This window comes from Protopterus annectens, chromosome 4.part1 (assembly GCF_019279795.1).
Source record: "Protopterus annectens isolate FY-2018-M chromosome 4.part1, PAN1.0, whole genome shotgun sequence".
Lineage (NCBI taxonomy): Eukaryota > Metazoa > Chordata > Ceratodontiformes > Protopteridae > Protopterus > Protopterus annectens.
This window is the reverse complement of record NC_056734.1, coordinates 916344343-916488521: the sequence shown is the minus strand read 5'-3', so window position 1 is coordinate 916488521 and position 144179 is coordinate 916344343.

Here is a 144179-nt window from a genome sequence, read left to right as displayed (position 1 = left end):
TGCTCTAATGGAAACGGTGCACATCTGCAAATCAAATGGGACAAGAATAACTTGCTCCAGGAATCTCATCCTAGCCTGTAACATTAACAGAACATGCTGGAATGACACATATTCCTCCCAGTGATTGCTGCCCCTCTGGAAAAAGCTTGAACTCCATGTGAAGCAGACCTCCTCAATGACCCTATTCAATTCCAGCATTGACAACTGTATGGGTGAATGTAAATTCATCCTGGGTGTGGCACCTATGTCCCTAATGAACAGGTGCAGTCAGTGATGATCACAGAAAAGCTCTGCTAACAACAACCATCTAACTCTGGTCAATAAGGGTACTTGGGTTATTACACAGCTAGGTTTGTCTAGAGCCATTAGCCTAGTAACCCCCCTATGAACCTAGAAACCAATTAAAGGGAAAAATTATGGTTTTGTGTTCATTTAATGTGTCTCGTTGGCCCTGGCACCAATCATTTTTGTGTGTTAATCCTTTCTGCAGTATATCAATAGCATTTGTGGATACAATGATTGCCCACAATTTGCAGTCATGTACAAAGGTGGCCAGACAAAGACTGCCTAAGTTTGTCTTTACTTCTGAGAATTAAATAATGAACAGGAAAGAGCCTAGTGCTGAGTCCCTGTGATACAGCCCTGGTCACTGGCTTTTTCCATAGGTGAGTTCACACACTTTGGCAGTACGTACCCTGTCGGTCATTCATTTGGCTACCCACTTGGTTAAATAGGTGTTTATGCCTATTTGAGACAGTTTCTTTCTAATATTTGGGTGTGGATTTGTATCAAATACCTTGGCCAGGTCAAGTTAGACAGGATGCACAGTCTTTCCATCATCCATGCCCTTGGTGACCTTCTTGAAGAAGTCAAACAGATTTAACAGATATGATTGTAGCCTTAACAAATCAAAAATGGGTTGGGTACACAGTCAGGAGATTACCTGTATCCTTTTTGATAAGGTCCACGATGATTCTTTTGATTGTCTTATAGATTAAGTGAGTCAGTCTTATGGGTCTATAATCCCCTGAGTCAGGTGATAGTCCCCCCTTGTTCAGATGGATGGCTGTTGCTGTACACCTTTCTGCCAGAACATAGCCTCTCTGGAGGCTGTGGTTAAGTAGGAATCCACCTGTGTCTGGTAGGTTAGTAAATTATTGAAAATTCAATCTGAGATGTTGTCAGGGCCTATTGATGGCATATTCTTAGCCACAGAGAGCTCACAGATGAGCTGCTCTCTTGACAAAATAAGGTGAGTAATGTTTGCATGTATACTTTAGGTGATGGCCAGTGTGGACAGGTGGGTGAAGTTTGATCCAAATCTGTCAGATAGCAGTTTGTCTATTTACTACAGTTGAGTGTGGTTGGTGCCATCCATAAACAGCTCTGCATGTATTTGGGTATTCTCCTTAATGTTTTTTACCTATTTAAAAAAATGCTTTGCGGCAATACCTCCAAATACAGCCTTGGGTATGCATCACATGCCACACAGTGGAACTGTTCACACAGTCATACAACTCTACCTGTGTCATGTAATCACATCAATTGCACATCATATGCCTATATGTTTTTTATTGGAAAGCTGTGTGTGAGGGCCCTGATACCATATATAGACCCATTACAGATGAGGTGGATATGGTTCATGCAGAACAGTTACTGATACAAATGCTGACAGTCACACAATGCTTCTGGTGACTACCTCAATAATCCATGTGAACAGCAACACAATTGTGCATACAATGAATTCACCAAGGCTGCAATTGAAGATTAACTAGTTATATGTTTTTATATATTACAGCATCACAACATGTAGATGAAACAAGACATTTATGCCCATGTAATCAGTAGGACATCATACTGATGTTTTGTCACATAGCACTTAATGATGGTAGGTATTCACATTCACACCTATGCCAAACTGCAAGTGTCACTGTGATCGATGAATGATAATTGCGTAGTCTTTTCACATACTCCACTACAAAAACCCATGTCTTTGTAAGGCAACAATATACATAGCATCATCCCATGTCAACAGCTCTCAAAAGGCATGTTACTGCAGCTGTTATGAAATGAACATGTAATCAAATAGCAACAAGGCCATCAATACATTAACTCAAATCACAGATTGAAATGCATTGCTATAGGGCTACTGTACATCCACATCTCAACATAGCACATGTGGATGACATCAGCAATGACATGTGCAATGTTCATAGGGTCATAAGACATTATTAGGCTAATGGTCAACATTAAATAAAATCCTAGCCACTGTTATAGCATTTAAAAAATTGCTATATCTATATGATAGAATATAGTAATAGTATGTCCATATGTGGGCATGTTTTTGATTATATTACATACTATCTCTGTCCATATGTGCCCTGTGCACCATCCCATGACAGAATTAGAAATCACACATCCAGTGGTATGGAGATAGCTTGCAAAGGGTCATGGAAGGACTCTGCTTCACGATGTGTGTGTGCATATTTCAGATGATGACATTCTCCAGTCTTCTGCAGAAATGATGTTAAGGGGACAGAGGGAAAAAGAGGATGTTGTATTTATGGGGCTATGTTGAAGGTGCTCCTGAATGGGAGTCAAATGAAAAGAGATTCAAAAGATCATGCAAGGACTGTAGTATACCACCAACCACACATGCAGCGGTTGACTATGGTCAGATTTGAACATTAAACCTGTGAAAATCTGTACAGTTGAGAGGTATGACACACACATACATTCCCCCTACCTCCTTAGAAAGTGGATAGAACAACAAGGTTTGCATTGGTATGCATTTTCTGAGGATATGATGTCTAAAACTCAAATGTCTGACATTATTTTTTGAATTCAGTCCTCAATGTTTGGCAGAAAAAACACAATTTTATGAGAAACAAACTGAAAATATAAGGCAAAAATCTGGATAATTGCAAGGTATGGCCTCCCACTCTTACACATACTCCTACCCCCTCTTACAAGCACACACACACACACACACACACACACACACACACACACACACACACACACACACACACACCTCAACCGCTTAGTGCAAGAGGTCTGGACAAAGCATAAATAAATAGGGACAGATTATAAATATTGCTCTCATGAACTTAGAAAATTGCTAGAATAACAGGATTTTTGTTAGTATGCATTATCTAAAGGATATGATGTCTAAAACAAAAATGGCTGCTATTATTTAACAACTTTAATCCTTTTTAGGAGGAATATGGTTTTGTGTTAATTTAGTGTGTCTCACTGGCCCTGGCACCAATCATTTTTGTGTGTTAATCCTTTCTGCAGTATATCAATAGCATTTGTGGATACAATGATTGTCCACAATTTGCAGTCATCCACAAAGCTGGCCAGACAAAGGCTGCCTAAGTTTGTCTTTGCTTCTGAGAATTAAATAATGAACAGGAAAGAGCCTAGTGCTGAGTCCCTGTGGTACGGCCCTGGTCACTGGCCTTTTCCATAGGTGAATTCACACACTTTGACAGTGTTAGGGGATGTTTTAGTGGGTGTGAGTTGCACAGTACCTAGGCAGGGCTGGAGTCTGGTCATCATTAGCTTTCACCTCCTTGCAATGCTAAAAAAAATGAAGTAAATTTTGCTCCAGACTAATTGTAATGATCTATTATGAATTCTATGTGCTATTAGTTGTGCCAACATTATGTTGTAATTTTTTTTATACAGATTGCCACTTCAAAGTGTCTATTACCTCCTAATATCTGATTACTATTCATACTATATAGGGACCCCGGAAGTTTTACATCCCTCTTTAGGAGGCTATATCACCCATGTTGAGAACCACTGGTTGGACAAGTGTATTGCTACATGAGTAGTTTACCCAGTTAATAAGGGGTAGTTGAAGTCGCCTAATAATAAGAGTGTTAGGTTGGACCTTAATATTCTCCAGGGTGCTTAGGAACGTGGAGTGTGGGTCTTGAGACATGGTTGGGGATCTATAGCAGGCTATGGACTGAATCGCTGCCTTACTCAATGTTAGCTGCACCTGAAGTATCTCTGATGCATTATGTTGAGCTACCAGTCTGAAGGTGTGCACATCCTTTATGAATATGGAAACAGCACTACCTTTGGAGCTTTGGTCCAAGTCCTGGAGCCGAAAGGTGTGGAATTAGTTATAGCCTGGTTTTGCAGGGGTGCTTTCTGCGGTCTTGAGCCAGGTCTCTGTTACACCACAAATGTTGATATTCTCCATTTTAAGGAGTGCTTCAAGCGAGTGTATTTTGAGAATTAGACTTCTAGGGTTGAGCAGCATGATCCTCAGATTGTATTTGTTTGTAGCTGTTACAGTGGTAATTTGGTCTTTGGAACACAACCTAATAAAGCCACTATAAGGGTTGCAAGAGCCTTTGCCAGTATCCGGAAGCCCAGGGGTGACAGATGCAGGCCATCTCTGGCAAAGCATCGATGTCTGTTAATCATGTCATCCCAGGCAGACAGATCCCCTTAGAATGACACCAAAAACTTAGCCAATTGTTGAAATCAATAATTTTCTGCTCATACTGTGGTATCATTCTGGGTGATGGTAGGATGCTGCTCAGGGCTAGGGTCATACCCGCCTGGGATGTATAATCCGAGAACTCCTCCTTGTCTCTTTTCATGTAGTCCAGGGAGGTACATCTCAGGTCATTCACACACACACATGTACAATGACAGAATCATATTTGTACCTGTTGTTGAGGGACCTGAGTGCATGTGTTATGTGGTGGATCCTGGCATCTGACAGGCAGTTGATTGTAACTTTCTCCTTATTCAACCTAGTGAGTGGGACATCAGTGTGCCTCACTATCAAGTCACCTATGTCTAGTGTGTCGGGCATGCTGCTTTGCCTTAGGGACTTTGGTTTAGAGGCACACTGTTTAGGAGAGTTATGTGTTTCATGATTAGTGCTGTGTTATGGTGGTTGAGTGCATTTCTGCCTTGGAGGTCTCTGCTGTTTGGGTAGATTTTTATTGAGAGCCTCCACGAAGCTGGGTGTGTTGTTTGTATTTTTATGTGAAGGTACTGCTGGGGTGTTTTCTTGAGGGCTATGTGTTCCATGTGGTGTGGTTCAAGTGTTGACCTCCTCTTGACCAGCTATTCCAGTCTTGGCTGGAGAGTGCATGGCTTCCAATTTGGATATATAAGTGGATCTCTCGCAAGTCCGAGTGTTGGAAGGTAAGAGGAGAGGTTGTCGGTGTACATGAAACAGTTGTTACTTCGCCTCAGGAAGCCCAAGTTCACCAGGTTAATAGGAGAAAGCACAGGGAACTGACCTTTAGACATGCCTGGAGGGGTGGGCATTGATAATAAATACTGGATCTGTTTCCTTCTAGAATGTTTAGTGCTGGTAGCACTGTTGTGTGCTACAATAATTTTTACAAGAATTCTGGTAAAGTGCTAGACTAATAAACTAATATAAGTGCAGGAGAGGAGAGAACTAGCAGATCTAAGGGAAAAATTGAAGAGCAGACTCTGGCACAGCTCAGAAGCTTACAAGCAGTCCTGGATACAGCAAGTATGTATCTGGACTAGACTAGTTACAGGAAAGGCAGGAAACAAGCACAAATGCAGATTTTTAATCTGGAAAGTTGAAAGAGATTGAAAAACGTTCCAAACGGCCAATAAACTACAATTTCTGGGCCAGGAACCATAGGCAACCTAGTGCTTACTACTCCCATGGATAAGCTAGAAGACTTCCCTCCAACACAGAAAGACTTGGAGTGCTCAGGAGCTTACAAACAGTCCTGGATACAACAAATCTATATCTGGACTAGACTAGCCACAGAAAAGGCAGGGGAAACAAGTGCAAATGTGGGTTTTTAAATCAGGAAGTTGAGAGAGATGGAAAAACTGCCCAAGCAGCCAATAGCTACAATTTATGGGCCAGAAACCACTCCTTATGTGATAGGTTACCTAGTGCTTACCACTCCCACTGATAAGCTAGCAGGCTACCCTCCAACACAGACAGGCTTAGGGGGCTCAGGAGTTTACAAACAGTCCAGGATACAGTAAATCTGTATCTGGACTAGACTAGTTACATGAAAGGGGGAAACAAGGGCAAATGCGGGCTTTTAAATCAGAAAGTTGTGAGAGAATGAAAAACTGCCCATAGATTTCATCTATCATCACCTGAACATGGGACTAACAGAATCCTACAGATGATTTGACAAAATTTCACAGTACATGAGCTATGATAAACTATTGCATTAGGTAACATGTTAGTATCATGCATCAGCACAGTCGATTCAGTCTGCAGGCACCATCCATCAGCCTAATTCAGCCACACACATACAGCCATACAGATTATTTGGATGGATGGGATGAATACAAGGCAAGATGAGCATGCACCTAGCAGTGTTTGTTTTAATGGAACATTAATGGTGATGATTTTTGTTGTTGTCATTAATATTACTGTTACATGTAGAGTAACATGAAAGGGAGCAAGTTTAGCTAAATATGTGACAGCAGTGGCGATGGATATCATTTCATATGCTCTTTTGTGTGCAATAAACAATATACTTCCATAAGAAATCATAAGTTTTTAAATTTTTAGTATGTCTGTGATGACATTTTTAATACACTTATAAATGATGAGAGAGACTCTAAGAAATGAGAGATGCATCTGGAATCAAACTCTTGAAGCTGCTGTAACAAAATAACATCAGTCAAATACTCCACATAGGAAATTGCATTTTGTTACATCTAGCAGTCCAAATAGCTGTCAGAGTAAATATTTCAAAGTAATACCTTTACTCTGCTTTAACTCTGTGCTTCTTTAGCGCAGCAAGTTTTAGCAATATTGTGCAGAGATAACTAGACTAGTTTAACCAATGGCAAATACTAACCGATTCTTGCAATAAGACATGAAGAGCTCTTCACCATCATTTAGCATTGGTGTCCAATACCAATCAATGCAAATGCAGAGAACAAAAAGTGAAGACTTTATTAGGAGGCATTTATGCCATGTGTGTGATGTGTGATTCTATTTTTTGACCAGATTAAAGGCATGAAAATGGAGTAGATAGAAAAGTGGTAAAATGGGAGGCAAGCAGTGGGAAGAACAAAGGGGAAGCAATATATGAATTTGCAGGAGAGAATTAGGAAAGAACCATAGCTATCCACTTCTTCAACAGTGTAATATAAACATGTATATAAAATTGGATGAATCTGGATATCACCAGAAAACAGATGGGTGACAATGCAATCATGATGTATAGCCAATTGGACCAAATCAAATGTTTAGAGAAGACACATGTGCAAAGTGGAGAGCTATGTAGGGGACAACATTTTTTTGTGGGTCAGGTGCCCATTTGTTTTTTTGATTGAAAAAGGAAAGAAATGTTGGGGAAGGGACATAGGAATGTCAGGGTCAGGTAGGTAGGGTAGGTGAGGAAGCAGGTGCAGACAAACACGACACACAAAGACACAGGGATGGTGAAGACACAAAAAGGTTGGGAGACATCATGATGGGGGATAGGGAGGAGATATCGGAGTTGCATGCCCATCAAGCAGGGGGACAGTGAGAATCCAGTACACACCCTCAGAACTGTCATCATTGCCCCCTTCCTTGGTTTCCAATTGGAGTTCTTGACATTTGGGCTTTTTCTGCATTCCCACAAGCAGCTTCTTCAGACAGCTGAGGCATGCACCAATGCTACTTTCTAAGACCTCACCCATCATATCTGTCAGCTCCTCGTGGGTGGTGTAATCCCCAATTCCACCAATACTCCCGGAGGGTACCAATGCACCAGGTGCCATTGCAATGCTACCTGATGTTGAGGGCTCATGTAGTGCAGGGGCTGCAGAGACAGTACTGCCACATTGCATCTCATATGTGCTGTGTGTTGCTGTGGCAGCCAGTGGATGGTAGTCAGGCTAAGCTGCCGTGGCTGGCTTACCTCTCTATGCTGGAAATCAATTTGTTTGTTGGCAGAAAAGTATGACATCAGAATGGTGGGGTCACACATATAAAATATAAAAAAGAAAAATAAGGGGTGGGCTAAGAGAAAAAAAAGATAATTAGAACCATTATATGTCACATACAATAATTTAGTACAATAACAATATATTTTACTTTTATGTTAGCTATAGTTTTTTAAAATCAAAAATAGGATTGAGAATTATACCAAATAGTCTTTGCAATATGCATATATTGCATATATGATTTTAAAGATAATACAGATTAAGTTAACAATATGGCATTCATGCTAATTTTGATAAAATTAATATATATATTTTTTATTATTATAATGTAATTGTTACTTGTATGATTTGAACCCACAAAATATGAATACACTGTTACACTTACCTACTACCATTACCTTGAACTACAGAACAAAGCATGCATGCTTGCTTTTACAGTTAAGATCTGCATCTTTATGTTGATAATGATGTATGGAAGAACAATGTTTTCAATAAATTCAGGTTCATTTGTCCTGCATATATACCATTTGCCTCAGTGAGTCTTTGCAAGCATTCAGCATGCACCTCCCTGTTCGCTGAAATCTCCTGAACAGCTGAAAATTTAACGAAGGAGAGAAAAAGAGAGAAGCATTTTATACATCCCAGTCACGGCTATCTCCAGCTTTCTGTATCAGTTAAAGTTGCTTTATCTATTTACTTAGACAACCATGGGATGTTAACAGTCCTAAATTCAACCATGCACTCGTTGAATTTTGCCTGCTTGCACTGTTCCAGGTCATTGCAATGAAGTCTGCATTGCTCCCCAGTGTATGGAATGCCAGTCACACTGGAGACATCCTTGGCCAGACTTTTCAAATCCTCAGTCTTATAGTGAGACCCGGTATAGTCCTCCCGCAGCAGCCTATGGCAGTATCGCTTTTACAAGGAATGCAATGAGTATTCTTGAATCCTCCACACCGCATCTTTGAGCCCTAAATTGGACACCTTCCTTCCTATCTACTGCCATATCTGCACAGGTCATTCAACAATAGTTGAAGTGTTTTCCACAATTTGTGATATGACATTTTACGGCCATTGCACAAACCTGCACAACTATGCCAATCATGTTTGCACAATGTTAAGCAGAGAGCAACACTGACAAACAGACAGGAAGGCAGTTTATGATACAACAAGAATAATGCGACAGTTGTCATTAATTAATTACAAACCCTTGAAATATTATAATTGTGGAGTGAAAGGTGTGGTATATTTGGGGTTTTGTGAGGTTTGTAAAGGATTTTATGTAGGCAAAACCGGACAAATTTTAAGAAGAAGAGTATATGAACATTTCAATGACATTTCTAACCATAAGGAAAGTAATGCTTTTTATAAACATTCCTTGACTTGTAAAAATATGAGTATAAAATTTATTATACTTGAACAAATCACACTGGATGTTAGAGGTGGCAGCTGGGAAACCAGACTGGAATATCAAGAATTATTCTGGCAATTGAAACTTGATGCCAGCAGGTTTCCTGGTATGAACGAAAACATTAATATAAATTGTGTCTTAAAAACGAGACAAGCTAGATTGTAATAGCTAGAAAATGTTTATTTAGTTATATTAATGTTGGTTCTGTTGCAATTTAAGTTTAGATAAGTATGCTTGAACTAAGGAATGCATTAGGTGAGATCTTACTGAATCAGTTTTAATTGGGACACACATATACATAAAAAAGTCTTTTTATTTTTTATATGCACTTAGTGGTTTAAGTTGCAATGAAAAGTCAGTTTTATGACAGCATTTATATGTAGCAATATATTTTTTACTAATGAAAAAGTTTATATTTATGTATTTTTATTGAAGTTGGTTGAATTAATTAGGTCATGTGACCTTGTGAAGAGTATAAATTACTAGGAATGGAGTAGTTATCTATTTTACCTTGATAAAGCTTGGTAGTAGATGAGAGAAAGCGCTTGGTTGCATTTTCTATTGCATTCAGCATCGTGAAGTGGATTTAATAAAAGCCTTAATATTAAGCTGTGTTTGTGTTGGTTTTGGCCACGCAAAAAGAATTTTACTACAATACTGCCTGGTTGTAGCTTTCCGGGTCCTGTTTTGCTGGCCTTTGTTACTTATTAGTTGTCATTAATTTATTACGTGTGCTGCTAGACCTGACAATGGTTTGTCTATTGACTTGACTTTTAAGACCTGATTTTATGAGGATCAGTTTTATGACTTGACACATTGTTTGTGAGGCCTTACACACTGATAAAGATAATGTGTACAATGTGGGATTCAGACCTATGTAAACTGGAGAATACATGTATTTCCACATAGTTGTTTTTTCTTCATTGCCACAGAAGAACTGGTTGTTATGCATGGTCATTAATAATATATACACATTAAAGGGTGAGTGGTACTACACTTAAATTAACCATGTATGTGTGTGACCTGATAAGGTCCTGGTGTATGCATTCTCAGGTGTGGTGCAGAAGTAATATGTGACAATATCCTGGAAATGCATATACCTGTATTACTTTCAGAGCAGATTTCTGAGTTCTGGGTCAGACCACATAATGCATTCTACTTTACAGCTATACTTGTGTTACATGACTTGTGTAGATGACTGTCAATAAAGTATGAAGTCCATCCCAGGGCAGAAAAAAAAATTATGATTACAGAACCATAATTGTACTGATACCCACAGTTGCACATATGATATATATGGTATCATGTGTATGCTCAATTCACCTGCTACACATAGTTATCTTTATGTATAATTATTTTTATATTCTTAATTTTTATCTAAATTAGAGTGAAACAGCATTAATTAAAAAAATGGAGTGTGCTGGATTAGAACCATGGCTCACCTGGATTGTGGTCATGAACTTGCAACTGGTGTTACAGGAAAAACTGGACAGCAGGTGTATTTTTTCAATCAGTACTGTCCTGAGTGTTGATGGCCACACAACAATGCTTAGGTGTTTGCGCAAAGAAAGGAAAAAACAAGTAACAATGCATCTTTTTGAAAGTAACACTGTTTCTTTTTTGTCTTCAGCAGTAAGCCATGTTTGTTCACAGGTGAGCAATGTGCTAATCAGACAGGCAAAGTGAAAAAAAAAAGTTATTTAAATCCTTGCAAACCCCCTTTCAGTGACTCTGAAAATAAAGTGATAATCCAAGCATTCAAGTGCTATGGTGCCTTTTTGCTTGAGACAGGACATGGGGATATGGCTGCAAGAATGCAGACTTGGAACCAGTTAGTGAACAATGTCAATGCAGTAGGGTATTGTGGTAGTAATTATGATCAGGAGCGTTATCAGGCCTCTAATATGATTTCATCAGCCCAGAGGAGAGCAGCTACAGTTGCCTGAGAACAGCTGGCTATGGGGGAGGGGGGCTGCTACTGAGCCCCCACTGACACCAGATGAACAGTTTCTGTCTACTGTCAGAAAACTAGACAGCTCAGCGGAAACTACACATCAACATGTGATTGATGTCGGCGCTGATGTGTCTGGAAGGCAGTGTTGTGCTAGTTACTTATAAAAGTAATAAGTTACTATTACTAGTTACTTTTAAGTGAAAGTAATATGTTACTATTGCTTATCACTTTTCCAAAAAAGTAATAAATTACTATTACTAGTTACTAACTAAAGTAACTAATACCTCCAAACACAACTATAGAACCACGTACTGAACAAAATGACTAGAACTGGTGCAGGCTTGGATGACCTCCAACACAGCTCGAACAAAATAATTATTTTATTGTATAAAAATATAAACATCCACTGGTTAAGCGCTTTCAACTGTCAACATACAGTCTTCCTCAGAACCAGAAATCAGGAATTGTTCCTAGTTTATATAGTAAAAATGGCGCCAAAATATTTAAAGCAACAACCGTCCATATAAATTTAAATTTAAGTGGATAGCTAGTACTGTTGAGTTACTTTTACATAAGTATAGTTTATCAATTCTCATATTCAGATTTATTCACATAGTACTTGTGTGTGAGGAATACATGCTTAAAGCACATGAATATGAGTGTATTAAAGTTGTATAAACAGTATTACGGTAATGATGAATAGCATTTTACAGTTTACAGTTTACAGTTTCAGCCGCAGTGGTGCAGTGGTAGTGTTGTCGCCTCACAGCAAAAGGTTCTCCCATTCGATTCTTGGCTGGAGCACCTTCTGTGTGGAGTCTGCATGTCCTCCCCATGGTCGAGTGGTATTTGAAAGACATGCGTGAATGGGCGTACCTTTGTTGAAGGTTGGGAGTCGGGCTGGCACCTCGGCACCGTAAAAATCTACTGCCAATCATTAGTGGACCGGAGTTCCGCTGTGGCGACCCCTAACCATGAAAAGCCGAAAAAAGAAGAAGAAGAATTTTACAGTTTACAAAGTCCCACAGGTTAGTCTTTGTAGTCAGAGAGTCACAATGTAATACTTAAACCAAAGTACGCACAGCCAGCAACACAAGACCCTTAATTTACAACCCATCAAATTTTCAACAATGTACATTAGGCTAATCTGCTAAAACAAATGCTGAGAATGCAAAAATGCTTACAGAAAATGTCATATAAGTCTAACAAGACTGTTAACACAACAATGTCAACCAAAATATCACTTTATATAACTATTCACAATGACTACACATTTCTGTTGGCTCAAAGGAGCAACTTTTCAAAGTATTCATCAATGAGTCTATTTCTTCTTGCAGTCAGCCCTTGTCCACCAAAACTGAACCGGCATTCAACAGATGCAGTAGAAGGCAGAGCTGTATTAGTGTTCAGAAATATCTTCTTGACTATAGGGTAATTGTTGAGAGAATATATTTCTCTGGAAGGGTCAGCTAGTTCCATATCCATTTGAGAAAAAATGCTGACATTGGTTGGCGTTTAATCTTTGAAGCTGAAGAAGCTGTCTTCAGCAGTTAATGCAGAAGCTTCAGATGACCCATGTGCAGGTTCATCCAGTTTCTGCATGGTATCAAGGAGCAGAGCCTTGCCTCTGAGTTTCTGCTCTTCAGTGTCCATCCATCATAAACGGAACTGTTGATGCGCTATGCTAGCCAAAATGAGCTCTTCACGCTCCAGAAAATGATTGAACCAAGCCTCAATGCCTTTAAGAAGAGCACTCTCCAGTTTTCGACAATATTATTATCAAACACAAGTGGATCAGGTCTGTGAAATCCCTCTGCCATGCCAAATAAGTGTCAAACACAACCCAAGTACTTGTAATTAATATTCAGCTGTACAACAGACTCTGAAATAACTGTACTTTTTGAAAAGACTGTACTGTAATACTGCACACACTGCCAACACTTTGCACACTTTAGATACTTTGAATAGCTTTAGTTGATGTGAAAAAAGTAGTATAATGTGAAAAATAGTTTTCTCTTTTTTGAACATTTTATATGATTCTGATATTGTTTCAAATGTTTTTTAATTATTTCAAGTACTTTTTTCACTATGTCACAATTTTGACCATTTTCTTTATTCAGTAATTTGTTTGGAATGCTTTGTTTTATATTTATTGAAGGAAAAATCATTTAAATTATTTCAAAAACCTGAAATATTTTCTGACCTGTTTACGAGTAGTTTGCAGTCGTTTGAGCCACTCTTGTATATTCCTTCATTTCTGACTGTGCACTTCATGGTTTTAAGAATTCATTCCGAGAACATCACTCATCTTGAGTATTGAAATAAGATGATGAGGCTTGGGTGTTCATTTAAGATATTTATTACACACAAACACATCAGGATGGATGACTGGAACAGAAAACCTAAGCAAACTAGCTTAATGAATGACTGATATACAAATACATGCTTTCACTCCAGCTGCTTACAAAAAATGGCACTCTGCTTGCACATGCTCAGTACTTTCTGTGCATGTGCCCATGAACAACACACACTACGATCTACACTCCCTGTGTTTGAGTGGGTTACCTCAGGGTGTTTCTGTTTCCTCCCAAATTCCCAAGACATGCTGCAGGTGGATTAGACATTCTAAATTGGCTTTAGGTGTGTGTGTGTGTGTGTGTGTGTGTGTGTGTGTGTGTGTGTGTGTGTGTGTGTGTGTGTGTGTGTGTGTGTGTGCATGCATGTGCCTTCTGAAGAAGGTTAAACAGTGGGCTGATAACTCAACAATACAAAACTCCAGTGCCATTTGTTCTTCAGACTGATGATCCAGCATGGTGATCCCTAATGGGGACAGCCGAATGGAGAAGAAGAAAACTAGTCTTTATAGTTAGAGAATCACAGATAATAATTAAACCAAACCAGCCAACAGCACAAGACCTATAAAAACCTATCACATTTTGTCTATTTTCAGCAACTAAAAATCGAAACCTGAAAGGAATTTTAAATAGAACATAACAAAATATTGTCAGGACAAAAGCTGGTTGATCATAGATCCACTTAAATCATCCTGCTTGGTGCAGTGGGTTGGGTCATCATGTGCTCAACTCATCAGTGATGAGTTTGATTCCGACTGATGGTGGTATGAAGAACCAATGCCATTTATTATACTGCAAGGTAAGGATATGATCTCTGGCAGGCTAGAATTGTCCAGTGTTAGTGGATGTTTTAGTGGGTGCGAGTTGCACAGTACCAAGGCAGGGCTAGAGTCTGGTCATCATTAGCTTTCACCTCCTTGCAGTGCTAAAACAAATTAAGTAAATTTTGCTCCAGACTAATTGTAATGCTCTGTTATGAATGCTATGTGCTATTAGTTGTGCCAACATTATGTTGTAATTTTTTTATCCAAATTGCCACTTCAAAGTGTCTATTACCTCCTAATATCTGATTACTGTTCATACTAGATAGGGACCCCAGAAGTTTTACATCCCTCTTTAGGAGGGTATATCACCCACGTTGAGAACCACTGGTTTAAGAAAAGTAACTCAAAAGGAATTCACATTTATGTTACTAGTAACTAAAAAAAGTAATATATTATTATTACTAGTTACTGTTTTGAAAAAAAAAATAGTTATATTACTAGTTACTGGAAATTGTAATATATTACAGTAATATATTACTTATTGTAATAGATTACTCCCATCACTGCTGGGAGAACAACTGTGTCCCAGGAGCAACTTTCAGGTAATCTAACATATGGTAAGTTTTAGATTTGCTTGTGTAATAAATATATCATTTGAGTAATACTTCCTGGAGAATTTTTGTTGTACCTATTGATAAGTTAATAGACTTTTATAACACAGTTGTTCCTTGCACATGGGCTGTGGATGGATGGGTCAGCCAAGTTTCAGTTACAACTAAGTTTTGCAGGACATATAGGCAATTGTATATTCACTGTCCCCCTGTGTTATTTTCTTTGTGATAGTTAATTGCTGTCCTTCTCTTGGTTAATACCTCCAGGGCTATCTTCTCTACAAAGTGTGGAGTTACCTAGACTTGGTAAGAAAATATTTTTTGCTTATTGATGATCATTCATATATACATTTATTGGGTCTCCTTTGAGTTACTGAATTTACACTTTACCAAAATTTAAACCAACAAGATGAGTACTTCAAAACTGAACATCGCTGAACCTTCACTTTGCTGAAGTTTATATCAACAAAATGCCTGCTGCATATCTGTCACAGCACTCAGAGCTTCAGAATGGAGAGCATGGTACAGTGAGGACTGGGAAATGCACCCAGTTCCTCACTGTAGTGCAATCTCGGAGTTGGTATACATAATTTGCATGAGGTGTGAGCAGTGCATGGGGTTTGCCACCTTGCAAAAATGTAAAAAAAAAAATGCATATTTTTTTGTTTTTTTGCAGCAGCTGGTGTTTTGTTGATGTAAACATCGGCAAAGTGAAGGTTCAGTGATATCCAGTTTTGAAGTACTCATCTCATTGATCGAAATTATGGTAAAGTGTAAATTTGATAATTCAAAGTAGACCCCATTTATCTGTATGTGTGAGGTGGGTGTAATGAGTGTCTGTATTGTTGCACCATCTGCAAGTGTAGAGCCAGTAAAACGTTATAATTTAAATTATTTTAATATTTAGTGTAGTAGTAATTTTGTTCCTGTGTTTGTTGCTTATAATCACAGATGGTCCTGTCAGTGGAAGTGTAGGACTCCTACAGTTTGATTTTGGAGTTTTAGTAGGCTTCAATGGTGATGGTGGCCAAACAGAGACACAGTCAGGGAGTGCACAGGTTGAATCTGACACTGAGATTGAGATTTGGCCATCTCCTAGATTGCTGTCAGGCTCAGTCAGTATGCCTATGCAAACCTATTCCACTGTGCCCATATTAAACAGGTGGAGGGTGGCACACTTGATCAGGGTAGTGTGGTAACTGTGGCTTCAATGCCAGTTGACTCTGGCCATAGCCAAATGTGGGTGAGGTGCCACACAGAAGAATCGTCAGGGGTGCTCAGAGGAGGTCTGCTGTCCACCCTCCACCTGATCCTAGTGTATCATTATGTGCCACTCGGTGTATGTTTATGCCATCATGGAGGCACATGCACATTCCACTAGGGCCTGCATGGACATGCTTAGGTTTGTAGATGTGGCACAGCCTGACTAATGTGACTGCCTCTGCAATGTGGCTGATTCAGTGGATCAGATGAATGACACAACTGAACAAGAAGTATCTGGGATGGAATGTCTGTGGGAGGGGAACAGAATGCAAGTGGATGTAGATCAGCAGCAGCATCATCTGCTGTTAGCTAACATGGCCATACCTGATACTGCTCCCAAAGTGGTGGTACTTCTACTGCTCCATCAGTGGTTGAGGTGTCCACACCTAAGTGTGGTATGCCATGGGGTCATGGTCCTGAGTGTAGTCATGTGGAGAGCTTGTCCAGCAGACATCAGTCACATACAGGTTGCACCAGCATATCTGAAAATACACAAAATAGGCATGGACATGCCTGTGCAGCTCCTGACAGAGCCAGTTCTCATAGAAGGGGGTGATAACAATGAACTGTTACCTCCACCGTGTACTTCTCACACCTGCCTGACATGTCAGAACATAGATCTAGCACGGAGCTCGGCTGTGTTCTTACAGACACTCACACACACATTTTCCCTTGCGTGCCCATACAGATACATGCACATAACAGGTACACAAGGCATTCTTGAGGCTTGCAGGTTGTCTGCCTCATTGCCCATTTGATAATTAGCTAAATTTCTGCCTGCCTGTCTTTCTTACTCACACACACTCTCACTACCTTTTGTGTCAGCCTTGGCCTCCTGCCCCACCCCCCCAAAAACACCCTGTACAAATGATGATAACGGTGCCATCTACTTGTTTCTATCTTTTGGATTCAAGGATACCTATGTATTTTTTCTGACTCACAGGGTGCACAGCTGACTGACTGCTTAGTATATATGTGTTGGTGATGCTATTTTGACTATTGTACTGCTGTCTTACATGTTTTAGTATTGTGTGTACCTTTGATGAGGATAAAGAGCAGACATCTACTGACATAAATCACTTCTGTCAGATATTGATGTCACTGCTGTAAAACTCACACACTTTCCGCTTAGGTACATTTGCAAGTAACCGTATGCATGGATCTGCCTTTCATTTGTGTTCTTAGCCATTTATTTTCCTGTTCCAGGTTAAACACTTACCCTGATAGTTCTGCAGATACAACTGTTTTAATTTATGCCTGACACTGTCTGATGCTTGCAGTACTCAGTCATTATATGTGGAAGTAAATGTTATGAGCATTGCCTGGCATCAGTTTTACTGTATGTATGTGCATAAGATGAAAGTTGCATCCCTTGGGTGGTTAGCATGTGTGCTATATATTGCCTCTTGACCAGGGCAGGGGCATATTGCACATGCCTACATCTACCTACACTCACTGTGGCTGTTGGCTACCCCCTCTGAGTCCTTACCTACATGCGGCTGCGGTGACCTTGACAGTAGTGGTGGAATGTGTGCCCCTTCCTCTTGATGCTTCTGTTGAAGCTATTTTCTTAGGATAAAAACTGTGTAGAATAGCACAGACAGTAAAAATTTCAACACATGTACTAGGATCATGCTGCAGCCCCCCCCCCCCACTGTATCTAGGCAGCAGAACCATGACTTCAGCGACCCAAACACATGATCTGTGATATTTATTGTGTAAGTGGCTGCCTCAATATTGCATTCTTCTATGGGTGTGTGTGTGCATTTCTGATGGGTGTCATTAGCCATGATTCGAGTGAATACTCTGCATCCTCCAGTAAATGACCTTGTGGGATATTCCACTTTGGAAAACCTCTGCTAAAGTTGAGAGTTGTTCCAGATATGGAAGTCAAGGTAACTTCCAAGGCTGCCACCACACACATTCAGGATGATTCCCTTAACATTACACATGACCTGACAGTTCATGGAGTGGAAGCCATTTCTGTTTACGTAGACTGTTCCCTGTTCCCCAGGTGGCTGTTTAATCACCTCTGCATGCAATCTATGGCACCCAAGACTTCAAGAAAGTGTGCTACAGGGTAGAAATTCTGCATAGTTGTAGTTATGTCCTTGGGAGTATGGGGAAAATGTGTGTAATCACTGGCATGCTGTAGCGTAACATTCAAGAAGTGATGTAGGATCCTGGAAGCTGATGCCTATGACACTACCAGCATGTCCCTTGTTGGTCTCTGAAAGGTTCCTGCAGCTAAAGTTCTAAGTTTGACACATACCTTAGTCTCTACAGGTATTGGTTCCCGTTGGTTTGTCCTTGTTCTCAGTTGAGGACACAAGAGGTTGCAGAGTTCCTGTAGTGTGTATCTATCCACCCTGTAGTGCTCTAGTGTTTCCACCTCATGCAGACCATGAAAAGTTAAATGGAGTCTAAACACCCTTCTCTTCCTTTGCTGAGGTCTATCTGCAGCAGTTGCAGCAACATAGACTTGAACCTGTTGCACATACACATGCAGAAGAGCAGGAGCCCCTAAAATTCATCATGTGTAGAGTACTTTCTGTGGCTGTACTCCAACAGGTTTGGAATTTGAGGCAAAAACTTTAACTAAGTGTACATGATTGCTTTATAGCTTGCTGTATAGCAATTTGTTTATTATCATATATTTCACCTGACTCTGCTGTAATTAGCATGCTATGCATACCTCTGAACTGTGACTCCGACAAAACAAACAGAAACCAGTAAATTCAAAAAAGTGAACCGATGACTGAAGAAACCAAACTGTTTAGGTATCAAAATACCTTAATGCAATTACTGTCCATAGACAATTGCGTCGCCAGATGAAAAAACACCAAAATGTAGAAATCACGAACACATTTATTGAAGCGCTTTTCGTTTGCCTCCTAGGCAAACTTCCTCAGAAGATCTGAGCTCTGAACTGTACAGATTTTTGCTGAATATCCACATTTTTGCCTTATATTTTTAGTCCATTTTTTATATAATTGTGGTTTTCTGGCAAATTAGTGGCAAATCATTAAAGACTGAAGTTAAAAAATGACAGAGATTTGAGTTTCAGACTTCATACCCTTCAGAAGCTTCATGCTAATGCAAATTCCCCCTTTTATGTATGGCTTTGACCAGATTTCTTGCTTTAAGAGTTGGAGAGGTATGATGCTATGATGTTTGTTGAGTTTGTGCGGCTCTACATCATGATGTGTCACAATTCTCCATTGGAATTAATTCTTATTTTTTAATTATTTATTGATGAGAGAATGGTTACTCTTCTACACTTTTGCTTTTTGTAGCTTTCCAAAGGGAATTCACAGTCTGATATTGTGGCTGTTGACTTGAGTGTAGTACTTAACACTGGAATAGGAGGAAATGAGAGTCACTGACATTCAAAACTTTATGTGGCTTTTTTCCATTAGACCATTGAAGACCTTTGCATTATAACAATAAGCAACATATTTTCAGAGTTGCTCAATGCATATATTTTTTAAAGAAAAGCCTTCCATGTATTTTTTCGTCTTGATGGCACATATCTTGGCCATTAGAATTTATGAATTTATACTCTCTGCACATCTTCCTATATATTCTAAGTTTTTCCCTTACTACCTTAGACAGAACAACAGTTTGGAGAACATTTCATTCATTATGCAGCTATTAGACAACAAAGTGGATTATATTTATGCTTTCACCAATACAGCTTATCCTAACCCCTTAAAGTTTTTGTCACTGGAAAGTGCTAGAGCTTATTTTCCCACTTTGAGACAAAATAATGACTTTAAAACACTTTAGGGGAAAATAAAAAGAAAATAGCAACTTCTTCAACCCATTTTCAACAACATTTCAACCATCATTACATAAATATGAAGTCTTCTGTACTGGATTCCATAGAATTCTTTGTTTACAGATGATAAATTGCAAAATCCTAACTAAACTGGTAATTATATTAACATCTGAGACCTGGAGGAATGACACTAATTGTATAAAAATGGAGGCTATATATGTACCATACAATGAGTATCCTCTTAATCCATGTTATGGCTATCAGGGAGTTAGTATATAAATGTAGGCAATGGACAGATCGGGGGCTTGCCTCTTACCATAACAATAACTTTAAAGGGGAAGACAGATTTTGAATGTTCAGTCTTCTAGCATCTTTATTTTGGAATTCTAGGAATCTGTTGCATTTTTAAGAATTACAAAAATGAGCCAGTTAAACTATTACATCTGGTAGAAAAAACTCTCAGGTTTTATATCCAAGGAATTCTATTTCAAATGGGTAGGCTGTACACTTAATCAGACAATTCTCCCAGATCACATATGAAAAGGGACAATTTGTTAATGTCACTCCAATGGCATAGAGGTATAAAGCCCTGGATATAACCCAGGTAACCGAGGTTCAATTAGTATCTCAAGTGACTTATGGAGAGGAAGACAGGGATAGGTGTGCCCATCCTGGGGGTGGGGGGGGGGGTACATGGGCATCTCTTTATTTTATTTATTTTATTTTACATTTGTTGACTGGGATAGTCTGACTGGATATATGTCCATTTTCAGTGGAGGCCCGGGGAAAAATGCTCCACATTCCAAAAAAGAGACAGTATGTACATCAGTGAGTGATAAACTCAGGAAGACGTGTTTAGAAAAATATAGACAAAGAATACAGGCAGATATCAATATACACAATGTGCAGACTTACATCTGATTGGCCAAGACGTATCAGAAAATGTGAACACAGAATATAATCAGATGTCATAATTCACAATGCTTAGACATTCAAATACTATGAGGCATAGACACTTGTCTAAACAGCAGGTTGGAGAGCAAGACATGTTTTAGTGAAGTTGTTAGTCAGGTTTAGAACAAGAGCACAGCCAATAAGATGTGAGGTATTTTTTGAGTTCTCTTTTAAATAGGGGTGGTGAGGTTTCCTTTGTAATGGTAGTAGGGAGTAGATTCCAGATTTTATCAGTTGAGTTGGCAAATATAGCATCGCCTGCAGAGTTGTTGGATTTTTAGGTCAGTATCATTAGTTTATCAGCTGACCATAAAGGCCTGGGGGCACTATGAGGGGTGAGAATATTTTTGAAGGCAGGGGTGTTATCAGGTTGATGGAGTATTTTATGCGCTACTATAAGCTGGTTGAACTGTAGAAGGGTAGGATACTCTAGCCATCCCAGTGCTTTGAGGTTCTGGCAATGGTGGGTCCTAAAAACCATGCCAGTAGCAAATCTGGCTATATGATTGTAACAACCTGATATTTGTTGAGATTGGTTTTGGATAGGTTGGTGAGTACAGGGGAGGCATACATAAGGGTAGAGAGGAGGTGTGATCTTGCAATAGCTACCCTAGCTAGGGTGTATGAGGAAAGGTTTGGCTCTGTACAGGGAGCCAAGTTTTTCGTTGACGTACTTAATAGTGTGATTGACATGTTTATCAAATTTAAGGCTGTTGTCTATTATTATGCCTAAAAGCTTTGTATGGTCATCAGGGGAGATAATGGTATTATTGCTAGATTTGATGTTGAAGGAAGGAGGAGAAATACTACGATTAGGGGAGAAAAGTAGTAGCTTGGTTTTGTTAGGATTTAGAAGCAGGCAGCAATTAGCTAGCCATGTTTTTACCATGCTGAAAGTGGTCTGGGTGAGGGTTAGAAGTTGTGTAGGAGAGGAGGCGGAGCATATTAGCTTTGAGTCATCTGCATATTGGATTCAGGTGGCTCCTGGGATGGTGGTGTGCAGATCATTGATAAAGATAGAGAAAAGAAGGAGACCTAGTATGGACCCTTGTGGGACACCTAGGGTTACAGGAAGTTGGGATGACAGCTTGCTCTGCCATAAGACAGCCTGCTGTCTACCATTTAGGTAGGAGTGAAACCATTGAATTGTGTGTTGGTATAAACCGATGGTTTGTAGGGTATTGAGCAGTGGCTGATGGTTGATCATATCGAAAGCTTTTGAGAGATCTAGGGAGAATGCTGGATAGTTTGTCATTGTTACGATGAAGATTGACAACATTAGAGAAAGATAGAAGAACCGTGGTTGTACTGTGGAATGGCCTAAAGCCATGCTGAGAGTCGGCGAGCTATCCATTTTGAATAAGAAAGTGCATGATTTGTTTGTGTATGCATCTTTCCATGATTTTAGCTAGTGGTGAAAGAATGGCTATAGGTCTAAAGTTAGATAATTCTGTGGAACTTCTTCCTTTATGGAGAGGTATAACATGTGATATTTTCCATATTGCTGGGATGGGTCCTTCTGAGATGGATCTGTTGATCAGAACAGAAATGGGAAGTGCTATGGCATCAGCTACTTTTTGAAGATATTCAGCTGGCAGGTGGTCGGCAACTAGTGTAGTAGGTTTTAGCTTTTTGAGTAAGGTCCGGATCAGGTTGGTAGGTATGGTTTGAAAGGTAAAAGTGGGTTGGGTTCTGGGTGGATCAGGGCTAGATGTGCCAGAGCTGGTGTTTGTGTCCGATGGAATGAGATGGGTAGCTAAAGGTTGGATAGTTTCAGTAAAGAAGGAGTGGAAGGTGTTTGCAATTTCTACAGGAGATTTATCAAGGGCAGTTGATGGGGTAGGAGTGGCAGCACAGCCTGGGTGGAGAAGATTGTTAATACCACCCCAGAACATTTGAGGTTTTAGCTGATATTTTTGTTGTAGGAGGGAGGGTGTAGTGATTTCTTTTTTGTTTAGAATGACAGATTTTTTGGTCTGGTTCCTTAGCTGCTGGTATCTTATTTGGGGGTCTATATCATAACATTGAAGTTCTCTAACATTGAATATTATTATATCGAACCCTAAACACCGAAGTGTGAAAACATCGAACAGTCAAAATAGTGAATTTTTTCCAGAGAAATAATTTGCTATTCCAAGAAACATACACACAGCACAAACACACATAAAAAACAGCCATCCACACACATACACTTAAAATCCTACACCTAAACTAAACTTTACATACAGTACTAGCTATCCACTTACCTTAACCCAACCCTAACCCTAAGGTCCGTCACTATTGCAAACTCACCTCACCCGCGCCCTAACCCTAACTCACCTAACCCGACTCCTAACCCTAACCTACACACAATCGCACACTTACGTGAACCCGTGCCCTAGCACTAACATCCAAACAATCACACACTTACCTAACCTGCCCCCTAACCCTAAAATATACACAATCGCACACTTACCTGAAGCCGACCCGTAATGCTCCAACATATCAAACGCTGAAAACAGCGAAGGCACAGCAACAGCCCACCGAATTATTTCCCTGGGAAAGAATTCAATGTCCTGCACCTTCGCTGTTTTCAGCGTTCGACATTACGGGTTCAATATTATAACATTCGATGTTAGAGAACTTCGATGTTATAATATAGACCCCTTACTTGGCCCATAGGGGCTTTGGTAGCATGCCACCTGGCCCAGGCATTGTTTCTTAGTTACATTTTTGTTTCTGTTTCTTTAGATAGCCACGGTGCAACTGTGGCTTTTACTCGGATGGTACAGTTAGGAGGATGGTGGTTAAGGATAGCCAGAAATCTGGTATTGAAGTACTCAACTGCTTCTTATAATGGGAGTCATTTGAAGACATTCTAGTTACATGCTTTGAGTTCATTTTGGAAGTTGTCAAGGTTAAAATTCCTGACGTTTCTTATAGTTTTGTAGGTGGGCTGGTTAGGAATGTTGGCTTTGAGCCTAATAATGTAGGTAAGGCAGTGATGACTTAGATCATCAGGTAATGTACCTGACTTGTACTTTTGGGGGTGGCTGTTAATAATTATCCAATCAAGGATACTATCTTTGACTCTATTTTTGCTAAATCTGGTGGGGGTGGCAATGATCTGAGTAAACCCATGGAGGTTTAAATGGGTGGAGGGAGTTTCAGAGAAACAGGTGTTCCAATCAATGTTAAAGTCCCCCAAGACAATTGTTTCCTGGCGATAGTTAGAAGCTAGTCAATGTAAGATATTTTCTAGAGTATTATCATTCTTGTCAGGTGGAATATAAATGCAGACAATGTATCTGCATTTATTTTTGTTTATTATTAGTTTGGTGATGAGAATTTCTGCATTGCCAAACTGGGGTTGCTGTTGGGTGTCAATTGTTATTGTTAGGGTAGATTTGTATAGTACAGCTACCCTGCCACCTTTCCTGGAGATCTGGTCCAGTCTAAGGATGTTGTACTGTGCGAGGGTTATTTCATTATCTATGGTTATTGGTTTTAGCCAGGCTTCTGTGAGGCAGCGGATATCAAGGGAGTGAACAGCTGCGAGTCCATGTAGGCTATGGATCTTGTTGTTTAGGCTTCTGATGTTGAGATGGCAGACCAGAAATGAGTTTGAAAGTCTATCAATCTGGGTAGTACATGTTGTTAGGTGGTGTGCTTGGGTCTACTGTTGTGGATGGGCCAGGATTGGGGTGGATGTCTCCATCCTTCATAAGATTATTTTTTAAGTTGCTTATGAGTCTTAAAAATTTGTTTATGATTTTTTCATAGCTTTTGGTTTTTAAGCTAATGTAGTGTCATTTAGTCGGGTGATGGTAACTGAGGGGCGAGGAATTAGGAGAGGGGGTGGTTATGTGGTGGATAAACTTATTAAATCCTGGGTTGAGAGTTTGGGTATTGGATTTCAAGATGCTGTACATATTCATAGGAGCTTAAGTGATAAGGAATGAATAGCAGGGGTACAAAGGGTAGCAGCATTAGTGTTTTAGCTGTAGTCATAGTAAATTACTAGGGTAGGGTCTGTATTAAGTGTATGTGGTGGATAAAAGATTAGAGAGAATAGAATAGCTATGGGTGGGTTAATATGGAGAGTGGAGTGGATAGAGGGTGTATTATTGTGCTAGGAGTTTGCTGGGTTCTAGGAGCATGTGTAGTTGGTTAGCTAATTAAGGGGGCATATCAGTGGTACTATAAATGTAGTACTACTGGGGGTGGGTGGGATATGAGGGCAGGGTGGGGCATGGAGTGAGCAAAGCAAGCAGATTGGGGCTAAACCAGTAAGGTATGAGTTACAAGCACGCCTTTTTGTTTATTTTTATATGCCCAATACTCTGTTCCTAACCCTACTGTTAAATGAGTTACAAGCATGCTTTCCTTGATGACAATCAATGGTGGAGGCCAGGGACATTGATAGAAGAGGCATGCACAGTGGATGTAATTGGGCCTAGCTAATCTGTTGCAGAGGTGGTGCAATATGCCACTTACCCACTTGGTACACCCACCCAAAGACCATACCACATTGTTACATAGGTAGGGTTGATGAAAGAGTCAACCCCTGAACAGAAGCTAAGATGTCCCAAACTCTGTTGCCTTAGTTCTTCGGCCAGCTCCAGCAAGTACTGGAATAAGTCCAGAGGGGCATGGAGTGTCTGGAAGACCTGACACAGACATGGCATAAGGGCCAGGCTGGTAAAATGATGTAGGGAGGGAGGAAAAAATGAAAAAAAAAGGTATGGTTTGTCCAGTGAATTTACCTGGTCCTTAATGAAAGAAAGACAAAAACAGCTCCTGTGTATATATAACCTGCAGGACACATCACACACCATGTATTATATAAGGCCTGCTCTCTGTTTGCATAGAACCTGCGTGTATACATCTGTCTAGCTAGTGTGTGTGTGTGTGAGTGTGTGTGTGTGTGTGTGTGTATGCATGTATGCGTGTGTGCATGTGCGTGTGCGTGTGTGTGTGTGTGTGTGTGTGTGTGTGTGTGTGTGTGTGTGTGTGTGTGTGTGTTAACCAGTGAGACAACCCAGAGGGAAGTCCCCTCAGAGGAACTTTTGGTATAGGTCAGACATTTGCCAAAGGTGTGAATCATGTGTACTACCTGTGTGGTGCACCAGTACGTTATAAATAATGCCCATGAAATACACACCAGATGGTGATTAGGGAGTACAGTCTTTTCTTGTTTATGTACTGCATGCTGTCTGTACCAGAAGGGTACTTGATAGCAACATAAGTGGAATCTGTGTCTCCCAAGACATCAGGGAAAAGAGCGTTTTCATAAAAGGCTCTTACGCTGTTGATTCTCTCCTCTATTATGCTGGGAACCAGACGTGCTCCGTCACAGCTAGTAGCATCACATCAAAGAACTGGTTTACGTTTCTCAAAAATAAGATGTGTTATATCCCTGAATCTCCTCCGTAGCATAGGAAGGCCTCTGTATCTAAGATAATTAAGTGTTCATTTGTGTTTGCATCCTCATGAAGAGGAATATCATGAATTACCCATTCATTTCTGGCGTTGACACAGTTTGATTAGATCCCTTACAGCTCCAAACACATGCTGCTGCTATTCTATGTATTCCAGCAGTTGTACCTCACTAAACATGGCTTTCAAAATGGGTATGTGCCATTTGATGCATTTGTGAATCACTCCACCATTTTAGATTCCTTCATTTGTATAGTCCACTAGGCTCATTTGCATAAGGTTTCTCATCTCCATATCATTTTTCAGTCATTAGCAAGTATTGCATAACACAATATTTTCCGTTGTGCGCATGCCAAAAGAAGTAGGAAAAGTTATGTGTGTGTGTGTGTGTGTGTGTGTGTGTGTGTGTGTGTGTGTGTGTGTGTGTGTGTGTGTGTGCCTCGTAGGTCACAGCATAGGCATCAGTTAGGGGGATTGTTTGTGTAGCTCTGAGTTCGAATGTTGTGTATGGGTAAACTGGTGAGTGTGTCTGTGAGTGCCTTCAAATGAGGGGACTGTGTGTGTGTGTGCGTGTGTGTGCGTGTGTGTGTGTGTGTGTGTGTGTGTGTGTGTGTGTGTGTGTGTGTGTGTGTGTGATTTACAGTGAATGTTCATGTGCGTGTGTGTGTTTAGGAATATCTGCATGCATATGGGAGGGTCAATGTTATGCATTTCCTGTATTCAAACTGCTGAAAAATAAGAAGTAGCAGGAAAATAAATGACAATGTAAGTATTTGCTGAATTCATAGTTATCACTGGTGGAGGGCAAGATATAGAAATGGCAGAGGCTAGATAAATGGCTAATATTTGTGCCACATATGCATCCTTTGAGGTTGCTCAAATACATGACCAGGAGACACAGTATGTGGAGAAAATATACATTATCTCTGTCTCTGTTGAGTGGTGACACAGTCTCCACACACGACAGAGACACAACTGAGGACACAGAGTGAGTACACAACATTCCCAGAGACAGAGAAGCATCCTGTAGGTAATGCCTTCATAACTGCTTCCACTGTGTCACAACATATAGGATCAAATGTGTACAGTGCTTCTGATGTGGGCATATCTATCATAGCCCATTGACACAGGGGCCAACAGTGGCATTACAGCTCCCATATAAGATATAGGCAGAACAGCAATGAGCAAACAGATGTCCAGGAATATCATCCAGGCACAGGCTGCTACCACATAGTCTGCATTGTGGACAAGAAAACAGACATTAGGTTATTATAGATACATTGAAAGTTCTGATGACACAAAACCACTGAAATTAGCACCACTCTGTGTAGGGCAGTCAGTGACATCATGGGTAGCACCAGTGCAGGGTTAGGGAACATAGCCATCACAGATGTGTGACAGTGTCTTTTCAGGCTACATATTGGCCCACACCTACCAGCCAAAACAGCATCTAGGAAGCAACAATGCAGATAAGACATGCCCTGTGTTCACACACATGCACACACATGCACACGCACATACATAAACACATATATACAAATACAAACACACACGTACACACATGCATGCAAGCACACACACACACACACACACACACACACACACACAAACACATATATACATATACAAACACACACACACACACACACACACACACACACACACACACATATACAAACACACATGCACATGCATGCAATCATATTGGGGATAACTGTCTCTTCACTGCACATCAGTGACAATTCAGGGAATGGCAAATCTTACTGTCCACACACTTTTGTGGATGGGGGCAAGCTGGGCTTCTATTGCAACATGTCTTCTCTGTTCTGCTAGTTAACCAGATGTAGTCTTCCACAAACACAGCACAATGTTCAGAAACTTGTATTTGTGAGTTGGAGGTCTACAATACATTTAATGAGTTTCTGGTGGTCACTGAAAGGTAACAGTAGCTCAGTTAGTAAGTGCTTCAAATGCTTTGGTCTCTACAGGTAGAGGAACACCACACATTCCCCTAGCTTCAACTAGGCGCCATATGGTGCAATGATCTACATGGAAGCTGTTAATTGTCTGCTATTTGGTCATGTTATGGTATGTTATCTCCTCTCAAAACCTTTATTACAATCACTGTAACATGCAACTAGATAAAGTAACTTCTGCAAAATCAAGTTAAGCTCTCCTGCGCACAGACTGTTATCATTCCTAACATTTTGCCAATATGCAGCTCTAAAATTTCCAGTTTGCTATGCATCTTTGTAGAGTCATACAGCAGGATGTGCAAACTGTTGCACATATGACTATGAATAATGACAATCTTTAGTCTCTCTATATTTGCATACCATTACTGACTGATGTGGTCATCTGACTACATTTACATCAGCGTATGCAGTCATTTGCATACACCACAAAATGTGCAGTACAGGCAGATGCACTACTGTTTGGCATATCTCTGAAACATGTACTTCCCTCATGAGGCTATTAACTGTGCACCTTGTGACTCTAAATTGTGTACACCCTTCACTCTGTCTCTAAGTGTACATCTTGAGACTGAATTATGTAAACCTTGCATGTTGCTATTAATTGTGCACCTTGTGACTCTGAATTGTGCACACTGTGCACACTGTCTCTGACTGTGCACCTTGTGACTGAATTGTGTACACTGTACACTCTGTCTCTGTGTACCTTATGACTCTGAATTGTGTACACTGTACACACTGGCAGTCATACACCCAATTACATTTTTTTTCAAGGTGCTAAGTTTGTAAATGCAAATCTATGATAGCAGTTCAGTCCCTAGGCATTCACCTTAGATGGCTCTAAAACTACTGTCTTACGTAAATGGGAAAACTTTCCAAATGTATTGGGTTTACTGCATTAGCTGGAATGCAGTTTTGTTCCGAAGGAATAACTTCATAAAATATTCATGGTTACAGAAGTTGTCACTTACACTGTTGTATGCACCACTGAACGAGACCAACTTTATTTATAAAATTGTTTGTACTTACTTTAGCATAAGGCAATTTTTTAGTACTTCTCTGTTTAAAACTTGTATTAAGAAGGGAAAATGCGTGCATGCCTCACTATAAAGTTATATAATTTAAAAGTGATAATACCTCTGTTCTGCTATTCTAAAAGTATTTCCATGTTCAAGAAAAAATCAACACATTCACAATAATTCATACAAGAGCAATACCTTTCAAACTATTATGTCCAGTGACTTGCAACAAATACAAGTATGCAGAATAGTGCAGTCAATTGTGGATGCAGAAACAGTATTCATTTACAAATTAGTCTGCAGCTTGGGGATTATAGTGTTGAAAGTGTTCTTGTTTAAAATTTACAGGTTTTATCCTGTCTTTGCAGTAGAAATATGTGAAAGTGCTGCTTTGCTGTCTAGAAGGATTTCACTTAGACTATTAGCTAACAGACAGGTTTGTCAAGTTTGTGTTTCAATAGAATTGGATATACTTCACTGTAATTTAATGCCATGCACAAAGGTGGAGTATAACCAAGGTATGAAACGCTGTGATGTACAATCTATACAAATTTGTTAATAAAGGTAGTTATAGAATTGCAGAAGACTGCATCTTTAGAAAAAAAAAAGTTTAAATTCTAATATAGAATGTATGCGCTGGGAAACAACTTAACTAAATTAATATCTTGGGATAAATAGGTTTGTTGCATGACATTGTGAACTGCATATCACCTAAAATATAACTCTCCTACTGCAAACTGTATGCTGTATTTGCATTCAAATATTGATTAAATAAAGCACATTGCTAATTTTACACTTTAGCTCACAAAAGACTATCAATTCCAAGTTCCAGCTCAGTACCAAGCACATAGCAACAGCCTCCTCTATGAATAAAATTTGACTTTTAATAAGAAATTTTACAGTTTTAAAATGAGTGCCTCAGCTAATTTGCCTTCAGAAGATTCTCAACTGTGTTTGGTATAAAGCATTTTGCTTTAGTTGTGTTGAAGATGTATATACAAAGAAGTATATAAACAATAAAACACAAATCATCGATTCCATCTAAGTCAGAGCCAACAGATTAGCCTGTAACTTTGCAATAAAAGGAGACTATCGTAAGTATTTTGAGAGAATCCTTAACCTCATGTAAACTGTCTATCTCAGGTATGTCATAGGATCATAGGAGGTTACTAGGCTAATGGCCCCGAGGCCCTTACAAGCCTAGCCAAGAAATCAACCACAAATAAAATGTCAATTTACTTGATCATATTAATTGTGATTCAAAGAAAGCTCAGTGAGGAAGACCTGATTGTTGGCTAGTTTGCATGTTTCAGAATGCTCTTTAATTATAGCCAGTGAGGTAAATGTGGGCCAACTAAAAGAACAAAGATAACATACAGTATACAAGTGCGGAGGTAAGTGTTACTAGTAAAGAGAGTAGAACTTATAGAATACTAAGAGCTGCTAGTAGAAGAGCTAGTAACAGGAGACGTGGGTAACAGATATGTTGTAGGGAATGGGTATGGTCGAGGGCAAGCAGTGGGTATGATATGATATGCTTAGGAGATTAAACAGCCAAGGTTTTCAGGGATGAATGAAATCATGTAACCATGGGAGTTAGGTGACAGCTTGTGATCTGGTATGCAAACTTATATTGATTAGTAAGGTATCTTTTGAACTGAGGTCTGAACTGTTTATAATAGTCTCTGATTTCAGTAAGATCAGTTGGCAATCTTTACCACAGTTTAAGGGCAAGAACAAAGCAGCTGGCCTGTAGAATGATGTTTAGTAGACAGAGGTATGACGGTAGGGGCCATTAGTGGATTGGCTTCTATGGTTGTAGAGTGGGTTGGATATAATTAGTATCATAGTTAAGGGAGATGGTGTCTTTTGACATATGAGTTTGAACAAAATGGACCTTGATAGGATTTTTCACTTAAATTATTGGAGAACACAGTGAAAAATGTAAAGCACCCACAAGTAACATAACAGTGTGAGTGGTAGAAACAACAGTTTGCCTGTTTAGTCTGTCAGTACCATTAGCACAATATACGTGTTCATTTTCATTTCCTTCATTGTCCCCCTGCAGCCATTCCATGCCACCTTAAATGAATCTGTTTCTCATCTCCTTCCAGCCTTCTAAAAAATCAATACTTCAATACTTTTCTTTGATCAAAGTTAAAACAATTTGTTTCTATTTGCGGTTGGTTAGCCTTCATGTCATCCACCCTTTTCCCTGAAATCTGTTCCCTCATAGTTTCCTTTTATGAGCTCATGTACCCCCATTATATACTGCCACCTCCATCTTCTTGTAAAGAGAGAGTGATGCTCTCATTTCGTATTAAGTAACCTCTTCCTTCCCTTTGTATTTTAACTCTCATTGTCTTCTCTTAGCTATCTCTAGGATTATTTCTTCATCAATATATAGTAAATGCATATACAACTCACTAAAGTCTTTATTTTATTTATTTATATATGTTTATTGTGCTTTTTTACAGATTTTAGATAAAAATCCCTTTTGTGTGGAGATCCTGGGAGAAAATATTTAACATATTACAAGTATTTTCATAGACATTCAGTAATTGTATGAACAGACATTAAATAACATACATTAGCAATTGCATTTGCTAATGTGTTACATTAATATGAAATAAAGGCAACAATTACAGTATAAAAGCTACTTACACATTTTATGCCACGGTGGTATGGCGGTAACGTTGTTACCTCACAGCAAGAGGTTCTCCCGTTTGATTCTCGGCGTGGCTTGAAAGTGCCTTCTGTGTGGAGTCTGCATGTCCTCCCCGCAGTTGGGTAGTGTTCGAAAGACATGCATGAGTATTGATTTTTTACTATAATGGGGGGGGCACTTTATTTTCAGATATGGATCAATTTATCAGAACTGAAACTGGATATACAATAGCCTCAGCTGTTATTTTATGATATTTGCCAGGTAGATTGTCAGGGCAGTTGTAGTAGGCTTTAATAGTCTGTGATATTTTTTGAGCCTATAACACTCCAATTATGGGTCATCATAAGTATTACCATCCTGGGCACTTACACAATATAAAGACTAACTGGAGATAGTACAGGAAGTTTACAGGTCTCTCCAACAATGCCCTCAGCTGCTTTTTCAGCAGCTGATGCCTATGCAGAGGATCATATTAAGATGCTACAGATGTAGTCAAAGGGAACATGTACAGTCCTTGGACTCCACATGGTCACATATCTGCCAAGTGTAATAAGCTCTGTGGATGCCATACATGGCTGTTCATGCTCCTCACACTGATGATACCCCTGTTAAGTCAATCATCATGAATATTATTCTGTAGGTGTGCAAGTAGTACATGGCATTCTAGAGATGTGTGAAAAATATCCAGAGGTAGCCATGATGCCTGATATACTAGTATCAGAACATTGAGAGCAGCACCGGCCTTCAGCATAAATATCTAAACAAGATTCACTATGCATTATTACACATTACAGCTCAGATTTACAGATTCATAGATATTCCAAGGTCATTGAGTTTTATGACCATTTATACCTTGCCAGTATCTGCACCTCCCTTCTACAGAATGGCTATATCAGTCAATCATGGACTAAGCTTGTGAATACCCATTCATTTCTTCAGGTTAATTTAAAGGAAGCGACTCAGTCAGACTGCTTAAGATGTGGGGGGGGGGTATTCCAGAGATCTGGAAAGCACTGGCTTATAAACATATCCCTCCATAGTGCTTTATTTATCTGCTGAAGATTTAAGTCCTTAGTTCTAGACCTGGTGGAGCTCCAGGTTTCTGAAAGCATGATAGGTTTGACAAACTTACCCTCAAAAGCTTCTATAACATTGAAGTAAACTATACAGTTTTCTGATTTTCTTGATAGATTGGTGATATTAGTCCTGGTTAGAAATATTTGTTTTTTTTTTCCTGATTGTTTGATGTTTATTGAGATGCATCCTTAATTGTACTCAATAATTGGTCTGACCAATGAGAAGTATAAGGGATTGATTACATGTTAAGACCTTGAAGAAATTCCATTGGCAATTAGCTGTGCTAAGTAAAAGGACTTTTGGACAACCATTGTCACATGGAGGGAATTATCAAACCAGGACCCTGAGTCCCTGAATGTACTTTAATTTTGTTATGATGTGTTGCCCATAGAATATGATGAGTGGAAGGGCTATATATCAAAAGTGATGATACAACACATTTTAGCATTTAGTTGGAGCCCATTTTTAGTACATCAAAAGTTTATTAAGGTAGGTTCATTCTGGAGGGTTTGAGTGTCAGAGTATGACTTAACAACAACCTCCAGCGTGCAGTCATCTGCAAACTTTACTAGCTAGAGATTTCACCAAAATACAGCCACAAGTGAATTTTGATATTTTATCACAGAGCAGGTTGAGGATGGCATGTATGCAGTCCTTAAATTCAGTGGGCTTTGCTGTAAGTGGCTTTGAGAGTTTAAAGAAGGAGGTCACAGGTTTGCAATCAAGCTTCACTAGGGTGCAGACTTATTTGTAAGAATCAGGTTAAGAATGCTATGTTTCGTCCTCTAGTAGTTTTGTTTACCAACTACTCAAAGGAGTTCTTATTTCTTAATTCTACAAATTTTGGGGTATACCCTGCTTTGGAGGAAGACTTCTCCCATTTTCTTGAAAGGTAGTTAAAGTCACCAAAATTACAGATTTTTTTGCTAATCAGGATAACATAAATTGGTGAGGAATTTTATGTGGCCATCAAGGGTACAATGAAGGTTGTCTGTCACAAGCAAGTTTAGCCAGAATGTGGTAGTCTTGAAACTAGAGGTGCAGGCCATAGCAAACTATAGTGTCAAGGGACTATTCCAATGCTGACACACACTGGATCCCCTCTGATGATAATAAATTCCACAAATCTTACTTCTACATTTAGGTACCCTGTGGAATGCAACATACATAAACTTTGCTGTGTACTATGGTCATCATGCATACACATGTGCAGTAAAATGATATGCATATTTGGATAGTAATGACATCCACCAATACCCATGCAGCAGAATATAAGACCCACATACCTCATTCATATATTGGGGTACAAAATAACTCATGTAAAACACCAAGCGTTCTTCATTAAAATTGAAAAATGATTGCTCGGTTCTTAATGCAATTTAATTATAGCCATTAGAACTGTTCCCACCTGCATTAGAAATAGCCACTATCTTTACTAATTTAAAGTGTCTGAAATTGAAAAGGAGAGTGCAGTAGACTGTATTTACTGCAACCCCGCAAGGGATAAATGACATTATTTATAAGCCATATTTTGAAGGAGAAAAAGCATTCTTCATCAATTCAGTGATGACCACTGGAGGTGAAAGGCTGAGATATGGGTTGAAATGGGTCAGAAACTGACAGCTCTCAACAGAGTCCCCAGGGGAGGGAACAGTGCATATCTGCAAGACCTTCAAAGTACTGAGAAGAAGCACTGAATAACAGCAGTCAATGAGCATATATAAAAAAGGTTTTATAAGCAAAATTGGATATAGCATCGTTGTTAAGCATATGCATGTCTTTCTCATTTATCTGAGTACATACATATAATGGGGAAGAAATGCTTACTGATGTGTTACATGCACTAAGTTGCTGTATTTTAAGTATTTGTACTCTGAATAGTCCAAGCACTCACCTCTTACCCATGTACCTTTAATAACATTTTGTAATGATAAATTATGTTCACTCATCCATCACAATAGTGCATCGCTTGCTGCCTTCTCCAACACAAGAAAATCATATCGACTGTCCTCAGGGACAGTCGCAGCATAAACAGTACATCCACAGTGGTTACAGTACTTCATTTGCTACAGCCATATGGGGATACCAATGTGTGAAGTGTGCCATATGTCTCAATAATGCATTAATTGCTACTTCCAGGTGCAAGTAGAAGAGTGTTCTGGTGGATGACTTTGTTTTGCACAAGGTGCTCCCTTTATAGTCATGTGCTATCATTTGCTATCTATATTAGCTTTTTCTACCATGTTCTATGTAACAGCAACACAGAAAGAACACACTGTAAGCCATTAACACATTAATTGCTATGCACATCCAGTACTTAAAATAGGCCTAAGCTGCCATTTTGAGCTAAACATAGATATAATATACTACAGGCCCAGTGTTTTGATGGTTGTAGATATTGAATATTATTGTGTGACAAAATGCAATAATTCATCTGAAGTAAAAATTGAACATTTTGTGTATGTATGAGCCATAAAACAATGAAGACAATGAAACTCACTTATTTATATTTGTTTCAGAACTGCATATACAAGCTGATGAAAACATGGACAGGGTGAAGAGAATGTGTGAGTGACTGTGTGTTTACTATGCATATGGTTTGCCATGCAGATTTATTCAAAAAAATTGTATTATATGTATGTATGCATGAGACAATATATGCCAATACTTGTGGATACATTGTAGTTGTTATAAATGAAAACACAACACAATCATAACCTAGAGATTTTTCTGATTTCACCAGGTTTCTCTGTTGTCAGTCACATAGTGTGCATGTCTGCGATTTATTGCACTGTTAAGCTGACAGTTTCTTGTTCCATCATTGTGTACAAGTTACATTGCAGGTACATATGAAGGATGCGCACAATATACATATGCATGTTTCAGCCTTCATATGACCTCATCAGCATAAGCATAAATGGACTGTTTGGTTATACTTTTGAAAGACAGGGTATTTATACCTAACTGATGGCATTTGTCAGGTGCATGCAAAAATATCCCAACTAACATCCAAACCAAAAAAGGAAAAAGGTCACACAGGCAAACATATTAGTAAAGACTACAATGAAAAACCTATCCAAGATGCAGTTTTCACTATGTGATACCTTAAACATCCTGTAATAGACACCCATAGTATATATACAAATGACCCCTTAAGAACATCAAGTATATCAGCCATATGGTTTTTAAATGTCCATGACTTTTTACTTTTTAGTTTAAGTCTTTGTCTGCAAAATATTCCAACTAACATCCAAACTAAAAAGTAAAAATGTCCCACAGACAAACCAATTAGTAAAAACTACAAGAAGAAACTAGCCAAGCTAGAGTTTTCACTGTGTGATACCTTAAACCTCTTGTAATAGAAGCCCAGAGGATATAGGCAAATTACCACTTAAGGACATTAAGTGTTTCAGCTATATGGTTTCTGAATGTCCATGACTTTTTACTTTTTGCTTTTTAAGTTTTTGTGAATACATTCACGCCAATAAAGCTGAACCCCACTAGCTATGGATATGCATATTTCAGTCTTCTTATGACCTTGTCAGCACAACATAAGTGGACTATTTGGCTATACTTTAGAAACACAAGGGATTGACACCCAGCTGATGTCCATAACTATTAAGGTATCTGCAAAATATTCCAACTAACACCCAGCTCGTGTCACATAGAATATATGTAAATGAGTCCTTATGCATGTCCACAACTAGTGGAGTTTGGCTTTATTGCCCTGAATGTATCACAGAAACTTAAAAAGAAAAATTAAAAAGTCATATGTCATTTGTATATATCCCATGGGCCTCTATTACATGAGGTTTATGGTAGCACATAGTGAAAAGTCTTAAATGAGGTTTATGGTATCACACAGTGAAAAGTCTAGCCTGGCTAGGCTTTTCTTGTAGTTTTTACTAATTGGTTGTCTTTGTGACTTTTTTACTTTTTGGTTTGGATGTTAATTGGGATATTTTGCAGATACCTAAATGGATATGGACATCAGCTGGGTGTAAAAACCCTGTGTTTCTAAAGTACAACCAAACAGTCCACTTATGCTATGGTAACAAGGTCATAAGAAGGCCTAAACATGCATGTCTACAAGTAGTGGATGGCGCAGTGGTGCAATGGTTAGTGTTATGGCCTCACAGCAAGAGGTTATTTGGTTCAGTTCTTGATTGGGGTGCCTTCTGTGTGGAGTCTGTATGTTCTCCTTACATTCGTGTGGGTTTCCTCCATGTACTCTCCTTTCCTCCCATGTTACAAAGACATACATCTGGAAAGTTTCTCTCAGGACCTCCACTAAAAATTGGCTTGTTCCAAGTCTCACTTTCCTGGTAAACAAATGTTAAATAAAATAAATAGTGGGTTTTGGCTTTATTGGTCTGAATGTATCACTAAAGACTTAAAAAGTAAAAGTAGTAAAAGTCATTGACATTCAGAAGCTATATGGCTGAAACACTTGATGTCCTTAATAGGTCATTTGCATATATCCCATGCACCATTATTTCAGGTCGTTTTAGGTATCATATAGTGAAAACTCTAGCTTGACTAGGTTTTTCCTCTAGTTTTTATTATTTAGGAGGTAAAGGAATTAGCATGCAATGCACTTGTTTATAATAACTAACAAAGCACATGGTGTGCTTATTATCAGACTACTGCCCTCTACAGAATGCATATTTGTTATACACACATTTAGTCATGATGATGATTATTTAGAAATGTTTATGATCACCACATTTTAAATAGCAGACATGACCCTTTTTATCTGTAGGATTCTTATAGAACAGTAGCTGTACATGTTAGCCCATATCCTCATCACAGTGATCTAGAAGTCCAGGTAGAGTATAGAACCTGACTTGTCATTAAATGATAGTCTTCCATTCATGCAGTGCCATAACCCCAATAACAGCATATGGGTAGTATTTGTAAGGATACAGAGTGTTTGCATTCTGTCTGCATTGCCTGTACTACCAGTGTTGATATCAGGGCTTCCACAAAGGGCTCCTACTGCTTCTGTTAGAGAATCGTAAGATGATGAGAACACATCCAGAAAGTTTGCTGAGCATGTCATACTGAGCTGTTTCTTTCTTTCTCTAATTAAAAAAAAAAAAAAAAAAAAACTTATGAACTTTAATTGAAATTGTGTTGAAAAATAATTATATGTTATTTGAACATGAGTACTATAACCGAGTTACAGGTGTAGAAATGGGATCCGCATGTGGTGGGCTCTTTGCGAACATAGTAATGACAACATGGGAAAACAAATTTGTATTTAATTCAGAAATTATGAAATATTGTATGTTGTATACACATTTTTCGCATGACATTTTTATTGTATGGAATGATGACCTTAAAAAATTCAGTAAGTTTTCGACTACATTAATAAAACAACAAACGACCTAAATTTACTTTTGAGACCAGTACATTTAGAATTGCATACCTAGACATACTTCTATCAAAAGACAACGAGAGAGATGAATTGCCTGCCAAGATTTATCAAAAGCCCACGTTTTCAAACACTTACTTGCATTTTTCAGGCTCACCCCCCCCACCACCACCAAAAACATGCTGTAGTCAATGGTCAGTTTGTGAGGGCAGAATGGATGGTGTCAGGGTTTGATCATTTTTTAGATTAATGCGAGATAATAAAGGGTATGTTTCTGGCTAGATGATACCCCTTAGTATGGTAAATCAACTAATGTATGAGGCGATAAATAAAAGCGAAAGTTTTTTTAATCCAATTTTAGGTCATAGTGAAACACCAAGACCTGAAATGTATGTATCAGCAAGTTATTTTATGGCTAACAATATTACTCCTTCTAGTGAACATCCCTGCACCCGTACATCGTCCAATGCAAAATACAACCTTTACTAGATCCTTCATCACAACTTATAATGCTGACAGTGCAACTATTAGGAGCATTATTCAGAAGTGCAAACAAAGCTCACTCTTGATGCAGGAACCAACTGTAAAAAAATGAAATGTCCAAAACAAGCAGCACAGGTTCCAGGCACAGCTGAACGCAACAATATTTAATGAAAATACAAAGAAACAGGGGTAAGCGCTTTCACAGATCAAAACTCCGCTTCATCAGACAATAATAGAACATTACAACTGTTAAATAATATATAAACACAACAGGGTGTTAAAGTGGCAAGGCACAACAAATAAAAACAAAAATACCACTCTGGAGCTGATGTTCTACAACCCACTATGACAGTTTAATAATAATAGGACAATCCAAATGGCATAAAAAACAATCCAATACGTGTAGGTCAAGCGCTTTCGTAATCAAAACTTCATCAGAACAGTTAAACATCAATTGCAAACAAGCTTTTATACAAAGTTCACTCAATTAATCAATAATTAATACTTATTTAAAAATAAGGTGACAGTGCTTAAATAACAATGTAAAATATTTAAGTATAGGTTCAACCCCCCCCCCTTTTTTTTGGTTTGAAAAAACAAATAAATACAAAAACACTGAAATATAAAAAGAGATGAAAATGCAGAATCAGAAGTTAAAAAATTAAACTTTCAAAGTTTTAATGCCCTGAACTTTAGTTTAGGTTTAATGCTGATATGTTCATTAATACCAGGGAGTTCAGTAGCATTTATTTTAAGATTACAACTGTTGCTCAATATTTAAATGTGATACAGCCAATGACATTCACACTTAGAAATGATGCAATAATTAAGGTTAATTAGTTCATACATAGATAATAAAAGTTAATAAAACTACCTAAACCATTTAATATTTTAGCCATTCCTGATAAATGACTAATATATATATATATATATATATATATATATATATATATATATATATATATATATACGACAACACTGTAAAATAATACCACGTATTATGATATAAAATATATGATTAAGACATAAAAACACAAGGAGACTTAATTAACATGAAAATAAAAATGCTGCTTCAAAGGTCTAGCTCTTAAGAATGGTTTCAGTGAGACTCTATTGTTCAAGCCAGGATACTTATCTGATTGTAATTTTAAAATCCATTTCTGCTCCGCAGATTCTGTTCTGTTTCTAAGATATCCTCTTCCAACATTAGCATATAAAAGTTCTACGGCTAAAAACTTAAACTTATGATCACATCCTTCCTTCATAACATGCATAGCTAGGGCATTAGACTCTTTCGAGTTCCTAATGTCTCGTAGATGTTCTAATATTCTATCTTTCAGAAGTCTGTTCATTTTGCCAATATAATACACATAGCATGTTGTACAAAAACTAAAGTAAACCAAATTCTTTGTGTGACAATCAGCATAAAAGTCAATGGTGATATTAAAACCAAGATGTGGATGAGAAAAATTACCTCCTGAATACATATAAGTACATGCTTTACACCTCCTACAAGCAAATGTACCAACTCTCTCCGACCGCACATGAGTAGTTGGATTCAGGGGTCTATAGTATAGTTGCTTCTTTAGAGATCTATTATTCCTAAACATAAAATCTGGTTTATTATTAATAACTCCAAGTAACTCTGGCATTGTTAATAAGATGTCCCAGTTTGTACTAATAATAATATCACATACCATGTTGATATTGCTAGCAAAAGTCAGTGGCATTCTCAATTTGGTTCTGTCAGTACTGTTCACAAATCCAAACATCTATATCATTAGAAATCTGCATAGACTCTGTATTTGAATTTGTACCAAAAAATGGTCTACATCTGCCCATCCTCTCCTTCCAAGCTTCTGAAATCTGAATATCTATAATATCACTCTTGTAGCCCCTGCTTAAAAATTTATCTTTTAGAGAAGCTAGAGCAATATTCAAATCAGCATCATTATTATGAAGGCGTATCATACGAAAAACCTGTCCTTTAAGTACGTTCCGTTTAGTATGATTAGGGTGCATGCTATTGTTGTGCAGGATACTATTCTTTCTCATACTCTTCCTGTACACACTGGTAGTAACTGAATCTAGCATGTCTCTATCTGTACGTCTAAAATATCAATCTTAGTAGATGAGTATTTATATGTAAACTTTAAAAAATCATTCATCCCGTTAATATACTGAAATAATTCTAATAACAATTGTTCAGTCCCTTTCCAAAGCAAAAAAATATCATCAACAAAACGTATATACCAGCCAACTGAGGTACCATATCTATCGCTAGAAAGAATATATTGTGTCTCCCATCCAACCAAAGTAAGGTTGGCATAGCTATTGGCACAAGCAGTGCCCATAGCCACGCCAACCTTTTGCAAGTAGTGTACATCATTAAAAATAAACACATTGTTCTCTAAATTAATTTCCAATAAACTACATAAAAGTCTGATTTTATTATTAGATACATTATGTGCATGTAGTAGAGACCTAACATTCTCTATCCCCCAATCATTGGGTATCACAGTAAAAAGTGAAAGTATATCCAATGTAACAAAAAAAACAAGAACCTGTAATATTTGCAAGCTGGCTAGTTAGCTGAGAGAGAAAATCTTTCATATATTTCAAAACTGTATTACATTCATTCAAAACAGTGTGAAGTTTCTTTTCCACAAAAATGGACAAGGGTTCTGTCAGTCAACCCCTACTAGATACTATGGGTCTCATTGGTGGTCTATAGAGATCTTTGTGTATCTTTGGGAGGCCATATAATATTGGGATGGTAGGATTATCTATTTTAAAATACTCAAATAATGGTTTTGTTACTAAACCTGTGATCAAGAGATCAAAGACTAAAAACTCTACTTTCTCAATGATTCCAGTGAGTGTATATAATGCTATAGAAACATAAGTATCTGTGTTGGCTAATAATTCCATCATTTGTGAAATATAAATACATTTATCAAGCACAACTATGGCTCCACCTTTATCAGCTGGTCTTATTTCAATACCGTTTAAACATTTCAAGTATGATAGAGCTTGCCTTTCATCATGAGTTAAGTTAAAAAAAACAGTCATTGTGCTTATCCATAAATTTCTGTCCGAATTGTCTATCACAAACATCTATAAACAACTCAATAGTAGAATTAGGAGGGGGCACAAATAAATTTGTTTTTTTAAAAACATAGTTATTATAGGCATCATTCTTAAACAATGTTTTTAAGGTCAAGGTCCTGCCAAACATATGTAAATCTTGTAAAACGTCAGTTAAAACTGCTGTCTGTGCAGGTACGAAAGTCAACCCTCTGTTTAACACTGAAATCTGAGTTTCAGTTAACATGATAGATGATATATTATATACTAAACCTGTTTGGTTATTTTTACACTCCTCATTGTGTCTTCTTCGCTCTGAATACGTTGAATCCTGGGGTTCTGAAAATGATTCCTGGACCTCCCTCATATCCACAACAGTTCTTTCAGTAAAAAAGAAGAAGTAGAAACCCCTGCTACATCCATTATTGTTGTTTCTTGTGCCAGTAAGACGGATTTAGATTAAGTACTCTGTGTACCCATAGGCAATTTGGGTTTAACAGAGACGGTGTTGTTATGAAAATGTAGCCATTGAATAATAAAAACAATACAACTAACTTTCAAACTTCCTGGTAGTTAGTTTCCTGTACTTCAAAAAAACATTTGATATTAATGGCATCATTCAAGCCAGGCTTTTTATCAGCCCCCAACTTGATTTGCCAAGATGTTTCCCTCTGTTGTACAAAGTTTTGGCTTGAATGTTGCCATTAATATCAAATGTTTTTTGAAGTACAGGAAACTAACTACCAGGAAGTTTTAAAGTTATTTGTATCATTTTTCAATGGCTACATTTTCATATATGTTATGAATGTCCTACTGAATTATGTGTGTTGTTTTAACTTGAGTAGGTTTCAATTAACCAATTTATTTATTTAATCATTTTATTGGTTTATTGCTTTTTGAATAAGGTATATTTAAACAACAGTGGTGATTTGATTTTATTGTTTGTTCTGAAGAAGTCTTGTTGAGACAAAAGCATGGAATAAAGCTTTTATATGCTAAGCCATATTCTTTCCAGTCTTTACTGACCATCAATATCGTCTTTTGCTTTTTTCGCATTTTTTTTGGACCTAGGTTTCACATTTTACTAGTTTTGGTTTGTGCAGCATGTTTTCTGATGGCTGAGATGGAAAGTGATCCATTATTAGATGTAAATATTCATCCAACTCCTTCGGTGGGCAAAAATGGTTTGTTTCACCTTTTACTAATCTCTTTGAATGAAATACAGAGGACATTAAAAACTTTGGTTTCCAAAGAGAATGGTGTTATTGAATAAGTTTACAGTTCTGATGATGAACAGGTAACAGTCATTGATTTACTTTCTCAAGTTGGTTCTGGTGAAAATGGATTGTCTACCGGGGCCAATATCAAGTTATTTCAATATAATGATATTTGGTCTGTTTTGGACAACAGGTATGATCCAGTTTTAAAAGCTGATTATAAAATAATTAAAGCAAGGACTGATGAATTTAATAATAAATGTGACAGTCTATGCAAATTATTAAAAAATGACTGGTAGACAACAGGCGTTACTATGGCAGGGCAAACTCTTCAGCCAGCTACCTCTCAAATTTGGTGTCCCTCAAGGGTCCATACTAAGTCCACTACTCTTTTCTATTTTTATCAACAACCTTCACACTGCTATCCCTAAACCTACCTGCATTCAATATGCAGATGATTCCACTCTGATCTGCTCAGCCACCTCCCCATCCGAACTGCAAACCTTAACCCAAAATACATTTAATACTATCGAGAACTGGCTCACCAACCAATGCCTACTTCTGAACCCCAATAAAACTAAACTTCTACTCTTCTCCCCCACTAGTAGATCCACCACACTTTCATTATCTGTCACATCTAACAATGGTACCACTATTTCCCCATATAATCCCTAGCAGTTTGGTGTGATTATCATAGACAATATTCTCAAATATGACCTACAGGTCAACAAAACCATACAGACCATCAATAAGAAGCTTGGATCACTGTATAGAAACAAGACGTTTTTAACCCCACTGGCTAGGACTGCAATCGCCCGATCACACCTACTCTCTACTCTCTTATATGCCTCGCCTGTACTCTCAAACCTCAACAAATCTGAACTAGGTAAGCTGTCCCATAGCTACAATCATATTGCCAGATTCGCCACTGGCTCCACCTATAGAACCCACCACTGCAAGAACCTTAAACAACTAGAGTGTCTAGAACTGCCCAGCTTAATTCAGTTCAATCAACTCATAATAGCGCACAAAATATTGTACCACCCTGAGGATGCCCCCTCACGTAAAAATATTATTAAGCCATATAGCAACCGGAGATCCCTACAGTCAGCCAATAAACTACTGATCCAAATCCAGAAAGCTAATAACTCTGCTGGTGAATCCCTGTTTGCCCAACTTTGTTGGCAAAACCTGGAATTTGTTGCCAAACTATATAACCCTACAGTCCTCCAAAAGTCTCTTAAAAAAAAAAACTTCAAACAGTATCTCAAAGTGAATTGGTTATGCCCATGTACCAACCCTGATTAAGTTATAAACTGAAAGCATATTCTATAATTATCATAACTTGTACATACTTCACCAAGCTCTGCTTCCAATCTGATGTCTCTTACTTTTAATTGTGTCTGTCCATAAGAGTTGTGAGTCCCTACTGGGGAACACTACTAAGCCATTGTATATAATCACTTTGTTTTTATAATTGTTTGCAAACTTCTGTGTAATCTATGTAAGTCTGTCTATGTGGAGTTTTTCTCCCCAGGCCTCTGCTAAAAATGGATGTGCATTCAGTCAGATTATCCAAGTAAACAAATGTAAAATAAAATAAATAAATAAATAAATAAATAAAAAATTGAAAAGCAAAAAAACTTGAAAGAGACAGACTAGCCTATGTCAATCACACAGCATATCCTGACCCCCCCCCCCCAGTTTCTTAAGGATGGGGACGTAGATTTGGGACCCACCAAAACACTACTGTTGATGTCCCTCCACTTACACCTATGCAGGGTACATAATTAATGAACAATCAACACAGTGATGCAACTAATAATGAGAGTTCCCCTTTGGATCCTCCTTTACCCCGCTGTTCAGAGAGAATACAGGTGAGGCCACACAACAACTACTGGAATCAGCATTTCCAGACAAAGCCACCTCAGAGGGTCAGACATGGTGGCAGAACCAGAAATTCAAAAACAACAATCGGAGGTAACTTCTGACAATCCCCCGCTCCTTTGTTCAAATGGTTCGCCATGCATATTAATCACCAACAATAAAGGGGATTTCACAATATTCAATTACCCTACTCATTATATAGGTTTGGAATGTGTGTATTTGTTTGAACGAGGACTAACTTGTGTTCCCACTGAACATGCTAATATGGCAAAACTTTTAATGGACTTCAAACAATACATAAGAAAGCTGAACTTGAATATTTTGTTTGACACCTTCACCACTGTTCCTAACACCCTTAGGACATGTAGCACTTACAACCCTCCAGTTCATCCTACTTTCCAGTGTTTTGAAAAAAACTGTGAACTCGACTTTTTAACATTTATGAAAAGAAACATATAGAACTCAAATACTAATGACAATTTACTACCTGGGGAGAAAAAGCTGTCACAGGAATTAAGTGACCAAAACTTGAGGCTTATGAAACCAGACAAAGGTGGGGGTCTGGTGATAATGGAGGCACATGACTACAAAGAAATGCTTGATAGGCACAGAGGAACTACCTACAGTAACGTGTCACTTAATGAACTAAATTCAGCAAACAAAAGGGTGGGAGACACACTTAATGTTGTATTCATAGACAAACACATTGATCTGAATTAATACAATTACCTGAATTCTACTGCAGCTACCATCCCTTCAATCACTGGCATCCCAAACGTCCACAAAGACATTGGAAAGCCACCAATGAGACCAGCTGTGGATGCCAGAAGTTCAATAAAACACATGTGTCAAATTCCTTTACAAAAATTATAATATTTGGTTAATGAAGAAAAACACATTTGTAAAGACTCTTGGAACTTTTTGGGGAAAATAAATTAACTTGAGTTTAATGAAAATTACTTATTCATTACTGTTGACATCAAGGAATTGTATACTGTCATCCCCCAAGAGCTAGGTATCAAATGTTTTTTAGAATATTTAACATTGAAGGGTATAAGTCAGGATAATGTAAACACCTATGAAACCTTAATTGAAATTGTGTTGAAAAATAATTATATATTATTTGAACAGAGTACTATAACCAAGTTAGTGGTGTAGGAATGGGCTATGCATGTGGCGGGCTCTTCACCAACATAGTAATGACAACATGGGAAAACAAATTTGTATTTAATTCCGAATTTATGAAATATTGTATGTTGACATTTTTTGCATGACATTCTTATTGTACAGAATGATGACCTTGACAAATTCAATAAGTTTTTTGACTACATTAATACAACAAACTTTTTAAAGTTTACCTTTAGTATTGCATACCTAGATATACTTCTATCAAAAGACAATGAGAAAACTGAATTCTCTGCCCAGATGTATTGAAAACCCACTTTTCAAACACTTATTTGCATTTTTCAAGCTCACATCTCCTCCACCAAAATGTGCTGTAGTCAAGGGTCAGTTCATAAGGGCTGTATGGATGGTGTCAGGGTTTAATAATTTTTAGATGACTGTGAGACAATAAAGAGAATGTTTCTGGCTAGAGGTTACCCCCTTAGTGTGGAAAATCAACTAATGTATGAAGTGATAAATAAAAGAGAAAGGGGCTTTTTTAATCCAATTTTAGGTCATAGTGAAACACCAAGACCTGGAATTTATGTATCGGCAAGTGATTTTATGGCAAACAATATTACCCCTTCTAGTGAACTTAACATGCCTGCACCCATACATCATCTAGTACAAAATATTAGTTTACTAGATCCTTCATCACAACTTACAATGCTGACAGTGTGACTATTAGGAACATTATACAGAAGAACTGGGCTATTCTAAGGGAAGACAGACACATTATTAAGAAGGTGGGGCACATAGTATACATAAGGGGTTGTACTTTTAAAAACATTGTGGAATATTTTAACAGAACATCCACACATAAGACTAGCATAAGTCCTCACATGTATAATGGTGGAAGCTGTTCCATCTGCTCCTACATTTTGATGGGTGAACAGTTTGTTATAAAGAACTTTGCATTTTATATAAAAGGAGCATTTAACTATCTGACAGGAGAGGTAGTATACATGCACTCTGTCAACATTGCCCTGCTTTCTACATAGGCAAAACTGAGAATAAGTTCAAAGAAAGAATTGTTGAGCATCTATATGACATTAAGAAAAGGAAAACAAACAATGCCTTAGCCAAACATTTAATGGAATGACCAGACCACATTTTTAAATTTGCAGTTACGGAAAACGTAATCCCTAGTGAACGTGGTGGCCCATGGCAACTTAACTTGGATGAATGTGAGGTATATTGGCATCTCACACTTAATGCAAGTTCTTGGCCAGGGATTAATGACCAGATTTCTATTAGCTGTCTTTTAAATCTAAGCATTTTAGAAAGATGATATTGCTACCTTCTTATCAGGCAGATTTTCTCAGTATAATATTTACTATTTAATTATTGCTCTTACATAAAGCTATTTATGATATTATTTTGAAATTAATTTTTACAGGTTGATGCATTCAGATATTCAGCCTTTGATTTTTGTTTACTTCAATTTTGAACTTATTGAATATGATGTACTGTTAAGGAATAAACCAGAGTCCAACCAAGAATGCAGAAAAAAGCTGTCCAAATACCAGTAAAACGACCAATAGTCCATCAATAATCCACTTTATTGAAAAACGAACACAGGAGCAACTACCATTATTGAATATGATGCCTTAATGCACGATTTGGCTGTCACATGATTTAAAGCTGATCACATGGTTTTAAAAGTTTTTTGCTGTCACATGATTTTAAGCTGATCAAATGATTTAAAAAAAAAGTTGCCACATGACCTTTTAGAATTGTATTTAAAAAGTGTGTGTGTGTGTGTGTGTGTGTGTGAAGAAGTTTTATTATAAAATAAAATAAAAGTGCTAATATTAAGTTTCAAGTTGTTGAGCTGGATTTGTCAGAATCTCTGTGGCATTGTGTGTGTTTTCTTTTTTTAATCAGTTTGTCTGCTGTTTTGGTTTGGTTCTTTCTTTCTCTCTCAATCTATAATCAGAAAATGTTATTACACATTGAAAAAAGTCATGTTAAACAATTTTATTGAGGCAGGCTGAAATGTGCATTTTGAATTAAGCAACCAAAATTTTGGTCACTGAGCAATTGTTTCAGACGTCAATGCCTACAACTATATTCTGTGCATTTGTCTAGAGGTAGCATTCTATCAGTATTAAAATAGTGCTGTGATGAAATATTTATTGTTTGGCTTCATCTAACATTCAGCCAGCACTCACAAAACACTAGAAATCACAGAAAACATTTTGGTACTGAACCAGCTTCATCTGAACTAAAGTAAACATTTCTCCTTGCAGGGTTGTTATTCAATGAGATAATCTTAGAATATTAATGAATTCAAGATACAGTTTGAGAAAAGTCTATAGTCCTCATTGTTAGCTTCTCTTTTCTCCCTGAAGCAGGGTGTCAGATGCCTCTTAGTGGGGCTTAGATCCCGTGAAACTTGTCCATGGTAAAGAGATAAGAAGGGAATACATAGCAGAATAGCTGGAAACCGGGGACCTAGTCAGGCACTGCCAAACCGTTCTTGTATTGAACAAGAGTTAAATGCTATCAACATGCAATAAATAGTAAACATATTACCATACAGAATAAAAGCTTAATGTTTTATGTCAGTCATAGGAGTCATGAATGTAACAGAGATCTACTAAGATCAATGTTATGCCATTCAAATGCCATGTAATCAGTTGTAACCAAAACATCTAAGTGTCTCTTTGTTGAGAGGATACAAAAATATGTGCAAACAAAGTTAATTTTAATAGGTATCCATGTATAATTCTTCTTCTTTCGGCTACTCCCATCAGGGGTCACCACAGCAGATCAACTGTTTCTATTTCTTCCTGTCCTCTGCATCTTGCTCTGTCACACCAAACACCTGAATATCCTCTCTCACCACATCTATGAACGTTATCTTAGGCCTTCCTCTTTTCCTGTTACCTGGCAGCTTCATCCTTAGCATCTTTTTCCCAATGTACTCTGCATCCCTCCTCAGCACATGTCCAAACCAACATAATTGTGCCTCTCTGGCTTTGTCTCCAAACCTTCCAGCCTGGGCTGACCCTCTAATACACTTATTCCTAATCCTGTCCTTCCTCGTCACACCCAGTGCAAATCTTAACATCTTCAACTCTGCCACGTCAAGCTCTGACTCCTGCCTTTTTGTCAGTGCCACTGTCTCCAACCCATATAACATAGCTGGTCTCATTACACTCTTGTAGACCTTCCCTTTCACTCTTACTGGTACTCGTCTGTCACAAATCACTCCTGACACTCTTCTCCACCCACTTCATCCTGCCTGTACTCTCTTCCTCACCTCTCTTCCACACTCACCATTACTCTAAAGTGTTGATCCCAAGTATTTAAACTAATTCACCTTCGCCATTTCTACTCCCTGCATCCTCACGATTCCTCTATCCTCTCTCTCATTCACACACATATATCCTGTCTTAGTCCTGCTGACCTTCATTCCGCTTCTCTCTAGAGCATATCTCCACCTCTCCAGGGTCTCCTCCACCTGATCCCTACTCTCACTACAGATCACAATGTCATTTGCAAACATTATAGTTCATGGGGACTCCAGTCTGATCTTGTCTGTCAACCTGTCCTTCACCATTACAAATAAGAAAGGGCTCAGAGCTCAACCTTGATGTAATCCCACCTCCACCTTAAACGCATTCGTCACTCCCACCACAGACCCCACCGCTGTCACACTACCCTCGTACATATCCTGTACCACTCTTACATGCTTCTCTGACACTCCCAACTTCCTCATACAATACCACAACTCCTCTCTAGGCACCCTGTCATATGTTTTCTCTAAATCCACAAAGACACAATGCAACTCCTTCTGACATTCTCTGTAGTTCTCCATCAACACTCTCAAAGCAAACATTGCATCTGTAGTGCTCTTTCCTGGAATGAAACCATACTGCTGATCACTAATCATCATCTTCTTTCTTAACCTAGCTTCCACTACTCTTTCCCATAACTTCATGCTGTGACTGATCAATTTAATCCTTCTGTAGTTACTTCATCTCTGCACATCACCCTTATTCTTAAAAATCGGTACCAAAACACTTTTTCTCCAGTCCTCAGGCATCCTCTCACTTTCCAAGATTTCATTAAACAATCTAGTTACAAACTCCACTGCCATTTCACCTAAACACCTCCATGCTTCCACAGGTATGTCATCTGGACCAACAGCCTTTCCTTTCTAAATCCTCTTCATAGCTATCCTTACTTCCTCCTTGCTAATCCACTGCACTTCATGATTCACTATCCGCACATCATCCAACCTTCTCTCCCTCTCATTCTCTTCATTCATCAGCCCCTCAAAGTACTTTTTCCATCTGCTAAACACACTCTCCTCATTTGTGAGTACGTTTCCCTCATTATCCTTTATCACCCTTACCTGCTGCACATCTTTACTAGCTCAGTCCCTCTGTCTAGCCAATCGGTACAGGTCCTTTTCTCCTTCCTCAGTGTCCAACCTTTTATACAACTCGCCATACGCCTTATCCTTAGCCTTCGCCACCTCTCTCTTTGCCATGTACCTCATCTCCTAATACTCTTGTCTACTTTCTTCATCTCTCTGACAATCCCACTTCTTCTTCGCCAACCTCTTTCTCTGTATGCTCTCCTGTACTTCTTCATTCCACCACCAGGTTTTCTTGTCCTCCTTCCTCTTTCCAGATGTCACACCAAGCACCTTTACTATATTATTATAATAATAATAATCCAAGTTTTTTCCTTGCATATTTTACTTCACAGTATGATAAATCAAACTATCTAAACTAAATAACTGTATATGAAATCTGTACATTATTTTCCCTTCTACGTTTAATTAAATAACCCAGTTCTGTTTTAATCATATTATAAAAATAACTAATACCACCATGACTATTATCTTTATGTATTAAATTATTAATGAAGCATAAGTTTCAAACTGTCCAAATTGCTGAAAGTTTTGGTCAGAATTTAAAACTAACAGCATGATTCTCAGTTTTTAATGATATTGTTATTATTTCTTTATCAAATATGATCTGATATATATTAACAGTCTCAGAACTTGAGTACATGTTCTTTCAATTCTAAAACACACATCAAACGGTGACACTAATCATTCTTAACATGTGTTGGAATTGGAATATTATATAAAATACATACTTTGCAAGAATGAATTTGTCTGTCCATAGAAACTGGCAAAATTATTGAATTGTCATCAGAATTCCTTTGAAACTAGACAGTCAACAAAGAAGTGATTGCACCTTGTTTTCAGTGTCTGTTAATATCTCTGGAATGCAAGATTATTTAAGCAATAACCCATGCCTGAGTGTGGGTAATGCTGGATTTACCCACGGTTGGTGTGTTTTTTTTCATGAGGGTGAAGCCCAAGTGGCCAAACAAAGACAACCGTGGGTAAATTCAGCATTACCCACACCCAAAAGTGGGTTATTGCTATTATACAATGACATTGTTTAAGAAAAAAAACACTTACTTTTTTTAAATAATGGCATTGTATAAAGCCTCCGTGTTGCCCTTCCACAGCTGTCCGGTATTCTGTGGCAGTTCTGATGTACTGCACATGCGTATGCTAACACAGTACATCAGAGCTGTGTGTGGAAGCAATGGAGAAAGAAAGATCTCTGTTGCTTTTTAAAAATGTCTCATTATGGTAAAAGAGTTTAACAAAGGGAGATAGCTTTAAAAAAAGCAGCGGTTTAACATAGCGAGACAGCTTTAAAAAAGCAACGGACAAAGGAAGATCTCTGTTCCTTTTTTTAAAGCTATCTCACTATGTTAAACCTGTTTAACATAGTGAGATTACAGCAACGGAGCTCTTGCCTTCTCCGTTGCTGTCTAAAGATAAAAAAAAAGACTTATACTAATGGAAAAAGTCCAGGTGACCGGACCTTTTTCCATTAGTATAAGTCTGATTCACAATGGGTAAATCCAGCTGACCAATCAGCATGCACGTTTTGGAATATTGATGGGGGGGTCATTGTATAATACCATTTTCCTCATCTTAGCTATTCTGTCAGCTGTATAAAAAGCACTATGAATACATTTCCGTATACATCCAAATTGCTTAAAGTTTTGGTCAGAATTTAAAATTAACAGCTTAATTCCCAATTTTTAATGATATTGTTAATATTTCTTTATCAAATATGATCTGATATATATTAAACAGTCTCAGAACTTGAGTACATTTTCTTTCAATTCTAATGGTGACACTAATCATTCTTAATGGGTCTATATCATAACATTGAAATTCTCTAACATCGAATGTTATTATATCAAACCCTAAACACCGAAGTGTGAAAACATTGAACAGTCAGAATAGCAAATTTTTTTCCCAGGGAAAAAATTCTCTATTCTTAGAAACATGCACACATCACAAACACACACAAAAAACAACCATCCACACACATACACTTAAAATCCTACACCTAAACTAAACTTTACATACAGTACTAGCTATCCACTTACCTTAACCCAACCCTAACCCTAAAGTCCATCACTATCGCACACTCACTTCACCCGCGCCCTAACCCTAACTCACCTAACCCACCTCTAACCCTAACCTACACACAATCGCAAACTTACCTGACCAGTGCCTTAACCCTAACTCACCTAACCTGCCCCCTAACTCTAACCTACACACAATCGCACACTTACCTGAACCTGTGCCCTAACACTAACATCCACACAACCGCACACTTAACTGACCCGCTCCCTAACACTAACTCACCTAACCCGCCCCCTAACCCTAACCTACACATAATCACACACTTACCTGAACCCGACCTGTAATGCTCCAACATATTGAACGCTGAAAACAGCAAAGCCACAGCAAAAGCCAACCAAATTCTTTCCCTGGGAAAGAATTTGATGTCCTGCACCTTTGCTGTTTTCAGCGTTCGACATTATGGGTTCGATATTATAACATTCGATGTTAGAGAACTTCGATGTTATAATATAGACCCATTCTTAATATGTGTTGAAATTGGAATAGTATATAAAATACATACTTTGTAGGAGTGAATTTATCTGTCCATAGAGATTGGCAAAATTATTGAATTGTCATCAGAATTCCTTTGAAACTAGTCAGTCAATAAAGAAGTGACTGTACCTTGCTTTCAATTTCTGTTAATATCTCTGGAATGCAAGATTATTTCCATTTTTCCTCATCTTAGCTATTCTGTCAGCTGTATAAAAAGCACTATGAATACATTTCCGTATACTTATCGGTGGTGGTGCCGCGGTAGCATTGTTGCCTCATAGCAAGATGTTGTCCAGTTCGATTCTAAGCTAGAGCGTCTTCTGTGTGGAGGCATACGTGAATGGGGCATGCCTTCGTTGAAGGTTGTGCATCAGGGCTGGTAACCTGGTATGTAAAAATCCACTACCAATCATTAGTGGACCGGAGATCCGCTGTGGCGAACCCTAACCGGGAAAAGCCGAAAGACACAAACATACTTATTGTTAATTTTATAATGCTTTAAATAATGTGGTGGCTGGTGACTTCAAATTAAAGAAGGGATGCAATTGACAGTTGAATGGGTGTGGCCAATGGGAAGGGGTGTGGCCAACTAGAAAGGGGTGGAGCTATGCTCAAAACCACAACAACTGGAACTTTAATTAAATACACTGCCCTGGGTGCAAAACAGTCATTACGTGAGTCCAATCAAGACAAACTGAAGTGTAGAAGAAAAAAAATATTTCAATGCATTGGCTACATGACAACTTACTTAATATCAAGATGGTTGTGGCGCATGAAAAAATAAATTACTTTTTAAATACATTACTGGAATGCCAGTCAAAAATCAAGTATAATAAAACAAGCAGCACTCAACTCAAACCACTGCTCCTTGCACTGCAGTTCTAATTATAATTTATATTCAGCTTTATAAAATTACAAAGTAACATGCTGAAAGTAGCAATTTCTGTGATACCCCCACTTGTAAAAATGCTTCTTATCCAAAAAAGACCTGCTGCCTGACACAACTATCTACTTGTTTCATGGGGAAGACATGATCAAAGTAAAAAATGAACAGCAAACAAGAAACAAGCTCAAGATACATTGTTTAAAGGATTCCTGCACAAGTTATGGACCACGCATGATAGATTGGCATTCTGTTTAGTTTACGGGTAAGCCTGCAAGATGACTGCAAGTCTCCAACAAAAGATGACTGCAAGTCTTCAATAAATGTAATGAGCTTCTGAAAATACTGTAATCCTATCCTTTTATTACAAATACTGTCATATGCATTTCAATTTCCAAGGCTTATACATTATCTAGTTATGTAAATATTCTCTGCATGGCAACAACGAAAAGGCTTTCAATGCTGCCAGTTCTTTAACAGTATGCTTATTAAAGCTTGCTTGCATCTTACAATCTCCAACAAGCTTACCTGATGCTCTTTAAATCATTGCTACTTAAACAGAGCAACAGGGCACTGTGACACCATGCATTTCCTGAATAATAAGAAGCATAAATGAATAGTATAAAAATATGACAGAAAACCAGAACATTCTGCAAAATCAAGGACAAATGAAAAGCCACAGTCGTACTTGTGTCAACCTTGGATGGGGGAACACTCTGCAGACTTACACTGCATAACTGCTCCTTGCCTTGCTTGGACACGTCCAGAGCCACTACAATGGGGAGTGGGGTGCAACAAGTATGTCATAATTTGAAATGTCTCTGGCTGACAGTGATGGCTCTGACACTCATACCTCTCAAATTCAGAGCAAGAAATCTGGACAAAGCCATACATAGAACTAGAAGTGGGACACAGGCCCAAAAATAAGGACAATTTTTAAATATTGCTCTTATTAACTTAGATAATAGAACAGTAGTAGGTCTTGCATTAGTACGAATTTTCTGAAGGGTATGAAATCTGAAACTCAAATGTCTGCCATTATTTTCTAACTTCAGTCTTTAATGACTTGCCACTAATTTGCCAGAAAAACACAATTTTATGAAAAACAGATCAAAAATGTGATGCAAAACTATAAACTTACCACACAATACAGCTGGGAACCTGTCAAAAAAGGGACACCTTTTTAATATTAACACTGTTAACTTGAGCAGCTACCAAAATAAGAGCATCTACATGCATTTCTGAAATAAAAGTAAACTATAACTCTGATCATTACAGTTATATATAATTGTAAACCCTCCACATTTTCTTCCAAAATTGCTATTTTGAGGAGGGATTATTAGGAGAGAGCAACATTTTGAGCCAAAATTGGGGACAATTGAGAGGTTTGGATATTCCCAATTCTACAAAGTGATTTGCACATACCTCTTAACCTCTTAATGCAGGAAATCTGGACAAGGCTAGGGGAACATACCAACACTACTAAAAATTTCTCTTATATAAACTTAAGACAGTTGATAGAATAACAGGTCTTGCATTAGCATGCATTTTTCTGAAGGTTATAACATCTGAAACTCAATGTCTGTCATTTATTGACTTAATTCCTAAATGATTTCCTAGAAAAATACAAATTTTATCAGGAACAAAACAAAAATAAGAAGCAAATATCTATTCATTCTGCAAAAATATGGACAACTGGGAGGTATAGTTCAACCGGGGCTGTCTGAGTTTGCTACACTTCCCCCCTCACAAAATCATGGTCGAATGGAGCCTCCCCCCTGCAGCCATTCCAACGTCCCATTCCTTGGTTATTTTGCCCCATTTACCATAAACACTGTAATGTGCATACTGCTTTACTTCTGCATTTATTTAGATTTCATTTGAAAGTTTTATTTTGCATTTTACAGCACAAACCCTAATAGATATCTGATGAACAAAACAATGCAGTCTCACAATGAAAATAGACTTAGCATTAAAACTTCTCTGCCCTTGAAACTCACATACATTGAAACAGAATTGAAACCCACATTCAAAGAAAATACATTTTGCCAGTGGCAGATAAAGATTAACTCTGGGCTGTTTTCAAAATCATAGGCCCCTTGAACATGAAACATACACATGCTCTTTGATACACCTTCCTGACTGTATTACATTATATTCCTTGTACAATACAGTACAGTTGTTAGAGGGCATTTTAAATTTATTGTTTTGAACATTTTTCCATTAAACAGTGAAACAAAATGCATGTACCAATGACAAAACTGCCCAAGTCAGAACATTTCCATCATAAAATGTCTACTTAACCTTCTATAGTCCACCAGTATCAGTAAATATGCACAATCTCTAAAGTAGTAAAATCCACATTAAAGAAATCTGTAACTAATAAAGAGATTGCTGCTAGCAAACAACTTTATATGTCATTGTTTCATCTACAAATAAAGTGCCTGTTGCCCTTGAAGAATAAATTGCCTATGTTGCATGCATTAAAAACATGATAAGCTAGTAATACCGCAATAGGGAATGGATAGCAAACTGATAACAAGTTCGTAGTTACTAGGTATCTTTGCCAAAAAGGACTGCAGCATCCACCCCCTTTACAACACAGTGCAGTAATGCATTTACCTACTGTGGGAGCAGAACCCACAGCCTTCTGCATCAAAAGCAAATATACTACCTGTTGTGCTATTAACAATGCAAGCAAGCTTAGCATAAGCAGCACTAAACTTTTGTTCCCCTGCAGCTCTCAGCTCCTTGTAAAATCTACTCGACACTCAGCTTTATCTCTGAACTTTGCAGCACAAGATATCTGGAAAAAGCCAAAATTTATTGGGGGGGGGACAAAAGGCCAAACACCAAGGACACATTTTAAACATTGCTTGTATAATGTTGGAAAGTTGATAGAATAAAATGCTGTGTTACCACCATACATTTCACTGCCACATCTTGAACCCAGGGGGACCCTGTGCAAAACATTCAGAGAAGCATACCACTATGCCAAATCAGCTGAAACAGAGGAAGACAAATGGCTACTATTTAGTGAATTCAGTTCTCACCATAGCTGTCAACCTCTTAGCAAAAAACACCTGAAAAAAAGCCAATAATGTGGGATACAACTGCCAAACATATTCAGTGAATTCAGTTCTCATCATAGCTCTCAATCTTAGCACAAAATACCTGGACGAGGCCAATAATGGAAGAATACAGTCCCCAAAATATGGGCAAATTTCAAATATCCATGTTATAAACTTAGACAATTGCTAGAATAAAAGGTTTTGTTTTACCATGTACCTTCTGAAGAATATGAAGTCTGAAATTCAAATGCCTGTTATTTTTAAACATTTGTTAACCAGTAAACTAGTTGACTTGGAACAAAACAAAGCCAAATTTCAGTAAAGCAGGGAGAAACACTCCAAACACATCTTTGTAAGGGATGGGAGGACATGCAGACTCCACACAGAAGGCACCCCAGCCAAGAATCAAACCAGAGAACCTGTAGCTGTCAGGCAACAATGCTACCAGTGCACCACTGCACTACAAACCGTTGCAAGGAACTATGAAGATACAGAAACCACAGATTTTATGAGGAACAGAACAAATATGAGGCAAAAATCTGCATTTATTTTACAAATAGTGGTGGGTAGGGAATTCAGGTCCTTGCCACCTGCACCCAAGGTACAGGGTTCAGGCCTGAGTATTTCTGCCCACCACTATGTGTTAATGAGGGCATTACACACACACACACACACACACACACACACACACACACACACACACACACACACACACACACACACACACACTACCTGTAAATGGGTCTGGAAGCGGTAAACCAGGTCCAACTCCATTGTCTCGAACAGCAAACCCGTGCTCGACTTAACGCTTCCCTGCAAGGGCTTTGCACTCAACTTACTTCAGATCCTGTGCTCAAATCCCTGCTTACCTTTCTCCTGATTGGTCCTGCCTGCAGCTCAAGCAGTCTGGAGCTCCTCTCTTCTGTGTGGTCATCTACAGCATGGCATCTTGGGCATCTGCGGGGCAGAAAATGCCTTCTCTGCATCTGGACTGCTGACTCGCAAGGATTCCTGGGCATCTGCGAGGCATCTGCGAGGCAGTCTGAGTGTGTCCGCGCATGCGCAGCAGCTCCGGTACTCGTTAAAAAAGAAACATTTTTTTTTAAGTTTATGTTTCACGGTATGTATTTAATTTATTTCTAGGTGGGAGGGCTGCAGTTCTGCAGACCGATAGCATGAGCCGCCCCTGATTAAATAAATATTTACTGTTCATATGTTCATAGATAATTACTAGGCTATCTGCCCGAGGGCATCTATGAACCTAGCCAGAATGTGTTGACTTTCGCCGCACCCTTAGATTAGTTCCTTGTGCCTCGGTCCAGCAGAGCCATTAGTTCCCTGTGCCTCTGTCCAGCAGAGCCACTGCAGTTATCCCCGGGGTAAATTTTCTATTTCCCATCCACTCGTCAAGGTTTCTCTTGAAGAGTGTTAGTGAGGGACTCTGCCTAATGTAGACTGGAATCCTGTTCCAAAGCAAGGAGAGTCTCTGGGACAGGAATCTATCACTCCAGCATGTCCTATTTATCGTTGTGGTGAGGTTTAGATCCCAAAAGTGAGTGGATCTTTGGGATTTGTTTTTTTTTTAGGTGGAGCATGTCCATCAATTTTGGGTTGTACATGGCCTTGTATGTCAGGCAGGGATCACCTCTGAGTAAGTGGTATGCAACTGAGTACAGCTGGAGTTTCTTCAGTCGGGATGCATAGGGCATATGTTTCAGGCCAGTAATCCTCTTGGTGAGGTACTTCTGTGGTCTTACCAGCTGTTGCAGGTGTCTTGTAAGGTACATCCTAAATGGGGCATTGTACTCTATGATGGGTCTGAAGAGTGATGAGTAAAGGAGCACAGTAACTTCTTTTGTTCTAGATGCAAACCCTTTTTTGATTAGATGGGCCACATAGAAGGATTTTCTAACCACCTTGGCAATATGATTATCAAAGGAAAGATTACTATCTACTTGGGTCCCCAGATCCCTTATTACATTTTCTGTATTTAGGGGACTACTATGTATGTGGTAGTTCACGGGTACTTTGTTTTTTCCAAAGGGGATGACTATGCACTTTTTGGCATTTAGCTTGAGGCCATGATTTTGACACCAGGTATCCGTCTCAGTGAGATCCTTTTGGAGGATATCTGTACGATCTAGAGAGTCAATTATGGCCTCCAGTTTGCAGTCGTCTGCGAACTTGGTAAGCCATAGTCCTCCTGTGCTTGTCTGTACCTCTGAGAAGTATATACCGAACAGGAGGGGTCCCAGGACTGAGCCCTGGGGGATGCCACTTGTAACTGGTTTAGAGTCGGACCTAGAGCCTGAAACTCTCACCGTGTGGGTTCTATCCATGAGCCAATTGGCAACCCATCTTGTGATGTAGGGACTTATGTTCAGGCTGGTGAGCTTGTCTATAATACCAGAATGGGGAATGGTGTCAAATGCCTTTGTGAGGTCTAGGAAGGATGTGTGGACCTCCTTTCCCTTGTCTAAAACCTTGTTAACTGTCTCAAAAAAGTCCACCAGGTTTAGGAGGCATGATCTGCCCTTAACAAAGCTAAACTGGGTGGGGTCCAATGTTTTAAGGTTCTCAATGTCTCTGTTAATGAATTCCATGATGATGCACTCCATAGCCTTGCAGACCAGGCTAGTCAGGCTTATAAGGCAATAGTTCCCAGGGTATGTTGTGGCTCCACCTTTGTGGAGTGGGATAACTGCTGCTGTGTGCCACTCTATGGGTACATAGCCTATAGAGAGGCTGAGTTTGAACAGTGTGTTTAGGTGAGGGGTTAGTTCATTTTGGAGCTCATATAAGACACAGCCTGGAACACCATCTGGTCCTATTGAAGCTGTATTTTTGGCTTTGGATAGGGCTGTTTTAACCTGTGTGTCAGTAATTGCCAGGGCACTACAGTCTTCTGGTATGGTTATGGGCCCTTTAGAGGGTGAGACGGGGGAGAAGTTTGCACTAAACCTGTCTGCCAGAATGTTGGCAATATCAGTCGATTCAGTGTATTTTGTACCATTCTGCACTAACTCAGAGCAAATCTGAGAGTTTCCACTTAGGTTCTTGACATAGCTAAAGAATGCTTTGTGGTTATCTTTGGAGTCCTTGGCAATTTTTCTTTCAAAGCTAGCCTTGGATGATTTTATGAGAAATCATAGTTTCTTGCTGATACTGATCAGGGATGTCTGTCCTTTTTGGGATTTTACTCTTTTCTGCACTAGTTTCCTCCTTCTATTGTATAGCTTGTTTATGGCAGGGGTCCACCAAACTAGTTTCCTTTTCTTGGAGGAGTGAGTTTTGGTTTTGCTTGGGATATCATGATCCATGCATTCTTGCAGGAGCTCATAGAGTGCCTTATTAAGGGATTCAGCAGCTTGGACAGCATTGTTCTTTAGCATGGGGGCTGTGAACCTTTCCAACTCAGTCTTAAGTAATATGAAGTTTGCTTTTGAAAAGTTTTTCACGGTGGTTTCCTTGATTGGGGGTGGTGGTGGAATGTGGATATCCAGAGTGATTAGTCTATGATCTGATTTAACCAGTGAGGGTTTGACCACTGGTGTAGAACACCGGTCACCCATGTTGGTGATGACCAGGTCCAATATGTTGTCACCACTGGTGGGGGTGTTGACCAGTTGATCCAAGGCGTTCGAGTTTATAAATTCTAGGAAGCATTCGTCAATGGAGTTAGTACTTGAGTAGTTCTCCCAGTTAATGTTTGGGTAATTGAAATCATTGTGTTGTACATCACCATGACCGTTATACATATATATACTGATGTGGTCTATATTGTTCATTTTATCCACCCATTCAGAGTGTTTATCTCAGATATAGTAGATATTCTTTATCAATAAGAGTTAATGTTTTTTTACTGAGTCTTGATTTGTAATACTAGGATATGTTCTTGATAATCTACTTGGCCTCATGTTGACAATATATATGTTTCTTGAGATTCTCAACAGTCTGGATCATTTCAAGAAAATGCTCGAATATGTTTTACCAGATAACAAATGAGGAGCACCTTATATTCTAACAATTTGTTAAAACCTAATGTTTTGTCATTGGATATATTATATTTATAGCATAATCAGCAGATGTTCTAGGTTGGGACGCCGTGTTTATGTTTATGTTATAGTAAGTTAAACAGATTGCATTTTTGCAGCCTGGACAACTAGCTTAGACAACAGTCCTCGTGACGGTTTTTAGTGACTGTTCTCATTGTTGTTAAATGATTCAGCAAGATGTTTTATTAATTGACTAACTGTTTGAGTCAACAAGCCCGGGCCAAAATGTTTTATATATATATAAATAAGAAAATGTATCATCTTTGTTGAGCTGATTGAAGCTAGCAAAATGCTTATTATGAATTCTTTATATTTATTATCTTATATTTATTTAAATATTCTATATTTGTGGTTACGGTTTTATTCATCATTTGGTGACTCTTTGAGTCAACAAGCCGTAAAAATTTTTCAGTATATATAAATAAGAACTAAATGTATCTGTAACTTGATATCTGAAGAAAGCATAAGCGCTGGCTATGCGAAATTATTTATTATTTATTATCTTTATTGCATTATATATTTTATATTTTGCTACAAACGGAGGTTTGACTCCTTCTGGTTCCCTCTTCTGGGATTATTTGTGTAATTGAAATCATCCAATATTAGGGCATTTGGTAGGACCTTTATATTTTTCAGTGTCTCCCAAAATGCGGAAATTGGGGTCCTGGGTCATGGTGGGTGATCTGTAGCAAGCTACAATTTGAATAGCAGTTTTGCCCATTGTTAGTTGCACAAGGATGATCTCTGAGGCATTGTGTTGTGCCACTAACCTGGAGGTGTGGTTATCCTTGATGAATATGGATACACCCCCACCTTTTGTGTTACAGTCCGGGTTCTGTGGCCGTAAAGTATGGTATAAGTTATAGCATGGTAGTGCTGGGGTACTCTCTGGAGCCATAAACCAGATTTCTGTTACTGCACAGATATCGATGTTCTCCATACTGAGGAGTGCCTCGAGTGCATGCATTTTGAGGTTTAGACTTCTGGCGTTGAGTAGCATTACCCTCAGTTTTTGGTTACTTGTGCTATTTATGGTGGTGGGGTTGTCTTTTGAGCCTTGCCTAAGAAAGGCACTATGGGGGCAGCAAAAGCCTTGGCCAGTATTCAAAAGGCTAAAGGTGACAGGTGCAAGCCATCTCTTGCAAAGCAACGTGGCTTATCGAGCATGTCATCCCAGGTGGACAGATACTGGATCCCCTTTGAATGACACCAGAAACTTAGCCACCTGTTAAAATTGATAATTTTTTCTTTATACTGTGGCATCATTCTTGGTGAGAGCAGGATGCTACTCAGGGTCAGGGTCATACTGGCCTGAGCTACATCATCAGGGAGAATATACTGAATGAATTGAAGAGTAGAATTAATCTCCTTACATGAGACCATGTCTCTTTTCATGTTGTCCAGGGAGGTATGTCTCAGGTCATTCACACCAATATGGATAATTACAGAGTCATATTTGTATTTCTACTTGTTATTGTATTAGTCAGTGGATCTCTGGATAAAGCAAATAACAATGAGATTAAAGGCAACCCTGCTCTGTATCTTTTTTAAACACCTATACTGAATCATCACTTCTAACAGAGGTAAATCTTTTTTTTTTATTTGTATTGCCTTTATAACACGGATTTCTTATTTTAATATATGTCTTATTATTAGTATATAATGATATTAATATATTAATAAAATCCTCAGGAAAGCCAAGTTTGTCCATAACATTATGATATTACCTAATAGTCCACTATGGCTAATATTCTTTTTATAATGCCATATGTTTATCAGTTCATTATGCAACCTGTATAGTCTTCATTAAAAGGTGATGGTAAATGAACTTTATATCTATCTGTACATGTTATAGATGAATATTATTTGTTTAAGTATGGTGGATATTATTGACTATTTCCACAGCATTGGAATTTGGATATGATTTAATTGTTTTTCTAACATTTTGAATATTTTTATATACAATAGATTCACTTTATTAGGCAATATTTAACACATTTGTTGTATTAAACCATCAATACTAGGTACTTTATGTTTTTTAATTGCTTTATTTGCTTCATCACTTCCCCATTTCCAGTAAACTCCAATAATATCCTCTTGCATTATTTGTAAAGCTTCTTCTTAATATTGCTAAGTTTTGATCATCTCAAAACTTAATTAGTTATGCACATGAATACACAAGTTGATTCGAGCACCTTCTCTCTTTTTGTCCATTTTGCTACCTTCCTGCCCCCTTACTTCAGCTGCCCTATAGGTGTCTATATTTCTACTTTCTTAAAATCATGTTTGTGTTAAAAAAAAAAAAAAATTCCACCAATAAATTCCATGCACTTTGTCTAACTCATTAATACTGCGTACATTTTAAAGACAGTTGGCTGACATTCAGCTGAAACCTGCACTGAAAGAGAGACATAAATAGCCCTGTACTGAACTATACCATCCATGTTAAAAATGCAATACTTACCCAATTCACTCTCTTTCTCACTATGCTATGCTATTATGTATGAAAAAGTATTTCCATTATCAGTATGATTATTGCCATTTTCCCTTTCATATTCTTGGCTACGTTTTTGTGCCTTTACAAAAGAAAGTGCTGTAGCACCTTCTGTGTAATTGGACTGCTTTGTGAGTACTGACCTCCTGTTACTCATTTTGAAAGGTGTCATACACAATACCCCCTACTTCTCACTTAGAGAAGTATTGTTATCTAGTAACTGAGTGAAAGCCTAAGCTGTTTTGGCTCCTCCCATTCCCATATGTCCTCAGAGTACCCAGAAGGATGTGATTCGCCTAAGGACTGACACCGTCTCTTCTGTGTCATGCTCTCTGCTGTTTAATCAAATGTGTCAAAAGTGACAGACTGACACTTGTCATCCTTCTATAAAAGTTCTAGTAAATCTGCACAATGAACGGCTCTGTGTTTGCCTTGTAGCACTAGTTCTGAGTTGTGGTTTTCTGTTTTCTGTTCTACTGCATTTTATTCATGTTTTAAAATCACCACCTCATTTACTCATTCATTTGTAAGCAGTAAGCACCTGAGCAATATAACGAGTACTTACATTCTTCCCAATCTTGTCATTCACAAGTAGTGAAAAAAAAATTAAACTTCTGGCAATGAATTACAATCATTCCTGAGTTTTCCATCTCAGTTCACCTAATCTCCGTTACTCAAAAATATTTTTATTCAGTGGTGCATAACTTAAGAGATGAATGCATGGAACCATAGCCCAATATGGAGGGCTGAGAGAAACTGGAGTAAGATGGGGCTAGTTTATAAAGGTAATATACAAATCAGGCTCAACCACACTGTGCTTTATGAGTCACACTGTATCACAAGTGTGTATCTCCCTTATTGCCACAAGTACAAGGAACCCAACTTAGGATGACTTGAATAAGCAGATCAGCTGTAGGCCTTTCTGAGCAGGGCTGCCCTTTAGAGTAATCAGTGCTGATTGTTTAGCTGATTTGTATATGGCAGTAGAGTTATTGTTTGGCAATTGGCTTTGCGCTTATGTGAACTATGGGGCTAAGATTCAAAGATGGCCGCCATTCTGTAGCCACTGCATATCTACAGCTCTCCAGTTACTCAGAATAAAAATCAACCCTGAGGATATACTGCAAGCTTTTCTACACCAATTGTTGGCTATAATTAATCTACTACAACTAAATACCGCTTGAGAGGTGAAAGAACTGGAGGAAATTATACAAACTCACAGGATTGGATCTGATTGACTGTCTGACTCTGAACAGAGTATTAAACAAAGGAACTGCCTGAGTAATAGCGTTGGATATTTACCATTCAGTTATACTAAAGATCTGCTTTGCTCCACAATGTCAAAAGAAGACAAAAGAATGGAAACAACAACTAAAACCAAATTATCAGCACTTCAGTCACCAGAAAAAAGATTCAACAATAAAAAGGCAGAAGATTACAAAACAGCAGGAACTTTCAAAAGCTGGAATGACAAATAAACCGGATCAACTAGCTAATATGGAAGATATTAAAACTGCTTTGTTACCCATCCAAGAAGCTTTGAAAGAACTATCAAACCAGGTACTTTCTTTTGGTGCCACATGCAGTCAAATTCTCGAAAGGATGGATAAATCAGAAGCTAGAATATCTGAAAATGAGGACAGAATAACATTGCTTGCTAAAAAAACAGACATTCATGACCTGGATATTCAGTTTATGCAAAATAAAATTCTGGACCTGGAGGCACGAGCCAGAAGGAACAATATAATTATCACAGGAATTCCTGAATCTATCCAATATAATGATTTAATTTCTACCATCATACGAATACTTGGAATATTGTTCAATGACTCTGACATAGCCAAACAAATAGTTATAGAAAGAGCTCATAGAGCTCTCAGAGAAGCACAAGCCTCAAACATACCTAGACCAGTATACGTCAAAATACTCATCTACCAGGATGTAAACAAAATAATTCTAACTGTTAAAAAGAATAGAGGTTATATTATGTAGCAAAATAATAGAGTTTCTATGGCACAGGATTTACCATTGCAAATAAGACAAGCTAGACAAGCATTATCTCCATATTGTAAGTTCCTCATTGAAAAGAATATCAAATTTCAAATGAAATACCCCAACACATTAATTTTTACAGTAGATGGCTCCAAATATTCCATATCTACAAAAAAAGAAGCAAAAGTTACCTTTTTGAAGATTTTTAAGTCCCTTCCAGCTTCGGAAGCTTGATCTGGCCATCCAGTCTGTTTACAGCAAGTGGGTGTTGGGATTCTATGCTTACTACATCTTGAGGCTTTAAAATCCTTTGTTTGTTCTTTTTTCTTCACCAGGCCCCTTGGTAAATGTTTACTTAGTCTTTTTTTTACAGCTCCAGCTCGTCCACGAAGATTTTCTGAAATGTTATGGCTTCTACGAACTGAGTCCCTTCGCGATGCAACAGGAAGTCCTTTGAGTGCTGCTGAGGGTCCGCTTTCAAGGTAGCGCATCCGGAAGTCCGTCCGTGTAATGGTTCTCCCGTCGTGAGCACGAAGACAAGATTACAAGCTCAGGAAGTGAGAAGATCTTTGTGGAGGAAGGGGAAGCTATTTGGACTGTAAAACGAGCATTTGTGGACATTTAATGTATGCAACATGTTTTATTTCTTTAAAGGGAACTGTGAATTCATTCAGTTATGTTTACAACTGAACTAATAATGTACTGGTTTAAAATGTGTTATTTAACTGATATCTTAGAAGTATGATAGCTTTAACATAGTTATTCTTTTTCCTTAGTTAGTTTATGCTGTATGTGGTTGTGTTAATAACCTTGTAGTAAACTTTATTATTTGTTTTTCCTGTATTAATGATGTGTTTTTAATACTACAAATGTTTAGAGATTAAGGAGATTTAGTGTTGGGATAGTTAGTAGATAAAGAGACCAGAAAATATCATATTCTGGCCTCTCTAGGAATGTGAAGGCTATCTTTATTATATACTGGCATGTGGTTCTGACTGTTTTGAGAACTGTGTTACCTAACCATTATTTTATAAATTTAATTATATTACCCAGTAAGTGTAGTTAAAGTGCTATTTTTGTTCACCTTATTTGCTGACATTATAATTCTAGATAATTTAGATTATATAAACAAAATCAGATTTAATATTATACTTAAAGGTTAAACATTTGTTTTCTTTGTAGTTCTTTTTCTCTCTTCCAATTAACAATACATATGGTGAATTATCTTGAGGTCAATAATGTTATTGTTTAATAGGGGTACTGTCATATATATGATTATTTTAGATTTAAATATGATAGTTTGTTAACTTAAGGTGATACAACTAATGAGTATAACTAATAATGTATGAGAATTATTAGTGAGGTATGATAGTAACTATAAGTGTAGTGAAGACAGTTACTTGATAGGTTTAACAAAATAGTGTGTTCAAGAGCTGTGGATATTTATCAGTGTTTATTAGGGAATGTTTTGGTTAGGCTTTGTAGAGTTAGATGTAGTTTTTATAGGTTTTTTGCATGTTTTTGATCTTTTATTTTGTAATATAAAGAATAGATGTTTAGTAAGGTTATTTACCCAGAAAGGTTCTAACAGTGTAAAAAACCTATGTATGTCCTGGTCCAGGGGAATAGTGGATAGGCACAGGTTAGGGATGGGATGTCAAGATTGCTTCCAGACATTATATACTGTGCTATTATATTTGAATTTAGTACCGTTTCTCAATTTTAAAATATCCTTAAAAGACTTAAAAATCTTAGTATGTGGATAATAGACTCATGGAATACTAAAGGGCTCCAGAACTTGAAAAAAAGGAAATCATTTCTTCATTTATTTCTCTAATCAAAGGCATATTTTATTTTATTACAAGAAACCCACTTGACCAATGACCAATGGGCTGTCCTTAAGGATAAGAAATGGATTAGAGAGGTGGTAGCTTCAGAAGGGACAACTAATAGTGCAGGGGTGGCTATTATTATTAAAAATCAGTATCAAGAGAATATTCTAGATTTCAAAATAGACAAAGAGGGAAGATGGAGTTATGTGATTCTTTCATCTATACTTTATGATAAACCTGTGGTACTTCTTAATATATATGCCCCATGTACCAATCAGCAACTTTTTATAGCATCACTTTATTTTATCCTGAATCAATATAATAATTGTTATATAATAATAGGAGGTGATTGGAATGTATATCAAGATCCCAAATTAGATAAATCAAGTTCACACAGGTCCTTTAATAATCAAGCAGTGATAGCACTACAGGAACTTAAAACAGATTTTAAACTATATGACCCATTTAAATACACAAATAATCAAATGAATTCAAATAACTTTGCATGTTATTCAAGTTGTCATAAAATGTGGTCTAGGATTGATTTCTTTCTAAATTCAGACGTACTAATGACTTTAGATCCCTGTGTATCTATACAAGCTCGACACTTATTGGATCATTCTAGGATCGCATTAATTTTTAACAAGGACACTAGAAATAATATGCGTCTTTGAGGTTATAATTGGTCCCTAAATCCGTATTTATTGAATAAAGAAGATATAATTAAAGAAGTTCAAGAGACCTTTAATCATCTATTAGTTAATCTCTCTAAACACCGGCATCCATCTGATATAGAATGGGCAACGACCAAAGCACAAATAAGAGGAATCTTTCTTCAAAAAGCTACTTATTATAAGAAAATACAAACTAGAGACATACAAGAATTGGAAACTAAAATTAAGTTACTAGATCAGGATTTAATTGGGAACTATAGTAAACAAACTGAAACGGAGTTATTAAAATGTCAAAAAGATCTTTTTTTATTACAAAATAGTAAATTGTCATTTTATGAACAGAAAATACTGGTAAAATATGCTAATCATATACAGAACCCTTCAAAAGCACTAGCTCGTATCATTAATCAATCGAAAATACCTTCTCAAATTTCTGAAATACAGTTTAACAATAAAACACATACCAATACTGAAGACATTATGAATACTTTTGAATTAATATTCTCTCAAATCTATGGTGAGCATCAGGAATTACTTATAAATAAGAGTAATAATGATTTTCTGCAGAAGAAAATTGGGGATGAGTCTCATGTGAATTTAGTCAAACCAATTTCCTCAGAGGAGATAACAGATACAATTAATAATTTGAAGCCACATAAAGCTCCAGGACCAGATGGTTTGACTACGGAATTTTATAAAACTGTTTGTGATATATTGGGGAAAATACTTTCACATGTATTTAACTATATAATTAATAATAAAATTAATGATCCGCACTTTAACGCTTTGAAAACAATTCTTATACCTAAAGAGAATGCTGATCTGCAAAATCCGGATAACTATAGACCCATTTCACTTTTGAATATAGATATGAAAATTATGACATCTATTTTGGCTAATAGATTGAAGAAGGTAATTAATCTAATAATATCTGATGAACAAGCTGGTTTTATAAATGGTAGACAAACTACTGATAATAAGCTATCACTTCATACACTAATTTCTTATGCCATTCATAGAAATCTTAATGTTTATGCACTCATAATTGATGCTCAAAAAGCTTTTGATAGGGTTAATTTAAATTTTTTGTTTTATATTTTATCATATTTTAATATACCCCAAGACTTTATTTTAACATTAAAAAAATTATATAACAATCCCTATACAACTTTATATATTAATAAAAATTTCTCAAAAAGAATACAAATTAAGAATGGTACCCATCAAGGATGTCCGTTATCTCCTATATTATTCAGTTTATATTTAGAACCACTATTCCTACATATCAAGCAAAATATTTATCATAATGCTCCAATAATATATGGTATGAAAATATCCATGGCTGCTTTTGCGGATGATCTTAATATTTACTGTACGCCTGTTTCAGATACCAAGAAAATATTAAAAGCAGTGGAAGATTTTGCAAAAATATCTAATTACAAAATAAATTTAAAAAAAAAAACAAGTTATTTCCTTTAAAGACGCCTACACCCTTTTTGCTTTTACCATTGGTAGGGTAGTTAAAATCCGAAGAAAAAATAAAATATTTGGGTATTGTTTTTTCAACAGATAATAGAGACTTTTATGCGAACAATGTAAAGTTAATTTGGGATCATATAGTGTCTGATTTAAAAAGATGGAATAATTTGAAATTACCAATAATGGCAAAGGCTTCAATTATTAAAATGAATGTACTCCCCAGAATATTATATATTTTTCGAGCTACTCAAGTTGTAATTTCTAGGAAATTCTTTAAACAACTTCATACGGAATTAGATAGATTTGTATGGGAACCTAGAAAAACTAGAATATCTTATGATAAACTGATGACTCTGAAAAACAAGGGTGGTTTAGATTTACCGAATTTTGAAGCATATTATTTAATAATAAATGCTAATAGAATTCTAAGAGTGGTAAACTTCGACAGGTCCAGTCCTAAATGGTCACCCAAGTGGTTGATTCTGAATCACAAACATGTTGCTGGGTTGGGTATTAATTGTAAGGCATTACCTTTTTTAAATAAAGATACCTTTAAAATGTATGCTCTGATGGAACATATTAGATTATATATAACATCAGTACAAAGTCTGTTTAATTCACTAAACCTCTTACAATATATGATGACTTTCCAACCATTTCACAAGAACCCGAATCTGAAAATTGGTAATCAACTGATAGATCTTAAAAAATTCCCACTTATAATTGATCTAACCATAATTGATTTATATCCTTTTCTTGGTATCTCAATACACGACATGTTAAGAGAGATGAGTCTTCCTAACTCGTATTTAATTATAATGAGACAGTTAAAGGATCCTTCAATAAGTTATTTTAGTAATTTCAAAATTAAAGAAGAAGACTTAACCATTTGTCTAAACTTATGGCAAACTCTTATGCAGGACTTCAAATATATAACGGCTTCATATAATTTGATAAAAGACGTGAAATATAATAACCAAATACTCTTATCTAAATACTGGAAGGAGAAATTGTTACCAATTGAGGATAGTAAAATATTGAAAGCAATTAACTTAACCTTAAAATCAGTATCTCTTCAAAAGTTATTATCTATTCAGTTGATGATATTTAATAACGCTTATTACACTCGTCTCAGTCTGCATAAATTTAACTCTAAAAATTCACCCAAATGTCCATATTGTATGGATCAAACAGCTGACCTTTTACACATGTTCTGGAGTTGTAAATGTATATTCAAACTTTGGAATTTTTTAAAAATTCAATTACAAAAAATGGGTTATCAACAGTCTACACTTTCTTGGGAGTTTATGATTCTTCATATTCCTCTGAATAATTTGGACAGATCCCAAATGATCATACCTATAAATATTTTTCTGTTAATGAAGCTTTATATAGCTACAAATTGGTTGAATCCATCCCAGAATTCATGGGAAAACTTTAAAAGTGTAGCGATAAGACATATTTTAGCACATAAATTACTAATTAAAGATCATAAGAAAAATATAAATAACACAAAAATATGTGAGCAAATCTTTAACACTGTGTTAGCTTAAGGTTCTTATCCACTTTTCCCCGGGAAATACATACTTCATATGGAGGCTAGTATAGATAAGCCTTATATTGATACTAGATTTTTATTTTCTCTTTCTTTAATACCTATGTAGAAGTTTATATTAATGTATAATGATCTTATGTAACTATTGGAAGCATTCATGTATATAATGTACATATGTTGTAGTATTGTATTAACATTTGGAAAAGAATAAAGATTTATTATTGAAAAAAAAAAACTATGGGGCTATGAACACCACACAGTATGTTAAACTATTTTAATTTGAGATTTTGCCCAAGCAGTTTATAATAAAATATAGCTAAGTTTAGAATTTGGTTTTAAAGAAGCAGTTGCACCAATGAACCTATGCACCCTTTTTGCTCCACATGACAAGTCTTCTAAAGTTTGTGGGAGCTGAAGTGTCAAAAACTCATTATATTATACTCTTTCCATTTCCACACTCAGTGTTAACATCAATTCTTATATTATTTCACTTTTTTCTATTTTTTAAGACCCATGTGCTTATTAATTACCCAAGGGTTTTGCTCTAGGAGATTAATTCTACTCTTCAATTCATTCAGTATATTCTCTGTCCCCAGGGTTTATACACAATTATATAGGCTTTGCGTGATGTGGGAGCAGAGTGTGACACATGCAATGCCATTGTGTAAGGCACTCCAGCCTAACACAATTATTGTGCAGACAGATAAGAACAGAAGCAAATGCCACAGTGTGAAACAATGTATTCTACAGAGCTGTATATAATCGGCATCTGCCACAGGAGGTAGCAATGGATATTGTCACAAGCAACTGAAATTAATGTGTGAATTAAGAAAGGATCCCTGATAATGAATGTTATATTGTATGTTAGACTGATAGCAATTAAATGAGTATGTCCACATGCATACAGTTGTGATCAATCCTTAATCAGTATCCCATGGTCGAGGATGATTTCTCTGTATGTTTGTACACATACCACCCAAGAACTGGAGCACATTTGCATACACCACAGTACTCAATGTGTGTGCCACAGTAGCACTCTCACCATGACACTGGCAGAACAAATGTGTACTACCATGAAATCCAAAACTATGTTCACATATGTTTGTGAAACATATCAACAGATAATACTGATATGATGTGATGTAATGGTTGTTGTCAGTATATTCAAGCAAAATGATTCCATGTCGTAGAATTGAACATTAAGCTGTAAAACTCCTCCAACTAACAATATGGCTGTTAATTGACTAACTAAGAAATCCACTGGAAAAGTGGAACAGGATCCAAAAATGATGTAAGACAAGTTATTAGTGAAATAACAAATTTAATATTGTTTTCATCCCCAAATAGTGCGTTTGGCCGCTTCATCCCTTGGGAACCTGGTTGGGGTTATGGCTGTTAATTGCATGATCTACAATGGAACTGTTATCACAACTGTTGAACTCCACTTATGTGAAGTCATTCAATCAGCTCAGCTGTACTTTATTTGGCCATATTTTTTATCAGCTAAAATGGATGAGGGAGACCTCTGTCACTCTATATGTACAAAGTCGAATTGGGGGGATCTCATTACTACAGAACAGTTAAGGACACAAAGAGTTAGAGTCACTCAATGCTGCTTTGGAACACTTGCCTATGCATTCAGAAAATCAACACCATGGTGGGATAAATGAATGTGCCCTGGTATAAGTGCATCACCAATTGTCATATGTGTGGTTATGTAAAAGCATTACATTATGAGTATGACTCAAGGAATATGTGCCCCTGTAATTTCTTAGAAATAATCTTGCTGTATGTCAGACAAAATTGATTGATCCTAGGTATACCCAATCACACCCATGGCCCCCTGCTGTTGTCACTGTGCTGGAAGAACACATGCTTTTCTTAGGCCACAACATGCCTTACATTGTCTTATGTCCTCAGTCCTGAGGAGGAGTGTCACTGCAACTGATATGGAATGACAATCTCTACAAATAACAACATTAGTCTTCAATACAGCCTTTTAACAGGAAATTTAGAAAAGTAAACAACATCTAAACATGAGCATAGCACATGCGGGTGACAAAACTGTTAACATGCAGACTGATTGTAAGCAGTGATGTCAGGATCTGAACTATGTACCTAACATCACAAGCTAATGAAGGCTTGCAAAAACACAAGCACAACTAGGGATTTATTTTACAACTGTGACACTGGATATTTCAATGGTTGACATCACCATCATGTATTACCTTGATATTTCCACTAAAATCTGAGTGCACATCACAAGCCTACTGTACAGATCATCATCTTCTTTTGGCTGTTCCCATTAGGGGTAACCACAGCGGATCATCTGTTTCCATTTCTTCCTGTCCTCTGCATCTTGCTCTGTCACACCAACCACATGCATGTCCTCTCTCACTACATCCATAAACCTTATCTTAGGCCTTCCTCTTTTCCTGTTACCTGGTAGCTTCATCCTTAGCATCTTTTTCCCAATATACCCACCATCCCTCCTCAGCACATGTCCAAACCAACGTAATCGTGCCTCTCTGGCTTTGTCTCCAAACCTTCCAACCTGGGCTGACCCTCTAATATACTTATTCCTAATCCTGTCCACCCTCGTCACACCCAGTGCAAATCTTAACATCTTTAATTCTGCCACATCCAGCTCAAACTCCTGCCTTTTTTTCAATGCCACTATCTCCAACCCATATAACATAGCTGGTCTCACTACCCTCTTGTAGACCTTCCCTTTCACTCTTACAGGTACGCGTCTGTCACAAATCACTCCAGACACTCTTCTCCACCCGCTCCATCCTGCCTGTACTCTCTTCTTCACCTCTCTTCCACACTCACCGCTACTCTGAACTATTGACCACAAGTATTTATATTCATCCACCTTCGCCACCTCTACTCCTTGCATCCTCACCATTCCTCTATCCTCCCTCTCATTCATACACATATATTCTGTCTTATTCCTGATGACCTTCATTACTCTTCTCTCTAGAGCATATCTCCATCTCTCCAGGTTCACCTCCACCTGTTCCCTACTTTCACTACAGATCACAATGTCATCTTCAAACATCATAGTCCACGGGGACTCCTGTCTGATCTCATCTGTCAACCTGTCCATCACCATTGCAAATAAGAAAGGGCTCAGATCTGATTCTTGATGTAACCCACCTCCACCTAAAATGCATCCGTCACTCCCACCGCAGACCTCACTGCTGTCACACTACCCTCGTACATATCCTGTACCACTCTTACATACTTCTCTGACACTCCTGACTACCTCATACAATACCACAACTCCTCTCTAGGCACCCTGTCATATGCTTTCTCTAAGTCTACAAAAACACAATGCAACTTCTTCTGGCATTCTCTGTACTTTTCCATCAACACTCTCAGAGCAAACATCGAATCTGTAGTGCTCTTTCCCAGCATGAAACCATACTGCTGATCACTAATCATCACGTCCCTTCTTAACCTTGCTTCCACTACTCTTTCCCACAACTTCATGCTGTGACTGATCAATTTAGTTACTACAGCTCTGCACATGACCCTTATTCTTAAAAAATCGGTAGCAAAACACTTTTTCTCCATTCCTCAGGCATCCTCTCACTTTCCAAGATTTCATTAAACAATCTGGTTAAAAACTCCAATGCCATTTCACCTAAACACCTCCATGCTTCCACAGGTATGTCATCTGGGCCAGCAGCCTTTCCAGTCTTCATTTTCTTCATAGCTATCCTTACTTCCTCATTGCTAATCCATTGTACTTCATGATTCACTATCCACACATCACCCAACCTTCTCTCCCTCTCATTCTCTTCATTCATCAACCCCTCAAAGTACTCTTTCCATCTCCTCAACACACTCTCCTCCCCTGTGAGTATGTTTCCCTCATTACCCTTTATCACCTTTACCTGCTGCACATCTTTCCTAGCTCGGTCCCACTGTCTAGCCAGTCGGTACAGGTCCTTTTCTCCCTCTTTAGTGTCTTACCTTTCATACAACTCTTCATATGTCTTATCCTTAGCCTTTGCCACCTCTCTCTTTGCCATGCACCTCATCTCCTTATACTCCTGTCTACTTTCATCATCTCTCTGACAATCCCACTTCTTCTTTGCCAACCTCTTTCTCTGTATACTCTCCTGTACTTCCTCATTCCACCACTATGTCTCCTTGTCGTCTTTCCTCTGTCCAGATGTGACACCGAGCACCCTTCTAGCCATCTCCCTTACTAGTTCCGCTGTAGTTACCCAGCTATTTGGTAACTCTTCACTGCCACCCAGTGCCTGCCTTAACTCATCCCTGAACTCCACCTCACAATTGACCTTCTTCAATTTCCACCATTTGATCCTTGGTGCTGCCATCACACTCCTCCTCCTGCTCTTAATCACCAGCATCATCCGACAAACCACCATCCTATGCTGCCTAACTACACTTTCTCCGGTCACCACTTTACAGTCTCCAATCTCCTTCAAACTGGCCCTCCTGCATAAGATATAATCCACCTGTGTGCATCTTCCTCCACTCTTGTATGTCACCCTATGCTCCTCCCTCTTGTTAAAATATGTATTCACCACAGCCATGTCCATCCTTTTCGCAAAATCCACTACCATCTGACCTTCTACATTCCCTTGTTTAACACCATACCTAACCATCACTTCCTCATCCCCTCTGTTCCCTTCACCAACATGCCCATTGAAATCTGCTCCAATCACCACTCTCTCACCCTTGGGTACAGTCATCACCACTTCATCCAATTCACTCCAAAATTTTTATTTCTCATCCATTGCACACCCAACATGTGGAGCATATGCACTAACAACATTCATCATTACACCATCAATTTCCAGCTTCATAAACATTACTCTATCTGACACTCTTTTCACCTCTAAAACACTATTAGCATACTGTTCCTTCAGAATAACTCCTACGCCATTTCTCCTTCCATCCACACCATGATAAAACAATTTGAACCCACCTCCGATAAACCTAGCCTTACTCCCCTTCCATCTGGTCTCTTGCACACACAATATACCAACCTTTCTTCTGACCATCATATCAGCTAGCTCTCTCCCTATACCAGTCATACTGCCAACATTCAAAATTCTGACCCTTACTACCACAGTCCTAGCCTTTCTCCTCTCTTCCTGTCTTCAGCCATGTCTTCCGCCTCTTCTCCTCCTTCGGCCAACAGTAGCCCAATTTCTGCCAGCACCCTGTTGGCTAACAGTACTGTACAAATACACCTCATATATTTGTTTGCAGCCTGTTTTGCAGAGTAAGAGTTAAAAAACAAATATTCCCAGAAGACAGTTATTATTGTATATGAACTTCCTAACTATCCATTGACACAGTCTTCACACAAGTGTATTATGCACATATGTGACAGGAGAATTCTAACTGCATGTGAGCCTCACTGCATCTCTGAAGATATGACATCAGATATTTCATGCAAAGGAGATCTGTGTGCAAAAATGACTTCTACAGCTGAGTGGGATTCTAAATGCTGTCAACACTAAGAGATGTAAGACATTCCTGCATCCATTTACACACACACACACACACACACACACACACACACACACACACACACACACACACACACACACACACACACACACACACACACACACACACACACACGCACACACACGTCTTGTTGCTGTATTAGAACTTCCTACCTATTTATTAGCAAAATCTACATACAAGTGTATTATAGGCATGCACAACAGAAGAGGTCTGACTTTAGTGGTGTGCAAGCACATTACTGAAATGATGACCTCATCAGTGTGTTGCAGACAGTATGCATTTGTGAAGATAGTGAAAAAGGGATGCCAAATTGATCCACCATGTAAATGTTTCTCATGAGTAGGAGTCAAATTAGCACAGCTGTTGAATTAATCTTCCAGTGATGCTATGGACCCATCATTACACAAGCAAATTGACTGTGGTGAGATTAGAGCATCCTACTTATCTAGAGGACACAGTAGTTAATGCAAGTGCCACCACACAAGATTGACTTCAACACTGTGAGAGTGCACTTTATAGAGAATGTGATCAGCACTGTGTTGCAGAGAAGATGATGCTGGGAGAAGGGTCTGATAACAGATGTGGACTCACCCTGCAGTGTAACAGTTTCTACTATTTTAGTGAGGACAACAGTACATAAGGTCATTTTTATATAATTCTATACATAGCCCACATGCACGCGTGCACACACACACACACACACACACACACACACACACATATATATATATATATATATATATATATATATATATATATATATATATATATATATATATATATATACTCAATCAGGGTGACTGCTGTGAGATTACAACCCCTGCCTATATACTTACGCAACCCCTACCTATCTACTTAAAGCGAGCACCAACAGAGAAGTCTTACTTCTACATTATGACAATTCAGTGTAGATAGGATTAATTACTCATTCTGTGTCGAAGAAGATATTGTGATGCTGAAGATTTTGTACAAAGCCAAATTTGTTGATATGAAGAAGTAATAGCAATTTTATGATCAGTAATAAAAACATACGTCTGACTTAGGTCAGCTATGCTGTCATTAATGTATATTTCAGAACTGAGACTGACATGTACCTCTGTTGCATACATGAGATACACATAATAGTGAAAACACAGGATGGATAATTAAGCAGTCATGTATCATCAGGTTATTATGATGATATGTAAACCTTAATGAATGATAATGGTATTAACAATGGCATCTGCTCATGTCTGTGCAATGTGCACTGTCAACGTCAAACAATTTTGTCATATTCCAGTAGGGCTAAGACATGATGAAGTATGTTTGCCAAGGCTCAATGTGCTTGTATATCATTAGGACTAATTAATGATGAAGTATACATGCAGTGAAATAATGATGAAGTATGTTTGCCAAGGCTCTATGTTGTGTATTTCATTAGGGCTAAATAATGATGAAATATGTGTGCCAAGGCACTATGTGTTTGTATAGCACTGGGGTTAAGTAATGATAAAGTATGTGTGTCATGGCGCTATGTGGTTGTATATCATTAGGACTAAGTAATGATGAAGTATGTGTGTCAAGACTTTGTGTGTTTGTGTATCCTTAGGACTAAATAATGATGAAATATGTGTGCCAAGGCTCTATGTGTTTGTATATCATTGGGGCTAAGTAAAGATGAAGTATGTGTACAAAGGCTCTATGTGGTTGTATATCATTAGGCCTAAGTAATGAAGAAGTACATGTGCCAAGGCTCCATGTGGTTGTATATCATTAGGGCTAAGTAATGATGATGTATGTGTGCCAACACTGTATGTGGCTGTATATCATTAAGGCTAAGTAATGATGAAGCATGCATGCCAAGTTTCCATGTGGTTGTATATCATTAGGACAAAGTAATGATGTATGTGTACAGTGATCTATGTGGTTGTATATAATTATGGCTAAGTAATGATACAGTATGTGTGCCATGGCTCCATGTGGTTGTATATCATTAGCACTAAGTAATGATGAAGTATGTGTGCCAAGACTGTATGCAGTTGTATATCATTAAGACTAAGTAATGATGTTGTATATCATTAAGGCTAAGTAATGATGAGGTTTGTGTGCCAAGGCTCCATGTGGTTGTATATCACTAGGGATAAGTAATCATGATGTATATGCAACAAGGCTCCATGTGGTTGTATACCATTAGGGCTAAGTAATGATGAGGTATGTGTGCCAAGGCTCTATGTGGTTGTATATCATTAGGGTTAAGTAATGATGAAGTATGTGTGCCAACACTGTATGTGGTTGTATATCATTAGGGCTAAGTAATGATGAAGCATGTGTGCCAAGGCGCCATGTGGTTGTATATCATTAGGATAAAGTAATGATGAAGTATGTGTGCAGTGATCTATGTGGTTGTATATCATTAGGGCTAAGTAATGATTTATTTTATTTTATTTATTTTACATTTGTTGACTGGGCTGGTCCAACTGGATATATGTCCATTTTCAGCAGAGGCCCGGGGAGAAAAGCTCCACATGCAAGCATTTGTAATATCAGGTAAAACATTAAACATGGTTATAATATATATGTCAAAAATCATTAGATATTAAAAGGCAGAAGTTGAGAAAATAGAGAGTGTATTTTGTTAAGAGTTTCTTAAAGCTAGAAAAGTAAAAAAGAAAAAAAAATTCTAGTACCTAGATACCTGAGGAAAGGTAGTTATTTACAGCAGAGAAGTTGAGAGTACCAAGATGCCCAAGGTAATCTAGTCAGGGTTGCTACAGGGGCAGAGTCAGTGAGTTTTGAGGTGTGTTTTGAGTTGGGATTTGCAGCAGGGAAGAGAGGAGATTGCTGTGAGATTGTGAGGAGGAGTATTCCAGGTTTTTCTTACTGTGTTGGAGAAGAAGGATTTGCCAGCTGAGTTATTGGGTTTACTAGTTGATATAAGTAGTTTGTCGGAGGAGTGAAGGCTTTTAAGATTGCAGTATGGAGTGATAAGTGATGTGAGAATGGGTGTGTTTATGGGTTTGTAAAGGATTTTGTGGGCTAAGGAGATCTGGTGAAATAGAATTTGGTTTTGTAGCTCTAGCCATCGTAGTTGCCTTAAGTTTTGGCAGTGGTGAGTTCTAAAAGTAGAATTAGTGGCAAATCTGGCAATATTGTTGTAGGCAGCAGACAGTTTGCTGAGGTTAGCTTTGGACACTGAAGTGTAGATGGGAGAGGCGTACAAGAGAGAGGAGATAAGATGGGTCTGGGCAATGGAAGTTCTAGCATGTGGAGTAAGGAATGGTTTAATTCTATAGAGGGAGCCTAGTTTTCTGTTAACTAATTTTATAGTATTGCTGATGTGTGTGTCAAAGGTCAGATTGTTGTCTATTTCAACTCCGAGAAGTTTGGTAGTTGGATCGGGTGTTATGTTCGTGCCATTACTTGATGTGACACAGAAATTCAGTGGAGAGGATTTTCGGGTTGGTGAGAAGAGTAATAATTTGTTTTTTTGAGGTTCAAAATTAAGCATCGTTTGAGAAACCAAATTTCTACGGTTTCAAAAGTCTTTTGGGTGAGAGAGTGCAGTACAGAGGGGGATGAGGCAGAACAGATTAAAGTGGAATCATCTGCATATTGTATACAGGTGGCAGGAGAAATATGAGTATGGAGATCATTAATGAAAATTGAAAAGAGGAGAGGGCCAAGAATTGAGCCCTGGGGGACTCCTAGAGTAATGGGGAGGTGGTTGGATAAGTTATTTTGCCACCTCACTGCCTGTTTTCTGTTGTGCAGGTAAGAGTGGAACCATTTAATTGAGCTTGTGTCATGTGCAAATGATTTAAGTAAGTGTAACAAGATTTTGTGATTGACCATATCAAAGGCTTTGGATAGGTCAATAAATATGGCAGAGCTAAGGATATTATTGTTCCTATTTTTATTGATGCAGTCTGTGAAGGAGAGGAGGGCAGAGGTGGTGCTATGGTAGGGTCTAAAACCATGTTGACAATTAGCTAGCAGATTGTTAGTTAATAGGTGTTTCAGAAGTTGATTTTGGACACATTTTTCCATGATTTTAGCAAGAGGAGAGAGTAAGGGTATGGGTCGGTAGTTAGAGAGTTCAGTTGATTTTCCTCCTTTATGAAGGGGAATAATATGAGATATTTTCCAGAGAGAAGGAATGTAGCCTTCTTCAATGGTTCTGTTAATCAGGATGGAGATGGGATAGGTCAGTGCATTAGCAGCAACTTTTAGATACATAGCAGGTAGATGGTCAGCAGATGGAGAGGATGGTTTAAGTTTATGTAGCAGAGAACGAATGAGTGCAGAGGGAACAGGTTGAAGTTGAAATGTGGGAATGGAAGTGTTAGAGGAGGAGGAAAGACAGGAAATATCAGGGGAGAGTTGATTGGAAAGAGACTGGACAGTTTCAGTAAAGAAGGTGTTAAAGGCTTTGGCAGTGTGTTTGGGGTTATATTGGGAGGTACCTGCTGGACTTGGAGTGTCCGATTGGCCAGGCTTCATGAGATTATTTATTCCTGCCCTGAACTTTTGTGGGTTATGCAGGTTAGCCTGTTGCAAATGGCAGTAGTAGTTTCTTTTATCCAGAATTACTGCTTTTTTTGTAATGTTTCTTATCTGTTTAAAGTTGAGATGGTCTGTGGGATCTTTAGTACTGCGGTATTTGGACCAGAGTTTATTTTTCAAAATAATCTTATGCCTTGTGTCCTTTGTTAGCCAAGGGGTGGCTCTTAAGGAAAGTCTGATGGACCTTGTGGGAGCATGTGTGTCAAGAATAGATAGGAATTTAGAGTTAAAATATGTCACGGCATCATCCAGTGGGAGGTGTTTAAGAGGAGACCAACTGCAGGACCTAAGTTCTGCTTGAAATCTATCAGGGTTAAAGGTTTTGTTTGTTCTAACCATTTTGTATTTTGTTAAGTTAGGTTTATCAGTTTTATGTCTAATTAGATAAATAAGGGCATGGTCACTTATATCATCCGGCAGTGTACCTACTGTATATGTTTGGTGGTGGCTATTTATCAGAATCCAGTCTAAAATGCTGTCTTTGTTGCTAGGTTTATTTCTTCTGGTAGGAGAGAGAATAGTTTGTGAGAAACCATGCAGATTTAAGAGGGTGGAAGGGTAAGCTGAAGAGCAGGTATTCCAGTCTATATTGACATCTCCAAGGACTATTGTTTCTTGTGGAAATTGTATGGCCAGCCAGCTAAGGATTTCTTCTAAGGTACTACTGTTGTTGCCTGGGGGCAGGTATATGCAGATTATATAGATGGATTTGAAGGCATTCATTTGGAGTTTGGATATAAGGATTTCAGCATTACTTTTGGAGGGAGGTTTATCCTGTAAGGCAGTGATTTGCATCCCTGATTTATAGAGGATTGCAACCCCACCACCTTTTTTTGTAGTGCGGTCAAGTCGATGAATGTTGTAGCCAGGGGGAATAATCGCTTTGTCCTGAGTTACTGGCTTAAGAAAGGTTTCAGTTAAGCAAATGATGTCAAATGACTGTGCATCAAGTAGTGCATGAAAGGGGGAAATTTTATTTTTAATACTGTGGATGTTAAGGTGAGCTATTATTAGAGAGTTTGAGGGTTTGGTTAGTTTATTTGAGTTAGAGGAGAGAGTGGAAAGTGGGTTTGCAGCTGTGGTGTTGTTTGGGCCTGGGTTGGGTTGAATGTCACCTGCTAGCAGAGAGAGGATTAATCTTTTTAACCAGTCAGGGGGTTTAGGGGAACTGAGTAGTGATTTTCTGTCATTTTGATGGGAGTAGGTAATGTGAATCTTTCTATGAAATTTGGTAGCTAGGTAGCTGGGAGAAAGTATGAAGTTAAAACAGTGGTGAGATGAATTTATGGTAGTTAAAGTTATGTGTTTGGAGAGAGTATTAGCTTCTGAGAGGCTATAGTGTTCACAGGAAGTTAGAAAGTAGGGTATAATAAGGAAAGGGAGAATTGAGAATGTGAGAAGTTGTTTTGAATGTAATGATGTTATTAGAGTAGGCATAGCGACAGGAGAGTAACAAGGAGTTAATTTGGGAAGATGAAGAGATAATGTGAACAGGAGATGGATGTAATTGTGGAAGTAGGTGTGGCAGGTAGATGGTTATAAGTGGTACAGGGAAGGGTGTCAGAGTGATTGGAGGAATACAAATAGTGGGAGCAGTTAAGTGATGAAGTCTATGTGCTAAGGCTCTATGTGGTTGTATATCATTAGGGCTAGGTAATGATGAAGTATGTATGCCAAGACTGTATGTGGTTATATATCATTAGGACTAAGTAATAATGAAGTATGTGTGCATAGTCTCCCTGTGGTTGTATAGCATTAGTAATGATGGAGTATGTGTGCTAAGGCTCTGTGTGGTTGTATATCATTAGGGCTAATTAATGATGAAGTATGTCTGCCATGGCTCCATGTGGTTGTATATCAGTACGGTTAAGTAATGAAGTATGTGTGCCAGTGATCAATGTGCTGTATATCATTAAGGCTAAGTAATGATGACGTAAGTGTATCAAGGCTCTGTGTGGTTGTATATCATTGTACTCAGTAATAATGAAGTATGTTTGTCAAAGCTCAATGTGGTTGTATATCATTAGGGCTAAGTAATGATGAAATATGTGTGCCAGAGCTCTATGTGGTTGTGTATCATTAGGGCTAAGTAATGATGAAATATGTGTGCCAAGGTTCCATGTGGTTGTATATCACTAGAGCTAAGTAATGATGAAGAATGTGTGCCAGTGATCTAAGTTGTTGTATATCATTAGGGCTAAGTAATGATAAAGTATGTGCGTCAAGGCTGTATGTGGTTGTATATCATTAGGGCTACGTAATGATGAGGTATGTGTGCCAAGGCTCCATGTGGTTGTATATCACTAGGGATATGTAATCATGACGTATATGCAACAAGGCTCCATGTGGTTGTATACCATTAGGGCTAAGTAATGATGAGGTATGTGTGCCAAGGCGCCATGTGGTTGTATATCATTAGGACAAAGTAATGATGAAGTATGTGTGCAGTGATCTATGTGGTTGTATATCATTAGGGCTAAGTAATGATGAAGTATGTGTGCCTTGACTCCATGTGGTTGTATATCATTAGGGTTAAGTAATAATGAAGTACGTGTGGCAGTAAACTATGTGATGTATGTCATTAGGGCTAAGTAAATATGAAGCATGTGTGCCAATGCTTCATGTGGTTGAATATCATTAGGGACAAGTAATGACAAAATATATGTGCCAAAGCTCTATGTGGTTATATATCAATAGGGCTAAGTAATGATGAAGTACATCTGTCAAGGCTCCATGTAGTTGTATATCATTAGGGCTAAGTAACTATGAAATATCTGTGCCAACTGTGTATGTGGTTGTATACCATTAGGGCTAAGTAATGATGAAGAATTTGTGGCAAGGCTCAATGTGGTTGTATAGCATTAGGACTAAGTAATGTTGAAGTATGTGTGCAGTGATCTATTTGATTGTATATCACTATGGCAAGTAATGATGACGTATGTGCAACAAGGCTCCATGTGGTTGTATATCATTTGAGCTAAATAATGATGAAGAATGTTTGCCAAGGCTCCATGTGGTTGTATATCACTAGGGATAAGTAATGATGAAGTATGTGTGGAAAGGCTCCATGTGGTTGTATATCATTAAGGCTAATTGATGACGAAGTATGTTTGCCAATGCTCTATGTGGTTGTATATCACTAGGGCTCAGAATTAATGAAGTATGTGTTCCAAGCCTTTGTGTGCTTGTCTAACATTAAGACTAAGTAATGATGAAGTGCGTGCACCTAGGCTATATGCGGTTGTATATCATTAGGGCTAAGTAATGATGAAGTGTTTGTGCCAAGCTCCATTTGATTGTATATCTTTAGGATTCAGTAATGGTGAAGTATGTGTATCAAGGCTCCATGGGGTTGTATATCATTAGGGCTAATTAATGATGAAGTATGTCTGCCATGGCTCTATGTGGTTGTATATCAATACGGTTAAGTAATGATGAAGTATGTGTGCCAGTGATTGATGTGCTGTATATAACTAAGGCTAAGTAATGATGAAGTAAGTGTGCCAAGACTTTGTGTGAGTATATATCATTAGGGGTCAGTAATGATGAAATATGTGTGCCAAGGCTCTATGTGGTTGTATATCATTGTACTCAGTAATGATGAGGCATGTGTGCTAGAGCTCTATGTGGTTGTGTATCATTAGGGCTAAGTAATAATGAAGTATGTGTGGCAAGGCTCCATGTGATTGTATATCATTAGAGTTAAGTAATGATGACGAATGTGTGCCAGTGATCTAAGTGGTTGTATATCATTAGGGCTAAGTAATGATAAAGTATGTGTGTCAAGGCTGTATGCGGTTGTATATCATTAGGGCTACGTAATGATGAGGTATGTGTGCCAGAGCTCTATGTGGTTGTATATCATTAGGACTAAGTAATGACGAAGTATGTGTGCCAAGACTCTATGCGGTTACATATCATTAGAGCTAAGTAATGATGAAGTATGTGTGCCAAGGCTCTATGTAGTTGTATATCATTAGTGCTAAGTAATGATGAAGTATGTGTGCCAAGACTATATGTGGTTATATATCATTAGGACTAAGTAATGATGAAGTATGTGTGCATAGTCTCCCTGTGGTTGTATATCATTAGGGTTAATTAATGATGACGTATGTGTGCTAAGGCTCTGTGTGGTTGTATATCATTAGAGCTAAGTAATGATGAAGTACGTGCGCCAAGGCTCTGTGTTGTTGTATATCAGTAGGGCTCTGTAATGATGAAGTATGTATGCCAAGGCTCTTTGTGGTTGTATATCATTAGGGTTCAGTAATGTTGAAGTATGTGTGCCAAGACTGTATGTGGTTATATAACATTAGGACTAAGTAATGATGATGTATGTGTGCCAAGGCTCCATGTGGTTGTATATCATTAGAGTTAAGTAATGATGAAGAATGTGTGCCAGAGTTCTATGTGGTTGTGTATCATTAGGGCTAAGTAGTGACGAAGTATGTGTGCCAAGGCTCCATGTGCTTGTATATCATTAGGACTAAGTAATGATGAAGTCTATCTGCTAAGGCTCTATGTGGTTGTATATCATTAGTGCTAAGTAATGATGAAGTATGTGTGCCAAGACTGCATGCAGTTATATATCATTAGGACTAAGTAATGATGAAGTATGTGTGCATAGTCTCCCTGTGGTTGTATATCATTAGGGTTAATTAATGATGACGTATGTGTGCTAAGGCTCTGTGTTGTATATCAGTAGGACTCAGTAATGATTAAGTATGTTTGCCAAGGCTCTATGTGGTTGTATATCATTAGGGCTAAGAAATGATAAAGTATGTGCGGTGGTGATCTATGTGGTTGTATATCTTTAGGGCTAAATAATGATGAGGTATGTATGTCAAGACTGTATGTGGTTGTATATCATTAGGCTCAGTAATGATGAAGTATGTGTGCCATGGCTCTGTGTTGTATATCAGTAGGACTCAGTAATGATTAAGTATGCTTGCCAAGGCTCTATGTGGTTGTATATCATTAGGGCTAAGAAATGATAAAGTATGTGTGGTGGTGATCTATGTGGTTTTATATCATTAGGACTACGTAATGATGAAGTATGTATGCCAAGACGCTATGTGGTTATATATCATTAGTACTAAGTAATGACGAAGTATATGTGCCAAGACTGTATGTGGTTGTATATCATTAGGGCTAAGTAATGATGAAGTATGTGTGCCAAGACTCTATGTAGTTGTATATCAATAGGGCTAATTAATGATGAAGTATGTGTGCCAAGACTCTATGTGGTTGTATATCATTAGGGCTAAGTAATGATGAAGTATGTGTGCCAAGACTCTATGTGGTTGTGTATCAGTAGGGCTAAGTAATGATGAAGTATGTGTGCCAACGCTCTATGTGGTTGTATATCATTAGGGTTAGTAATGATGAAGTATGTGTGCCAAGGCTCTATGTGGGTGTATATCATTAGGGCTAAGTAATGATGACGTGTGTGTCCCTTGGCTCCATGTGTTGGTATATCATTTGCAAGTGTATGTGCTGCAGTCCAGACGTAATTGTACAGAATAAAGTGATCAATCAACCAAACAGTTCACTTCAATACATTATGCAGTTTCTATGTAATGAAGTTATACCATCCAGTAACAATACTTATCTTTGTTCAAAATCTCTTCATAATGTGCAATGCTGAGAAACATATTTGCACTGATGTTTGCAAAATATTAGTGCATGCATGATTATACTTTAGGTGTTGAACTTGGACATTGAAGTAGCAGTGCTCAGTTGTGTTCAGTGGTGCTGCCTGACAACCTTCATGCCAATAAGGAGCAGATAAGAAGCAGAGAGAAAATGTTGTTATGATTACACATAGAACTAATAAACTTTATCTTAACATGTTGCCCACTTTGCAAGTTGGAGTCTACCTTGCACATGTTAGCTTCAAAGCTTAATTCAAAAATGAATAGTTGTATGTATCTTCCCTTCTTGCACAACATTTGTCAGTGAGAAAACAGGGTTCACTGCTGATTTAGAAAAAGTGAAAACTTTCATTAGATTAGCCTTCTGTAGCAAACAGGCTTAGTGGAGATGTACTGAGTGGAGAAAATGCACCTGTATATAACTTTCTCCGTGGTACAATGTGTAAGCTCATCAGAATTGAAGCTGGGTTTGAGTCCAGTAGGCATTTTGCAAAGGGCGTCAGAATGTGATTATCATAATTAATTTTGATCATGACTGTAAGATTACATTGGAATGAGTATCCTAAATATGTTGATTGCCTAAACAGTGTCTGTAATGCTTCCTGAAATAATTTTTTATACCTATTATATATCAGCCATGCTTCAAGGGAATCAGTGTACAATGTGTTAAACATGACAAGGATGTTATATATTTTGAAATAATTATTATGGCTCAGCACATATCCTAACTATGTGTGTAGGGCAGGACGTCTTGTGACGTGTGGCCATTATGCAGACAGTAGGCAAATGATCTAAGATGAACCTGTCATACATCATTCTACTAAATATGTTGCAGTATAATGTAATGAGACAAAAGAGGTGAGGAGGAACACATAACAGTTTGTGTTATGGCACATGCTTGAACACTTCTGTGGTGTTTATGTATTATTTGTTTCCTCATTTAGAACATGTCCTGTTCTGTACCATTAAGTTATTGATATATTGATATAAAAGGTACAGGAGTGACAATAACCAATGCATCCACATTGCATCTGGTTGAAGAAGGTATAGGAAACTGGAAATATGATGTTGACTTGAGAATTGTGTTTTGTTGCTGCCAGATGTAGCACACACTTACACAAGCAATATTAGTATGGAAAAAAATTACATTATTGTATAATATATGTCAAGATTCAAACTGTTAACAGTAGAAATAAAACTTAACAAACATGTAGATTATCTTAACTCACCACACAGGAGTACATGCTGTACTAACTTTCAGTCACACATTATAAGAGACCCAACATGTTCAATAAAAGTGTTAGATAGGCAGCAGTATTCATTGCACTTATATCACTTATAACCTCCCTTATATTTTATATGATATCCAGAAGCATGATACATATAGAAGAGTAAGTGTATCACAATTTATTACCCTAACACTGTTTTACTATAGAGCAGCAGATGTATTTATACTTGCACTAACATAACTGTAGCAATGCGATGTAAGACAAAAACTCACCACATTTCGCAATAACACTTGAAATGCCATTTAGCATCACATAGTACTTGTTTGTTGCCAGACCTTGAGCAAATGCTGAGGACTGCAACTGATAAAACAGAAGAGGTGTAGACAGATGCATAAACAAAATACACACATGAAAGTAACTTACAAAAACAGGCAGTATGAGTTTCACTGAATGCTGGATTTGAACCATTGTCAAGATGAAAAATTAAGTTTATAGACTTGACCATTATCTAGGGTTGCCACCTTTTCAAATGCCCAAAGTGGGACATTTTTGATACAAACGTCAGATTTTGCAGGGCAAAACATACCCATGTCCAGTACAAAGGACAGAACTTCATTGTTTTGCCTAAATAAAAGTGTATTCTTGTATCATTTTAGTTGCTTATTCTGTTTCTTATAACATTTAGGTGTTTAAGATGCAGAACAACTGTTTTATGCAACTATTGCATAAAATATAAAAAATATTTTTGTCCTAAAATCTCAGGACATTTGCCATTTTTTCAATTCTTTTGCAGGACACAACTGCCCAAAGAGGGACTGTCCCTCTAAAAGTGGGACAGGTGGTAACCCAATCATTGTCTCAACATACCACAAAGGAAATCTTGCTTCACACCTCCCTTAATCACACAATTGAAGGGACAGTGATAACCTATTCAGCCAATGGACAATGCAGGTATTAATCTTCACAAAGTAATGACAAGTGTGAAAATGCTATAAAATGAATATTAAATCCATCAGCCTAATGAACAGTCAATGGTACAAAGGGTGAGAGAGGAGGGGTGAAGATAGAGACAGATGGACAGACACATATCAAGGGTCAGTGTTATGGGTCATTAATGTACATCTTTATGATGTGTCCTCATTATTAATCTTTCATGCTCTGTATTATTAATTGATGACTGTGCAGATCAAGAAGTTGAAGGACAGGAAAACCTGATTAAGACATAAGTAAAACAAGGGTGATCCACTAATTCTTCCTTGTGGTCATGGATGTGTTTACAAATGTCAAACTCAATTAAAGGTCATAACTGGATAAAACTTAAGATATATGTCACTAAACATATCATAGAAGTAGAACATCACAGTAAGAAATAATGTGACATAAATCTGGAATAAAACCCTTGATGTTACAGTGAAAAATTAATCTTCAGACAAGTGATTTATGTCAACACTGTGCATATGAAGTTGCATTTTGCTCCATCGGGTAGTCAAAGAACTGCTATTGAAACTGTTGCCAAGTATTTCCTTTATTCTTCCTTTACTCTTATTCTGATCTCACAGCATGTTTAAGTACCTTTGTCTGTCTGCTGCTGGTGAAGGCAATAACTGACCATGTTTTGCCATAGTACATGAAGAGCCATTCACTGTCACTCAGCATTGGTGTTCAATCCAAAATCTACATTTATGAAGAGGAAAAAAAGTGAAGGCTTACCTATGGGTTTTTGCTTGCCCTGTGTGTTGTGTGTGATTCTATTTTTTGATGAGAATAAAGACTTATAAAAGGGTTGATAGGAAAGTGATGAAATGGAGGGAGAGAGGCAGGCAGAGGGGAGGACACAAAAGGAAAGAATAGAGGAATTTGTAGGAAGGCAATGGAAGAGAACCATACTTCTTCACAACATAAATGTAGAACTGTGGACAGAATTTGCTGAATTTGGACTGTCACCACACCATGGTAGGTGACAGCAACAGAATAATGTCATACAGCCACTTATATAAAATCAGCTGTGTCAAGAAGACACATAGGTGAAGTGGAGGGCTATGTATTGGCATTTATTCTTTTGTGGGACAGGTGCCCATTTTTTATTTTGTTATACTTTCAAATAGAGAGGAATGTTGGGGAAGAGATTTAAGAATATGTGGGTCAGGCAGGTAGGGTAGGTGAGGAAACTAGCCCAGACATACAGAACATACAAGACAGACAGACGTAAAAAGGTGGGGTGCTTCATGACTGGGGATAGGTAGGGGACATCAGAGGTGCACCCATGTCAAGACTGAGAACAGTGAGAATTTTGTCCTCACCCTCAGAGCTGTCATCACTGTCTCCTGTCTTAGTTTGTCAATGGTCGATGTGGCATAATCTTGGATATATGATGATGCACCTTTTCTACACAGTCAATTCGGGCACCAAGGCCCCTTTTCAAGATACCCACCACCAACCCTGTCAGGTCTTGCTGGGTGACAAAATCACCACCTCCACTACTACTAATCTCGAGGGTACCACAGCACCAGCCACTGGGGCAGAGCTACCCGATGCACATGGGCAGGTAGGGCAGATATTGGGGAGGCAGCACTGTCAGGTTGGGATCATGAAGTGCTGGGTGTCAGTGGTGCAACCTGCAGAAGTATGGTGGGCAGATCCAGAGTGGTTAGTCTACCTCTCTGTGGCACGTCGGTTTTTGTAAGCAGCAATATTCAAAAAAAAAAAAAAAAAAAAAATGAGAGAGAGAGAAAGAAGTGCTAGGGTGAGACAGAAAAAAAGAGAGAGAATTTGATCCATGGCATGTCACATGACTGTATAATTTCACAAAATACAGATTTATGTTTTTCCAATCTATACACCTTTGCCACATCCAGGTATGATGTGACAGTCTTACATTGTTGTACTATTAATCAACTGCAATGCTATAATCTCATAAATACAGCTATTTTATTTCAGCATTGTTATATTGCATATAATTACAATAATTATTAGACTTATAGTAAGAACAGATATCTACTCTGTTCCTCTCAAGGTGATTTAACCTTTCTTGGTGCAGCTCCCTGTTTGTTGCAATGTCTTCAGCAGCTGTACTATAGAGAAGAAGAGACGAAGGGGCATGAAAGCATAATGAATACCAGTCTTGCCTGTCTACTGCAGTCTGTATATTGTTATTGCTGATGGGTCAGTATACCTACACAACTGAGTGGTGTCAGCAATTGTAAACTATTCCTCCCATTCACTAAAGAGGTCATTCTTGCACCATTTCAGGTCATTATTGTGGTAATGACTATTCTCTGCAGTGCATGGGATACTGGTTGCACTGGGGACAGCCTTGGATAATGTGTTCCAAGCCTCTGTCTTATACACTCTGTATAATCATCCTACAGCAGCCCACAGCTGTAGCACTTCATGAGGAGTGCCTCACAAATCCTGGCATTCTAAACACCTCACCTTTGTAAATTTCTAAATTCTGCACCATCTCGCTAACGAGCTATGAATACAAAAGTGAAGCTACAACTCTGTTAGATTAGCACCAAATTCCAATCTCAGATTTTACAGCTAGCATGCAAACATGCACAAACATGCCAATTGCATTTGCATGATGGAAAGCAAAGTGAACCACTCGCAAATAAAGAGGTTGGTATTTTATCAAACAGCAATGAAGGTGTGAACTATGTCAGTAAGATTTGCCATCTGTAATGCTCAGCTTATTCACACTTTTTCATTTGGTCAACACTGACATGCTTAATGGCTTGGCTTGCAAGCCTTGGTGTTTTGGAGGTTAAATAGGATGATCTGGGACATAATTTTGAGAATTGCACACTGTAAAAGTTAGTTGCACAATGTTGGAATCAAACCTATGGGATAAATAATGCATAAAGTTAAAGCAAGGTCAATGCTACAGAAGAACTCACCTTCAAGTATGTTCTTTATAGATATACTGCATTCAGTATGAATGGAGATATACATTAGATAGGCCTGCATCTATGTGATTTTAAGAAGTCCTGTGAGTTCTATTCCTGTGATAGAAGCAGTATTACTGTTTGTAAATGTATGTCAGATAGATAAACTTTCATGAGCTGAGTAATACAGGTTGAGGTATGATACATGTATACTTTACAAAACATACTGCCCTAAGCATAAAGTCGGGCTATGTGAAGAGTCAAGATAACTTTAAATTAAGTATTCTGCCTATCGTTGCTATGCAAGTACATTTTTAGTAAATTATCATAATTATCCTGCTTAAACAATTCACACACAACCAACTAGGTTTCATAAGTAAGTCATTAATAAGATATGCTACCGAGAAAAATATAGCTATCAAAGCATTAATGAGACATTTCTTGCAATTAGTCAACTTATGATGGCTATTTACATGTAGTGTTAAATTCCTAATCAAATGTCATTATTAAATTGCATTCTGACACCCTCTGTTAAAAAAGTGCTATATGGATCCCTTGGTCACCTGTTCTGTCTTTAAAGCCACTACACTTTTACCTTATGCCAGAGAAACAGCAACACAGCAGTTAGATCTTCACCACTCAGTACTGTTCATAGAGCTGACACTACAGAAGTCCACCCAAATAACATTTTTCACTTTTTCCCTTGTGCAGGTAAGCTTGATTGCATCCCACTTAGCATCAAGCAAGTGGAGAAATCAAGAAATAGAAAGAAAACAGCATATGCAATTTTGATGAAAGTAACTCAAAAATCTGAAGTAATAATTTCTGGATTCCATTCACACAGAATGGATTTGAACTCCAGAGTAACTCTGTTATGGGTACAAAGTACTATAATTACAGCCTGTGCCACAGAATGAGGTATATATCATGTGCTTATCATTCACTCATTACAAATACTACACAGTGGTGACAGGAGTGTTTGCACTAATAGAGAATACAGAAATGAAATTGTTCACTTTTTCCTTCACCTATGAGCCCTGTTTGTGCCCTGGTTTGCAGCATGGAAATAACAAAGGCAAATAAAAAAAATAGCAATTTATATTCCACACCACAAAATGTGAGGACAAACATGACATGTATTTCCATTCACTAACAGTTATACAATTAAAAAAACACAGACTGCACTTTCACATCTGCTGCAAACATTAGAAACAGTGTGAGGCTTCAAGATGGACTCAAACTATTCATCTTTGTTCCTCTTTCTTTAAACTCATTACATTTACATCACATGCTACAATGATATTTAAGTGACATGTAGAATTTCTACTTTACTGCTGTCCAGAGTGCTGTAGTAAAGTGCACCTGTTCCACTAAAATGCACTAATGATGGCATTCCAAATTAAAGTTCTCAGTTTATACCTTGGGCAATAAACTCTCCTTCACTGCCACAAAATGTTGCTAGTCCAAAGTGCACTTTTCCAAAATGTGTGCAAATGATGAGCACTATAAAAAAATTCTCAGCAGTAACAAATATTAAGGAATAATAATGAAATTGTAGGATTGCAATCTTTCTTAAAACTGTGTATGTCGATGTTGCAGCTTGATAATATGCTCAGGAAGCATGCATTAACTCACACAAGCAGCACACTGTCTAGATTTGTACCCTCAATTCAGTGCAATAATAACACAAACACAATTGTGTTTCTTATCCTTCTTTGCCACCAACACAGGCTTAGAGTAGCAATCAGAAAAATATACATACCTTACAGATCTGACATAGAAGACCATCAAATTACAGATCACAAGAAGAAAGATCAGACAATGTTCCTTTTTTATTTGTTTAAACATGTCTGGATGAATGTGATATTCACAAATAACTTAGGCTAATAATAGCTCACACTATATTAATGTAAGGTTCACATCTCAGCCAACTATTTCTTCCCTTTATTTTCTGAGCATCTTCCCTTCCTCTCAGCTTAACTAACAGAAATGCAATATCACACACATTTTTTTGCATCTTTGCTTCAATTTGTAATATGGCTGATCAGCATTTCAGAAAGATTTTTAAGCAATGTATTGCGAGTGTGCTATTATTACAAGAATATCAATGTTGTTAAGGTTGCTATCATATCTCACAAGCTGCTTCTACTTTTTAATGTTTACTCTGCATGATACATACATTTCAGAAAGAAGAGTCTCTTCAATACTGCTTGTTGTAATCAAAGTAATCATTAATACTTGCAAGCCATTAGCAGCTAATAATTGCTGTTCCCTGCAGTCTTCTGGCATGTGCATGTAATTGTGTAGATACTTATACCATGTTTACCTCCCCTACAGCAACTGTCTTTATTTGGTATTCAAAAATGTTAATGATTTACCACCTTATTTGCATCTTTACAGTACTCAGATGGCTGAATCTACATTATATGAAGGTAATGGTGTAGGTATGGAAGTGGAAGGAGGGGAGACTAATTTTACAGACAGACCATTATTGCTATTCACTTGCAGGAGATGTTTCTACATTTATTGCATTAATTCATTATGTTTGGCCTCTTTACAAACTGCTTACATTTTTTTAATTTTGAATGTACTTAATATGCAATAGAATTGTTTTATTTTATTTGTATGCATTTTTTCATTCACTGTTGTATACTGCAGATACGTCAGTTCTTGCTGTGCTTTTACAAGTTTATTTATTTATTTATGCATTTTTTCTTTGTTGACTAGGAAAAGTTTGACTGGGCAAAACTCATTTTCAGTAGAGGCCCAGGGAGAAAAGCTCCACATTTAAGTTACACATGATATACATTTATAATTGCAAGGTAAAAAAAAAACATCTATACATGCAGCTTATTTACATGATTTTTTAACATTCTTTTAAAATATTTCTTACATGAACAAAGTATTTTAACACAAAGAAAAGAGAAATTAACATAAATTGGCTAATTATTGAAGAGAGAAATAACATATAATAACAATTACTTTATTTATAGCATGATGGCTGCCGGGAAAAGATCAAGCGTGGATTTTTTTGAGTTTATTAATAATTTACAGATAGACAAGTAGAATGTAGCTTAAAATGATGAGTGATATTAAAGAGAAAGTTAAGGAAATGAGCTGGAAGATAGATGGACATAGGAGGAATTGTAATTAGTGGTGGGAGTGAGAGACACAGGAAAAGTAAGAGTTTCAGAAATACGTGCAGTATGAGGAGTAATAAGGTACACAATGACTGGGAAGCAAAGTGGCTGTAAGAGTTGAAGGAAAGTAATCTGAGAAAAGCTAGCCACCTGAGCAGGAACAGCTTTCTTTGGCATATGTGCTATTTAAGCAAAGTTTTGAAATTATTTAAGATTTCCTGTTTGTTTTAAGTGCATGGGGGATTTCATTCCAGAGTTTTGACACATAATGAGAGTAGATGGATTCTTCAGTAGTGTTTAATGTCTTACTGATGCATAGTAACAGTTTATTGCTAGAGTGAAGGTCTCTAGTAGGTGAATAGTACAGTAGAGTATGTTGTAATGCTGGGAATTTGTCTGGAGAGCGCAATAGGCTGTGGGCAATGATTAGTTGTGAATATTTCAATTGGTTTGAGAGTTCAAGCCAGTTTGATTGTTTTAATTCAAGGCAGGGGTGCATTTTATAAGGTCAGCTAGTTGCAAATGAAGCTATTTTGTAGTAGCAGGGGGCTAGTTTAGTTTTATAGGTAGTGTTGATATTTGTAAGAATAGGGGAAGTATATAATAGAGAAGGAAGGAGATATGTTGCTGCTTGATCTGTCAGGTAGTATTTGGCCCTACAGAGGGAGTGAAATTTTGGGGGAGTTTTCTTTATGCAATGAAGTATGTGGTGATAAAATTTGAGGTTGGCATCTATTATGACTGAGTAGATTAGTTTGGCTTATGTTTTCTATTTCTGTGTTATTACTTGAGGTAATATAACATGTGTGTTTCTGTTTAAGGTGTTGTATTGAGCATACATTTATTTATTTATTGGCATTAAGCAGCAAGATAGAATTTTGTTGCCATATTTCAATGTCAATGTAAGATTTTTGAGTGATTTCCTGTAATTATGCTATGGATAGGGCAGAGCAGATAAGGGTTGAATTGCTGGCATATGTTGTAATGGTATGAACATTATTTATGAATATATTAAATAGAAAGGGGCTGAGCATTAACCATTTGGGAACACCAACAGAGATTGGTTGAAATGCTCAAAGGTTTTATTGCTATATACTTACCTGTTGATGGCTGCATAAAAAATTCTGAAACCAGGAGAGGGAGGACTAAGCGAGACCTACTGCTGCAAGTTCATAAAGGAGCTTTTGGTGGGACACTGTATCAAACAATTTGTAAAGATCAAAAAAAGTGAAGAAACAAGGCTGCCCTCATTTCAGAATTGGTTTACTATGTTGGTAAAGTTGAGAAGAGCAGTAGAAGTATTTAGTGTTACCTATCTACTGTAATCCCTGCTTCAACTGATTGTTCTTTTCAGCTTCTAACCTCTCTTGTCTCTACCTGCTCCATTCGTCCTGCGGGCTCACTCCGTTCCCCTACCATACCCCCAATTCCCACGCACCCGTATTGCTCCTAAGCTTATACATCCTCACCACACCCTCTTCCTCTCCAATCCAATCACAATAGTCATCTTGTTAACATTCTACATGCACCTCTCTCTAATCACCCGTACTATAACTCCTCCCCTTTAAAGAACACCTGTAAGCTTATTAGTCACTATACAAACACGACCTTTACAAATCCAACTAAGGCTCCAAATCATTGTTTTTCTCCTACTTTCTCTAACAGCAGCCTACCTGCTAACCTCATATGAGCAGCCAAAATATTTACAGCTGCACTTCCCTAATGCACAAACAAGTACTATACCTCTAATTAACTCCCTCAGAACACATAAATATAACATATGTACCTAGCTATTTACCTGCTAAATATCACAGACTGACCCATATCAAATGCAACTATCTAATACCTAAAAAATCTCTTCACCATTACTTTAACCTCCACAATCCCTTAAACAAACTATTACACCTCGCCTTACTAAATGAGGACATTCATCCTAACCCAGGACCAGGGCAAAAAACAAGCACATAACCACAAATTCATGTTCCCTCTACCCCAAATATCCATCTAAATCTCCCAACTTACTCTATATAGCTCATCTCAATATTCACAGCATAAATAATAAAATTTCCCACCTCCATGCTCTCCTGGATGTTCATTCCTTTGATATACTTTGTTTAACAGAAACATGGCTAAAACCCACTACAAAAGATTTTGAAAATATTCCATATGGGTACAATATCTTGAGACAAGATCACAAAGTAAAAAAAGGAGGGGGTGTTGCTATCCTCTATAAAGAAGGGCTACAAATATCTATACTAGATCTTGGTTCCTCTTCTGAAAACAATGCAGAAATCATTAGCACCAAACTTCAACTTAATCCCAGCAAATCCCTAAATATAATATGTATCTACTTGTCCCCTGGTAACAACATCACCACTCTGGAAGGTATCCTTGCTGAACTCTCCATAAAAATTCCCCAAAGACAATAATTCTTGGAGACTTTAATATAGACTGGAAGGACTGTTCTACTGAATCACCAACCTCCCATATTAACCGTAATGGCTTCTCAAACAATTAACTCCCCAACCAGAATTAATAAACCCAATAACAAAGAATCAATCCTAGACTGGATTCTAACAAATAATCACCAACAACTCTATAATGTAGGGACGCTCCCTGATGATGTAAGTGCCCATTCTCTCACTTACATAATCAGGCAAAGGTCAAGCTCACACAACTCAACCATATATAAAACGATAACAAGCAACAGAAGTTTTAACCCCAATAACTTCCAAGCTGAGCTGAAAGAATGTGATTGGTCACCTATAAAATACCTCCCACTTGATGAAGCAACAAACTACGTTAACTCAAAATTCTTAACAATCCTTAACCACCATGCACCAAAGCATTCCATCAAAATTAAATCTAAACCTGCCCCATGGCTTACAAAGATAAAAAAAACTTTTACTTCCACCTTCAACAGACCAACAAAATAATCCACAAAAGTTCTGGGCTAGCATAAAAAGACTACTTCAAGCAGGCCAATCCACAACACCACCCCCTATAGGATCAAATTCCGACAATCCAAAGCAAACTGCTAATGCTTTTAATACCTTCTTCACTGAGATCATCCAAACACTTGCTATTCAACTAACAGCCAATAGCTCTGCCCTTCCAACCAATACTAATGACTCTCTTCCAACTCTAAACCTGCAACCTGCCCGAACTTCCCTCATCTGCAACCTCTTAAGTAAACTAAAATCTACTACCCCCTCAGCTGACTAGCTACCTGCTGAATACCTGCAAAAGGCAGCCAAGGTCATAGCTTATCCTGTATCATTGCTGGTAAATAGAACCATACAAAAAAGCACTATTCCCACCATCTGGAAAATCTCCTACATTATCCCCCTACACAAGGGTGGACACTCCAGAGAATATTCTATCGTCCCATAGCTCTACTTTCCCCATTAGCTAAAATAATGGAAAAGTTACTAGACCACCTACTCCAGAACAATTTACTGGCCAAATCTCAACATGGCTTCAGGAGTTTCCACAGTACAACAACTGCACTCCACACAGCATCAATAAAAACCATAACAATCTTCTCTCTTCAGCACTTTTCATCGACCTTTCAAAAGCATTCGACATGGTCAGCCACCACTTACTTCTCAATATTCTAAAATCCTTCTCTGGACACAAAGAATATAAAATGGTTCCAGTCCTACCTTGATAATAGACAGCAGGCAGTGCTATGGGACAACAACCTCTCATCGCATCTCCCAGTTACCTTAGGTGTTCCTTAGGGCTCTATATTGGGCCCCCTCCTTTTCTCAATATTTATTAATGACCTCAGCCTAGCTATTCCTTTAACTAACTGTGTACAATACGTAGATGATTCGACAATAATCTGCTCAGCTAAATCTCAATCCCAACTACAGACTCTAACTCAGACAATGTTCAGTAAAATAGAAAATTGGTTTCTACAATACTGCCTCCTCTTGAACACACAAAAAAAAAAAAAAAAACTCCTCCTCTTCACTCCTACCCATAAATCACTCCCAATGAACTTTTCAGTCTTATCCAATAATAGTACACTCATATCTCCTGATCCAACAACTAAACTTCTAGGGTTAACCATTGATAACAACCTGAACTTTGAAAACCATATCAACAATACCATAAAAACTGTCATCAGGAAACTAGGCTCCCTCTATAGGATAAAACCCTTTCTCTCCCCACTAGCCAGAACCACTATTGCCTATTCCCACTTTATCTCCACACTTCTCTATGCTTCTTCCATATATACTAACTTGTCAAAAAATAACCTTAACAAGCTAGCCAATGCTTACAATAGCATTGCCAGATTTGCTACTGCTTCCTCCTTTAAGACCCATCACTGCCATAACCTGAAACAATTAGGCTGGTTAGAGCTTCTGAATCAGTTTCACTTTAAACAACTCATTATTGTGACCAAAACCCTTTTCCAACCTACCAATACCCCAATACTTGCCAGTCTCATTACCCAGTATAAGAACCTTTCAACTTTATGCTCATCTAATAAACTACTTGTATCAACATGTAAATCTAATAACTTGGTAGGATATGCTATGTTCTCAAATGCAGGTGGAAAGTATTGGAACCAACTCCCCCATGAACTTACATCACTGTCTTCATTTACACTTTTTAAACACAATCTGAAACTCTATCTTAAAACCAATTGGTTATGTTCTTGTACAAATCCAGACTAATCTCATACTATATCCCAAATACCTTCTCTTAAGACTTAATTCCTGCTCTATCTGTGTCTTTTCAGATCAAGGCCTATCCTTGCCAAAAACATATCTTATCCTAATAGAGATACCTAAAGCAGGCAACAAGTATTGTTTAAACTGTGAGCATTGCTGAACTGCTGAACTGTTGAAACTTGAAGTATGTATTTGTTTAACAATTACTTTCTAGTTACTAATGAAGTCTTGTACATAAAGTCTAAAATATCTTATCTAATGCTTGTAATATGTTTTGTGTATAAACTGTAAAGATTCTTGAACTGTTTAAAATTTGTAGTATTTAACTGTACAACTAGTACCCGTATGTTAGTAGTCTAGTAATCTCTTGGAGCTTATCTCCCTGGGACTCAACTGAAAATGGACATAAATCCAGTTAGACTATCCCGGTCAACAAATGTAAAATAAATAAAAATAAATAAATAAAATAAAGTATTGTGGTTGGGCCTAAACCATGGGTTTTGGACAGGAGGTGCTGCCTGGTTATATGTTTCATAAATTGAGAATGACAGCATTTCTCAAGATAGCAATAAGTTTATAGTTTGTTCACTCTGTGGCAGTACCTCCTTTGTGAAGGGGTATAATAATGGATTTTTCCAGATGGATGGCAAATAGTTTTCAGTTATTGACCAGCTGATTATGGTTGATGTTAGAATGAGCTGAAATCTAAAAGACCTACCCCCGGATTCTTAAAAGCTTGCATGGCGTGCATGATGAGTGTAAGATGAAATTTTTCCAATATGGCGGCCGAGCGATCCACGTACATGCATATTTGATGTGCACGAGCGCTGTAGCACTAGTGATGCACGTTCACAGCCCCCATATTCAACTCACCCAATTTGCAGGTGAAAACCATGCAAACAAGGTAAATCTGCCATCCAAGAAGCAGGAATCAGGACGTGCAGGACTAGCGTAATATGCAGAAATGTACTCGGTTAGTAACAGAGTACGGTACTGCAAACTCCAAAATGGAGCTGTGACAGCTCCCAATAAAGGCTGCATATCATTGGGGAAGCATGCCAATGGCCAAGTAGAAGGCCATTGGCATTGCAAACAATGCCAAATGTACAAAATACAACTTTTATGATATGTCCATCGATCACGGCCATTGAAACATAGGGCAGTGGCGTGCAAATGGGACCGGTGGAGAAATAAGAAAATAAACCTAAAAGCTGCAGTCTAACTAAAAGCAGTATTCCACCATGCAAGTCAATGTCAGGCAAAAGAAAACCTGGTTGCTAAGGGGGGAGGCACAGTGTGACACATGTAACTATGCATTAGCAGGCAATTCCATGCAAATGAGGGGAAGGATAGTGAGTTCCAGTTTTCCCCAGCATGTGAGGCAGGTCCCAACAGTGTATGAGTATGAATAGCTGAGTTCAAGACTAGGAGGTAGGTGCCATCATGTCTGGGAGTGTCAGGCATACTGACAGTGGATTGGAACCCTGTGGCTTGGGGTTGCATCCAGCTTAACACAGCAAAGCCAGGGTGTATGTCTAAACCTGCCCAGCACATAGGACAAAGTGTAAGCGGGTGTGCGTGCTATGCAAAGGTATCTACAGGAATAAAAAGGAAGTGAACCCAGGAAATAGCAGCAGCATGCACATTGGAGTATACTGATTGTACGGTATGCCCCTGGGATGAATCAGAAGGGCAATGGGAAGGGAAAGCAACAGTAGGAAGTTAATCAAGAGGTACTAAGTTCGCTGCCAGGTGAAATGTATCGGAACCAGCCAATTACACAGGTAGCAGACTAGCCCAGCCCAAAACACCACTAGAAACTATGCAAACACCTACCCCCTTTTTTTCCCACACCCTACACCACCAGTCTAAACAAGCAGGGAACTTTTAACACTCACAACAGCAAAATGTTAGGGGCTGCAATAGCTATCATACAACTTGTGGAAGAGACTGAGGTTGGTGAGGATGGGAATGCTGCCGACCAACCCACAGTGAGGAGAGGGAGAAGAGTGTACAGACCCAGGGTAACCTACCAAGGGCTACATGTGCTGGAGATAGTGGAGGGCTATAGGGTGGACAGGGGCCTCCTACAGCAGATTGTTGAGCTGTGTTGGCCATGTCTGACACACAGAACTTACAGAGGGGAACCCATCTCAGTGGAAATGAAGGTATGTGTAGGCCTAAGAATACTAGCTACAGGTACCTTCCAAAGACCAACTGGGGATATGATGGGGATCTCACAGGCATCAGCATCCAGGGTACTCCACCAGTTCCTGGATGCCATGGCAGCACATCTAGGTGAGCATGTATATTTCCCCCTCACCCGTGAGGCGTTGGCCAGCAGTATGCGTCTCTTCCAGCAAATAGCAGAATACCCTGAGGTAGTGGGTGCAATAGACTGCACGCACATATGCATCAAAGCACCACCCAGTGAGCATGGTAGGGTCTACATCAACCACAAGGGCTTCCCCTCCATCAACTGCCAGGTCATGTGTGATGCCCAGGGCATAATACTGAACATGTGTGCTGGCTGCCCTGGAAGTTATCACGATTTCCACATCTGGCATCTGATGCAGCTGTACCGGAAATTTGCCAATGGGGACAACCCACATGGTCACCTAGGGTGAGATGCTGGATATGCACTGGAGCCGTGGCTGATAACACCCATCAGAAATGCACACACACCTAAACAAGAACGCCATAATGAGGCACACTCACAAACAAGAATCATAACTGAGCGTGTGTTTGAGATGTTCAAGTCATGGTTCCGGTGCCTGGACACATCCGGTGGAGCCTTGCAGTACTCACCAACTACATGCACCCAAATCATCCTTGTATGTGCCATGCTACACAACATGATCCTGTGGAAACAGCTGCAGCAGGAGCATCAAGGGGCAGGGCAACATATCCCCCCAGCAATGCCAAGGCCTGCACAGGCACAGAGTGACTCAGAGGAGGAACAACCTGAGCCTGCCCCAATAGGCAGAAGAAGGCATGCCCAGTATGTCCTGACCTTGGCAAAGAGGAACGCATAGCACATTGGGCGGCGCAGTGGTGCAGTGGTTAATGCTGTCACCTCTCAGCAAAAGGTTCTCTGGTTCGATTCTTGGCTGGGGTGCCTTCTGTGTGGAGTTTGCATGTTCTCCCTGCGTTCACGTGGGTTTCCTCCAGGTACTCCGGTTTCCTCCCACATTCTAAAGACATGCTTCTGGAGCATTTCTCCCCGGGCCTCTGCTGAAAACAGGATCTGTGGAACCTAGTCGGTACTTTCCTGGTCAACAAATGTAAAATAAATAAATAAATACATAAATAAAATACACTGACTCCCAAAAAGTGTATTGTCATCCCCTTTGATAAGAACTCTGTACCCATGAAATACCACATAGCTGGTAGTCTACGTAATGCCGAAAATGTGATAAGAGACCTTGGGACACAGGTGGACAGTAGTCTCTCCTTTGATAATCACATCACCACAGTGGTCAAGAAATCCTTCTACATGGCTCATCTCATCATAAAAGGATTCTCATCCAGAAAAAAAGAGGTCATTGTTCCTCTCTACTCATCACTCATTAGACCCATTATAGAGTACAATGCCCCTTTTGGTATGGACCTCACAAGACATCTACAACAACTGGAAGGACCACAGAAATACCCCAGAAAGAGGATTACTGGCCTCAAACAGATGCCCTATGCAGACCATCTCAAAAAACTACAGCTTTACTCCATTGCATATCGTCTACTCAGGGGCGATCTCTGCCTAACATACAAAGCTATGTCAAACCCAGAGCTGTTGGACATGCTCCACTTATAGAAATCCCAATCCCTCTGAGCTACACGCTCTAGGGACCTAAACCTTGTCACCACAATAAACAGAACATGCTGGAGGGATAGATTCCTGTCCCAGAGACTTGCAATACTCTGGAACAGACTACATATCTATGTCAAACAGAGCTCCTCATTAGCACTCTTCAAGAAAAATCTTGATGATTGGATGGGAAATGGGAAATTCATCCCAGGGATCACTTCTGTGGCTCTGCTTGACAGGCTCACAGGAAAATAATTTTCTTGGGTGGCGAAAGCCAGGGTACATTTTTTGGCTAGGCTTGTATGGGCCCTAGGGCCGATAGCCTAGTACCTACCTATGAACCTGTGAACATATGAACATGGGAGGGACCCAGGGAATAGCACCTCTCTCTGACTCTCACATACAGTAAAAGGGATGCCAAACATTACACTACCTGTGCCTAGCCATGCGTAGGCAGTGTACTATGTGCGTCCAACATAGGCAGCCCTGCAGCACCACCCGCAATACTGAGACACCCGCAAGATAAGGGATTCACACATGCCAGTCAGGAGGAGGGTCACATACCCAACTGCAGACAAAGCCAGCAGGACAGTTGTAGACAAACACAAACAAATGTCGTACTATGGCCTCTGAATGAGGGGTATGGATGACCCCACCCAGGCCTACATGGACAGACTACAGCAGGCCAGGTAGTGGGATGTCAGTTGTGGTGGCTAGGAAGTCAGAAATGAATGTGTATGCAATCAAAAGATAAGAACGGTAGAAGATTGGTATGGCGTAGCCAGCACGATAGGTAAGACAACTGACTGAAATGGACTACAGGACATACCAGTATAGTCCTAGCAAATGTGTACAGGTGTCAGGTGTGCCCCCAACCCCACATAGAAAGATAGTAACAGTCAGATGCATCCCCCCAATCCTGTGTAGAAGAATAGAAATAGTCAGGTGTACCCCCCGCTATGCAGACATGTTGCAACAGTCAATGCCAAATGATCAGTGGATACCCTGCAGACACAGAATGCTACCTGTCGGTGTACAACACAAAGGTCAGCCGTGCAGTACAAGCCACCGGACATGCTCCACACATGCAAAACAAATGGCCTTACTGGGCATGCTCACACACGCAAATACATGAAGGCCATGTATGCAAACACCAGTGGACCAGACATATCCAGCAATTGCAATTGTTACTGCAAACACATGTCAGTATGCACCACTCATGCCTTGCACACACAGTGGATAGGAATACAGACATATATGCAAGGACAACACACCATAATACATGAAAGGTAGATGGATACAGATGTATGGAAGAGGGTGACTGTGACAAGGAGCCATCCACACCTGTCCCACTGAGCACACAGCCAAAGGGCCCCAAAAACATCAGGTGCAGATGTCACACACTGCAGTTACTAATGACCAATATCTGTCAGCACCACAGACTATGTGGCCCATGTGCCAGCTGCACAACATGGCTGTACAAGGACGTAGTCAGCTAGGTGCCCTATACATGCATCTGTGACATATGACCCCCGTGTGTGGTTGCCTGTGGCGTGTCACCCCTACATGAATGGTGTATGGGCCATGCACACACTGACCACCCCATAGCGATACCCTGACAAGCCTGCTGAGGTTATCCAATGTGAAATACACCTTTGGGAAAGTTGTAAGCCAGTAATCTCCATGGTGCATCCTGAAACTGTGCACTGCTGTAGTGTGATAGACTAATTAGGTAGGAGTTCTAACCCCAGACCTGGCAAGTGTGTGTGTGTGTGTGTGTGTGTGTGTGTGTGTGTGTGTGTGTGTGTGTGTGTGTGTGTGTGTGAATGTGTCTGTCTCTTACTGACTGTGTAGAGAACAATGCCTTTTAGGCTACTCACACCCCCTTACTATTCACATATCCTACTTTGGCAAGGCTGCTGATGTCACCCACCTAGAAATACACTCCTGGGTAAGCTCTAGTCCAGTAATCTCCTTAGTACATGCTGTAACTGTGTACTGCTGTATTGTGATAATGTAGTTAGGTAGGAGGTCAAACCCCAGAGGTGGCAACTGCATGTGTAAGTCTGTGTGAGCATATGTGTGCGTGTCTATCTGTCACCGACTGTGTAGAAAGCAATGCTTTTTAGGCTACTCACACCCCTTACAGGTCGAATACCCACCTTTGGCAAGGCTGCTGATGTCACGCAACTTGAAATATACCTCTGGGACAATCAAAGCCCAGTAATCTCTATAGCACGTCCTGTAACATCATATGGCCATAGTGTGATTAAGGAGTTAGTTGGGAGTTTGAACCCCTGACCTGCTAACTGTGTGTGTATGCATGCATGGCTGACTGTGTAGAGGGCAATGCTTTTAGGGTACTCACACCCCTTACATTTCACATACCGAACTTTGGCAAGGCTGTTGATGTCACCCACCTAGAAATACTCCCCTGGGAAAACTCTAGCCCAGTAATCTCTGTAGCACTTGCTGTAACTGTGTACTGCTGTAGTGTGATAGTGTAGTTAGGTAGGAGGTCAAACCCCAGATGTGGAGGGCGTGTCTGTGTTTGTTGCATGTCTGACTCTGCAAAGAGCAATTTCTTTAGGATATTCACGCCCCTTGCAAGTCAAATACCCAACTTTGGCAAGGCTGATGATGTCACGCAACTTGAAATACACCTCGCGCAGTAATCTCCGTAGCACATCCCGTAACATTGTATGGCCATAGTGTGACTAAGGAGTTAGTTGGGCATTCTAGCCCCCAACCTGCCAACTGTGTGTGTATGTGTGCATGTTTGACTGTGTAGAGAGCAATGCTTTTAGGGTACTCACACCCTTTACATTTCACATACCCAACGTTGACAAGGCTGCTGATGTCACCCACTTAGAAATACTCCCCTGGCAAAGCTGTAGCCCCGTAATCTCTGTAGAGCATGCTGTAACTGCATACTGCTGTAGTGTGATAATGTAGTTAGGTAGGAGGCCAAACCCCAGACATGGCAACTCTGAGTGTGTGAGTCTGTGTGTGTGTATGCATGCATGCATGTCTGTCTGTCACTGACTGTGTAGAGAACAATGCTTTTTAGTCTACTTACACCCCTTACAGGTCAAATACCCACCTTTGGCAAGGCTGCTGATGTTACACAACTTGAAATACACCCCTGAGATGGTCATAGTCCAGTAATCTCCATAGCATGTCCTATAATATTGTATGGCCATTGTGTGATTAAGAAGTTAGTTGGAAGTTCTAGCCCCCCCCCCAACTGTGTGTGCATGCATGCATATTTGACTGTGTACAGAGCAATGCTTTTAGGGTACTCACATCCCTTACATTTCACATACCCAACTTTGGCAAGGCTGCTGATGTCACCCACCTAGAAATACTCCCCTGGGAAAGCTTTAGCCCAGTAATCTCTGTAACACATGCTGTAACTGTGTACTACTGTGGTGGGATAATGTAGTTAGGTAGGAGGTCAAACCCCAGATGTGGCAAGTGTGCGCGTTTGTCTGTGTTTGTGTGCATGTCTGACTGTGTAGAGAGCAATGCTTTTAGAGTACTCACATCCTTCACATTTTACATACCCACCTTTGGCAAAGCTGCCAATGTCACACACATAGAAATACACCTCTGGGGAGGTTGTAAACCAGTAATCAGCATAGCATGTCCTGCAACTGCATACTGCTGTATTGTGAATTAGAAGTGTGGTTGGGTTCCATCCCCACACATGGAACTTCTGGATGTATTGTCTGTGGCACTGTCTGTGTAGGGAGCAATGCACTTTAGGCTAGTCTCTCACAGCCATTTCAAATGCCCTACTTTGGCAATCTTGCTGATGTCAGTCAGTGTGAAATATACTTTTGGGCAAGGCCTACTCCAGTAATATCTCTGGCACGTACTATAACTGCCTAGTGCTTTAGTGTAATACACTAGTTAGGTAGGGGTTCTACTCGCAAACATGACAGGTGTGAGTGTATTTGTAACCCGTATGCTGTGTATAAGTGGTTGTGACTGTGTGACACCTGTGGCCAATGTCGGGTAGGTTTTGCATATTTCTTATATGGTGGCCATACTATATATCACAATGTTCACTGTACAGGGATAACACATGTGATATGGCTGAGAGGCCAGGGTGCACAGCCATACCCAGACATGTGACATCAAGGCCAGGCAATCACAGTTAACAACCCCAGTATAACCCAGAGCACACTCTCACCTCATGTGTCATACACACACACACACATGCCTAGGTAACAGCCAATATGTGGGTAGTACACTGCATATTGGCCATTGATAGTAACTATGGAGTGACAGTGGTGGGCCACAGATGGCATGACACCCAGTCCATCTGTCCAATATGCCCATACATGCAGACAGTGCACCTCCCCCATGTTTCCCAATGGACACCTGTGGTGCCATCACATGTGAACCACAATGGACATACCATGCCTGACAACATGCCTGTATGGGCAGATGCCACTGACACCAAGGAATGCTGATAGCATGCACTCCATGTAGGTGCAGGGTAAAGCTGCTGGCCATTACCAGCTCCCACCACAGGTGGCCAGGACTGGCACATCTGATGATAATCTGTGTTCACAATATGAGCCAGACACCCCAGGTGCAGTTCCACATGTCACTATACATGCATGTGGGAGGTATGAACATCCCAAATGCCATCCATATCATGGATGAAGGAACACAGACATGACAAGTGATGCACAGCATTGCCCAAATACAGTAGTCACCCAGGTGACTGGATGGGGGATACCATACCTGCCTGTCTGGGCAAATGCAGACACTACATCCTTGAGCCACAATGCAGACCATCATCATGTGGCCTGATGCCAAGATGCACCCATCGCCTAGCCTTGGAAAGCTGCCTGGTGCAGTCGAACTCCACACACCTTTACAGACATGCACCCATGCATGTCAGTAGTGGCACCCTGTGTGTTTGTGTGTGTGTTGCATGCTGCAGATTTTTACATCCACTCTCCCTACAACCCCCATGGCCATAGTGCAGCATGCTGTCTGATGTCAGACACCTTCTCATATGCTTCGCCTGTACAGCCCCATATGACCTGTGTGGTGCATGTGATACCTGCACAGTGATGTGATGTGGCAATCCCACAACCAATGAGTTGGACACCTAGCCCTGCCACGAGTGTGAATGTGTGTGTGTCCTTGTGAGAGTGTGGCTGTGTTGCCGCTGGCACCTGTTCATGCCGATAGGCACATGTATGTCACCTACTGTACAGCTACTGTATCCCTGTTGCAGATGTCACTCACCATCATATGTATGTTCTTAGTGCTCCACAACAAGTAACCCATGTGGCGCATCCAATAATTGCAGCGAACTTTGCGAGCACTACATAGTTGTCAGGGATTAATTCCCTGTGCTGCTAGATGTGTGACACAAACATGCTTCAGTTTTACCCTCCCATCACTCCCTGACACATATTTGCCTCTGTCTGCATCCCCCATCCCCTCTCAGGTGGACATGAAGACCTACACCTGCTTTGCTTAGGCAGCAGCATGTGTAATGTAAGTAATGCTCATGATCAGCTGATGGCCTCTGCAGGAACCACAGCCCTCCCCTAGCTGATTGCATGTGAAACAGCTGTGGTAAAATTCCCATAGCCAATTGTATGGAAACACACTCCAATACCTAGGAGCATCATGGTGGTGTTTGACCCACTGTAAGCAGGAGCTAGATCTGTCATGTGCCAAACAGCATCTCAGATGGATTGTGGTGTACCTCTAACAACATGAACTGTGGAAACAGTGCAACAAACAGGAGGTGGATGTGCCTGACCTGACTACAGACTGTAAGTGCTGCTATACTGCATTTGGAGCAATGTTGCTTTCATAGTGTGTGGCGGATATGGCTGTTGTACATGTCTCAATACCTGCCATGTCAGTTCCATGTTGATGGGGAATCTCCATTTGCAGGGTCATCTGCAGCCTGGGCAGTGTTGTGTCCATGCTTGCATGTGTCATCCATGGAGCATCTACCTGTCAACTGCTGAAGGTAGTGTGAGGATTGCAGTCAGTAGATGGAGAAAGCTGTGGTAGTTGCAGACATAATATCCCTCAAAGGACATATGTTGCAAGAACCCTGTAACAACAGTAAATGTATGTGGTTATCACAGCAACATGTCAATATTGGCCCTGTGTATGTGCTCCCAGCCACACCTCTGTCAACCTTTGTACATATGTCGTACATAAAGTGGTGCATATGCGCTGTACACCATACTTTGTGGCATCATATCTGAAAACAAGCCACTGATATATCTGACTGCTACACATGTTATGTACAGTAGGGGTTACATTACATGACATTACCTGCACATTATGTGGATGTTTGTACAGTATTGAGGTCTGTGTACCTATGGTTAATATCAACAGTGTGTGTAGTGTTGATATGTACCTTAGCCTGTGTACAGACTGTGGTAGATGACATTGTTCTAGTTCCCCTACTATCAGATGTTGCATGTTGCCTTACTGTATGGTACTATAGTGGTGGGCCATAAGCACACATATCCCATACCACAGATAGCCACCAGACAAAACTGTGTAGCAGGCCAGTATATGTAGGGTCAGTCTGTGAGTGGCACATATGAGGATGGTGTCAAACACATAGTCCATATACTGTAATACCATACTAGCTAACCATATGTGGCTGTGGCTGTGGCTGTGTTCACATTGGTTATGGATATGCACTGTCACACAGGTGTATCTTACCCTGTGCTGTGACATGCCTGCTGAGCCTGCTTTATATGCAGGTACATGTGCATTCCCCCTCGGGAGGTGTAGGTCAGTGTTGAGCCAGTCTGCCTGCAGCCTGCACAGTGCATTGTGACATGCCTAGCAGCTGAGTGTACCTACTCAGTGGGATGTCATGTGCAGATACTAGCCAGATATCTCATTGCCGGACCTCCCCTAACAGTCATGTAAGTCAGATAGGGCAGTGGGATGCAGTGCAGATGTATGTCAATACCTATTGTGTATTATGTGGCCATGGCACCCCTGTACCAGTGGTCATACCGTTACAGGCCAGGCAGGAGTGTGTGAATGCATGACCTATGGTGGACATCATATACCCGTCGTTATGTGTTATACTCATCTACATGGCCATCCACATCCATATTGTCAGGCATGGTACACATTTGTAGCACTAAGGGCTTATGTGTATACCTCTGGACTGTACAGACTGTGTCAGACCCTCCACATATATTGGCCAATATCTCTGCTTCAGTCCACAGTGGCATTATGTGCTAGCAGTGGTACTATACACTGATGTCCTTTGGATGTTGTTCAATAACCAGTGGCACCCATGTTATGAGCAGATATGACCACCCACACACACCATGTCTGTGAAGACAATCCCAATGACAGTAGCAATAGTCTACTAGTATACCTGCTATAGATACCTGACATCCGCTGCAACTATGACATTGGGAACATACGGGCTGGAGTTGACCTACACTTCATGTCCAGGACATATAGTGGGAATATATGCACATATACATATCCAGATAGCCAAATATACATTTACACATGTGTACTACACCCAATTAACACTGTCATGGCAACCACCCACTATAGATTCCCACATCATGGGTGTACATACTAGTTTGCCATGGAATGCAGTCCGTCCGCATAGCACACAAGTGTGGGCCTACCCTTATGCTGGCCGTAGCTGTGCCTATCATGTCTTGTCTGTCCACCACACAGGTCTTGTGTCAGATAATACACTGGCAGTGTGTGTGTTGCGTGTTACCTGTACATGACTACATCCATGACCATCTCTACCGGCAATTCCCTGACTAAGGGTATGTTACAGGCTATCATGTAACACCTGCACCTTGCATAGTGTATGACAACAGTTGTCCACATATGTGCATGTATTCCAGCCTCTGTCCATCACCTACATACCAAGCTTTGCACATATGTCATGATGTCGTTGGTTGATCCATAGTGGGCTGGGAGTATAACACACTACCATGTCTGCCATCAGTCCACTGCCATTGTAACCACACACATATGGTGGGAATGAGGCCATATATGTGTGGGCACCACCTACACAATACATGTGTGCCCTCATGCACTGCAGAGCCCAGTGTAGGTAACAGTGGCATATGGCCCTGTATTATTGAGTCTAGGAGGGAGCACCAGAAAGGACCTAGGCTGCTACAAAATGTGGGGGTATCAGGGCTGAGCTGCCTTAAGGTATCTGGATGTACAGTACCATATACTTCATCTATATACACATTACTGACATGGATCTGGGTACTACAGAACTACTGACCCCTGCCATACAAACTGTTCTGTGTGTTGGTATGCTCGTGATAGTGTCAGTTATGTCATGTTATGTAGCAGTTACAACACATGTGGTCATCGAACGTCTATACCACCTACTGTGTTTGTACAGTGTGCAGATATAGGCTGCTGAACTACACACCTGGAGTACATACTGTTGATTGTTAGGTATCCTGTGGCCCAGTGTGTCTTTCCTATTGTACAATGTGAATGGTTTGGCCTTTACAGCAACAGCTGTAAACCTTTCCAGCCTACTGTATGACTGTAACTGGCCCACTGTAGCATCACTCTGTTGATATAGTTGTCAGTGTCTGAACAGCTATATGGCATGGCATGTAGAACTATAATAGTACACGATGAAAGGTTTCCATGTCTGCAAACCTGTGGGCATTGTTCTAACTATGACCTCACTGTGTGTGTATGTTACAGGCAACGATTGTCATTTGTATGGGTGGCACATACAGTGTCCAGTCATTCAGGGGTCAACTGTAGACATAGTGGCTGTTCCATATTGTGTGCACCTACCACTTATGTATCGTACTGTACATATAACTGCATGTGTATGTGTAGTCACATGTATATGCACACATATATATATATATATATATATATATATATATATATATTTATATATATAAATATGTATACCTGTACCTGCATATCTGTGTCTGTGTATCTGAAGCCTGCTAATGTTGACGGCTTCTACATAATACTTTCCCCATGGGAACCAGACTGTACTTCATGATATGTTACCAATAACAGCCTGACATCATACAGGTGGGATGTAGTACAGGTAACATCATGTGCCCATGTTGTCACTAGCCCTGGTTATGAGATCTCCAATACTTGGTAGTGTATTGCAGGGCAGATGTGTTTTGCTGGAAGGATACCTATTTGTACACCTCATACAACTCATATAGTGTGTGGTGCCTCTCAACCCCATTAATGTAACATGTAGCCTGTTACACTCCTCTCCCTAACAGCTACATGTGCCTTGCAGTATCAGCACAACAGTGTTGTACCAATAAGTTGGTAGGCATGGGAATCCCATTGAGGTCTTCCACGTGTGTGTATGTGTGTATGTCTGCATATCTGTAGGGTACACCAGTCCGAGTCCACATACTCCTATTACAATACACATTGCCACACAGTAGTATGGATATTGTTGTCACCCATAGGTGTGGCAATGCAATGCAACACCCTACTATACCTGTGGCATGTGCATCACATGCATAGCCCTGTGGTACCACTGTTGTGATGTGCAATGGGTTGTTATTGCGTCTTGGTCAATGTGTGATAGTGGGTATGTCAGTGTATCAAGAAGGGTTCTAGTGTGTACAATATCCAGTGAGGGATGTGGGTGCTGTGTACACTGTCTTTACACCATGGTACACCTGGTATATGGCCCACGTACCGCTCTCAGGTGGTCAATGTCACCATCAACCATACAGGTAGCAGATAACAGGATACAGCCCAGTTACACATGTGCTGTGTGCAGCCAACCTGTAACACATTGGACACATGGACTAGTTAGTTAGCAACTATACAACCAGGTCTCTAAGATGTGTGTCTACCTGTTATGTATCAGTCAATGTGTATATGATGGTATGACACACTATGTATTCTCCATATACAAACATTACATCCCCATTACCATATTGTACGTGTCTGTTGATGGTCTGCATGTAGCACATAACCTGGTACACACCTCACCCTACAGTTGGTGTCGTGTGTGCAATGACAGCCACACAGTTCAGTAGCACTACATACCCGGGTTGGGGTCTAGACACAGTGTCACCAAGTAAGGATGTGTGTTTATCTGGATGGGTTGACATAAGGGTGCAACTTATACCTGTACCAGCAGGCCACCAGTCAGGTTTGCACAGCCAATAACTGTTATAGATACCTGTGGTATGTGTGCAACTGCACACGACATATATCACGGCCATGGTATCACCACACTGACATACCTCTGTAGAATATGACTGCAGGCCATCCTACTGTTGACACATGTATGCCTACAGCACAAATGGATGACAGAATGGGGATATCAATTGATGTTACCAACAGCTGAGATGCATCATAGCTGCATGACTACACTACCTGACATGTATGCAGTGCATATTACCCCTGACTACGTTCTACTCTGCAGTATATTGCGGCACTCTATCACAATCACTGTGTGCATCGGAACCATGTTAGCATGTCCCTGCATCAATGTTATGGATGACAGGGATGTGGCAGAGGTATCATCATATGCACAGGGTGTGTGAATGTCATCTTAGCTGCATGGCTACACTAGCTGACATGTATGCAGTACACATTACCCCTGACTACATTCTACACTGTAGTACATTGTGGCACTCTACAACAGCCACCGTGTGCATCAGAACCATGTTAGCCTGTCCCTGCATTGATGTTATGGATGACAGGGATGTGGCACAGGTATCATCATATGCACAGGATGTGTGAACATCATTTTAGCGGCATGGCTACACTACCTGGCATGGATGCAGTACACATTACCTCTGACTACATTCTACACTGCAGTACATTTCAGCACTCAATCACAGTCACCGTGTGCATCAAAACTATGTTAGTCTGTCTCTGCATTGATGTATGGATGACAGGGATGTGGCACAGGTATCATCATATGCACAGGGTGTGTTGCAGGTGTGCCAGAGGCTGAGGGTAGTCCAAACATGTGTCACCATGTGTGTGGGTGAGGGGTGTGGTTCCTTGATTGGAGCATGGTGATGGGGTTGCCCTAGGTGTGGTTGCATAGTGTGTGGGTATGCATGCACACAGTTCTGCCATGTGACTGCCCTATATGGGTAATGTTGGACAGCTGCAGACCATAGGTAGGGTGTGCAGTTCACTGGCTCCAGCCATGGACATGCTGACTGTGCCTGCCAGGGGTTCCATGGGCACATGCAGGCACAGACCTTGAGGTCCTACTCTCTCCTGATGATGACATATGTCTGCTGGAACCATGCCCCCCCTGGGACTGCCCAGGGCCATGCGCACGAGGCCTGCTGTGGTGTGGTGTGGACAGCAGCCCCTGTGGTGTGCTGGGGTTGGTGCTGCCACTACGGGAGTGGCTGCACATCCTGGCACATTCACATTGACTGCCAGCTGCTGGTGTCTCTGGCCTACATCCACGTGGCCATCACACCACTCCCACCACATGTTCTAGCACAGACATACCACTGTCGAGGAGGCCAACCATATCACCCCACGGTCTATCCATGACCTCGGTATATACACAGAAGGCACCAGCGAGTTTATGGAGGTTGCCAATTACAGCTGCGAAAGCAGACCTCTGCAGCCTCAGGCCCTGTCTAGTGTGCATTTCCATATGTGCCTGTGCCTCTATTATGGCCTGAAACATGCTTTTGGTGGTAGCAGTTTTGGCACCTCTGCCAGGGGCATAATGACCTGTGGTCATCCCACAAGCACCATAGTACATCTACCGATGACGAGGCCTTCTGTACATCTGGCTATGCTGACTGTGACCCAATACAGTTGGCATGGACACCACACTTTCCTGGTCATTGCCACCAAGCACCAACTGTCCCTCTGCTATGGCCACATGTGATGGGGTTTGTAGGGGCACTATAACTGTGTGCAGGCTTGGGGTGGCTAGGAGGGTGATGACACATGTTGGTGCAGTGTCGGCCTCTGACAACCCTACCTGTTCCTCACCTATAACATCATCATCATCGGTGTCTGTTGGGACACCTACCTCATTTTGCATGCAGGAGGGACTCTGATCTACCTCGCCACCTGTGGGGAAAACAAATACACACATTAACACCTGTATAGCAGTGCATAACAGTACACACACTCACACACACTCACACTGACAGCCACCTTACTACCTCACTTTCCCTGAGTTTCCAGACAGTCCCACAGTCAGTTAGATATGTTCCCCATCCTGCATGACACTTGCTAATATATATCTATCACTACAACCCATTAACATATCATTCCTTTCCATGCCTACCCGTGTGGTTACAACACCTGACCTGTTGCTCCATCGCCTCCCTGACTTGGGTAGAGTAGGTTGTACATGGCCTCACTGCTGTCACCCTGTATTACCCTGTGTATGGGCACTAATGATGTACAAGGCCCCTATATGGTTGGGGCTGCTACATTCACTACATATGTCACACACCAAAGCCTCATACTATAGTCTTGCCCAGTCCATGACTCATCTGCTGCGCAAGCGACCCATCATGCAGACAATAGTGCTACCTGGATAAACTCACTGATGTGCTGTGGTAATTCCCCATTGCATTTGTAGTGCTGTATATGTGGGTAGCCGGTTACCTATCTGCTGCTGGCAATATGATGTGTATACCTGGTATGTACTGCACCTCTCAATGCATGCTCCATGCTACAGACCTTGATATACTATCAGCTGTCCTGTGTTCACATACCTGACAGGTTGTCCTGGTGTCCTATATCTCACTCTATGTACAGCACAATCTCAATGGGAAGTACCACCATGTGGTCAATCCCACTATCGCCTGTACATATATGGACACACACATGCACACACACACATACACACACACACACACACACACACACACACACACACACACACACACACACACACACACAAACACACACACACACACCCCCCACACCCCTACATGTGGATTTGTACAGCATTTGTACACACAGTCCTCCCATTACCCTTCTGTCAACATACATTACATATGGAGCATGCAGTGCAAGTATAGTGACATCATGCTAGTGGCAGTGTGCATGTGTATGAGGCATGGGCTTTGTTGGTAGGTGATTGTCCTTCCCCATGTTAACACTGCACCCATTTACAAAGTGTTACTATGGACCTGTTCTGCACCCTGCCTTGTACTGTGCACCATACCTCACAGGTGTAGATACCATTGATGCATCTATAGTACTGTGTTAGTTATGTCAGCTCCAATGCTTATAGCCCCTATGTGTTGTAGCAACTCATACCTGGGATGATATGTGAACAGCTATCAGTTGTGGATGCCTGATGTCTGTGTTACAGATCACAATATCAGCAGTGCATATATGACCAGTACATGACTATTACACTGACAATCAGCAGACCTTACCATGGCTGTGAGGGGTGCCCTACACTTGTCCTAGAACACTGCATGGTTGCAAGGTCTACTCGTATGCACATCTCTTGGAGTGCACACACTGCTGTCACGAGTGCTGTGGAGTCAGGTTTAACCTGATCATGTGCAGCTGCAGCCATGGTGGTGCTGAGTCACACATGTCCCTACTGTAGACCGAGTGTCCTGCCACACTTCATACCCCTGTCGACACATTGCACGTTGACAAGATGTTAGTTATCTTGCATGTGTCTGTTGTACCCTTTCCATACACCAGCATGGTTTCTACTGTGATGCAGTGCATTTCTCAGCAAAAAAAACGTGAACATGTGCAGCATGCAGTATGGGTAGGTGTGTTAGATGTGTGCATGGGATATCCCATAGCTATTTCATGCCCAGTTTATCATCATGCATGAACACGAACCATACTCACTGGCTATGGGCTGCTGCTGTGGTGGTTACCTGGCGGGACCTACATTGGAGTGTGTGAAAGCTGATGTCAGTGGCCACCACTGTGGCATTCATAAAAGGTGAGTGCAGCATTAAGTTACATCAACAGTAGAATTACACAATATTACAACTTATACACAACTGTTTATTACTACTACACAGCAGCAGACTATGTATATGACATCTCAGTTTTGTATGATGTACCTGTAGAGATGCAGATGCATACACATGGGTGGGGTACCGATGTGCCCTGGGGCCTTACCTGCATGCTCCTCAGCTGGTGTGTCATTGGCACCCACCTCCAAGATGTGCCCTGCCAGGTGTTGATGCTGCAGGCGGACAGGTGCCACAAGGCTGCTGAGATGCTCCTCCACCATGGGTGAGGGGTGGATGGGTGGGTTGCCCCCTGTTCCGATATGGTCCCCCTTATGGAAGCTGCATGCTGATGTACATGGCAAAGCAGGTTGGTGCAATGATGCCGGACCTGCTCATAGCTGCGGTTATGCAGTCCAACATCACTGACCCTGTGGAGTAGCTCGTTCCACAGGGCGGTCCTCTCCTGCTGGTTGTGGGCTGTCCAGCCAAACAGCAATATGTAGTGCTGTACCAGTTGGTCGATAACAATAGCTGTTTCAGCGGCACTGTACACAGGAAGATGGCTATGCGACATGCTTCCTGGAAGACATAAGGATGGAAACAGGTCTGAGCCACCAAACATCAAACCGTTCACAGACTGCAATTGTTATGTCAGCTGCTTACCTACCATTGGGACGTGTTGTACTGAACCAAGCTTTGTGCTATGTGTATGTGCCACGCTTTGTGCTATGTGTTTGCAGCCATGCTCCCTGTGGGGACACTTATCTTTGCTGGCCTGTTACAGACTATTTCGCCTGCATGCCATTGTCAGTGCCACTATATATATGTGTATAAATATACATATATGTGTAGATATATGTTGTACATTGTTGATATACCTATGTCTATATGACTGTCTGTGTATCTGGAAACAAACCACCACTGTCCCCAGCCAAAACCAGGAAACACACCACAGGAATTCTCCTCAATAAATTTAGAATAAACCAAGCATGAGCACAGCTACGGCTACAATTCTTTATTCCACATCACATTCATTTAGTTAAATACATTCACTTCCTTTTATTAATGGCTTTAATTACCCAAATGATAAAGGTGCCTCACACAGATATAAAAAACATCTCTCACTTTTATAGAGTTGTTACACATTTTTTTACACATTTCCATTATAAATTTTCTTTATATAATAAATGTAAATAACTTATTACTTTTTCCATTTCACCATTTTCCATTGAATGTCCTATGCTTATGGTGCCCACTAATATTTAAGTTTTATCCCACCAACAATGATTAAATGTGCCACTACACTTTTCCTACTTAAAATTTATTATGCCATCTTCTATTGTTCCCTACCTATTCATCTATACATTAAATATTATAAGTCCCAATTAACTTCCAAATTCAACCCTCTAGGATATAAAGTACCCAGATTAATAATAATTTTTGTCTCCAGTTTTACCAGTCTGCTTTTAAATGCTTCACTTCCTATATTATCACCCCCTCCACCAAAAGGTTGTGCCAATACACTAAAGAAAAAACTGTCAACATTCCCCCCATATGACATCCAAAAATGCTCAGCACTCGGACTTTCCATCCTTTTATTTCTTTTTATCTGTACATATACACGTCACTTTCTGTATCACAAAAATATGTGGAGTGCATACAGACATCTGATCCACATTCTTTAACTGTCTTTCATTCACAGCTGCACTGTTCTGCCTTGCTGCAACACAGACATGTGCCACATGTGATCACAGACTAACATTAGGGTGGCAAATATGGTGTGAGATTGCTGGTATGCCTATTACACACCTATGGTATTTGTGCATGCTACATTACACATTAACATGACTGTCCATCAAGTGGTGTGCTCTGACACCCATGTGTCTATCATGACGGCAGTACATCCACCACCAGCTATTGTCCACACTAACATAACATACACAGATATTATGGCTGACATCTTTGTCATTCATTGCTGATCTGCACAGTTGGCGGGTATGTCCCACTGCTTACAGGGATAGACAGTATTGTCCAAAGCAGTTGTTCAGTGGGACATCATTACAGATGGCACATATCAAACATTCTTCATCATATATCCTATTAATCTATACCACATACTACATTAAATTACATACAGTTATGTTTTACATACCTTTTATTATTTGGATGGGTGTGACACCTTCCTGGTTGTGGCTTGTAGGTATTTGTTTCCCACTGTGTGAGTTTCATTTTATAATTTTTTTTCTCTCTCTCCCTCTCCAGTAGAGCGAATGAGTTGGTTTGAATGAATTTTAGCATGGCCTTTGTAGGTTATGCACATGATTAGATGATGGGTTCTGCACCAATCAGTGTGCAACATTTGCTGACTGCGTGCAGCTTGCTTTGTAGTAATTCAGTTAACCATTGTCATGGCAATCCAGTACTATAAATTGTTTACTCATGTGGGCATTGGCCCTTCACCTTTCCAGTGTGGAGGACATCCTTCCTGTATGTGGGCAGCAGTGTTACAGATGGCAGGTTGCAGTACCTATTACAGCGGGGCTTGCAGACAGGACAACTACACAATCTTAAGAAGTTCCAGACCTACAGACACAGTGAGTAGTGTTGTTATGTGCATTGTATATTGCTGGTCTTGCAGTGTTTGCTTGTATATAGTAGTTTAGGATGGAATTCAGTCTGTCTGCATAGCTCTCAACAGTGGACCTATCCACATGATGGCCAGTGGATTGTCTGTTTGCTTTCTCCTATGCACCACACAGGTCTTGTCCTAGATATATCTCCGGCAATTTGTCTGTTGCATGCTATCAGTACATGGCTACTTCCAGTTGTGTTCCTGATGTATTATTCCTGCATAAGCGTATGTTGCAATGAATCCTGTAACACCAGCAATTTGCAGAGTGTGTAACAACAATATTATGAGTATGGTCCTGTGTTCCTGCCTCTGTCCTCCACATATATGGCTGGCTCTGTCCTGCTGTGATACGGTTAGGGGTTGTTCAGTATCTTGTTATCGTTTATTGTTACCTATCTTGATGGCAAATCTTTTGTCTACAGCTGTACGAATTGACGGGCTTGGCCTGGACAGCATAGTATGTTATATATCCGCACTGTCTGCATCTACTTTTCTGTGTGGGCCTTGAATTCCTCACTGATTAAATACATCCAGATCTATGTGCTGTAGGTAATGGCATACATTATTGTAAATTATACACCATTAAAGGTTGTCTGTGTATACATACCTGTGTGTCGTCTCATGAACTTTGAATAGTGAGTGGGTCTATGTGTAATGCAGTACTTCTGTTCAAGTGTAAATGTTATTTAGTAGGTTATACAGCAAAATTATGTTAATATACCGATGTCACATGGACATAGAATGTGCTGCAGTGGGACTCGAACCGGGACTGGGTGTGCATTAGGTGGATGCGCTGCCCCCTACACTATTGCAGTTCTGCCTAATTTAATCTACCTTAATGTCATACCCATGCTCCCTTTCCATGGCCCCCGAGCTCTATGTACACAGCATCCATCCATTGTCCAGTTGCTAGCCCTGCCATATCACACCTCCACACATTTCTCTCTCTGGGTTACAGTGTGCCTAAGGCACTATAGGGGAATTATAGGCGGGTATGAGCTGGTGTGCATGAGGGTCAGACTTGATGACCTCCGGTCATGGAGACTTACAATGGGTTGGCCTCCACATTGCTTAACTAGTGTGGGCATTGCTTACCACCACCCAAACAGGCATACTCCCACTTGCTGCTGTATACCCCCATGCTACTTCATGTACATGTTGGTATTATACACATTTAAGTCAGGTGTACATGTCAGGTATGACTAGTCACGAAGGTCAGTGTAAGGTTAAGTGGGATTCCAGTTCAGCAGTTTTGGATAGGTTAAACTCAGGTATTAGAGTTAGGTTTAGTTATGCCATACATGTGTTGTAGAGTAGATGTGAATAGTGAATGTGTAGGGAGGTAGGTGGAGTAGGGGACATTTTAATTGTATAGTAGGCCGTTCGACTGATTGGTGGGGGGCAGTAGTGCAGGTTTGCAGGGTGTTGGGATACGTATGCGAGGCAGGACAGGATGTGTCAGTGTCAGTAGTTGGTGTAGGGCTATGGACTGTTATTTGGGGGGTGGTGGACTTCAACAGGTGGTGAGCAGGTGCTGATCCAAGTTTGCTTGAGTTTTCTCTTCATGAGTTATTTGCATGTGTAGTCTGGGACAGCTGCGGTAATACACCTGGGTTGGGGGTCCCAGATTCTGCCAATATAGTTGTGTGGAGGGTGTCACCTACTTGTGACTGTGAACATTACTGCAAATGAAACAGGGGTTGATAGGTAAGTGGTGCTATTGAGCTACACAGAGGGGCTGATAGTAGGGGACATGTCCAGGGATGTGCAGGATGGCTGATGGGAAGGTCCACAGCTGGCCATTTCTTCTACATCGACAGCTGTGTATATACCCTGCATTTCAGGGTAGGTCTGGACACTCACACCCCTGGGTGGGGGTGAGGACTGCAATAATACCTTGTGATGCCAATTAGTTTGGCTTACTTGCCTACAGTGGGGTGTTGCGGCCATGTGTTCTTTGGTGTCATTTAGTGGGTTTGCGATAACACATCTGGTTATTCCACCCTTTTCCCTGTAAACTAGACATTGCTGCTGTGGGACTCGTACCAGACGTGGCTGCTTGTTAGGTGTAGGGTCTGCCCAATGCACACTATTGCTTACATCCCTGGAGCTGTCCACATAGAACCACTCCAGCCAACACCTGCATGCATAGACCCATAATTACATTCCCGTAGTTCCCCACCTGTACCTCCTCTTTGGCACTCTTCCTTACTCCGGGTGCAGGTCGGGTCTGGCCACACCAGTACATACTTGCTACTCCCCACTTCTAGGGACCCATCACATATGTTATCTCACCCCATGGATCATCAGAGTTCCCCAACCTTGTAGTTTGAGAACATTTGTACCCTGCCATTGGACATCCATGTAATGGCTGGAAACCCAAATATCCAAAGAATTTTTGGGTTGTCCCACAAGGGACATTCTTGTCTTTGTTTCAGGATTAGACTTGGTAGGTCTCTCCCACTGGTAGCATCCTGCCTGTAGTCTGGGAAGCAGTGGTTTGTTTACTTTTATTGTGTGTTTGTATATTTCACCTGTTTAGCTAGGGGGGGGGGGGTTGATGCAACGTGTTACACGTTTGTTGATTGGAACCCTCACCCCCATTGGCACGGCCTGTGAACATATGTAATTCTTAACTGCTGTATCATATCCTAGCTCTCTCTCTCTCTATATATATATATATATATATATATATATATATATATATATATAGATATATATATATATGTATGTATATATATATATATATATATATATATATATATATATATATATATATATATATATATATATATAGAGCTGTATGTGTATGCATGTATATAATATAGATGTATATATATATGTGTGTGTGTGTGTGTGTGTGTGTGTGTGTGTGTGTGTGTGTGTGTGTGTATATATATATATATATATATATATATATATATTTATATATATATATATATATTTATATATATTGCTGTATAAATATATATATATATATATATATATATATATATATATATATATATATATATAAAATGACATATGGATGTATGGGTGTCTGCATATGTATATATCTATATGTGGGTATTTATAGATATGTCTGTCTATGTATGTATGCATTTGTACTACAGAGAGGGAGAGGTATATCTCCATGTAATTATGGGTGTGTATATCTATCTATATATATATATATATATATATATATATATATATATATATATATATATACATACACACACACACACACACACACACACACACACACACACACACACACACACACACACACACACACACACACACACACATACCTCTACATATTTAGCTACCTATCCTGTAATGTTGCCTGTTATTGCTGGGTACTGTGTTTCGTGTGCATACCCACCATCCTTGTGTGCCATGTATGCATTGCGATACCTACAACTAAATCCATTAGTGTACACAGAGTCAAACATGAAATCTATTGTTAGTACCAGGTAATCATTTGTTGCATGCAGGACAGCCCGAACATTGGGTATATAACTTTTGTCTACACCCAGAGTTACATAAGTACCCATGGCTATGTGCATGGACTACGGTGTGTACCAGACCTGGGATACTTGGGTCGTGACAACATACGGGATGGGTCCCAAGGGGGGGGGGTGTGGTGGGGGGGGCTATGTGTGGTGGTGTGGTAGCTACGGGCCAGTAACTAGGGTAGGGATGGTGTCTGCGTGTGTGCAGTGGGTGGGGGGAAGCAGAACTCTGGGTAATGAATGTATGGGTCGGGGATAGTCTTGGTTGAGTTGACCTGTACTGCTCAGCCCGCATAGTGGGTGGGGGAGATCGGGATGTGATGTCAACATTTGAAACATTACAGAGGGCTAATTTAAATCCCTATTTCAATGACACACGTACAATACAATGAGCTTTGTAGTGTATTGCAGGGCGGATGTGTTAGACTGGGGGGGGGCTATGCTAATTTGTATGTAATGTATATTGTTTGGGGCCTCTCAAGCCCATTCACTTTACATGTGGACATATATGTGTCTGTTAATCTACCATTGCTATCTACAGATGTCTGACTGTATATACCTCTGTAGGTATATATAGTTGCTGACATATTTCAAACTATGTCCGTATATACCTATGGAGACATATATATGCTTACATACATGTAACTTGCTGTGTATATGCGGACAAATAGATGTTGACATATATATGTGTAGTTGTCAGCATTTGCATGTATATCTGTGCATATATTTGTATATCAATGTATATATCTCTGGATATTTCTTACATTAATATATATATTTACATTAATATATATATATATATATATATATATATATATATATATATATATATATATATATATATATATATATATATATATATATATATATATATGGTATATGTTTAAATAGTAATATATTTGTACACACACGTCCATCTAGTTGTATAGTTGTAGGTATACATTCTCTGTGCTGTTGCATAACTGGACTGGATGATATGTTTCTGACACCATTGACTTCATTTGTATCTATCATGGCTTAGAGGTGAATCCCTTTTTCTATGGTGTGCAGGATCCCTGGTTCGAGCCCTGCAGGAGCTGTTTATTTTCTTGCTGGACAGAACATGGGCCATTGGGTACAGAGTGATTACAGCTCATTAAAATAGTAGTACGCGGGTGTGCATGGGTTTGCATGGAGCTAAGCACTGCTGACCTCCGGTTACAGTTTCTAACACTCAGTTAGCTTCTACTTTGCTTATTCTGTGTAGGTAATGCTTACCCCCGTGCAAATGCACTTAAACACACTTACTAGTGCTTATATATGCTTACTACTGCTTATTTGTGCTTAAATATGCCTACTAGTGCCTTATTCCATCTGACACTGATACGTCACATGTTCATATCTTGCGGTACTCCATTTCATATATTTCAGCTATTTCCTGGGTCTTACAACAAAAATATTGTTCATAATGTGCTTTGGTGTGTAAAATAGACTGTGCTACAATGAGAATTGAACCAGTAATGCCTGCTCATTGGTCTTATGCTCTACCTGCTAAACTATTGATGTTTTGCTTCATTTGCATATTTCTACCATATGTTAATACCCATGTTTCTTTCCCCCAGCCCCCGAGCTCCACGTACACAGCATCCATCCATTCCCAGTTGCTAGCCCAGCCATACCACACCTCCACACATTTCCCTCTGCACGTGTCGGTAGTCCTCCATTATACTGTCTTGTCCCAAGCTTCAGCAGGCTCTTCATCTGTTTAGTCCATGTTTGTTTGTGCGTTCCCTTAATCCTCCTATGATACTGTTGGAAACACCTATGTGACCCACAAGGTTTGGTTCGTCCTGCCAGGGATGGACCTGTTGTTGTGTCATGGGTAGACTTTACTGGTCTACACTGTTTCTCCCACTGATAGCATCCTGCCAGGGGTTCAGGAAGCAGCCATTTGCTCACATACTGGGCCAGCCTCATCTCCTGATTCTGTGGAACCAACGCCCCAGGTGTGACATCCTGTGCTTTAAGCATGTCCACACTCCCCCACGGCATGCATTGTTATTCATTCTTCTCTTCAGTACTATGCAAGACTACTGTTCTCACAGTATGTTTGGACAGGCACAGTTCATTGATACATATAGAGTGCTCAGAATACTGTGATTGACAGATGTGCACATTTGCTGGCATTAATCTACATACCTACATACATTTCCTATACTGTTGAATAACTGTGCTGGATGATATGTTTGTGATAACAGCTGTTGAACGTGAATCTGCCATGCCTTACTGGTAACTCACTTAGACTATAGTGTGCAGGGTGGGCGGGTTGGAACCCAAGAGTGCAGATTACTTTGTTAATGGGCATGACAAGAGCTGTTGGCTACAGAGTGCCTGAGGCACTGTAGAGGAGGTGTAGGTGGGTATGCAATGGTGTGCATGAGGCTCAGATATGCTCACCTCCAGTTATGGTGTCTTACACTGGGTTGGCCTCCACATTGCTTAACCAGTGTGAGCAATGCTTACCGCTGCCCAAACAGGCATAATCCTGCTTGCTGCAGAATACCCCCATGCTACTTCATGTATTTAGTTCACATTTGTTGTCCGGGACAATCCAACTGGATGCTTCTCCATTGTCAGCAATGGCCTGGGAAGTGAAGCTCCACAGTAATCCCCAGCTACACATTACAAGTAGTATTGAGGTGCACATGTTCATAGAGAGTAACAGACTTGACATAGCTACGTACCACATTCTTCATGCCTAGTTCACATTAACATGTTGGTATTATACATGCAAAGGTCAGGTTTACATGTCAGGTATGACTGTTGACAAGGGTCAGTTTAAGGTGACCTGTGATTCCAGTTTAACAGTTCTGGACAGGTTACACTCAGGTATTCAGGTTAGGTTTAGTTATGCCATACCTGTGTGTTAGAGTAGAAGTGAATAGTGAAGGAGCAGGTAGGTCAGTAGAGGGGGGGCATTGTAACTGTATAGTAGGTCATTGGTATGATTGGTGGTGGAACAATAGGGAAGGTATGCAGGATGTTGGGATTTGTATACAGACAGGACAGGAGGTGTCAGTTTCACTAGTTGGTGTAGGGATATGGAGTGTTATTTGGGGGGGGGGGGTATTCACCAGGTGGTGAGCATGTGCTGCTCCAAGTGTGCTTGAGGTGTTCCTTCATGTGTTATTTATATGTATCGTGTGGGACAGCTGAGGTAATATGTGTGGGTAGGGGGTTTCAAATTCTGCCAATATAGTTGGGGAAGAGGGTGACACCTACCTGTGACTGTGAACAGTAGTAGTAATGAAACAGGTATCGATAGGTAAGTGGTGTTAATGCGGCACACAGAGAGGCAGATAGTAGGGGAAATGTCCAGGGATGTGCAGGTAGGCTGACAGGAAGGTCCACAGGTGGCCATTTCTTCTCCAGCAACAGCTGTGTATATACACTGCATTTGGAGGTAGATTAGGACACTCACACCTCTGGGTGGGGGTCGGGACAACAATAATACCTTGTGATACCAAGTAGTTCGGCTTACATGCCTACAGTGGGTTGTTGCAACCATGTGTTCTTTGGTGTTATTTAGTGGGATTTGTAACAATACAATGGCTATACCATACTTTACCATGTAAAATAGATTGTGCTGCAGTGGGACTCGTAGCGGGAGAGGCTGCTCATTGGGTGGTGGCTCTGCCCAATGAACACTATTGCTTACATCCCTTTGGTGGTCTGAATAGAACCACCCCAGCAAACGCCTGCACGTCTAGACCCATAATTACATACCCATAGTTCCCCCACCTGCACCTCCTCTACAGCACTCATCCTTACTCTGGGTGCAGGTTGGGTCTAAACACACCACTACACACTGCCCACTTTCCACTTCACGGGACACATCTTGTATGTTGTCTTGATCCATGGCACATCAGGCTTTCCCACCATTGTAGTCCGGGTACGTACATGCCCCGCCTTGAAAGGTCATCACACAGGCATCCTCCTATAACAAGACAATTTTTGGGGTGTCGGATGCTCCTGTCTCTGTTCCAAGATTAGACTTCTCAGACCCATTGTGTCCCCCTGGTGGTATCCTGCCTGTGGTCTGGGGAGCAGTGGATTGTTTACACTGCTTATGTGTTTGTAAGTTTCCCCTGTCTGGGGGGGGGGGGAATCATGCTACTTGTTCCACATTTGTTGATTGGGCCCCTCACCTCCATTGCCATGGCATGTGAACATATGTCATTCTTCAGTGTTGTATCATATCATAGCTATATAACTGTGTATATCTACACACACACACACACACACACACACACACACACACACACACACACACACATATATATATATATATATATATATATATATATATATATATATATGCTGTATATATATATATATATATATATATATATATATATATATATATATATATAAATATATATATATATATAAAAAATGACATGTGGATGTATGGGTGTCTCCATATGTATATATCTATATGTGGGTATTTATATATATATATATATATATATATATATATATATATATATATATATATATATATGTCTGTCTATGTATGTATACATTTGTAGTACAGAGACAGAGCAGTATATCTCCATGTAGTTATGGATATATATACACACATACCTCTACATTTTTAGCTATATATCCTGTAATGTTGCCTGTTATTGCTGGGCACTGAGTTTCATGTGCATACCAGCCATCCTTGTGTGCCACGTATGCTTTGCAATACCTACAACTAAATCCGTTAGTGTACACAGAGACACACATGAAATCTATTTTTAGTACCAATTAATCATTTGTCCCATGTGGGACAGCCCGAACATTGGGTATACAACTTTCGTCTACACCCTGAGTTACATAAGTACCTATGGCTTTGTGCATGGACTATGGTGTTTGCCACACCTAGGAAACTTGGGTCGGAGCATCATACGGGATGAGTCCTGGGGGATGGGGGCCATTGTGTAGGGGTGTGGTAGCTACAGGCTGTTAACCAGGGTATGAATGGTGGCTGCGTCTGTGCTGCGGGTGGGGGAAGTGGAACTGTGGGTTATGCATGTGTGGGATGGGGATGGCCTGGGTTGGATGGGCCTGTACTGCTCCGCCAGCCTAGTGGGTGGGGGAGAGTAGTATGTGATGTTGACATGTGAAAAATAACAGAGGGCTCATTTAATTCCCTAGTTTACTGACAGAAATGCAATACAATGAGCTTGGTAGTGCATTGCAGGGCGGATGTGTTTGGCCTAGCGGGGGGGGGGGGGGGCATGCAAATTTGTACGTGACATATATTGTTTGGGGCCTCTCAGGCCCATTGACGGTACATGTGAACATATATTTTTCTGTTCATCTACCATTGGTATCTACAGATGTCTGGCCATAGATACCTCTGTCAGTATATATATATTTGCTTACATATTTCTAACTATGTCTGTATATACCTACGAAGACATATATCTGTGTACATATGTGTCACTTGATGTGTATATGTGGACATACAGATGTTGACATGTATATATATATATATATATATGTATATATATATATATATATATATATATATATAGTTGTCGGCATTTGCCTGTATATCTGTTCATATATTTTTATATATATGTATATATCACTGGATATTTATATATATATGTATATATATGTGACTACATCTATAGATATGTTGTATCCTTTTAGATAGTGATATATTTGCACACACACACACCCATCTGGCTTTAGGTATACATTCTCTGTACTGTGTCATGACTGGGCTGGGATTATGTTTCTGACAACATATGATCTCTGCATATCTGGCATGGTGAAGTGGTAAATCATTTTGTGTATGGTGTGTATGGTCCTGGGTTCCAGCCTTGCAGTAGCTGGTTGTTTTGTTGCTGGGCAGAACACCGGCCATTGGATATGGTGTGCTTGAGGCACTTTTAAGCTGTTGTAAGCAGGTTTGCACAGAGATTAGCACTGCTGACTTCCGGTCACAGTTTCTTACACCCAGTTAGCTTCTCCTTTGTTTAATCTGTGTTGGCATTGCTTACCCCCATGCAAATGCACTTGCACATGCTTACTAGTGCTTACATATGCTTACTACTGCTTATCTGTGCTTCCACCTGCTTACTGCTGCCTTATTCATCATGATACTGACTCTTCACATGTGCATTTCCTGTAGTACTCCTGTTCATAAAAATTATGTTATTTAGTGGGTTTTGCATTACAAATATTGCTTATACCATGCTTTGCCATGTAAAATAGACGGTACTATGCTGGGACTCGAACTGGGAATGCCTGCTCATTAGGTGAATGCTCTGCCAACTACATTATTGCTGACATGCTTCATTTGCATATATCGTCCTTGTTATCCTCTTCAGCTTTCTGGGCTGCTTTCACCGTGGCTGAGCAATGGGAAAACCCACGCACCTATGGTTAGCTGTACTCTGAGCTTTAGACAACAATACGGGGATTTCTACTTTTCATCTTTATGTCTTGTTGCTGTTGTACGCATGGGGCACTGTTGATGAGGATATGCGGACACCTATGAGCAGCCTCACTCATTTATTTCCACTTTCTGTTGTTCTACTTTGCAGGGGCATGTTTATTCTGAGTGCTCTGCTCTCAGACATGCCCCCTGCACTCGTACCCACTCCGTGTACGCCTAGGATGTTGGGCAGTGCGCCTTCTTTAATATGCATGGTGCGCTGCCATCCTGCTCCTAAGATGCTGCTTCCATGCAGGACTACACTCATCCTACATGGGAGATTAATAAATCCGGGGGAGTGTGTTGCTTTCGAGAAAAGATGGAATCTGGCTGTTTTTCACTGATAGAACTTAGTGGAGAAAATGAGTGTTGAACTGAGTAGCAATTGACTCTTTGTTGTTTGAAGTTGTTAATGAATGTTATGGTTACATCACAGTATTGTATTACCATTTGCTTTTGGAATTTCACCATTTGCTGCAGACAGGTATATTATGTTTATTATCAATTTGAAGGGGTTGTACATGTAGATGTGGTAGAGGTATCATGCTAGTCAGATGTCCCATGGTGACCTCCACAACAGAGGACAGACCAAAGGGAAAATGTCTGGGCATTTACACTTTGAATTTTTGCCTAGTTATTGATTATCCTGCCATCCAGTAGTCAGTTACACAACTGCTGTCATTATTACAGAAATGTTAGCACAATGGATGCAATAACAATGTATTACAATTTTTCTTTTTTTTCGGGGGGGGGGGTCCTTTAGCTTGTTTGCAGTCCAAAATGAGCATTGTATGTTCAACTGTTTTATGTTGAGGATGGGTGCACATATTTTATTTGAAGAGAATGATTTCTGTATGTGCTACAAATGTGTTTTGTCTTTTTTTCTGTTTCATGTAATACAGGAGTATGACACCCAAACCATCTGTTCCACACAATCCACCATTTAGTGATGCAGAGAATGAGGTCAGCATTGAAGCCTTATGCCACCATGAATCCTTCCTGCTTGACAGAGGCAGAGGTGATATGTCTGCCAGAAAAAGCTTATGATAGCAGGTGGTCACTGACATAAGCAAAGTGAGCATCCAGACCAGAAACTAAAATCAGGTGCAACATCATGCCACTGATAAGATTATGGTGGCATGCAGGAGGGCAGCTGCAGTACCATGAGAATAGATGGCTACAGATGGGAGACTCTGCTACAAAACTACCACTCAGTGAAAATGAGCAACTCCTGTTCACAGTCAGAGATCCTGACAGCTCAGCAGAGGGTTCACACAGAATCTTTGACATTGGTGCTGATGTGGATGACAGGCCAAGCATGTCCCAAAAAGTACTTACATGTATGCTATATATATATATATATATATATATGACATTTACTGCCATTTTAGACATCTTTATGTGTCACTACTGGTATATCTGAAAACACTGAGACTTATTCCTTAGAAGAGATTGAGTCCAATAGAGATTGTGTTGGAGGGGAGGGTGGTCAGTCTGATTGATTCGGAGATATTTCTAAGGGGGAAGATAGGCAGAGCATTATTTTCTTGTATCATTTGCATTATAATGCTTATTAGCATTCTTTCCCTGATGCCTTTTTTTTCCAGGCACATCAGAAATATACTATGAAAGCTCACCTGCACATGGTAAGCACGACCTTTCTTTGATTATTAATTACAATTAGTTTGATGTAAGTCTGAGGAGAGAGTAAAAGTACTGCATTCCTTTAGCGTCTGAAAGTGTTTAACATGAGTATTTAGAACACAGATTGGATCATTTCCAGTCACTATTTCTCTCCTTGTGTTTGTTGCTTATTATCACAGGTGACTCTGACAGTGGTGTGTAGAACTCGTACTACCTGAGAGCAGAGTAACAGTAGGCTCTAATGATGGTGGTGGTGATATGCAAGCACAGTCAGGAGGTGCAAAGGTTCAGACGCGTACTGAGCTTGTAGCTCTCACACATCCAATGGCTTTATTTTGGACAAAATCAGTATGCCTATGCACACCCATTACAGAGGTCCCTGATAGGACAGGTTGAGGGTGGCACAGTTGACTGGGATAGTGTGGTTACTCCATTTGCAGAGTTGGTTGAGTCTGCCAGTAGTCATTGTGAGGGCATGGTACCTACCACACAGGAGGGCCGCAACAGCTTCTCAGAGAAAGCTTACTGTCCTGATGCTGGTGTGTCATTACATGCAATCAGATATATGAATAAAGCTGTCATGGAGGCACATGTCATTCCACCAGGGCCTCAGAAGAGATAGTGTGAGTCCTAAATGTGGTGCATTCTGATGTGCGTGACTGCCTGAACCATGTGGGTGACTCTTTAGATAGAATGAATGATGCACTGGATCAGGCAGTGTCTGTGATGGAATATCTGCTGGGGAATGGTTGGCTTCCACATGTCTATAATCCCAATCCCTCTCCACCACACGATCCAGAGACCTCATCCTCATTACCACAATCAACAGAACATGCTGGATGGACAGGTTCATAACCCAGAGACTGCCCATGCTATGGAATAGACTTCCCATGCATGTCAAGCAGAGCACCTCACTGGCCATCTGGATGGGAAATAGAAAATTCACCCCAGTGATCACTCCAGTGGCTTTACTTGACAGAGGTACTGGGAACTAAGGTCAGGTGCACGATGCCAGGGTAATCCTATGGGCTAGACTTGTAAAGGCTCCAGAGCCATTAGCCTAGTACACACCTATGAACCTATGTAGAGCCACAACATCCTCTGGTGTTAGCCAGCTTATCTGTGCCAGATCTCACTCCTGTAGTGGCACTACTGCCACTGGTCTGTCAGTGACTGAGGTGTCCAGACTCAGACTTGGTAGGCCATGGGGTCCTGGTCCTGGATGTAGTCATGAAAACAGCTTGTCCAGTAGACATTGCACACATTCAGGTAGATATCCTCTTTGAATCAGGGATGTGGAAGTGTCAGTGCAGTTCCTAGCAGAGGTTGAGATCGACCACACTGAACTGACAACTCTACCATGTACAGATCACACCTGGCTGACGTGGCAGGACTTAGTGCTATCATAGAGCTTGATTGCGTTCATGCAGACTCACACACACACACACACACACACACACACACACACACACACACACACACACACACACACACACACACACACACACACACACACATATTTCACGACAACTGACCATATCAACTCATACACATGCAAGTTAGGAAAAACGTAATGTTGATTGGGATACATCTCCTGTTAGTGGCCCTGAGTATTTCCTACTTTACTGAATGTTCTGTGTTTCTTACTCACACATGCTGACTAATTTGGTGTCAGTATTGATTACTGTCTCCACTTACTTCTCAGCCTCCTAGTACATGAAATCTGGATACAGCCAAAATAATGGGGGAACAAAGGCCCCAAAATAGTGACAGATTCTAAGTATTCATCTTATAAACTTAGAAAGTTGACAGAATAATATGTTTTGCATTATCATGAATTTTCTGATGGTTATGATGTCTGAAACTTAGATTTGTCAGTCATTATTTTATGACTTCAGTCCTCAAAGATTTGTCAGTTAGCCACACATTTTTTGAGGAACATATCCAAAATATGTGGCAAAAATATGGACATTCTGTGAAAATCTGGATGGTTTAGAGGAACTCCCACCCACACAATGTGCAAATCATGATTTTGCAATGCCTTCTGTTCATTTGGGTTTGACTTATGGTTGCATATATGTCTGATGCATAGAGTGGATAACTATGAAAGCCATTCTTGCTTTGCTGATTTTATGCATACTTAATTATATGAGTATTTTGGATGTTTTTGTACCTATGCTGAAGGCTTTATTTCAGTTAGTATTATTAAGTCATGCATTCAAAGCACTGATATTGCATTCTTACTTATTGCTGTACTTGTGAAACTGTTAATATAAATGTTCTGTTGACTGTTTTGTGTACACTGGGTAAGTGACTGGATTGATGCTGGTTACTGTGTATAATGCATAGCTGTATATTGCAGATATCATTCCTATAAGCTAGTAATGCCACTGGTGGACACCTCACATAGGCTTTGATTGAGTATTCCTATATATATATTTGTTCATATACTACAAGTTCCATACCTACCTTGACATTACTGCACTTACAAGTTGTGTGCTTTGGGGCTGTCTCTGAGTGACGCTATCCGTGCACAACCATTACATGGGAAAGCAAAGTCTATGCATATTGGCTGGCATCACAATTAATATTTGTATGTGCTTAGGTTGTTATGTGTTTTCCTATGCTGGTGAGTATCTGCTGTCATTTGCCTGTTAGCTGGTTTGCCTTTTAGGTGGTAAGTGTGTGTGCTATACTTTGCATTTTAGCCACTGTGAGGGCATACTGTATACGTCTACATCTGCCAGCTCCCTCTGCAGCTGGAGGTTTTCCCTCAGAATCTTCATCTGTGTGTACTGGAGGTGCTGGCCCAGCCAGTGGTCCAGGAATGTCTGGTGCTGGCCCTTGCTGTTCCTGTTGTAGCTGTTTCCTCAAGATGATTTTGTGCAACACAGCACAGACTGTGAGAATTTCTGCACATGTGTTTGGGTCATAGTGCAAGGCACCCCCTCATGTGTCTAGACAGTGGGACTGTGACCTCAGCATGCCAAGCACACAGTCTATGAAGTTTCTAGTATGAGCATGGACATCATTGCATCCTTCTTCTGTGTGTGTGTGTGTATATCTGATAGGTGTCATGAACCACAATTCCAGTGTATAACCAGCACATACGTCCAATTGTACTGAATTCCTTGGAATTTTCCAGTTTTGGGGCTAAAATAATGGGGTGTCATGGATTCCTGAGTGGCCCCTTCAAATCACATTTTTTCTTTTATTTAAAAGTTTTTTGACAATGCTGACATCATCACACATCGCCAGTGTATCCCGCAACGTCATCAACTTGCAAGGGCGTGCCCCTTTGGTTGCGCCTTTACCTTGCAACTTTAAATAAAAAAAATTGTTTCAGGTTTAATTAGTTCTGTGACTTGTCACAGTTCGTAAGAAAATATAAAGCTGCAGCAAAACTGCGCAGAATAACTCTGAAAACTTGATGATTCGGATTTATTGAATTTAGCTTTGCAGTTTAGTGTGTGTGTCTCTCTTGTGTTGAAATAAGATAAGTATTTATCTTTGGTCAAAGAAGTGCATTACCTAGTGCTACTAGAACTGATGTGTAAACAGTTTGCCTGTTGCCACTGTCTTTATGTTACCAGTACTGTGGTCGCAAAAAGGATGAGATGACCCTGCTTAGCTGAAGACATCTCAGGCCTGCCTGGTGTATTACTCTACCATACTTCCCAACTCTTGTGCTACAAAATAGCAAAGTATTTTCACAAGAAATATCTGATTTGGAGCATTTGAAACAGTACTTACCCCAATGTATTTGAGAACTTGGATATTCTAGATGCCCTTTCTGCCACCCATCAGCAGATTAATTCTTTAAGGCATGCCTCTCAATCTCTCAGAGCAAGAACTATAGACAAACAAAGCCAAAAATAATGGTGAGACAAAGGCACAAAAACAAGGACAGATTTCAAATATTTCTCCTGTAAACTCAGATAGTTGCTAGAATAACAGGTTTTGCTTTATTATGAGGGATACGAAGTCTGAAATTCAAATGTCTGCCATTATTTATTATTATTATTTAGTGACTTCAATCTTCATACTGATATCCCACAATTCCATTGGAATCTGTGGGGTTACATGATTATATATGCAAATTTTATGTTGGTCAGCATTCCAATTTTTGGATATTTATACCAGTTGTTTCATGGGCCTTTGTCCAGATTTTTGATGTTTCCAAGTTGAGAGATATGAACCAGCATCACCCAGTACATGACCTTGTGGAACATCATCCCTGGCAAACACTGTGTAAAGCTGAGAAGTGTGCCATATGTTTGAGTCATGGTAACTGCCTGGGCTGCCTGCACACACATTGAGGATGATCCCTCAGGCATTGCAGACAACCTGGCAGTTGACTGAGTCATCTCCCTTCCTGTTGATGTATGTCCTTTCCTGTTCACTAGGTGGGGCTTTTATTTCTATGTGAGTACAGTCTACAGCTCCCAAAACTTCAGGAAACTGTGCTACAGTATAAAATTCCTTCATTGTTCTTGCTCTCTCCTCTGGTGTGTGTGGAAAATAGATGTGCTCCCTTGCATGTTCTAGTATATTATTAACATATTGGTGCAATATTCTGGAGACTGAGGCCTGTCACACCCCTAGTATATTCCCTGCGAGTCTGTGGAATGTACCAGTAGCTTATATCATTAATGCTATATATAGCATTCCTTAGTTTCCACTGGTATAGGTTCTCCTCGATTTCCTCTGGGTCTGGGGTGGTAGCAGCAGAGGCTGCAAAGTTCCTGTAGTGTTTCCCTATTAACTTTGTATCACTCAAATATTTCAATGTCATGCAGTCCGCAATACAAAAAATGGAGTCTGAGCATCCTTCTTTTCCTTGGACAAGGTCTACCTGCATCAGCAGCAGCAACTCAGATTTGAGCCTGCTGCACATACACATGCAAGAAAGCAGCAGCAACCCCTAACTTTTCTTTTTTTTTCCTAATTGCGATTGTGGCTGCATTCTAATAGGTTTTGCAGTATGTGGCAAAGAGCTACACCAAGTATACACAATTACTTTATAGCTTCATGAATGGCTCTGCCATCATGGATTGGATAATTAGCATGTAATTCAGCTAGTTATGCTTTCATTGGTATAGTCTGCCATTTACCTTTATGGCAGTTGTATACAATGTATAGAGCTGTTTAATGAATACCAAATAGCTCACTATAGTGTGTACACTTCCTGCCACAATGGGCACATGGCAGCAGTGTGGAAATTAGCTCTTCGTGAATCTGGTTCCATGTCTTTAGTTTGGTTTTCTTAATAAGAAACAAATGAAGAACAAGACAAATATCTGGTAGAGTTGGATACACTTGGAGTGGACCACAGGAGTAAAGTTAGAGGATAGTGACTGTAGCAAGCAAATGCTGAGATGTAAAAAAATATATACTTCCATTCTACAGGCTTTGGTCAGATCATATCCTGAGTATTATATGCAACAGAGTATTCTAATACAAGGAATTGTGTTTTAGGCTGCCATAAGAAGTTCACAGGAAAGCAACCAGAAAGACCAATGGGACTGAGGGAAATGAATATCTACAGTGGCTAGTGGAGTTAGATCTCGTTTCGCTCCAGACCAGAAGAGACAAAAGAAGCAAGATGCTGGTGCACAAGTAAATGCCAGTGATATGTGAAGGGGTCATTGTGAACAGGAAGGATGCAGGGGAAATGCTGGATCCCAGACATTAGCTTACAAGGATTAAATATTCCCTGTATCTCTGCAAATATTTTAACAAAGAGAGTTGTTGACTCTCTGGATCTACAGTTTTAAAAAAGAAATAATTATTTTAATAAAGTGTTGGAAAGGAGAGTTAAAGGCAAGGCACAGAAATGTTTCCTGAATGACTGGTGTGGAGGGGTGATATCATGCATCTGGCAACCTGATTGCTGTGCCAGTAGAAAAAAACTGCCTTTTTTCCCTGTGCAATGGAGAGAGGTGAGAATTTAGCTGTAATAAGCCAACTACTACATGTATAGATTAGTCGCTGGTTTGTAGTACCAGTACAGGGAGCTGGTTCAGCCAGTTAAGCTTGTGACAGAGGACCTGATGTAAGAATATGTCTAGCCTTGTGAACCTAAAATCTGCTTACAAATTATTCCATTGATGTGGGAGGGAGAGAACTTGGCTGATGTGAGAATAGGAATGAATGAAGTAAGTGACCTGACAGAGAAAAAAATGTAATCTTGAGAAAGATGCAAGTTTTTAATGTTCTTAGAGTAGTGGTATGTGAGGTGGACAGAGTGACTGAAATGTTTCTATATATAGGATTGAATATTAGAGTAAGGCTGAGGTGAGAAGTAGTATAGTAGTGGGTCATCAGTGGATGTTCAGAGGTCTAAGGATGTACTTTGTCTTGACCTCGTGTGTCCTAAGTGCAGTATAAAATTTTTGTAGAATGTCTGAGCTAATGGTAGGATTTTTGAAATATGTTGTGTGGCTTTAAGAGGTTGGTCAGAAAATGAGATTTGAGGGGGTAGTACAAAAAGGTACAAGAAGGTTAAACTTGTGGATCTGTGTAGTAACTGGGGAACTTGAGGTGGGAAAGGAGCAAAGTGGTCCACACCCCCAAATTTGATTGTGTTAATCAGTCTAGAGTTGCTCGGTATACATGAGACTTTGTGTTACCTGAGAAGTGATACAAGATATGATGTAAGGTAATCTTTTACATCTATGCTGTTCAATGAAATGCCTCTTGCCACACTAGTTATCATGTGTTAAATGTACACAGTTTTTATAGCATACAGATATCATGAAAGTATTTCAGCAAAGCTTGCCCCTCTCTAGAAAGTCCTTCCCTAATCTTCGAAATGCCTCTCTAGCATCACAGTCTCAGAAATGCTAACGCCATCAGTTTCTTAACGTCCATATGGAATTTGCTTGATGTACCATAAAGAAGGGACTGCCCTAGATGTTGAATTCTTCTCCATATGATTTGTGTGAAATAGAAGAAACATCCATTAACTACTGGACCATTAATATTGCAGCATATACTTTTTAATCGCTACAAGTTCAAAGACACAGAGTGCATGCTTCACACTTGCTATAAGTGACAAATTTGTGAAAAAAGCAAACAAACTTTGCCACACATAATTATAGTTTTCATAGACTTCTTGGACATTAAACAGCGTATCAGTGTCATTATTTTAGTGTAACCACAGTGTACTATGAAGCCATGTGTACTGTATAGTTGCCTATACAGATTTGTCCTTTGGTAAGGAATGTTCCATCTATCAGTGAGGCAGTTGTGGTGTTGAGATCTACTAGGGTCTGTTCTATAAAAACACTAACACTGCAATACTGGTAGTACCATCCGAATATTTTTTCTTAAGTACACACCACTCTTTGTATGATAATCTTTAACATCTATGATATTCAAGGAAATGTCACTTGCCACACTACTTATCAGGTGGTTTCTCTGCAACCTGTTTACTCTTTGTAACATGCCTTTGGAAGATCACAGCGAGACTACACTTTCTAGGGATGTAGATGCTATAACATTGTTCACAACAAGGCAAAGTGTATCCCTGTAAATTTTTGCCCATGCCTGTAAACTACATCTTCCACTATATTTATCTATTTCATATGGGTCGGTCCTGTGATGATGCACTATAAACATACACAGTTGTTGTCACAGCTTGTCCTCTGCACTTGTCAGTAAGTGTCTGTCTGCACACCCAGTCCCTTTTCATTTTGTTCACCTTCTCATGACTATACACATAGCCATCTATGAAGAGCATGTCCTTTCTGTTCTTGGATTTACTTGTTTGGTTCTTGCCCCCTATACTTCCAGGTGTACATTTATTTGTTATTTATTTCACATTTGCTTACGGGAAGTTCCGACTGGACATAGATCCATTTACAGTGGTGGCACGGGGAGAAAAGCTCCACACTGAATCCTTCAAACACACAATAGTAGACATTTGTATAATAAAATACAGAAAACAAACTGCGATTAACAAATAGGAATAGAAGCAATATAGGCATTCAAAATGTTTGTACAAATTAGGATTCATACATATATTAAATGTTACTTCAGTAATAACATGGGATAGAGGTAAAATTAGGTAGCATGGCTAGTCAGATGAAATCATGCCAGCTAATTTAGGTGCCATTTATCGATCTAGTTAGGCAGGTGAAATGCAGGAGCATAGCCAGATAATAGTCATGTGATTTTTGAGTGAGACTTTAAATTGACTGATAGTGGAGTTGGTTGTCAGTGAAGGTGGAAGGGTATTCCAGGCTTTAGCTATAGTGTGTGAGAATAATGCTTTCCCAGCAGTATTGCTGGCTGTGGAAATGCAGAGTAAAGATTTTTCATTTGAGTGAAGAGGACGATTTGCAATATAGGTAGACAGGAGATGGTTAAAGGCAGGGGTTTTCTCAGGGTGTTTTAGAATATTATAAGCAGTGATGAGCTGATGATAAAGAAGTTGGGGGGGGTTCAGGCCACTTTTGGTCCCTTAGGGCCTGGCAATGGTGAGTTCTGAAACTTGAGTTATTGGCAAACTTTATTATAGCAAGACTCAAGTCTTGCAAGGTCATTTTTTCTGGTACAGACAAGAATGGAGGCTGAATATAGAATAGTAGATAGCAGGTGGGTTTAAGCAAGGGTGATTCATGCCTGGTTAGTGGGAAACCTTTTTTGTCTGTTTAAAATTTCCATTTTCCTGTTGACCTTTTTGATGGTTTGAGAGATATGGATATCAAAGTGTAGGTTGTTGTCAATCTCAACCCCAAGTAGTTTTTTATGAGGAGAAGGAGAGATAATGGTACCATTTTTGTATGGTGTCTGACATGCTGACATTACAAGTAATGCTGCTATTCTTATTAAAAGTATTGTCTCATCATTTATAATTGAAGAAATGGAGTTTGATTTGTCAATGATTCACAGATTTGAAAATTCAATGGCCCATTCTTGACAAAATGCAAGTCAAAGTTGTGGTAAGTCAACTTAATATCATGGATCCCCTGTGAAGGATTAGCAGGTATCATATAAAATTGTTTTCTCTCTTCATCAACTACCAGGTATTATATATTATATGTCACTGCATCATCCAGGCAGGTCAGTGTAAACAAATACAAGCACTGCAGACAGACAATAGCCCCAGTATGAAGTACCTAGCACTCATCTGACATATACCAGCAATCTGTGTGGGCTGGTAACTCAAAAGGAATGTTACTCGTGATGATTATCACAGCCAGGAGCCATGGTTCATGATACCAGTATATAACTAATGTAACAGGTGTGGTTGAGATGTCATACAACTATGCACTGCTGCAGATCAACAATAATGTTAAGTGTGTATTTGGACTTTTGAAAGCCACTTCTGTTGTCTAAATTTCACTGGTAGTGCACTGCACTATATTCCAGGGACCTGCAGCATGACAATTGCTGTCCCTGCAGTGCTGCACAACAAGGTGTTATTGCAGACATATGCAGTGGATGCAGCAAAGGAGACACCAGGTGTTGGAGGAACCTACTACAGAAGAACAACACATAAGGTAGAGACTGGTGCAGTAAACTGTAGCACTGGCAGAGAGGTGACATCTGGTGCATCAGCAAGTAATGACAGAGTTCTATACTATCCATTGACAAAACAACACAAGAATCCACCCAGTTTTTAAAAGAAAATAAAACAGCCTAATTCAATAAATGTGCAGAAATATAGGAACCAATGAGGCTTTAACTGTCATGCTGTGACTGCAGATAAATTCAAAGGATACTTTCTAGAATTGCAGACAAAATGACACTAATGAATCTACATTCATTAGGAGTAAATTTTAATAAAAGGCAAGTGCTTGGATGTCTGAGTTTTGACTGCCCATGAACAAAAGTTGGAAAGTTGTCTCAGTAACATAGCTAAGGTGGGGTGAAACTGGCAGCTACTCCAGTTGCAAGGTGTCAGGAAGTGAATTCGGCAGTTGCTGTAGATGGAACATTATCACAATACTAGCATTTAAAAATGTATGCTGATACTGTAATTGCTTTCAGGGCAGAAGTGCTTAACAGGGTCTATTGTAACTGTATCAAACCAGTTGCTACTTTGGACCAAATGGTTTTGTTATGGTTGAGCAAGTACTTTTTTAGAAAGTTGTAAGCATAACAGATTTTGGATAAGCGTGCAGTTTCTGAAGGATATCGACCTAGGACCTGGAGATTTGAAGGCCAGGTCAGGAAATGGGAGCTGTCTTTATTTATTTATTCATTGTTTTTTGTGCTGCCCCAACTTAGAGTTGAGGAGGGTAGATTGGGGAGAATGGACCCTGATTTTTTTTGTTTGTCTTCTCAGCTTGTTGTTGAAGGGCACCAGATGAGGGAACAGCATTGGGTGGTCGATATGTAAGCAGTAATACCTGACAGGGTGTGTGTTAATGTGTATAGACCCCTGGAAGAGCGTAAGTTACACATTAACACACAACCTGGAGGGCTCTCTGTAAAACTGTTGAGTTTTACTTAGTTATATTTTTAAGAACTATTATTATTTTTTATATTTTTTTTTATGTAAAATAGTTCCTCCACCTAATGTTTCAAACTTTCTGTAGTATATGTTAATGGTGTGATGGAGGAAGCACATACATTCGCAACTCAAAGCATACACTTAATGAAACAAAAACAATTATACACTCATCAGAATTGTTATGGGAAAATAAAAAGTATTATACATATATATACATATATATATATATATATATATATATATATATATATATATATATATATATATATTTATATATATATATATATATCAAGTCTTATTTGACTACAGTTAAAGATTATTTTAGTACTGCAGTCTTCGTCTAGGATTCAAAAACATTACAGTCAGTGGTAAGCTCTTTTCACCTATGGCAGTGGCCATTTATGATTCTTAGACAGCCCTACCATAGTGTTTACCTTGAAGAGATGCAGGACTGTAGCTGGCTATCTCATTGGCCTACTGCAAATGCTAATGATGTATTCCAGGGGAGCAGCAGATGATAATTAGCCATGTGTTCTCCTCCACAAATGCCTATGGTAAGTGACTTATGCAGCTGACAGATTCATAGTTGTGTGTGTGTGTGTGTGTGTGTGTGTGTGTGTGTGTGTGTGTGTGTGTGTGTGTGTGTGTGTGTGTGTGCTTGTGTGTGTGTGTGCCTGTGTGTGAGTGTGTGTGTGTGTGTGTGTGTGTGTGTGTGTGTGTGTGTGTGTGTGTGTGTGTGTGTGTGTGTGTGTGTGTGTTGGGGTGGTGGTTGTCACATCTAAATTTCCTTTGTCTATCAAGCAAATCCTGCAATACTGGGGTAAAGGGATAGTCACCAGGGCTGTAAAATATATCCTGAACTTACTTCAAATGTTAACAGAACAACAGATGGTGCCGCAAGAAGTAAGTGTGATGAAGGAACACTAGACAACAGGGAAAAACTTGAATAATACCCTAATCTCCTTACAAAGTTAATAGAATATGGGAAACATGAAATACTCCAAAGTATGAAACCTTTAACATGTGGCTTACTGATACACTGGGGCCATAATTAAGACCTCTGGATATTGCCAAGGTGGTACATTATACAACATTGGGTACTTTCTAATGAAATGCTAATCCACTTAAAGAATTAATAGAGCAACAGGTCTTGCATCACAATGCAATATGAAGAATGAAACTGTAATGACTGATGTCATTAATCTTTAGTGATTTAAGGGATGAGGGAAAAATAAGAGACTCTGTTAACTCAGGGACAAGTAAAAGGGATGGACATGCGCGCGTGTGCGAGTGTGTGTGTGTGTGTGTGTGTGTGTGTGTGTGTGTGTGTGTGTGTGTGTGTGTGTGTGTGTGTGTGTGTGTGTGTGTGTGTGTGTGTGTGTGTGTGTGTGTGTGTGTGTGTGTGTGTGTGTGTGTGTGTTTTGATGTGTGTATATATGTGGCTGGACAGTCTGACAGGTTGCCTGTGCTAGCACAATGCATCAGCCACTAGTGATGATTAATCAAGGCAGTCAGAAAAGGGCATTTTAGTGCTTGCAGTGCTCTCTAAGTTCATAGGTTCATAGGTTCATAGGTAGGTACTAGGCTATCGGCCCTAGGGCCCATACAAGCCTAGCCAAAAAATGTACCCTGGCTTTCGTCACCCAAGAATATTAT